We start from the raw sequence: 116674 nt of genomic DNA, 5'->3' as shown, positions 1-116674 counted from the left end.
AGCGACAACAAAACATTTTTTCTTCCTCCTTTCTCCTCTCTGTGTTGAGGAGTGGTTGTTTGAAGAGCAAGCAGCAGTGTGGTGAAATCCCCGGTGGGATGTTCATGGTACACATGCTCCAGCCCCAAGCGAGCTGGTGGCCCAGGGGAAAGGGAGCTTGTTATTTCACAGCTTTTTATACAGCAGAAGAAAGGAAAACAACATCTGCCAGCCCATCAGCCGCTGGTGTGAAAGGAGATCCTGGAGGTTTTCCATGCCCAGGTGCCCCCTGAGACACGCTGGAGGCAGGACATTGCTCTGAGCACCACCAATTCAGTCCTGAATTCCACAATACCCACTACAATTGGGATTTCTCCCAAGCTCAGAGAGCAGATTGGTAGTCCAGAGCCATCTCCACCACTCATTATTTTTGGAAGTGGAAATCTCTCCCCAGCTGATGCTCTTTGTAACCTCCCCTATGAGAATGATGCTGGATTAACCCCACGGGAGCCAACCTGCATGGAATGGTCACAGACAGCCATGGAGGACTCCAGGGCCCAGAAGGGTTTGTCTTGCAGTAGGACTAAAACACCCTTAAGAAAACATAGTTTAAATATAAATATGATGCTGGGCTGGAGGATGACGGTGGTGATGGCTTTAGAGCTCACACCTGAAGCCAGGGGTGGAGCCCCCATGAGATGCTGCTCCAGGGCTTGCCCCAGCTTCATAGATGCCACCTGGGGATGCTCCTGGCAGTGATGCAGCTCACCGTGAGTACTGTGACGGCTTCTACAAGGGGTGGTTGTACTGGTAGCACCCAGCTTAGGGCCTCCACCATGGGCATCGGGCATCCCCTCAAGGTGACTTTGTGTTGCTGGCTCCAGAGCAGGCACCCTGTCCTGGGGCAGGAGCTGAGCCTCTCCAGCGCTCCTCGGTGATTTGGGACTCAAGCAAAGCTGGACAAGGAAGTGTTTATGTCTAGATATGTTTTGGAAGGAAAGAAAACACAGAACCCCTCATTTCTTTGAAGCTCTTTCAGAAGCAGGTTGCACAGATGCATGGGTTGGGTTGCTTCCACCCAGCCCTGATCGTCCTGCAGAAGCTGTCAAGATCCATCAAAAGCCAGCAACTATATAAAAGCATCGGTTTTCCATGGTTTTATTGACGTGCATCCCCTGGCTGCATTTTGCCTTTTTTTTTTTTTTTTTTTTTTGAGTCGGGGTTTTGGCAGGCTTTATGGCCAGACTTCCTTTTTTTTTGTTAGGAGGAATGACTGGCTGGTGTTTGCGCATGTGATCTCCAGGGTGCCCAGGTCTCCTGGGCTGCTCGGAGGAATATTTCTTGTGAAATATCCAATCTGCTAGGAGCCATGTTCTGGTGATGCTCTGTGCAAGGAAACGGGGGGGGACCATTGGCTGCACTGACTGGCATGGTTACTGGAGGCAGGAAACAGGTGAGGGGGGCTTTTTAATCATTCCTCTTGCCTGGCTGTCCTGGAGGTGTATTTTAGGTTTGCAAGTGAAAAGATCAGGATTTATTTGGGAAATAAAGCTCCATAATTTGTTTTGTGATTTCCCCCCCACCCCTTTCCCTTACTACGGTCTATTTACCTAAGTCATTTATATCTATTCATCTATCTGCATCCCGTTTATCTGTCTAGAATATCTTTCAATATATATTTATGTCTGTTCCTTTCTGCATTATCTCTCTTGCCCTTCTGTACCAACCATCAATCTAGCTATAAAACCTCTCCTTACTGTTGTCTTTGAATAAATTTTGGCTTTTGGACTTCCTCTTCCACTTTATACCAGCTGCATGCTGCAACTTCTTCTACGCTTGGTCGTAGCTCCTCTTGCACAGAATTTTTAAGAAAACAGAAATCCCTGACCTGGGGACGTGACTTCAGGAAATGTGTTGTGTTTGTGTTCCGCTTTCTTCTTCACAGCAGCTGCATCTTCGCTGTGGCCATTTCTTCCATCACAGAGCTCCTGTGGGACATCTCTCAGGAAAACAAGGTAAACTCACTGAAATTATTTCCCAAACGTAAGTTATTAGCATGAATTTCTCATCAAAAAACAATAACAGGGGATTTATCTTCTTTTTTTTTTGTTTGTTTTGTTTTGATGGAAGCCTGGATGCATCAGAGAGCTGGCAACACACATCCACCAGATAATTAGATTGAAAGAAAACCACCCCTCTGAAGACAATGAGATGATAAAAGAGATCAAGGTCCCTGGGAAAACTTAATCCTTCCCTGTTTTCCATTACTTCTCAGGTTATTTCACTCTGTTATTACGAAATTTGATATGCTGATGAGTAGAAGAGAGAGCTTCTGGAATCAGGGAAAAAAAGTTGGGTTGTTTGAGGACAAGCTATTAACAACTCAGCAACTGTATGAAGCCCAAAAGTAGAGAGTCCCCCATGAGCTAGCATGGGACCCAGGCTGGTTGAACCCTTTTCTGTCCCTGGAGATGTCCTACAGCCACTCTCAATACTAGCAGATAAAATTTGGTGCCCCTTGGCTGCCTGGGCCAGTATTCCTGGCCCCTGCCTGGAGAAATACAATAACTGATTTATTTAGATGCAGCTGGAGGCAAATGAGAAAGCCTGGCAACCTCCAGCACTAAAAAATGCCTCTCTCAAAAACCCTGGGAAGTAACAACCAAAAGGGATTGGATGCTTTGCAGTTGTCTACTTTTTATTTTATTTTTGGGGGGGGGTGCATGTATTAAATGCTAATTGTTTTTCTTCTGAGTGAGGAAGGAAGGTTTGGACACATGGGGTTGCATATCCAGGTCTGGAGGCACTGAGGATGTGGTGAAGATCTCGTGTGAGGTGGAGTAATGGGGTCTGGGACACATCCTTTTTGGAGATGTGCTATCTTGTGGTTCCTGGCATCCTGCAGGGGCTAAGGAGGAAAGATATCCAAGCAGATATTTTAAATAAAGAGCATTTTAGTCTCTTCATGGCTGTGGGCACAGTGAAAGCATGGAGCTTTGCCACGACTGGCAGGAGCCTGTATTTATCTTGTCACCCTCGGCCGGGGTCCCCAGCTGAGCACTGGCACCACAGTGGGGCTTTCCTCCTCGCCTTGCTCTCCCCTCCACGTTGAGATTTGCTTGTAGGCTTTTCCCTTCCAGGGAGTTTGATGGATGAAAATGCAGCGCATTAGCTTGATGCAATAGGAGGTCTTTGGAGACTGCTTTTGTCTCTGGTTGTATCAATAATTAATATGTTGATCCGGAGCAATATTATAAACAGGGTAAATGCTCTCTCTCTCTTTTTTTTTTATTTTTTTTAAACAGAAAAAGGAAAAAGAGCAGATGCTGATGTCACCACTCAGTGGGGACTTCTTTGTCTTCCAGGAGGTCATCATATGGGGACAGCAGTGTGGGCACACACCTCACTGCAAGCAACGCTTTTCCATCACCTTCCCATTGACCTTTTCCATTTCTTATTCATTTTTCAATCTGAATCCCTTCAAGACACCTGTTTGGATTTGGAAATCGCACCAAGGCTCAATGCATCCATCAGAAGGGAGGCTGAGGCATCCCTTGCACCGAGTTTTCGGCAGCTTCGTTTCCAATCTCTGTGTGGGTAGCACAGGAAGGGCACCTTTCCAGAAGCATTTCGTGCCCAATCTCCTCATTGCTGTCTTCAAACATTGATGTTGGAATAGTTTTGAAGGTTGTTTCATCACTGGATTTGGGTTTATTCTGAAGAACACCTCTGCTAACATGATTCACCTGGGGCCAAAGATACCCGTGGCATTTGGACTTCTTAAACACACAGATAGGGTTCGTCTGCGAAGTCACCTCCGTCTTTCATGATGGTCCTTGAGGTCCCACAGCCCAAATTAAAATATCATCTGCTCTAACTCCAGCACCTCCCAATCCCTCAAATATCTGCCAAATCGCTCTTTGAAATACCTTGGGAGCAGAAGTAATTCCGGATGGTATTAGCTTAAATTTGCAATGTCCAGCTGGTGTATTAAAAACCGCTAGCTTTGAGCCCCATTCATCTAATTTCACTGGCTTTAATAGATGTCTTGCCTTCATGCTGAGAATATTTCTGCTTCTGAGAACATTGCTAACTTTTCATTAAGGGTTTCCAGTGGATAATGTCTCCATTTGAAAGGCTTTATTTAAACCGTGTAAATCAATCAGCATCTATGATTTGTTTGGCCTTTTGATTCGTACCCTTCTCGGTTAATACACCACGTTTAACCCAGTCTGCTTGTCAACGCAGCCTCAGGGGGTGAAAGACAACAGCAGGATGAGTTGTTCAGTTCCAATGCAGAAGGTAATCCCAGTGCTAGCTGGGAAAACAAACTTCTTGTAATCCCACCAGTTTTGGGTCAACTTCCCTGCCCAGAAGCAATTTTGTCAGAATGTAGAACGGTGTTTTTGCTTTTTTTTTTTTTTCACCATTTCCACCTCATTTTGAAGTGAAAGGGACCACAAACATTCATGTAAAATTCCCTGGAGGATGAGCAGTCTGAGGAGCAATCCCTTGTCTTCAGCCCAAACTTCCCCCAAGGGACACCTTGCTCCAAATTTTGGGACCTTTAGGGTTTGAGCCCCAAAGCTCAAAAGCCCTCAAACCGTTAGGGTTTGAGCCATCCAAGTCTGCCTTCTTATCAAACCCTCTGTGCGAGGTGGGTCTGACCTGGGTACATCTTGGGGCTGGGTTGCAGCAAAGGACCAAAGGACCTGGTCAATGCTGGGGTTCACCCAGACCTTGGGGAATGGGATGTGGTCTCCTCAAAAGAGACTTTATCTCACCAAAAAGTGCATATCGAAGCTTGAACATACATGCTCTTCTGAGAAATGAAAAGGATCCCCCATTTGTGTGGTACCCAGAGGGATTCATCTTCTCCCAGCATCAGCCAGGCGCATGCATCCAGCATGCTGGGGCTGAAATGAGCTAACAGGAGGGGAGTAAGCTCAAAAAAAAAAAAAAGAGAGAGAGAGAAAAAATGGAGAAAATGTCCTCGAGGGCCTCTAACCTGGCGTGTGTAAAAGAGGAGCTGAGCTGCCATCCACACGCAGCTCTCCTTCAGCTCCGTGAGTGAGGGGGAGAGGAAAAAGAGCTGGGCTGGAAGCACGGAGGCTGCCAGATGGGGAAGCAAGCTGCCGGGAAGGAAAACAGGGGGAGATACTCACAGATCACGAGCGCCTTCGCAGCGTGCGAAGGAGAGGAAAATGCTCCTGGGCAAGGCGGGACTTTAAAACTGGGTTTTAGCTGGGTGGAGGGGAGAGAGCAGAGCAACTGCCCTGGGCATCCTGATTTTAATTTTAATCCCATTCCTCCACTGCCGCATCCTCACCCTGTCCACGGACCCTGCTGCCTCGGTGTGCACGATGTCCAGGGCAGATGCTACTGCTGCTGCTTTACTTCATTATTTGCTTTTGTGCTCAGGCAGAGATCTCTGCTCCCCCTGTGGCAGGATATTGACTGGGTTTGATTTCAAGGAACAAATCCCCCCCGTCCCCGTCCTTCGGGTTCGGCTCTTGTACTCGGGCCAGATGATTTCCAGGCTGGCTTCCAGCAGGAATGGTTGGAGGCCACACGGCAGCTGCTCAGATGGTGGGGCTGGAGCTGCCAGCAATTCTCTGCCGTGACCAAAATGATCTTTAATAAATGCATCAGGGATTTCTCAGCCTTTTCCTTTCCCCCTTTCCCTCCGTGCCCTTAGAGCTTGGGCAAACCGTGACACAGTTGGGACAGCGTGGTCACTAGGGGCGAGCTGTGCTGTGCCTACATGGGATGGATGAATTTAATGGATTTATTTTCTTCCCTTCTCTCTGGCCCCTTTGCTGCTGTGTTACCACTGCTTGTGCTTTTCTGGTGCGTGGCCGAGCCAGTTCAACTCACCGAGCTGGCAGAAAACAACTCCTCCTTGCGCTCGGGTGGCTCTGGGGACAGGGAGTCCCTGCAGAGGCAGGGCTTCTCTGTGCATCCTCTTCCAGATTTAATTTGGGATGCGCAGGAAATCTCCCAAAGGAAAACATTACCAGGAGAGCCTCTGTGTTGTTGCTGCTGCAGGAGATTTCTTGCAAAACATGCAGTTTTATTTAACTGCAAAAGTTGCTAGAAGCATGTTAATACCAAAAATAAAAAAAAATAAAAATAAAAATCCCCACTACCATTACAGCAGAATCGTCATAATGAATCTTTTCAGTCTCATTTCATTGTGATCGTCAAAACATTTCATTTAGATGTTATCACTCTAATTTCATCCTGACTTCTCTGCTGTCTCAGTTACATATAGGCTTGCATTATATCTCACATTACCCTGCTTAAACATTAGCCAAATGGCACATTGTACTTATCAAAGTGAAACAACCTGGCAGGGTGGGACTGAAGTATTTGGGTTTTGCATTGAAGCCTTCCCTAAACTTCTACTCCCTGGAGACATTGCACAATTTTTGCCTTCATGGTCCAGGTTGCAATAAAACCCACCAAACCATTTGGGATTTCCTACAGGACATAAAAGTGGGCTGCCAGAGAGCTCAGCTGGCTTTGGCAGCATTTTGGGGTGAAAACTCCTATTCCCCTTTTTTTTCCAGTACTTTGCACAGTGCCAAGTGATTAGGCATTATGGAAGGGAAAAGTGCCACAAAGCACAAGGGAAACCTGGAGATATTTAAAGCCCGTCTGGACGCCTACCTGGGCAACCTGCTCTAGGGAACCTGCTTTGGCAGAGGGATTGGACCTGATAATCTCTTGAGGTCCCTTCCAACCCCTACAATTCTGTGATTCTGTGATTGAGCATGTTAAATGCTTAAAAGAGCTGCTCCCCAAGCCAAAGAGCTGCACTAGGGGCCACCTTGGTGTGGCGGGATGGGGATCTGATGGCTCTTTTTCTTATGGGGTTTGGTTATAAGGCACGAGTCTGCATCCACTCAGCCTGGCAATAAACCTTCTTTTCTTTTTCAGAATGGGAGAATAACACCAGTCCAGCAGTAAATAAAGGTTACAATACCCAATATAAACATTCATTGGCATCGTACGCCCACATGTCTGCATGTTGCCAGGTTACAAGTATAAAAGGCTAGTGGCTTATTTATCTAGGAAATCTGTCCTGGGTATAACCTCATGTCTGCATTTAAACCAGAGTAATTCACTCGGAGCAAACAACAGTATAGGTGATCTCAGCGTGGTCTGCCTCTTTGGCCCCCATAATTTTCCAGCTCACCCCAAATAAACCTGATTTTAAGTGACTGAAGCCTCCAAAGGGGGCTGACAATGCCGGTGGGTAACCTGCCAATGATTTAATTACAGTGGGTGACTATTTTTGTGCTCTTAAACCACGCTGAGAGCAGTTGTTCTTGTCTGTTCCTAGACCCTGGCTGCATTTCTGGACTGGAGCATCCTCTCCCAGCCCCGCTGCTGCCTGCAGTGCCAGCTGGGCTGTCTGCTGGCGGTGATGCGAGGTGAGGCAATGGGTTTGAAAAGCCTCTTGTATCTCTGATTCCCCTTTTCCACCTTGTCCTGCTGTTTGTTGGTCTACGTCTGACTGCATTTTGGTCCATGTGAAATGTGGTGGCCCTCCTCCAGGTCTGGTTGCTTCCCACGTTACCTCTGGGCACGACCCAGCACTGGTCCCTTTTCCCTGTAGTTATCTCCTTGGGGATGCCCAACACAATATCCAGCCTGTCCGTAGGGCCAAAGAGAATATTTGCCAATGGATGGGGAGCCTACTTCACAACAAACACTAAGATGAGCTTACGTATTTCAGAATAAAAATCCCAATTCTATATTTGCCAGTAAAAACTGGGAATATTTCCCAATGAAACCCAAGCCTGGGCTCTGTAAGAGATACCAGTGTGCAGCCTCAAGTAATTCAGGGTACCGTGTTTATGTTGGGATTTGAGGGATGTTGAAAGAATCGATCTAAAGCGTTTCCAGGCAGGTGAGGACCTGTGAATTTTGCGGGGTTAACATTAATTTGCTTTTTACTGCACGGACATAAACAGTCAATATTACCTTGACTTTGTCCAAAGAGCCAATTGGCGCAGTTGTTCATTAGGAAATGGCTCGATGAAAGTGCTTTTTGAACAATTTATTGACCCTATAAAAAAGGAAATAATATCATGAGCAGATGGAGCGATACCAAAAATGACGTCCCACCTATAAAAGCATCACAGTGCCTCCCTTGTCCAGGAGAGGGGCGTGGCTCCACGGAGATGCTGAGCGCTGGTGGAGGTGTGATGCTGGGTCAGGAGGGGAGCCAAAACGCCGCTGGCTCATCACCCCAGCACGTCTGCTGGCTGCTCTGAGGTGTGAAATGGGGCATTTGGACCATCTGGTGGACGGAGGGAGCAGCACTGGGTACCTCGCGTGTCTCCTTCAGCCCCTCAGGCTCAGCCGTCCCAGGCTTTCCCATCCCTCGTCCCAAGAACGCCTCCTCACACTCAATATCCATTTTTAGTCTCTTGTTTCATGGCTTTTGTTGCTTTGTCCCCTTGTCAAGTTAAACACGAACTGCATGGGTGTTTATCAGACAAGCAGGGCTTTTGTCTGCTCGGAAAACCCCAATGTTGAGAACCTTAAGCCAGAAAAAGCCCTGGCATTGGTCACATCGGATGTGTCAGCGCCTGGCTGAAAAAGCTGCATCTATTTTCACGTGCGTTTGGGAGAGAAAACAGCTATGGCTTGATTGTCCATTCCTCTTGGCTCCGCTCCTCTCCTGTTTCAATGAGCTGTGCAAGCATTCGTGGATAAATCTTTGATTTCAAGGAGGCAAGGTCACGCTCCATTTCGTAGCGTGCCGGGAGTAAAACATTGCCCAGGGCACACGTACACGAACGCAATCACCTAAATTTCCTAGCTGATGTGGTTTGGGAGGGATGCTTTTATTTCATTTGCTTTATTTTCCTGGCTTGAATGAAGCCAGTGTGGGAGGGAGGAATTTTCTCTGGGCAAGTGTTCAGGAAGAGCAGAAACCCTACCTGCCTCCAGCCCTTCTTACCCCAAACCCAGAGCATCCATTAGTGACCCCCTCTCTGCCTTCGGGGATCTTTGCAGAGAGGATTAAAATGTTGCAAGCTGTCAGCATGCAACAGAGATGGCTTCAGCATGCTTCATTTAAACTTGGCTGCTCCTCTGGTCTCTGGGAGGTGCATCCCTGCCATCTGGTCCGTGCTGGAGTCACATCTCCTGCATGCTCCTCCTCACCATCATCGCTGGAGACCTGGTAGGTGAGGTGGATCTCCATGTCTCCATCCTACCCCTTCCTGGGGGCCTTGGGCACCGAAGCGAGGAGTTAAAACATGCTGTTTCACCCTGATGGGGAGCGTTAATTGATAAGGGAGACGTGTTTGGGTGGTGGCTGCCCATAGGCTTGCTTCCTTCGGCAGTTTCCCATTAATGAGTCGTAGTGAATGTTCTCTGGCATATCAACCTCAAAGAGATAGCTTGTCAGCTGGGAGCCGAGCCTTTCACAGATCTCATTGATGGAACAGTTTTTAAGAGCAAAACTGGGGGCAGGGAGGGAGCGTTTGCAGCCCTCCATCCATAAAAGATGGATGGGTCACGGGAAGATGTTATCAGAGAGGCTAAAAAGCTATTTGGGCAAAGGTGGGCTTCTCCATCCCCAGGTCCTTCCCTGCCTCACAAAGCATCCTGCCTTCAACCTTTTTTAAAACCATATTGCTTAGCTTTATTAAAGAACTCACCTCCTTTTTCTCCCCGCCCATTTCCATGGGTCCAACCTTGACTCACACGAGCAGGAAACAAGAACTCCTTGGAATTCCCCCATGAATTTTGCATGGAGGATTTTCTCTGGCTTTTTCGTGATTTCGGGGAGCCGGGGGACAGGAGAGTGTGACAGCTGAGCTGAGCTCACCACGGAGAGCACTCGCGGGTTGCCTGGTGATCCAAGATGTACGATTTTAACAAGTCAGGCTCCCAGATAGCAGGCCTGAAAGACTGGTCCCAGGTGGGCGTGAGGTGCTTAAAGGCGTGGAAATAACCAAAACCTCACCTTTAGAGGCTTCAGCCAGACATAGCACATTGTCTGCACCTTCCTTGTGGCTCCCAGGTGCAGCATTGAGACATCAGAGCTCCCTGGGGGACAATTTAGGCGGTGTCGAGGAAGATCAGAGGGGCGGAACAGAAGATCATATGGGGAAAGCTTAAATAACTGCTGCTCATCAGTACAGGGGAGGGATGATGGATGGGGCTATGACAGAGGTCTGTAAAAGCCTGGGCAGCAGGGAGTGATTTCTCTTCCTTGCCTCGTGAGAACGAGGAGCCCAGAGATGAGAGGAGCTTTAAAACAAAGACAGGGCTTGTTTGCAAAGCCATAATTCAGCTCAGTTGTGCTAGAGGTGTGTAGAATTAGATAAAAGGAGGAAAAAGCTTAACCAACATTAAATGTCCCGAACTCAGCCCTTTTCCCCAAGCACCCAGGGAGTGCAGGTCTCTTCTGAATGCCAAGGGTGTGGCGTGGTGGGAGAGCTGGTTGGGGTTGCTGGCAGGTTTTTTTTGTCACCTTTTGCCATCCCACAGTCCCATGCCAGGTGAGGCTTCCACATCACTTCCAGAGGTCTGGGGAATTGGGGCACATCCTTGCATTAAATGGAAACCGTTGTTTTTTTTTTTGTGTTCTCCATAGCTGGTCTCGTCATAGGGAGGTTGTCGCCACTTGACCCATGCAAGTCCCAATCTCTCTGGCTCCACCTCAGTAAGGTCTGCAGGATGCTGAATTCACTTCTGGCCCCAACCCCCAGGGTGAGGACCTGCCGGGAACAGGCTCTGTGTCACCTCTCTGGGTAGGCTTGGGGTGCCCGGGTGTGATGGATACTGGAGGAGATGGCGTGGTGAGCTCTGGAGCCTCTCCTTCCTACATTAAGTAACTGGAAAACAGAAATTATATTTCACTAAATATTCATTTGGGAGTGGTGATGTCTCTGAGGATGTAACTAGCAGGTGTCAGCCTCTGTGTCCAGGAGCTCGTGGAGGTGTCACAGAGTCCTTCTGTGCCCCCAAGTCCTGCTCCAGTCCCGGCTTCCCCTTTCCTTTCCAGATCCCCATCTGCTTGGAAATGCTGGGTGCATCATGTGTGTGGCCTTCTCTTCCTGAGGCTTCACTCTGCCGAGGGATCTGGGGAGCTGAACCGCTGCTTCCAACACACCTCAATTAGACCCCTAATGAGGAGGCAGTGGCACCTCCCAGCTCCTTCTGCAGGCTGGTTTCCCCAGTGGGATTACGTCCCCCCTCCACTCCAGAGGTTGGTTTTGCGCTGGGAGACTCTCCCCCCGCCCCAGCTCTGAAATGATGATTGAGACCAAGATTTATATTTTTAATTAAGATTGAGAGGCTGGAACCCCAGGGTGCACCAGCCTCAGGAAGAAGGACAATTATGAAGCAATTACACAGCCTTGTAATCACATTATGCACGGGATATAGGCTGAGATCTACCAAAGCCGGTGTAAATAGGTCATCGGCAAGTCCAGGAGATGACAAACCTCAAAAAATCCTCAAGGTGCTGCTGTCCAAAGCCTTTTGGGGTTGGGTATGGAGGACCTGAAGCTCTCAGATCCCATCGGACGCTCAGGAGCTGGCTTTGGTGCTTTGTAAGGACTGAGCGTCTCGGGGCCAAACCTTCTAGGAAAACCCTCCTGGGCAGGAATTCAGTAGGAAAAGTTGGCTCAGGGCTCAGTTTTCCCACTGAAGGAGGTGGGCTATGGGGTCCATAGGAGCTGACACCCCTGAGACTTTGCTCCCCCCTTATTTTTCTGGGAAAAAACCCAAGTTCTTGGTGGAATGCCATCCCTCTGCTCTACGCTTATCCTCATTTGGCATCTCTTGCTTGCTGCCTTTTTCCCTTATTCTTTTCTCACAGTTTACAAATTAGTCAGCTTTGCCCGGTGAGGAAGAATTGATTTTATGGTGAAACACTCTATTTTTTTTTCTCCCCTCTAAAAACAGCTTTTCCTTCCCATGAAAGCAGCCGGGCGAGCTCCGAGATGAGCCCAGACACCCTGTCACACTTGCAGGGAGCTGCGAAAACAGTCTGCTTCCCCCTTGTTGGGCGGGGAGGGAGGAACATCCCTGCCTGGCCCTAAAAACGGTGCTTGGGAAGCACCTGGGGGGGACCAGGGCTTGCTGCGCGGGACACAGGGGCTGTGCCAGGCTGGGGATGAGGTGACCTGGGGCCATGGGTGTCCTCCCACCTGGGGACCAAAGGGACAGGATGTGAGGTTCCTGCGTGCCACATCCCCCCAGCTGCTCCAATTTGTGGCAGTTTTATCCCTCTTTCCTCATCCTGAGCTGGTTTTCTTCCTCCTTTTTCACCCTGAGCTGCCACGTTGTTCGCACTGTACCTGCTACAGCATCGCCTGGAGCCCACAGCATTGCAGTGATGGGTTGAGTGACCCAGAGAGGGAGAATTATACATAGAAAGGCAGGAGATAGAGATGTCATTAGAGAGAAGCTGGGAGTCAGGAGAGCACCTCCAGGCCCTCTTTTTTTTTTTTTTTCTTTTTTTTTTTTTGTGGATGAAAGGAGCTTACTCCAGTGAATAGCATGATTATATTCAGATTCCCGTTTAGGCTGCTCCAAGTTGTACAACAAAAGGAATATTAAATGATATTGCAAAATTTATGTTACAAATCAATGTAACCTGCATAAATCAACCCAGCCCAGACAGGAAGGTAGGGCTTGCTTTTCTCCAAGTGGCTGCTTTAGAAATGAGACGCTGCCTTGGAAATGAAAGGGGCTGCATCCAGCTGCAGAAGACCTTAGAAGAACGCCATGCCTTCAGCCAGCTGCATCTCCTTACTCCCTTATTTTTTTTCCAGGACACAAACCGATCTGGTTAGAGGAGCTTTTAGGAGTTTACACATGTTTTTCAGAGCTAAAACTCTTTGTACATGGAAGCAAAATTTTGGGGTGGAAGGAAGGATGGGCCAGGAAGGAATCTGAGCACAGCAAGGCATTTGTGAGATGCTCCTGCTCTCCTATTTCCTGGATGAAAGGGAATATGAGGTTTACCAGTTCTTCCTCCAGAAATTTGGGTGCTTCAGAGGTGTGTGGTGAGCACAGGCATGGGGATGAGCGTGGTCACACCAAAGACCTTGGTTCACAGGTGTGCAACCAAGCCCTTTGCCCTCCCTTTGCTGAGCTGATCTCCGTTATTCAGATGGAAAATGTCCCCTCTCTTCTGGGTTTAACTGCTTTTTACCTCCCATCCCACCAGAGCTGGGCCAGGCCAACAGAGCTGTCCCAGTTTCCCCAGCTCTGCTCAGCACAAGGCAGCAGATCTGTGCCGTGCTGGAGCTCAACTTCTCCAAAAAGTGGACTTTTAAAGGTACGTTTTGCAGCCTGAACAAGAACAGACCCACAAAACCCAACCTGGCAACACAATCCCTGCCCTGCCACTCACAAATCCCCCTTCCTGCCCTTAAAAATCTTTGTCTCTGACCAGGGTTTGCTTTTCTCACCTTTCAGAAGCGGAAGGTGGGGAAGTGACTCACTGCCCCCTGGTTCTGCCTCTCCTTCCAGTGAATGTCCAAATCCTTGGATGACATCTGGAGATGAGTGTTCGTGAACGTCCCTGCCACCACACCGAGCATCCTGCATCCCTTCTGGCCGGTCCCTCGCCCTGCCAGCAGATCCTTGCAGCTCCTGCCCCGGCCCCACTCCCTGGTGAGCTGGCCAGCTTCTCCTGGGGACCTCGGCCATGCTGGCAGGCAGACCCGAAAACCTGCCAATACGTTCAAGGTCCTACTAAGTTTTGGAGTGGCTGCTGGATTTTAATAGGGGGCGAGAGTACATTGCCCCCTTGCTACAAAACCCCTTGGGTTTTGCTACTAAAAGCAAGGAAGAGCTGGCCGAGGGCGGAGTTAAGGCTGTTTTACTCTTGTTTTATCAGCCTAGGACATCGTGCATGGCACGGCTTGATGACGGATGATGGATGTCCCTCTCCATCTTAAGGGACACCTTTGTCCCGTTGTATCCTCAGGAACTCAGCCTTGCTCTCCTAAATGCAATTGCTCCAGAGGAGCCATGCTGGCCTGAGCATCCCCTTCCCATTCTATCTTCCAGCCCAGACCTGAGTGGGGTTTCCCTTTATTCCTGAGCAAACTCAGAGCAAAAAAAAAGCCCCAGCACCCTTTTCATGCCCCAACTTGCCCAAATCCCTTCTCCCTTGAAAGCAGCTGCATTTTTCAGTGGTGCCTTGGAGGTACTCGCTGGGGTCCTGACTTAGGCACAGCCGACCAAGGGATTGTTCTGAAAGGGATTTGTTAGTATTAATTACACTGCGTCCCTGCTGAGATTTTTAACAAGATTATGCTTCCCGAGCGCCGCTGCTCCGCTTCCCCTCCTACTCCTTCCTTTCCATTTCAAAGCACGGTGCATGCAGCGGGGCTTGTTATTTTATTTTTTGTTGTTCCCCCGCAAGATGCTGCTGAGGGGGGAGCACGCAGGAGCCTCCCCAGCTGCTGGGGTCCCCGTGCAATGCTGAGAAGGGGCAGGCGAGCCTCAGCTTGGGACCTCAGCATATTCAGGAGCCACACGTTTGTCCCACCCCATCCTCCTGCTTCCCTTTTAACCCCCAAAACCTGCAGGTCCGTAGGCAGACACGGTTTTTAGCAAAACGAAGCCGGATTTGCGCTTGCATCAGAAATTCCCTGACCTCGTGGGTTTATTTTCCCTGTAAGATTAGCGAGGTTAAGTCAACGAGGGTGATCCGATTTGGGCTTGATGCTATTCTCGGCAGGGTTTAGGTGCCGTGGCACGGGCGGGTGTGTGGATTCCTGGCGTGAGGCAGCTTTTGTGGGATAAGGGGCAGCACAGCGATAATCAGCCTTGTGCCCGCTGGGAGCTAACCCCAGGAAATGGTTTAAGGAGGCCTCTTTGTGGGATGCCATTGCTTTGGGGGGGGTTGCAGCTTTTTTGGTGTCCCTGTCTTGCTCCCAGTGAGGGGGATGTGATTGTGCATGAGGCACCAACTTGCTGTGAGGAAGCATTTTTCTCTCTCCCCGCTATAAAACAGGGATGGACATCACCTCAGGATGCTGCTGGAAGGTGATGGAGGTTTTAGGGCCAACCAGTTGTGTGGATAAGGGTGCTCCATGTCCTCCCCCCCGCCGAGGAGAGCATCCTTGGTCTCCTGTGCTTTGGAGGGGGAACAGAAGAGGTGAGGATTTGGGGAGGTGAAAAATGGGGCCCAGAGTTGGACCACGGCTCGGCATCACAGTGGTTTCAGTAGGAGGGATGGAAGCACCAGGAGATGCCCCTGGTACAGTGTGATCCCACTGGTGGCCCCAAACCCAGGCACAGCTGGGGCAGGTACCCGCGTTCTCCCCAGACCCTGCCTCCAAGGCCAACTGGAAGCACTGGGAGCTACTGGGAGGCTTTCAGAAGGGCTCGGAGGTTCCAAGCTTGGATTTGTTGTGTGCTCACCCCCCTAGAAGACACAGGAAGAAAAGGGTGCTTGCTCCCCACAACACGACCCCTCTCCAACCACCGATTGCCATTTTTTAGCCACCAGTTTTCCAATTCCTCCTCGATTTTTCTTGCCTTCCTGAATTTTTCCTCCTCTTTTCACCTCAGCGATGCCAGGGCAAGCCACTGCCTTTCCAATGGGTATCTGTTTATTTTGACCCGAGCAAAAAGGCTCCTTTTAAGAGTAAATGCTGAGGTCCTCCCGCTGCATTATGTAGCATAAAGCACAGCACCGCTCAGCCAATTACCCTAATGTTGCTTATTTGCTCTTGTTACAGCGAGTAATTGCTCACCCAGAAGCTATTAAATTAGATAAGAGCAGAACAAACAAAACTATTCATTTTATTCACCGTATATTTATACACCTACCACTCCAGAGCAAGCAGCCGCCACGCTCGGGCGCTGTGAGTTTTCCTTGCTAGGGAGGCGAGGGCGATGCTCGTCACAGCCTGGGGGGTTTGGGGCTTTCCTCCTGCATTGTCTGGGGGGGTTGGGTTGTCCTCCTCCAGCCTGCTGCCTTCAGGGCTTCCCACCATGGGGAAACTGGTGCGTGAGGTCAGGATCACACCCTTGTGGTGAAATAAATCGAAGTTGGAGGGGGGACCCCAAGTGCTTTTAATTCCCACTGGTGCTCTTCCTGCCCCAGCCCCGGTTTGAGCTGGATACTGGGCAGGGTGACCCAGCTGCCATGGGTGAGCAGGCACTGGTGGCACCGCGGGGGATACTGGGGATACTGGGGTGCCCCCAGTTCCCAGCTGGGGGGGAGGAGGAGCAGGGTTATTGCCAGAGACATGCTGTGTCCAGCCCCGGTTTCTCCACCCCATCCATGCTGGGACGGCGAGCTCCACGCCGAGGCTGCCACCTGCCCCCAAACCTCGCATTAAAACTCAGTGTTTTCGGGGGAAAATACCATTTTCTGATGAAACAGATGTCCCTTTTCATCCGGTTTCACCCACGGCTGGAAGGTGGCAGGGTGGTTATTGGGGTGGCCTGCGGGGTGGGCTTGGTCCCTCGGTGGACTTTGCTCGCAGCCGGGTGGTCCCGGTCTTGAAGGGCAGCAGAAATTCAAGCAAATTAAGCAAATTGAATTAAATTTTTTCTTAATTAAAAATTAAGAAACAACGTGCTCGTGGCAACCCCCGAGCTAAATGGTGCTGGGAACTGTGGGGAGGTGGGGAGGAGTCGGTTGGTTATTTGGGGGTACCTAAAGGGGGTGGAAAAGGGTTTCTCATGGGAAGATGTGATGCTCGGGATGCTGCTCCCTGCTGCAAGCCCCCAGAATAAAAACATACCCCAAAATATAATACCCAAGGGCTATTTTTTTCTGATTTGTAGGACAATTTCTGCATTTCATTGCTCCCTTTGAAAACGAAGCTCCCGGTCCTGCTGTCCCATCGGTGGGCGAGATGACCCCAAGTGTCCCCCGGCATCGCTGGGTCCCCCCCCTGCCCCGAGGGACATCCCCTCCTGGCCGGGACCATCGGGGATATGGGATTTGGGGACGACCTGGGCGTGCAGCCCACTTGTCACCCTAGGGGGTGGCATCCCATGGGGTTTCAGTGGGACGCCAGGAGGTGGCTGTCCCCAGCGCTGCCACCCAAGCATGGGCTGCTGGCACCATCTAGTGGGTGCTGCCCCCTCACCCCGCTGCCGTGTGCCACCTCCCTGCTTTGGGACGGACGTGGGGCCACCCCCTGAACCCTCAGGGGACATCGAGCCCGCTTGGGGACGTGGGGTGGGACCCTGTGGCCCTGGAGAAGGGGACGGGGACCAAAGTCCCCACTGCCGCAGCGATGTCCTATGAGTTTGGGGTGCCTCGGGAGGGGGCAGCGAGACCCCCAGATGTGGGGCTGAGGGACATTGGGGTGCTGGGGGGTACCGGGGGACAGCCAAGGGGGGGTAACCTGCATGTCCCTGTCCCCAGGCAGGGCTGGGAGGCCGGGCCAGGCTTTTCCTTCCTGGAGAGCGGCGCTGCCTATTGCATCAACTCCGGCATTTCCAGTCCCTGCGGGAGAAGGGAGGAGCGCGGCAGGGAAAAGGGAGAAGAAAAAAAATGGGGGGGATGTGGGGTCGGGGGGGGGGGGAGGGGCTGGGGGTCGCTTCGGTCCCTCCAGCACTGGGGTAGCCCCTCCTTGGGTGTCTGTCCCCATCCGTCCCCGTGCTGGCCTCGGCCCCTGGGTTCTGGGCACAGAAAGGGGGGGAAAAAGGGGAAAAGGAAAAAAATCTCCACGTGGAAACACGCGGCCCTACAGCCGGGACCTAAAGCAGCAGGGAAACCAGCCGGGGTCTCGCCTCGGTTTCCCCAAGCAGGGGTGAGGCGAGAATCCGGGAAAGTCCCCACAATGCCACAATTGGGGAATTCTGGGGGGAAAGCTCCCCTTTTTGGTACAGCCGGAGGCCGAGAGCCCAAACCTTGGGGTCTGCCCTTCACCCCGGCATCAGGCCTGCGTTTGGGTCCCCACAGAAAATGGGGCTGCAGCCTTTGGGGGCACACAGCGGGGTTGTGTTGCCTCGCAGCATCCCCCACCCCTCTTTTGGGGCCGTTTTGTGGTGTTTTTGTATAATGCTGAGGTCCGGGGGAGGTTTACCCAAAATGTCCGGAGCGTGATAGAAACAAAAACACACAGGGGAAAAAAAATGTGCTGTTGTTTTGATCCTTATTGGAAACAATCCCAATATTTTGGGATTACTTGGGGAGTAGTTGGGGGGGGGTTATAGGTTGGGAGCGGTTATAGGCTGGGGAGGGGGTGCTTGGGGGGTATTTTGGTGGGGGATGTTTGGGGGATAATGGGGCATTTGGGAGAGGGGATTTAGGGGGAGGTGTTTGGGGAGTATTTTGGGGGGTATCTGGGGGGATATTCAGGAGGGGTGTTTGGGTGGGGGGACTTGGGAGGGGGGATGTTTGGGGGGTGTTTGGGGGAGGTATTTAGGGGGAGATGTTTTGGGGGGGTATTTTTGGAGGTGTATTTGGGGGGGTGATATATGGGAAGGGGCTATTTGGGGAGGTAGTGGGGGGGCAACTGGTAAGGGGCATTTCAAGGGGGGGATTTGGGAGGGAGTATTTGGGGGAGGTTATTTGGAAGGAGAGATTTGTGGGGGTATTTTGAGGAGGTTATTTGGGAGGGGGTGTTTGGGGGGGTATTTTGGAGGGAGATATTTGGGAGGAGGTATTGGGGGGGCATTTTGAGGGGAGGTGTTTGGAGGGAGATATTTTGGGGGAGGTACTTGGGGAGGTACTTGAGGGAGGGTATTTTGGAGGGTGGTACTTGGGGGAGGATATCTTAGGGGAGGTATTTGGGGGAGGACATTTGCGGGAGGTATTTGGGGGAGGACATTTTGGAGGAGTTATTCGGGGAGGTACTTCGAGGGACTATTTAGGGGAGGACTTTTTTTGGGGGGGAAAGGCTAATTGTAGGGGGGATGCCTCTGCCCCAAGACCCTTCCTGAAGCCCCCCCTCCCCGCAGCCGAGCCGATCCCAACTCCCAGCTCGGGGGGGCTGCTCGGGGGCCCCCCCGTCCCCAAACCCCCCCCTCCCCGGCGGCGGGGCGGGGGCGGAGGAGGCGCCTGGCAGCCGGCGGCCGCCCCCCAGCTCCGGCTGCCCCGCAGCGAGCCGAGCCGAGCCGAGCCGAGCCGAGCCGAGCCGGGCCGGGCGGGGATGGGCAGAAGCAGCCGCCCGGGGGCCGGGGGCCGGTAGCGGGGGAGGCGATGGGGGGCCGGGGGGCTTGGTGGGGGCTGTGGGCAGCGCTGGGCTGCGGCTTGTGGCTGCTGGCTGGGGGGCAGGATGCCGCCGGGAGGGCCGGGGAGCCCTGGAGGCAGCTGATCCGCTGGGAGAACAACGGGCGGGTGTACAGCCTGCTCAACACCGGCGCCGAGTACGTGCCTCCGGGGGGGCGAGAGGCCCGGGGGGGCCCGGCTGCTGCTGGCCGACGAGGCTCCCGGGCGCGGAGGCCGGAGGCAGGCGCCTCCGCCGCCTCGCCTGGGCTCCGAGACGGTGCGGGGCCACACTCGGCACCCCTTCGGCTTCGGGCAGGTGCCCGACAACTGGAGGGACGGGCCGGTGGGCGACGGCGCGGGCTCACCGCGCTTGAGGCCGGCCGGCCGCCAACGCCAGCCTTCCTCGTCCTCCTCGTCCTCCTCGTCCTCCTCCTCGTCGTTCGCCTACGCGGCCTTTGGGCAGCCGCTGTACCCCCAGCCGCCCTTCCCGCAGCCCCCCTTCGAGCCCTATGAGGCGGCCCCGCGGGCATCCTATGACGAGGCGTACGCCTACTACCGCGCCGCGGGCGCTGGCGGGGCAGCCGTGGCCTCGGCGGCAGCGGGGGCCAGCGTGGTGTACCCCTTCCAGCCTCGAGTGCGCTACGAGGACTACGGGGAGGAGCAGAGCCCCTACAGAGCTCAGGGCTACTACCCCGAGCGGCCCTATGCCCCTCAACCGGCCGACGGCTTGGACCGGAGGTACTCCCATAGCTTGTACCACGACGCCGGGACTGGCACGGAGCAGGGCGGCACGGACTCCTTCGGCCTCGACCAACGCGGCGTGGCCTCCACGGATAACCTCCAAGTGCCCGTCGGCTCACCGCAGGCGGGCGGGATGGCGTATGGGAGCCAGTACCAGCCCCACGAGCCGCAGCCGCCTTTCGGGGTGGTGATGGAGCCCTACGGGGCCCCCCGCCCTGAGCCCTACGTGCCCCCTCGCCCCGAGCCCTACGTGCCTGCCCGCAGCCCTGAGGTGCCGCAAGCCGTCCCCGACAGCCAGGCGCGGCTCAGCGTGGGGAGCGTCTACAGGCCCAGCCAAGGAGGACGGGGTGAGTTTTGGGGGGCCCTGAGGTGGGACGGTGCCCCTGGTGCCCCCTCGCCCTTGGGGATGGCAGCCTTGAGCTCATGACGTCAGGGTCCGGTGGTGGGTGCACCCCAGGGGATGTTGACACAGGGGCTGAGGGGCTGGGGATGCTGGAGACATCATGTGGTTTGGGGAGGGTGTTTTGGGGTGGGGTGGGGGTGATGTGAAGGGACTGGGACAGGTCCCACTGGGGGCCAGGTGTGGGGTGGGTCTGAGCTGTGTCCTGGGTCCTCCTGCAACTGTGGGGTGGCTGTGTGTTGTGGGATTGGAGATGTGACACTTGTGGGGTGGTTGTGTGCCATGTCCCAGGTCATCCTGCGTCTATGGGGTGGATATGTGCCATGGAATGGGGAGATGTTGCACTTGTGGGGTGGTTGTGTGCCATGTCCCAATTCCTCCTGCGTCCGTGGGGTGGATGTGTGCCATGGGATGAGGACGCACAGTATTTATAGCGTGGGTTTGTGCCGTGTCCCCACTCATCCTGCCTCCATGGGGTGGCTGCATGCTGTGTGCTCCGTGCGTGGCTCCGTGCTGCCTCCCTCGGGACCATTTCCCCGATGCCCCCACCCAGCTCCGCCGTCCCTGACCTTCAAGGGAGATGTGCAGCGGAGGTCACAGCAGGGTCGCCGTGGCTCCGTGCCCTACTGACCCGACACCGGTGCAGTCCTGTGGCTTTTGGCTGAGTGTTGCTAAAATTTGAGGCAGGGCTGGAGGGCGCGAGGAGCAGCAGCCTGGGGGAATCTGATCCCTGCCTGTCTCCTGGGAAACCCGCCTCAGCTGGAGCCTCCAACCTGGCTGACCCCACAACCCATCCAGCTCTGTCCCTGCTTTCTGGGAAAAGCCCCACAGCCCAGCTCCGTTGCATGCAAGCAAGCGAGCACAGCATGAGCAGCCAGCCCGGGTCAGCGGGAGGTCTCGCAGGAGAAGTGTGGGAAAGTGATTTTGGGATGGAGTTTGTGTGGAGGGGACCTCTGCCCCCCAGTGTTGGAGGCCGGGGCGCGATGGGGACGGTGCCAGGGTGGAAATGGTGTTGGGACCCTCAGGGTGACTTAGCTGTGCCATGGAGGGACAGCAGGGCCACCCCTTGGGGTCACCTTGTCACCTGCAGAGCCACCCTGGGCAGGCTCCTTAATTGGGAAGGAGGCTTTTGGCAGCAGAGCCAAACGTTAATTACGCCCCTAATCTCTTCAAACACACATAATCCCACCCGGCTCCGCGAGGAATGCACGGCATTCACCGCCGGCTGGGCCGCCCGGGGGGGTTAATTAAGCAATTAGATTGCCCCCGGCTTCCACCTGGTGGGTTGTAAGGGCGTGCGTGAGCCTCCAGCCATCCAACGGTGAGCCTCCATCCGTCCTTCCAAAAGCGAGCCTCCATCCGTTCAAAAGTGAGCCTCTGTCCATCCAAAAACGAGCCTCCATCCAAAAGCAAGCCTTCATCCAACCAACAGTGAACCTCCAGCTGTCCATCCAAAAGTGAGCCTGCATCCATCCAAAGTGAGCCTCCATCTGTCCAAAAGTGAGCCTCCATCCATCCAAAGCGAGCCTCCATCTGTCCAAAAGTGAGCCTTCATCCATCCAACAGTGAGCATCCATCCATCCATCCATCCATCCATCCATCCATCCATCCATCCAAAGTGAGCCTCCAGCCACCCAGGACCATGTCCTGGCGCTCCATGGCTGCAGGTACTGGTGCCATGGTAAGGCGCTGTTGGTGCTCTCCCATCCTGTGCTCCTGGCTGCACCCTCCCCGCTCCCCAGGGACCCACCTCCACCTCCTCATCCCCTCCGAGCCTCGATGAGGCCTCCCCCAGTGGGTCCCTTGGCCTGACCCCTACCTGGTGCCGGTTCCTCCCACTCCGGGAGAAAGCGAGGCCATGCCAGAGCTGGAAAATTTCAAAGTTGGTCCGAGGGCATGCAAGGCCTCCAGCCTCCTGGAGCTCGCCCCCCGCTTCAGGACCCTGTTTCGGGCGGGCAGTCCAGAACAAAGGGCCAATTTTATGGGTTTGACCTCACCTCCTTCTGGCCCAGCACCGAGGGCCGGGGAAGTGGAGGCCAGCAGTGTCTGCATATATCCTTGTCAGCCTGCAGTACTAAACACATGCAAACTTTCTAAAATAAAAACAACCCCAGCCCTCCTCCTCCTCTTCCGCCTCCTTTTTTCTCCTGATTCACTCCAACACCTTTTTTTTTTTCACTGAAAAAAAGCACATTTGCTTTTTGCCTCTTCCTTAACGCCGTGATTTTTCTACCTGTGGGAAACATTCGAGCCTGAGAAGCAGCCGTCTCTGGGCGAAGCCGAATATTGCTGAGCAGTGAGTCAGCTCCTGCGAAGCTCAAGTTGGCCAAGACATCTGGCTGTCTTTTCAGACAGAAAGGAGGGAAAAATCCCGTTTTCGGTTGATTTTTTTTTTGTGCCGCCTCTTGCTTTTCAGCTTGCTGCTCTCAAGCTCTGTGTTGTTGTTATTTCTTTTTTTTTCTTGAAGGAAGGGTTGGGTTTTGGATGGGAGCTCCTCGCTGAGGATGCTCAGGTCGGGATGTGGTGAGCGCCACGTGGTTTGGGCAGCAGGTCCTGCCTCCACATGGCTCGGGTGGGCTTTGTTTTCCCTGGATCACCGTGTATGTGTGTGGGTCACTTAAAACCAGCTGGGCCTGGCACATTTCTCCATACTTCCCTCCGAACTCCAAAAAACACAGCCCCAAACTGCCACCGTCTCGATAATCCTGCCCATCGCAGCCTTGATGCGTCCATTTTACAGATGAGCAAACTGAGGTGATGTCGCAGTGGTTTTCGGGGTCCTTCATCCTTTGGGTCGCCTCTCCCAGGTCAGATCCTGCCTCGCCCCTCGCAGAGGGTGCAGGGGGAAAGAGCCAGCCCCACTCCCTGCGCTCGGGCTTGTAAAAGCGGGTTTTTTTCGGCTCAGCCCCGCACACCTGCACAAACAGTGTGGCGTGGAGCAGGCTGGCTCGCTATTATTGTGATTTTCACAGTGCATGAGAAGGAAATCTTCTCTGGCAGCTCCCTGGGCAGGCTGAGAGGCAAGGGGGCGGAGGAGGAAAAACAAATATTTTCTTGCTGTGGTTGTCCCGTTTTTTGGAGGCAGCGGTGGGGGGCTGCCAGGTCCGGGCTTGCAGGAGGTGGAAAAGAGCTCGGTCAGCGGAAAGGAGGAGGATTTGGCACGGGGGGCTCGGCGTGGAGGGTGGCGGGGGCACCTTCGCACGGCGGCCCATCCAACCAAGCCAAAATGCGGTCTGGGAAGGCGACCCTACAAAAACAGTGGGGCCAGCTGGGGTGAGCATTGCATGGGGGGGGCAAAGTCCCCATTGGCAAAGGAGTTGGGTTTCTCTGGGAGTGTCCAAGAATTTATTATAAACACCAGCGCCGAGGAGGTGTTGTTTTGTGGATGAGGACAAACTCTTCTCCCCACAGCTCAGCAGCAGGACAGGCACTAAATTCGGGTGCTCACCCCAAAACATGGCTCGGCAGGGGCCTCACTCTGTGTCTGCTCTGTTGTTTTATGGTATTTTAAGGGGGAAAAGTCCCTGCAGCCCTCTTGCCTTCCCCCTCGCCCCGCAGACCCCCCTGGGCATTACATCAGCAGTGATGACCAAGCAGCGGGGCAGGAAACAAGCTCCAATCGAGTGACGTGATCCCTCGGGGGAGGCTGGGCCGGGAAACAAGGAGGCATTGTTCTTGCCCATGGAACAAAACAATAAAAATAAAATAAAACAAAACAAAACAAAGGGAAAGGCAGGAGGAAAATAAGCAACATGCTGGAAACATTCTTGGTGTAATGGGGGGAGCTGGACTGGCTCTTGTGCTGGGGATGGGGATGGATGTGAAGATGGGAATGATGATGGTGAAGATGGATATGAAGATGGGAATGGTGAGGATGAGGATGGAGATGGAGATGTGAATGGTGAGGATGGGATTGGGATGGGGATGGAGATGGAGACGTGAATGGTGAGGATGAGGATGGAGGTGAGGATGAGGATGAGCTAGCAAGCTCACAGGAGGCCAAGCAGAGGTGCAGCACCGTTGGGCACAGCGCACAGGACAGGCTTCACTTTGCACAGGGTTGCAATGAGGGAAACCGAGGCACGGCGTGCCCAGAGACCATTGCCCCCCAAGTCCTTGTACTTCATCCCCTTGCTGGCCATATAGCAACCCTTTTGGGCCAGCACGCTGGTGGAGCTGTTGGGACCTGTGGATGTTTTGGGGGTGCGCCGCCACCGCTGTGCCACCACACAGGAGGCCATGTATCCCCCACAGGTCTCCCCGACTTGGTGCCTGACCCCAACTACGTGCAGGCGTCCACCTACGTGCAGCGGGCGCACCTGTACTCGCTGCGCTGCGCTGCCGAGGAGAAGTGCCTGGCCAGGTAGGTTGGGCGCCACGGGTCTGGGGGTGCTGGGGGGTGATGAGGTGGAGAGGGTGTTCATGGGTTGGAAATGGTGTAAAGTGAGGGAGGGAGGTGGAGGAAGAAGGGAGGGAGGGAGGCGAGGAGGATGGAGAATGGAGGAGAAGGAGGAAGGATGGATGGTGAAGGAGGATGGGGTGAAGAATGGAAGATGAAGTATGGAGGGTGAAGGATGGAGAATGGAGGATGCAGAAGGTTGGAGGATGAAGGAAGAGGATGGAGCATGAAAGATAAAAGAGGAGGATGGAGCATGGAGGATAGAGGATAAAGGATAAAGGAGAAGGAAAAGGAAGGAATGAGGAAGGAGAAGGAAGAAGGATGGAGGGTGAATGAGGAGGATGGGGGATGAAGGATGGAAGATGAAGGGTGAAGGATGGAGGATGGAGCGTGGAGGATAGAGGATGAAGGATGGCAGATGAAGAATGAAGGAGGAAGGAGAAGGAGGAAGGACAGAGGGTGAAGGAGGAGGATGGGAGGTGAAGGATGGAAGATGAAGTTCAGAGGGTGAAGGGTGAAGGATAGAAGATGGAGGATGAAAGAGGAAGATGGAGCATGGAGAACAGAGGAAGAAGGATGAAGGAGAGGGAAAGGGAAGGGCAGGGTCCCACCACCAACTTCCACTTTTCCCAGCACCGCCTACACGGCTGAGGCCACCGACTACGATGTGCGGGTGCTCCTGCGGTTCCCGCAGCGGGTGAAGAACCAAGGCACGGCCGACTTCCTACCCAGCCGCCCCCGGCACAGCTGGGAGTGGCACAGCTGCCACCAGTGAGTCGGGGACACCCACATGGCCCCCCTCACTTCCACACCCCCTCTCCTTTCCCCATGGTTTTGTGGCTTGTTTCACCTGCTTGCAGCCCCAAGATTTTTTATTTTTTTTTGGGGGGCGGGGGCTCACCTGGCTTTGCCTCCTTGCTCCAGAAGCCCCCGTGGTTATGTCATCACTTGGCCACAGGCTGGTATAAGCATGGGGTCACTGCGGAGTCCCTCACAGCCCCCAAAACTCACACCTGGGGTGGGGATGGGGTGATCTGGGGGGGGGGGGGGGGGGGAGGGGGATGAGGGGGGCACGGTCACCCTCACGGCCTCCTGCCCCCAGGCACTACCACAGCATGGACGAGTTCAGCCACTACGACCTACTGGATGCCACCACGGGCAGGAAGGTGGCTGAGGGCCACAAGGCCAGCTTCTGCCTGGAGGACACCACCTGTGACTTCGGGAACCTGAAGCGCTACGCCTGCACCTCCCACACCCAGGTTGGGCTCGGGATGCTCCTCGGCTGGTTGGGGTCCTCGGGGCTGGCCTCCAAGCCCATTTCCCTATCCCCCAAACTCATCTCCCTCCCCGCAGGGCTTGAGCCCAGGGTGCTACGACACCTACAACGCCGACATTGACTGCCAGTGGATCGATATCACGGATGTGCAGCCAGGGAATTACGTCCTAAAGGTGATGGAGGGGTTTTTAGGAGCAAAAATTGTCAATGTGGGGGCTCATTTCTTGGGGTTCTTCTTCCCCTTTTGTTCATTTTTGCACGGTGTTTTTCCACCACCGCTTAGGTCCAAGTGAACCCCAAATACATCGTCCTGGAGTCAGACTTCACCAACAACGTGGTGCGCTGCAACATCCACTACACTGGCCGCTACGTTGCCACGACAAACTGCAAGATCTCCCAGTAAGGAGCCGTCTGACCGTCTGCCTGCCAGCCCATCTCTCTGTCCCGACAGGCTCTGTCCATCCGTGGGGACAGATGAGTTGGGAGGTGGAGGGTTAATTGTTGTCATGACTTTGGGAAGGGTTTGGCAAAGAGTTGGGTTGTGAGTCACTGCTTTCCTCCGTCACCCTGCTTGGGTGTTTATATTGGATTTCCCCTATTTTCGTGTTATTTAGGAGCAGAAACAGCTGCAATACACATTTTTCCAAAGGAATCCCTTCACCTTTTTCAGCCCCAAATCCTTGTCTTTCTCCCTGCAGATCTTGAGCCGAGGGGGCTTGAAGGATGGCACCTGCCCCAGGCCTACCACTGGCCGCTCCTCGAGCCTAAAACCACCCCGAAAAACCCACCCCGACCACTCCACGTGACACGAGGGAAGCGAGAGAGACTCTCTGAAATATTTTGATACTTAACTTCTCTTTAACCTGCGTCGTTTTTCCATTTCCTGATGGAAGCTGATGACAAGTTTTAGCTGGAATAAAGGGAGGGATGCTACTGGGCTGGTAGATCTCACATTTAGCAACAGCGAGCTGGCTCATTGAACCCTTTCTGCCTTTTTTTTGGGGGGTCTCCAGCAACACCACGCTCCCCACAGGATGAAAGCAGCAAAGATTTGGAGGTGCTTCCCCTGAAACTCGGGCTGCCCACACAGCCCTCGGGACGACGGGACGTCTGGTTTATTATTATTATTTTCACCAGCTGTAAAAAAAAAAAAGCAAAAAAAAACACACCAAAAAAAAAGACTGAACCCATTAAAAACCCATTGCTTTGGGCTTTTTTTTTTTCATTATTTTTAATCTCTTTTGAGCAGCAGAACTGAGCTGGGGGGGGTGGCTTGGGCAGGGGGTGCCTTTGGGGGGCGGGGTGGGCAGAGGTCCCTTGGGTGCGGGGTCCTGGGGCCAGGGGGCCCTGTCCTGTCCTGTGTCACCAAGAGCTACTGGGTGGAGACCGTGCCCAGCAGCGCCTGCAGTGGGGCCACTGCTCCCCACTGGGTCCATCCCCATGCCCCTTTCCCTTCCCCACACCCCATTCTCACCCACCCAGTGCCCTGCGTCCTCACCCCCTGTTATGTTTCCAGCACATTTTGTTCCCAGATGTTTAATTTCAGCTCCAGCACTGGGTTTCCAGCCCTGTCCCAGCTCCAGGCACTGCACACACACCTGATGCTCCAGCTCATTTCAGCACTGCCTAATTACAGCTCATGCCCTGCAGCTCAGCTCCACATGGGCTGTTCCAGGTAAGAGATGCTCTAGCTTCTCACAACTCCAGCTGAGCAATGTTTTCATCTCACCCTGCACCCCAGGATTTATTTACACCCAGATCTTCATTTTCAGCTCATGCCCTGCAGTTGAGCTCCGGGTCTACATTTTTAATTCAGGCCCTGAGTTTCCAGCTCCAGGCCTTCATTCAGCTCCAGCCCTGCATCTCAGTACACACCAGGTAGGAACTGCTTCAGCTCCTTGCACCGCTGGTTTTGCCTGCCGTGCCCTAGGTTCCACCTCCAGCTTTGTGTTTTCAGCTTGTGGCCTTCATTTTCACCTTGTGCTAGCATACATACACTGGTCGATAGCTAGTTTTGGCTGGGTTTCACTACCAACATGACCATTTTGGCTTAAGGCCCACATTTCACCCCTGGATCCTTGTTTGCAGCTCGTGCCCTGCCGGCCAGCTCCAGCTCTCACGGCTCAGCTCCATCCCTGTGGCTCAGCCCCAGAGACCGCATGCTGCAGGTAAGAGATGCTCGGGCTTCTCCCATCTCCAGCCACCTGATGCTGTTTTGCCTTGTGTTTCACCACCAGCACACTGTTTTCAGCTCATATCCCTGTGTTCCACGTTCCACACCTGGATCTCTATTCTCAGTGCATGACCTGTGTCTTCAGCTCATGCCAGTGTATAAGTAGTGGCTGATACTTATTTGTGATTTTGTTCCTGGGTTTCACCACCAGGATGCTGTTCTCAGTTCACAGTGTAGCTTGTGCCTGCTGTTTCCACCTTGGGTCTTTATTCTGTTTGTGACCTGTGATTTCAGCTCGTGCCATTGTACAAATATATAAGCCTGTGGCCCCTGTTTCCTCCCTCCAGATCTTTTTTTTTTTCAGTTTGTGTCCTGCATTTCAGCTCCAGCCCCTGGACACTCTGGTTCCTTTCAGTCTGAGCTCTCCAGCTGGGCACTAGCAGAGATGCTCAGGATCTGGCCAGCTGCTTTAAGCAGGTTCTGACAAGGCCATAAATCCATCGCTGTCATAAGTGGGGTACCAACATTAACCACCACAGCTGCACGCTGCGTAAATATTGCCTGGCACAAGCACCAAATAAAGAGTTGAACTGCAAAGTCGCCTTTGGTGCCCTTGGGGGGGGGGGGGGGGGGGGGGGAGGGTGCAGTGGGGTTTTAATTTTTAAAGCTGGTGAAAACAACACTAATGACAACATTAATAAACGAGATACCTGGACAGCCCCAATTTCTGGGGGTCAGACAGCCCAAATTTTAGGGGAACGCCTCCACACCTTTGCTGTTTTCAGCCTCTAGGGAGGCATAGTGGTGCCAGAGACCCCCCCAAAAAGAGGGAAAGGGTTCAAGACCCAGCTCTAGTGCTAAACAGGTGATCTACCAGCCCTGGGGCATCTGTCCCTTTATTCCAGCTAAAGCTTGTCATCAGCTTCCATGAGGAAAGGGGAAAAACACAGGTTAAAGAGAAGTTAAATATGAAAATATTTCAGAGTTGCTCTTGCTTAGCCTTGCCCCCACCCCAGTCCCCAGAGGGAGTGGCAGCAGAGGTTCATTGCTGAGGAAGTTCAGGGCCCCTGCTTTGCAACACAGCAGCTACAGATTTGAATGGGCAGCAGCTCCAGGCCTTCTAAAGAAGGCAACACTGCTGCTCAGATGATGTTCTGGAGGTTCGGGGTCATGGTTTGGGCTGCCCAAGCCCTACTTAGCTCTTAAGGCTATGTGAATGGCAAGCCCCACAAAACACTGAATCCCATGCAGGAGAGGTGGGTGTGGGGTTCTACAAACAGTTTATTAAAGGTCACCGTACAAAGTTTTACCAGGACTGCGTCCTTCTCAGGAGACAACTGGCATCCCGCAGGGAAGGGGGAGCAGGGACAGTGCTGCAGCATTTCTCCTCGCCTTGTTCAGCCCAGCAGCTCCTTCCCTCATCAGGAAGAGTCCGTCTGCCAGCACGCAGGAGCCTCCTCTGTGTCCTGAGGGACAGAGGTGGCTGTGTCCCCCTCCAGGATGTGCAGCAGGGACCCCCTCCCCTTCCTGCAGCCACAAGGGGAGCTCAGAGCCCCTCCAGATCCCGGCATCACAAAGGGCCATCCCCAGCCCAGCCACCACCAAGACCACTAAAGTGACTTCCAGGGCCCCCCACAGCTACCTGGCTCCAGCTCCCACCAGAAACCCCCCCACCAGCCCCCCCCCCCCCATAAAGGCCACTTACCTGCTCAGAGGCCACCCAGAACCCTTGGTTCTCCATCTCCAGGGTCTGCGTCCCCACTTCAGGGTCTCTTCTGTTCCACAGGACAGCCACATCGCTCCAGCTGCCCCTCTTGGTCCTCAGGCACTGGGGAGGGGAGCACCAGGCTGCAGCCTCCCCCCACCAGGATTATTGGGGGTTTTTTGTTTTTTTGTTTTTTTTTTTTTTGAACACCCCAATCCTTGTGCAGTGCTGAGACAGCCGTGATACCTCCAGAACCCCTCCCCACCCCCCCCAGTCCCTCTTTTATTTAGGTGAAGCACCGCAGCCCTCATGCCCACCACCCTCCGAGCTGTCACCCGAGCTCCATGACCCCACCGAGGGGACAGATGGACAGAGACAGATGTCACCCTTACCACCAGCAAGACGATGGGCACGGTAATGATGCCAAGGATGCACACGACCATGATGGCCACTGTGGACTCAGGAAAGCCGGGGGCAGGGGGGGGCTCCAAGGTGTCCTCTGGAGCAGAGCCAGTGGTCAGCACCCTCCTGGGGGGCCATAGAGCCCCCCAGCTCCTGCCCCAAAGGGAGCTTACCTCCAACAGCGATGGAATAGGGGTCCACCTGGAAGTTGGAGCCAGCCAAGGCTTCATCTGGCCCTACGGAGAGGGCGAGCGCCTCCAGGACCTCCAGGCTGGTGGGAGTGGGGGGCTGGAAGAGCACATCCCCATGGCACAGCAGGGAGCCAGGCCTGGGGGGAAGGTTGGGGAGAGCTCTTGCACCAGCCCGTCCCAGCAGAGCCCCATGAGGAGGCACTGGGATTTCCTTCCCAGCCCCCTGGGTACATCCCTTCGGTCCCAAGGGCCTAAGATGCCAGGCCCCTAAGATGCCAGACCCTGCCACAAACCCTCCTGGGCTCAAATCCTCAGAGCCCAGGGATGATGTCTGAGAGCCCCCCAGCCCTGTGCCCCCCACACAGCCCCCCCCCCCACCCAGGCAGCCCCACGCTCCCACTCACAGAAATCCTCTTATCACTGCTTGCAGGAAGCTCCTGTGCCCCTTTAGGGCTCTCGCCACCTGGAAGAGAGGATTCGCTCAGCAGTCCCCAGGGATCTCCACCACCTCAGGGAGGAGACCTCCACCAGCACAGCCTCAGAGCCGTCACCCAACAGGTTCCCGAGGGGCTGCTGTGGGTACCCCAACACAGACCCTATTCCTCTGGGATCCTCAGCCCCCAGGAGGCCCCCAACCCTTTCCCCCAGCCATTCCTACCGCCTCTCCCAGGCCTCTGGCGAGCCCCCGGTGCTCCGCAGCAAGTGGGTCCAGGAGGCGCTCGCTGAAGCGCCTGTTGGTGACGAGGAAGGAAACGGGGTACACCCGCAGGGGCAGCCTGGCTCCTAGGGGGGCAGGACACAGGTTTTGGCAGGCAGACAAGGCCACAAGCCCCGTGACCTGCAGGGACCACCCTTACCCTGCACCGAGAGGGAGCTGAGGTCCACGGAGCTGCTGGTGAGCACTGTCAGGGCTCGCAGCACTGCTGCGACATCGGCGTGGACAGCCGTGTCCAGGTAGACATCCCCGGTGACCTCCAGGTCACCCCTGAGGGGTCTGAGGAGGGAGAAGGGCTCTAAGCAAGGCAGGAACATCCTGCTGGCATCCCCCAGCCTGCCCAGCAGCTTGTGGCTTCAGAGCCATGGAAATGGGGTTTAGCAGGGAGCTTTGGAGAGGGGCTCCCCATACCTGAGGCAGCTGATGGTGAAGTTCCTCACAGGGTAGAGGGCACTGAGAGCCCGAATCACCTGCAGGAGGAGGAGGAGACAGGAGCTCATCCCTAGCAGGCAGCTCACCCTCAGACCCTGAGGGACCAGGAGCAGCTCCCTCCAGGCAGCCTTAATGTTCCCCCTCCTCCTGACCCCGCAGCGTCCCCCCCCCCCCCCCAGGGCACCGTCCCCAATGGTCCCTGAGGCTCACCATACCTCGCTCACCAGGGGCTCTGCCCCATTCTGGCCGAGCTGGAGGGCGGTGAGAGAGATGGACAGCTTCTCCGGGTCCAGGTTCTCCAAGCTGAAGCCTAGAAGGGGTGAGAAAACCCCTGTCTGTGCCTGTTCCCCCACCTATGTGCCCAGCCCTGGGCCCACGCTGTAGGGCAGAAGCAGTCAGTGAAGGGCAGGAGCTCTCCTGCCCATGGTGGAAGGGCTCAGGCTCAAGAAGGGGAAACCCAGGAGTTTTAGCACCAGCACTGGGCCACAGGGGTCTCCAGTACCCTTAGCACTGCACGGTTTTGTGTGGATCAGGAGCACGGAGGTTAAATGAGGGCCAAACCAAGGAGGTTTGGGCTTGGATCAGTGCGCAGGGGGAAGTTTGGGGGCAGCCACCCTGCTGCAGACCCTCCTGGCTTACCTCCGGACCAGACGGAGCGGGGCTCCAGCCGCCAGCTGAAGGTGTCCCCTGCTCTGCTCGCCTCCGTAAGCAGCGTGCGGATGAGGTGGGAGCTGCTGGGGGCATCCCCCCGGAACAAGATCTCCCCACACACCAGCACCGAGCCATTCCTGGGGAGGAGAGGAGGCGCTGGGGCTGACCCACAGCTGGGAGCCAACAGCACGACCGCGGGGGCTCTGCTCCCACTGGGGCAGCCCCACATGGGCACCCTGCACCCACCTGAACTCGAGGACGTTGGCCTGGAGGAAGGTCTCGTAGGAGGACAGCGCCTGGCCCAGCTGGAAGAGAAGCACAGGGATGGGGAGCTCCCACACACCACAGCTGGTGTGCCCAGGGCTCCCCGCCCAAAGCCCCCCTGGGGGGCTCTGCTGGCACTCACCATCAGCTTCACTTCATCCTCCAGCTGCCTGTAGCTCCCCGAGGCCTTGCGGCTCAGAGCCTCTGTGTAAGCGATGCCCAGGAGCCTGAAGCTCAGGGGCAGGGTGTGCACAGGAGGCTGCGCCCCCACTGAGCCAGGATCGCTCCTTGATGTGGCTTCTGCAGTGAGGGTTCCTCCTGCTGCCACCCAGCTGGTGGCCGTGGGGATATCATAGTGGTGCCAGGAGGTGACAGGAAAAGGACTGGACATGGGATGAGCATCAGGTGTGACTGCTGGGATCTGCGAGCTCGGGGCAGGGGAAGCCGGTGGGTGGGATGGGGATGGAGAGCTGGTGGTGCTGGGGGGGTGCCTGGGAGCAAGGGTGCTGGAGCTGGAAGATGGCACAGAGCCCAGCGTGGGTTCTGGAGGCCAGGAAGCCCCCGTAGCTGCTCCATCCTCATGGGGGGCTTTGGTGGCACCAGGGGCTGCCGAGCTCACCCCAGCCTCAGCGGAACCTGAGGAGCTGGGGACCCACATCCACACGGGGACAGGATGGGCTTTGGAGGGTGGTGGGGATGGATCAGTTTGCTCCTCCGAGGTGACAGCAGGTCCCCTGATTCCCTCCGAAGGGACCAGCACCTGCGGGTGGCTGACACCAGGGGACATGGCACTGGGAGGAGACACAGAGACAGTGCCCAGGGACCAGTGCCCCACTGGTGTGACAGCAGGGACAGAAGGCACCGGAGCAGCACCAGGACGAGCCCCAGCCCAGCTAGATGTCTCCTCTGACGGCAGGGCTGGGGACGGCCCCACAGGGGGCTGTGGGTGAGCAGCAGCATGGTCCTCGCCCACACCACTTGCAGGGTGGCAGGGGACAGGGCTGGGGCTCACGGCTCGCTTCTGTCCCTCGGGGCTCCTCGCTGGGGCTCCAGGAGCTTCATGCTGGACATCGGAGAAGCCACTGGACGTGGTCAGGTCAGATGTGGGCACACTGTTGTCCACCAGCATCACAGCTCCAGTTGGTGTCCCCAGGGCCAGTCCTGCAGCTCCCATGCCATGATTGGAGTTTCCTTCACCGCAGGAGCAGCCCGAGGTGCCCTCAGATGCAGGTGGCTCCATCGTGGGGTGGTTGTGTGGGTCCCCATGTCCCCTCTGGGGCAAGTGGCCAGGCAATGGAGCCACCAGAGAGCCCAGGCCATAGGGCAGGGCAGTGACGGACAGACAGACAGACAGCAGCAGGACAGCCCTGCACCGCAGCGCACCAGCGGCAGGACACGGGGCTGTGGCCATGTCCCCCTCACTGCGGGGCATCGGGGACATGTCACCTGCAGGATGCGACGGGGTCACCCCACAGCTCTGCTGAGGAGAGCCCATAGGGATGGTGTGGCTGCAGGGGGTGAGAGAGAAACCTTGGGGGGGGGCCCAAATTGTCCCCGGGGCAGACCCCAAATCAAGACCAGCCCCCTGCCAAAGCCCCTCTTATGCAGCTTCACCCACTGTTACTTCTTCTCTAGCCTCCCTCCTCACCCCACACAGGCAGCAAAACCCCAAACACCCCAAAACCCCCACAGCAAAACCCCAAACACCTGCCCCCAAAATCCCCAAGCATCACCTCAGAAGATGCCCACCTTGCCCCTACCTCACAGCACCCACCAGGAGGAGGAAGCACCAAGTCCCCACCCCAGCCTTGATCTTTTATCTCATATCACAGCTCAGCTCCAGCTGGTCCCAATCAGCACAGGTGCCCCCCTAACTCCTCATTAAGCCCTTGGCACAGCAGAGGGGATGTGGAGACCGATCCCACAAAAAACAAACAATGGGGTTTGGGCTGCCCAAGTGATAATTTGGGTCCCCCCATCCCGGCCACTAAGCAGAGACGTGAGCATGGTGTTGGAAAAGGAGCCAAGCCCTTTAATGAGGTGAGGCACCTCCTGAAAGTCTTACAAAACATTAAATAAAGCAGAGATTCCTCGATCCCTAAAACCAAACTGCAGGCTTGTCAGCAAACGCTGCTTTCCGCATCACCCCGTTTGGCTAAGAAAAGTCACGGGTGTGGTTTTTTTTCCCTTTTTTTTTTTCCCTTTTTTTTTTTCCCCGTTTTCTTAGTTTAAAATAAATATTCCTGTAGTGAAAAAAAATAATAAAAATTAATAACAATAATCCTCATTTTAACTCGTTCTTCCACTGCTGGAAACACCTGAGCACGGAGGTTGTGAGGCCCTGGGAGTGGGGAAAAGGCAGGCTGCATGTCCGGGGTATCGGGGGGTCCCTGGGATGCCCCCAGCATTTTGGGAGCGTTTTTGGCATTAAAAGTCTCCCAAATCTTCCTCACAGCCTCCCTCCATCCATCCGGGGCTGAAGCTCGCACCCCGACAGCTTCGCTCCCTGCACCTTGGTCCAGCATGGTCAGTGGGTGAACCCGAATTCTGAAATAAAAAGGCAAATATAAATTACTATTATTATTATTATTATTATTATTATTATTATTATTATTATTTTAGAAGCTGTAATATGAAGGTGCCTCCTTGTGAAGGCAATTCCCCTGTAATTTTTACAAAATCAAGAAAAAGTGCATTTCCCCCAGCCCTATTGATGCCTTCAGTCTCTCCCTCAGGTCATAGGGGACATTGGGGTCCCCACCATCCCAACCCCGCCCAAGCAGCCCCTCTCGTGGCCCTCCTGGTCCACCCCGAGCATGAAAACCCCTCACAAATGCCCACAAAGGTGACAAATCCCTACAAACGCCCACAAAAGAAGACTCACCTACTGGCCAGCCTCCGGCCTCTGCCCCGTACGACACAAAGCTCTCGGTGCTGGCCTCCAGCTGCAGCACGAAGACACAAGGGGCAGCAGTGGGATTGTCCCCATCCTGAGAACCTGCCTGGAGACACCTGGAAGGAGCTCGGCTTCCTTGGGAAAAGCTTTGGGGTTCCTCATCTTTGCACGGTCCGTGCCACGTGGAGGCCGATTTCGGGAAGCCGGGCGGCTGAGCGCTCGGAGAGCCAGCGAGGAGTGGCGGGGAAGGGGCTGGGAGAAGGAAGGTGGTGGGGGGGCATATGTCACCACCCAGTCCCTGTGCAGGATGCTCTCGGGGGTTTTGGTGGGGCTTTTTGGTGGGACAACCTTGGTTTTTGGTGGGACGTCCTTGGTTTTGGTGGAATATCCTTGGGTTTTGGCGGGGTGTCCTTAAGTTTTGATGGGACATCCTTCATTTTTGGTGGGACATCCTTAGTTTTTGGTGGGGCATCCTTGATTTTTGGTGGGGCATCCTTGATATTTGATGGGACACCCTTGGTTTTTGGTGGGGTGTCCATGATTTTTGATGAGACATCCTTGGTTTTGGTGGGATATCCTTGGTTTTTGGTGGGACATCCTTGGTTTTTGGTAGGGTGTTCTTAATTTTTGGTGGGACATCCTTGGGTTTTGGTGGGGCATCCTTATTTTTCAGTGGTGCATCCTTGGTTTTTGGTGGGACATCCTTCCACGAGCCCCTTGGGGAAGAGGTTGGGGTGCCACCGAGCTACCTACCGAGCTGCTGCCTGATAGAGTGGTGCCACAGGAGGTTCAGCAGGTCCGGGTAGATGTCAGGGAGCTGCTTGAGAGCCAGGAGCTTCAGCATGCGCGAGGTGCAGCTCTTGAGCTCCAGGTCCCTCAGCAGCTTCTCCTCAGAGAGCGTGGTGGGACGCAGCTCCACCTTGTGCTCCTGCAGCACTTGGTCAACAGAGGTGCCGGGCAGCTTGGGGAAGAGCTTCTCCTTCACCACGTGGATGGGGATGAAGATGGCACCCGCCCGCACCACATGGGGAAAGGGGCACTTGCGAGTGAACATGAAGGTCTCCAGCTGGGAGAGCAGCTTGCTGAGCAGCGCGGCCACATCCCGGAAAGCCAGCCAGATCTCCTTGCCCCTGGGGGGCTTGGGGGGCTCGGGGAGCCTGACCCCGTTCTTGGGTTTGGGTGGGGAACTGGGCATCTCCGCCAGCACCTCCTCCGGCTCCGTCCTCCTCAGCCACTCCTGCAGCAGCTCCGGGGAGGACCCGGCCACCGAGCAGGTGAGGACGTCGCAGAGGGCGGCGTGCAGGGTGGCAAAGCATGGGCTGCCCAAGCCCTGCCGGGCCAGGGCATCGCAGCAGGCGGGCAGGGGGGCTCCGTCCTCCCCCGGCGCAGGGGGGGCTTGGGGCACGAGCACGTCCGTCAGCGTCAGGCGGCGGTGGCAGGTCCCCTGTGGGGCTGAGGTGCTGGGCGGCGGGGAGTCGGGGGGGCTGCGAGGCAAGGGGCTGGGCTGCGGGGCACGGGGTGGCCCCCAGGACCTGAGGATCTTGTATTTCTTGGACATGAAGGCAGCTGAGCTCTGGAAGTGGCTCCTGTCCCCAGAGACAGCCTCTGCCAGCTGGGGTGGCACCGGGGGCTTGGTGTCCTCCCCTACCTCCTCAACCTTCCCCAGCAGCCCCTCTTTGTCCTCCCGGGGCTGTCTGGTGTCTGGGCGGGTGTCCCCCGTTGTCACCAGGCTCTTCTTCAAGCTCAGGTCCAGTGCCACCTCACCGCCCTGGAGCCCCCTGTGGCTTTTGGCCGGCGGCTCTGGGGACACGGCCTTTGCCTTGGGCCCCTCAGGGGGCACCTTTTGGTCAGCACCCTCCCCTTCGCTGGGCGTCACCGAGACCTTGACGGCACTGGGGTCCCAAGTGCTGGCTGCATTTTGGGGCGGGGTGTCCCCCTGGGCGTGCTCCTTGTGGACGGGGACGTCGGTGGAGCCCTCGGTCCCCTCCAGGTACTCCCGGTAAGGCGCCAGGCTGAAGACGTTGTTGATCACCGGCATTGGCGGCGAGGCGGGGGACATCTCCCTGGACATCTCCCGGCTTTTGAGGTCCCTCAGCCTCTCTTGGGGACAGGTGGCCCCAGGAGGCTCCTGGGTTGCGTCCCCGACCCTACAAGCGTCCCTGACCCTACAAGCATCCCTGACCCTACAAGTGTCCCCAACCCTACAAGTGTCCCCCGTGCCTGGGTGGTGCTGGGGAGGGATGGGGCTGCCTTTGGCCACCACATCCAGCCCATAGCCGGCGTCTCCCTTGGGGAACGTCCTCGCAAGTCCCTCGGGCATTTTCTGCGGGGTGCGGACGGGGTGGAAGGCGCTGCCAGGCCTCGCCACCGGCCTCCCTCCACGGGGCTCCACCGGCACCGCTCGCCCAGCCCCGTGGTGCTCCGTGACACCAAATAAAGCTGCCTCCATGGGGCTGAAGGCGAAATTGGTGCTCGGCTGGAGGAACCCGGTGGGCAGTGGAGGCTCGGCAGCCCTCGGCAGCCCCGCTGTCTTCGGTGAGGGCAGCGCACTGGGTCCGGCCGGCCTCGGCACGAAGCCATCCAAGGGGCCAGGAAAGTAGCTCCTGGGGGTTTGGGGTTTGAGGTAAGCACCAGGAAAAGGGGCAGGCTCCCCGCTGGCCGCGAAGCCGAGGGCTTTGTAGGAGGAGAGGGAGCCCGGAGGCTGCTCTGCGCGCGGAGGCTGCAGGAAGGGAGGCTGCGGGTAGGGAGGCTGCGGGTAGCACGCCGGGGGATGCTCCTGGTGCACCGGGCTGCTGGCGGGAGGACGGAGCTTGGGCCAGGAGTCCTGGATCCGGCCGGGGAGCTCAGGGGCCTTGGCCAGGTCGTGCACGGCGGGGGGGCCTCGGTATTTCTCGAAGGCAGCGTAATAGGGGGAGAAGGCGATGGGGGAGGCCGGGGGCAGCGGCAGGAGGCTGGGCTCGGGGTGGGGACCCCTGCGGGGGGGCTCACCATGGGGGGATGCAGCCCCCGGTGCCCTCTGTAGGGTGCTGTCCCCCCCCCGGGAGCCCAGCGGGGTGAAGCACAGCGGGGCCGCGTACACCGGCTTGGGGACTGCCACCGGCTTCTTCAGCGGGAAGGGGTGGCCCTGGTGGCCGGGCCACTTGTCCCGCGCCATCAGCAGGTCCCACACCAGGGCGTCCGCACCCTGCTCAGCACCCAGCCTGCCCGGCGGGGGGCTGCGGGGCCGGTGGAGGAGGCAGTGCAGGAGCGGGCCCTCGGCCCGCGGGCAGGAGAAGTAGGAGCCCTTGTAGCTGAGGTGGTTTTCAGGGCCGGCTGTGGTCACGGGGCTGGGTTTGCAGAGCACGGGGGGGAAGCCTGGGCCGGGCTCGGCATCCACCCGAGGCAGCTTGTTGAAGATGATGGCGTCCAGAGGCTCCGGGTGACGTTTCGCGGCCATCTATACGTCACGGCCAGCGTCGGGACTGGGGCGTGTGGCAGGCGAGGTCAGCTGGCCTTCCTGCAGGGGCAGAGAGAGCACAGGTCACCCACGGCCACCTCATCCTTCCCCCGAGTTACTGGGATCCCCATGGGACCCCCCTGGTCCCTCCTGGGTTGGGGTGGGCTCTGCAGCAGCAGGCAGCGTGTGCCAGCAGGTGGAGCTGGCAGACCGTCACAGCACCGCCCAGCCTTCCTCCTCCTCACCCCAGCACCCCCAGCACCCCCCCGAGATGCCTCCAGCATCCCCCTGAAACCCTTCCAGCATCCCTCCGTGCCCCCCAGAGCACCGCTGGGCACCCCCCAGCACCTCCCGAGCCCGGCGAGCATCCCCCACGCCACCCCACGCATCCCCAGCCTCTCTCAGCAGCCCCCAAAACCCCCCCGGAGGGATGAACAGCGGTGGGGTCTGGTGCCCCTTCTCCACTCCCTGTTTATTTTCTCTTTCTGTGGCCAGAGTTAGCAGAGAAACAGAGAAGGAAACGGAGGAAGAGAGCGTGGAGATAAGATAAAAGCCTCGTCCACAAAAGGGGAAATGGCTCAGATAGCTGGGTGAGCTTGCTGGGGTAGATAAAGGGTGCCGAGCGCAGTGGTTTTGCTCTGCTACAAGGGTCTGTCCCCGCTCTGTACACGGCGGGGAGGAAACGCGTTTCCCCGCTGACATCCCTCGGTCACCATGGGACATTTGGGGTGGGAGGATTTGGGGAGGAGAAACACAAAAAGTCAGCAGGAAGTGGCCGGGCAGGCAGCTGCCCACGCACCCCAATGGGAGGACACGGAGCTGGAGATGCCCCCTCCACACACAGCGACACGGCTGGCGGTCGGGACGGTGCTTGGGGTGGATGCCAGGCTTGGGAGAAAGCAGGAATTTCACAATTTATGGTGTTCCCACGCTTCTTTTTCCCCTTTCCCCAAAACATGCCCATCTACACACACCCGTTGTGCAACCGACCCCACGTCAGGGGGACACCCCCGCTCCCAGCTGGAGCACGGGGCCAATCCCCCCAGCACCGTTCCCAAAATCCAACCTCGTCTGAGCGTTCAGGCAGGTAAAACACCATGGATTTAAGGGATATAAGCACGGAGGCTCCTTCCTGCCTCCCCCCATGCGAGGCCTGGGAGCAGCCTCCGTTGGGGAGGACGCAAGTAGCACCAACACAGCCTCAAGTCCTCCGGCACCGCTTTGGGGCTCTGCTGCCATGGCCACGTGCTCAGTCCCCGTGTCCCCGTGTCCCCTCTTTGGTGGCGGAGGTGACGCCTGGCGGTGCTGGCCGCTGGCAGAGGGGCTTCCCGTGAGCTTCCCATCTGGCTGCAATAGCGGCTCTGCAGCCGCAGGACCTTGTGTCCCTGCCGAGGAGGAGGTCACCTTCCCGATGTCTCCGCCAGCTCCGGACGCGATCAGTGGCCGGGTCGTTTGGGGGAGCGGCCGGGAGGCCACACATGCCTGCTCCCAGCGTGTCCCCAAAGAAGTCGTGGCTCCCGAGCTTCCCCCAGGTGGAAGGAACCCGTTGGGATTTGTCACTGGCACCCAGATTTTTGGGATCCGGTTCCCCAGCGCGTGTGCACCTGCAGGCACGTGTGCGGCACAGCCCCGCTCCGGGGGTCACCGCTCCCCAAAGCACCCGAGTGATGTTTCACGGGGCGGGGGGGGGGGGGGGGAATTTGAAGAAAACTGCAGCAGCAGCAGCAGCCGCACACGGTGCAGGAACCACATGCTCTAAACCGGCCATAAATGGATAAAAACCCGAAACCGAAGCTGGAGCCCAGCACCGGCGCGCCCGACCCGCGGCAGGGCGCGGAAACCCTCTCCAAGAGGGGGCGCGGGGGGGGTGCTGCTCCGGCCTATTTTTGCCTCGCCCCCCCCCCAAAAAGTAGCCACCGAAGCGAAGCCGGGAGCGCGCCCCGCGGCCGGCTGGAGGCCGGGCAGGCGGAGGCTGAGCCTCCCCGCACTCACCTCGCGGCGCTGCCTCCCCGGGAGCATCTTACGGCGCCGGGCCGGGGGGGTCGGCGGCGGGGGGGGGCCGGCGGCTGCTTCTGCCCCGCTCGGGCGGCTGCTTGCATTGTGCGGAGGAAGTGGGAGGAGGAGGGCGAGGAGGAGGAGGAGGAGGAGGAGGAGGAGGAGGCTGGGTGCGCGCGTGGGCCGGCCGGAGGAGGGGATGAGGCCGGGACGGCCTCCCCCACGTGTGCACTGAGCCCGTCGGGGCTCTGCCGCCCCCCCCCCCCCCCAGAGCCCCCCATTTTCACGGGGAGGGATGGGAGGAGGCCGCCGAGCCTCCGCTCAGCCTCGCGGCTGCCCGCCGGCCTCCACTCGCAGCCCTCACCCGCAGCCTCCCTGCTCCAAACAGCCCCGAGCGATGACGAACCCCCGGGACCATTGAAACCCAGTGACACCGGTGCTGGGAGGGGAAGGGAGGCACCCAACGCCCTTTGGCGAGTCACTGGCAGAGGCTCGGCGGCCTCCCCCGGCCTCTGAAACTGGGGGTTTTGGGCCTCAGTCCAGCAGCGGGCGCAGAACGGTGCCCGGTGGCAAGTCTCGGTGATGGAGGACCTCATGGAGCAAGGCCAGGTGCCCAAATTCTTGGGCTCCTGACCATAATTTCACCCTCATGGCTTGTTTAATTTACAGCAGCTCTGGGGAGGCAGCGGTGGAAGGGAGCCAAGTCTTAGGAAACCCTCAGCAGACCTTTTTATTTGGATTTATGGCCATAAAGAAATCGTTGGCGTTAATTTTTCCCGTCTAGGGCAGGACAGCAGCTCACCTTCTTGATGTGGCAGATAACCCTTTATACCTTCATGCCACTCTTCCTCCTCCTCTTCCTCACCAGTACGCTCCCCTTGGCATCGTCCAAGCCTCAAAACTCGTAAGAATTTAAGCAAACTTGCTCTGGACCAATTTATTTTAAGGGATGGGTGTCCAGTATATCAACACCTACCTGCAGAACTCTGAAAACCAAATCTCCCCCAAATCTTCCGTTATCGCCCCCAGATTTCTTAGTTTTTGGTCTGCTAGGTCAATTGGTTTTACCCCGTAATTTCTGTAATACCATTTTCCTGCTAAAAAGACATTTCAATGCTGGGACGTGTGGCAAGAGGCTCTCAGGGCAGCCTCCACTCATTTCCAGGGGGTGTTTTGTTAAAAATGACTTATTCTAAAACACATTATTTTGCCATATAACTCCCCTCTCAACATACCTCAGGGTCTTACATTTTCCCTGCAACATTTTTATTATTATTATTTATTTATTTTTCTCTACCTGTTCCCTAAGCAAATACCTGCCTTGTGGTTTGGGTTGGTTTTTTTGGTTTTGTGTTTCTTGGTTTGCTTTTTTTTTTTTTTTTTTCTCTTTTTGCTGCAGATTTCCTTCTCTTCAGCTTCCTGTGTGATTCATCTTTTCACGCGCAGCACCAACTGAAATTTGGGCTGCTGGTGCAGCAAAGCAGCGTGCTTACAGTAGATAGGAACTTTAAATATATATATATTTAAACATATAGAATAGGACATGGGCAGTTTGGGGGAAATGGTCTTTGAGGGGTGATGCTGAGCTCGGGTACTGACAGTGATGCACGGCCATGGGGTGGGTGACAGGGGCTGAGCACCCATGGGTGCGCCAGTGCCAGGCCCCCCCCCCCTCCCCCCGAGCAGCCCAGGAGCAGATCTGCCTGCCCCAGCCCGATTTTGGCCGCGTGTGGTTTTCAAGTTGTCTCTTTGAGGCTTCTCAGCCCCGGCAGCGCTGGCGGCTATCTCCGGGTTCATCGCTTGGGCAACTTTTATCTGTGGTTCGCTGCCTTCGGGCCCTGACAGCGCTCAGGAAATGTGCCGGCTCCAGATTGGGCTCGTTTCTCCCAGCTGTGGCCAGGATGGGACCCCAGGGACTGAGGAGCAGGGCTGCAAGCCCTGGAGTGAAAGGCAGATGGGATGTCCCTTGGATGCCCCAAAAACAGCAGCATCGTGGCACAACTTGGCACCCAGGGGGACCAGCAAGGGCTGATCCTAAATTTTTCTGTCCCTACCAATGGGGACAGCCCAGTCATCACCCCAAGGAGGCTTTGCAGCCCCACAGCTACACACGCAGTGATCCTCCCTCCTAAAAAACCCCAAACCAACGTCCTCTATGGCTCTGCAGTTGGAGCCTTCATCGCTTGGCGTCAGGGGCGGCTTCTAACTGGAGCCTCCTGTATCAACATGCTCATAGGGTCTTGGTTCCTCAAGGGCCCAGGGAAATCTGGGGGCAATTTCTCCAATTTCTGCCCCGCACCCAACTGAACCAACCCAAGGGTGTCCCCATCCCTCCTGTCCCACCCCTCCACTCCCACCCACGAGGTGGCTTTAACCCCATCCCAGGGCCTCCAGGCTTGTTAGCAGCTCTCACCCTGGAGACACCCCTGGAGGTAGCCACGTCCTCCATGAAGGCCTAATTACAGAGCTAATTGGAGCCAGAGAGCTGTGCAGCTGCTCTTAATTCACACTTTGCCCGTTCCCCATGGAGCGAGCTGGGTCTTGCATCATGCAAGCGGGACGGAGAGAATTGGAGCCACTGCCTCCCGAGGACACGAAGCCCTCAATGAACTCCTCAGGGCCCCATTATTTTGGGGCCAGGAGAGGTTTCTGAGGTCCCAGGAGCCCAATGGAGCAGCTGGTGGTCGTTTTGGGGCACGGCTGGTGGTGGCCAGCTCTGGACGAGGCACCACCGAGCTTCTCCCTTTACACTCCCACTACCCACAGCTGCCCCAGGAAGGCAGGAAGGACAAGACCCAGTAAGACCTCACCGTGGATGCAGGTATCATTATCTCTAGGTAATTATCTGCAGATAATGAGATATCCCCCCGGCAACAGCGGAGTGGGCATGAACCCCCGAGGGATGCCAAACATGACCATGAGGAGCTGGATTTTGTCTCCACTATTTTTTTTTCTGTGATGATGAGAAATTTGGAGACCCGGATCCCATGTCCCCCTGCTCAGCTTTTCCTCCAAAATCTCATTGTGACACCAAGAACCATCACCAGGGGTGGAAACCCCACCGTCCATGTGGGTCTGCTGCCCGCCGCAAGGGACAATGTACTTGTAAGGGGCAAAGCGAATGGTGGCTTGATTTCTCCATGGGGTTCAGAGGACATGGGCAGAATATGGCCCCTGGAGCAGCTCCTGGGGCTGAGCACAGCCGCCCCAGGCCTGCCTGCCCCATCTCCTCCTCCTTGCCCAGCTGCTCCTGCCTTTGTCCTTCCACCACCTGTAACCTGTGAGATCAGGGAGGGCAGCCCCAGGGAACCGATCCGGCCAAAAGAGCCAAAAAAAGGGGGAAAAATAATAATAAAAGGACTTATTTCCAGCCACAGAGCTGGGTCTGGCCCTGGGGCGGTTGCATTTCGGCCAGCCAGTGCCTGGGGCTGGCCCCATGCAGGGGCTTGGGGGGGGTCCCCTGGGTGGGATGTCCCTGGGGGGCTGCACAAAGGAGCCGGGAGGAGATGTCAGGGGATTTTCTTTGTCAGGAGCAGAACCTGCCCTGTCGAGGCTGGGGGCCCAGCCCGGGTCACCCCAGGCTTGCTCCTTGGTGGCTTTCCCTCCTGGGATTTTCTCTTCCCAGCAGTGTGGAGAAGCACCTCCTTCGGGTTGCTTTCAGCCTGCCGGCTGCCGGCTCGGTTCAGCGGCCCCAGATCTGGCAAAAGGAGGGGCAGGGAGCAGCCACCCCCGATTTATCCTCCCGGGACTCGCTCCTACCCGCCCCCGTTGTCTCTCTTCCAGTTTCTTCCCCCACTCTTTGCACAGAAGCGTTTCCCCCTCCTTGCGTTACGTTCCACCGGGGATGGAGACCAAATCACCTGGGGCAATAAACAGATTGTTATTAGCATAGGGTTGAAGGGTTTGGGGTCCCGGTCCGTGTACAGGGGATGAACCTGAAGCCGTTCCTCGCCTTGGGACCCCGCCAAGCTGCCTTGGCCAAGTGTCTCCTTTTCTTCTTTCTTCCCTTCCAGGCTTTTTCCGTGCTTGGGTGTGTTTCCACGTCGCCAAGCCGGATGGAAAATTACTGCTCTGCCCTGGCAGGGCCAAGGCAAGGCAGAGTTCCCTGCTGGAAAACCCCCTGGGGTCCCACCCTGGTGGCATGTGGTCACCGCGCCCCTCAGGGCTGAGCCTGGTGGCACCCGCAGCTGTCCCCGAGATGCAGGGACATGCCATGGCCTCGGCTTTGAGCCATCTTCTGGCCCTGCAGCTCAGGGAAATGGGGCAGGGCGGAAAGCCCCGACCCCATGGCCCTGCACCCTCATGCATGGGGTGGCACGGAGGGACCCCTCGAGGCCCTCTGTGGTGGAAGATGCGCCTCAACGCCAAAAGCCGAGGCAGGAAAACCCTTTCTCCGACCACAGGGCACTCTTTGGTCATGCAAAGCCAACTGGAGCATCTTCCATGGGGCGCGAGCTCCCCGGACCTGGGAGCTGGCATTTCCAGCCAGAAAGGGCAAGCCTGGGTGTCTGGTGCCCGTAAACTGAGCACAGCTGCTTGGCAGGCATAGAAAACCCATCAATCACCTCCAAATCTCCTTCTGCCCATGCAGCAATTTTCAGTGCCTGGAAGGGAAAAAAAAAAAAAAAAAAAAAAAATGAGCGAAGTTCTTGGTCGTGCCCAACACAATGTTTTGGATTCGGGCCCGACATTTGGGCTGTGGGACCTCCTCCGGCGCGATGCTTTGCTCTTCTCCCCCATTCCCCTGTCCCTGCGGTGGTGGCTTTGGGTCTCGCCTGCCAGTTTTCTCCACTGGGAAACCTAATGGAAGGATGTCTAGAAAGTCATTGTTGGTGGGATCCTGTAGACGTGGCCACGCTGCTTATTCCCCCCTTTTGGGGGATCTTTTCCCCTTTTGGGGGATCTCAGCTTTCGGGGAGTGCTTTTTTTTCCTCTCTTTTTTTTTTTTTTTTTTTAATGCTGTGGTTGGTGATTATGGAAAGGGAATGGGTTCCCCATAGGGAGGCTTTACCCACCCATGTCCCACCTCGTAGGCGAGCGCTCAGCAAGCAGCAAAGCCTGCGGGGGCTCCATCCCCGGCAGCCCTGGGCTGAAACTGCTGGGGCACGCCAGCAACACGGCTCCCAAGCGTGTCTTTGACGTAAAAACCAGGTGAAAAGCCTTGGAGAGATAAGGCAGAAGCCACCAAAGGGAAAACAGGGCTCCTGCGGGGCACCACGCTGCCAACTGGGGCAGGGTCGGCCGCGGACCAGATGCTAGCAAAACCTGAGCATGCACCTATGTGGATGCAGGCTCAGGGCCGGGTGGAAAAATCAATAGGGTTACGGGGGAGGAAGGAACAAAAATAAGAAAGAAAAACACTAAAACCTTGCTTTTGGAGGCAGGCGCCAGGACATGGAAGGAGCCTGGTGCGCATCGGGCCCAAGGAGCTGTGCAAGCCTAAGCAGACACGTCCCGCCGTCTAATGAGGCTGCCTAATTTGCATTTTTGTTTTTTTTCCATGGAGGGGGGCAGCCCAAACCCACGAACTTTGTCCCCGAGCAGGTAATTAATGGGCCGGGCTCGGTTTGCTCCGCTTTGGGAAGCCCGGCGCAAGGCGCGGCAGGCCCCGGGTTTTCCAGACCTCTCACCAGCAGCTGCTGCCATGGGTAAATCCCAGCCCCAGGCTCCCCGGCGGCACAAAAAGCAGCACCTCTCCCATCTCCGGCAGCTCTCCAAGAGGTGGTTCCCACCCCAGGTGCCTCCATGATGATGATGGTGGTGATGAAGGCTGACGGTGGCCGTGCCATTTCCGATTACCCCCAAGGTGGCCAAATCCATCCCCAGCCCCAACCAACCCCATCCCGTGGCTGAAGTTGAGCCCATCTGAGCCCACGGCACGAAGCAAGAGGGATTCCAATTGTTTTGTTTTGTCTTGACACAAAACTCCACTGTGCTCAGCCAGGAAGCTTCCGATATATATTTTTTCCCCCAACAGCCTGCAGCAAGAGGGAAAAATTCCCCAGAGCCTTCATCCCTCATCGTACCCAAGAGCAGCAACATCTCGGAGGCTTCCTGGTCGGCCGGTCCAACCTCCTGCATGCTCCAAGCATCTCCTGCACCTTCCTCAAGCAGGTCGACGGGTGGCCTGGGGCTGGCACGGAGATGCAGCACGCGATGCCCGCTGTCGTCTGGCCATGTGGACCAAAGCTTGGTGACACCAAGCACGGGATGATCATAGGGTGGCACCTGGCCTTCGGCATGGCACAGTGCCCATCGTCTTCCTCCCCCTGCAAATAAAATACAAAGTGTGGGCGATGTAAGCCACGGCACCCGAGGAGTTTCGCCTCCAAGCCAGGAGAGGGAAAAAGGGAGGGTAAGACAAGGATCTGCTCCCAGGCGTGGCTCTAGAGGGAAGAAGAGGAGAAGGGAGACCCGTGCGGTCAGCGAGGCAGGCAGGGCAGGCGGCTCTCCTGTCCCCAGTTGAGCAACCCGCCCCCGTCCCCAGCTGTTTGCAGAGAGAAAAGGTTGAGAAATTGATTGGTTGCGCAAAGCAGGCGTTAACACGTCTGCGGCCCCAAAAACAACATAAAGAAGCCCATGTTCCTGCAGAGACACCCATCAGCTCCTCCCAAAATCCCTGCTGATGTCAGCTCCGGCAGCGCGGGCTCCGGAGGAGGACCAGGAGCATCCCTGCCCTCCTCCCCTCTGGGCAGGGGTGCTGAGCCCAGGCAAGGATCCCTTGGCTCCCAACCATGCTGGAAGGAAAAGGACTATAAGAACACGAGGGTGTTTTGCACCATCCTCCGTAAGGCTGCTCAGGAGAGGGGTGTCACAAAGTCCAGATTTTGGGGTCTCCATCACCACCGCCTCCGTGGCAGGAGCCGAAATCCAGCCCCAGCACGTCCCGGCGTCGCAGGAGCTGAGTGAGCCAGCAAAGCAAACACTGGCAGAGAGCTCCTGAGACATGTAAACAAACAACCAATTAAAAGATGAAATAAATCCCCCGGGTACGTAACCTTTCTATTTAAGCACCGTCCAGGGCTGGAGGAGCTCCAGCACATCCGACGCGGCGCCGTCTGTGATCTCCCTGCCCAGCCCCGCGAGCCCGGGGCTCCTCTGGGATGAAAGCGGTCGGCTCTCAGGGAGCGGCTTCACCTTTCCTGGCATTTCTTTCCCCCCCAGTTACACCTTTTTTTTTTTTTTTTTTTCTTTTGGTTTAATTCAGAGGGAAGCCCTCAGCCCCTTTCCGCACCCCAGAGGGGCAGCAGGGATGCTTTTAAAGGCGAGGGCAGAGCAAGGGAGGGAAAGCAGCAGGGAGCCAGTGCTAAAAGCCCCACACCTGCAGGATTTCACCACCTGAGCACAGCACCGGGGCCCGGCCACCCCTGGGCAGCCACGGGGGCAAAAAGCAAGGCTGGAGGCAGGAGGAGGCGCTGGGACGGGGAAGTGAAAGAGGCAGAGATAGCACTGCCACCCTTCCCACCGCCGCCTGCAGTAATCACAGCCGCTCTCACTTCTCCCTCGCTGCCCCGATGGTTCCTCCGCAGGCGGGTTTTGGTTCCTCTCGGCTTCCCCGCCACCTTCCCTGTTTCGAGGCCAAGCCTTCAAACCGCTTCAGCTTTTATTTCCAGTTTCTAAACCGCAGGGATGCCGCCGGTTCCCATGGCCCGTGCTGCTCCCTGCCCGGCCCCGGCACCCGCGTCCCCTCCGGGGAGCTGGGGGCAAGGCAGGGACGGAGGTGGCCCAGCTCAGAGGGGTGCCCTGGGGGAAGGATGGGAGTGCTTTGGGGTCAGGATGGGGATGCTTTGGGGGAAGGATGGGGGTGCTTTGGGGTCAGGATGGGGATGCTTTGGGGGAAGGATGGGGGTGCTATGGGGTCAGGAGGGGGATGCTTTGGGGGAAGGATGTTTTTTTCAAGGAGGACAAAGCTGGGGGACGTTAATAAGTTGGTGACTTACAGAGACAAGCACATCACCTCCCCACCTCCATCCTCCCTCCAAGCCCCAGGGCACGGATGGGAGCAATTCCCGGCTGCCCTGTGCCTGCAGCCCCCAGCACACAACGTCAGTAAGCCCAACCACTTTATTTTATTTTGTTTTTAAGAATCACTGCAACAAAACTGGCATCGGAACGAAGCGTGGGCTCTGTTCTGCTTTTGATAATTTTAGTGCCGACGCATGCAAACGACGGCAGAGAGTCAATATTGACTTTCCACTGAAGCAAGCGCCCGGGTTCATTGACTGCAGGGGTGAAGGTGCTCCAGCAGCTGCATGGGGCTGATACTCACAGCCCACGGAGCGCCGCAGGAGCTTGGCCACCGAGTGCCACCCGTGCAAAAAGGCTGCTGCTTGCAGCGCTGCGCACGCAGGGTGCAGGGACCCCGGAGCTCAGTCACAGCGGGGAAAATCCCAGCCCGAAGGTGGCTTCCCCAGAGGGAAAGGAGCCCTGGGTGGGAAGCCCCTGAGCATGGCTGGCAGGGAAAGGCACGAGGAGGGGCTTCCCGGGGCTGCCGGGGGACACAGCGAGCCCCCGGCTTTGTCTGCTGCCGTCTCCGCTTTGAGAGCAAGAGCCAGCGGCCAAAACCTCGCCGCCTTTATAAAGGGGCCGCGTTTGCCAAGGGCCAGGTCACGGGGCAGGCGCAGCAGGGTCACTGCTCAGAAGAGCAGCAGGCGGGGGCCGGGGCTTTCCCTGCTGCCCCCACCTCGGCTTGGCCCTAAGGGCTCCTGGCCACCGCCTGCGGGAGCTCCGCACCCCATGTCCATGTGTCCCCGGGGCACATGGCACCGCACAGCACGTTCCGGCACGGCCAGGGCACAGGCACCGCGCTGCCCTCGGTGCAAAGGCTCGCGGCCGTCAGGGGCTGGGGCTACCCCCAGGTCCCTGCTGAGGGTGCAGGGGGGCTTTACCAGCAGCCCCCCTGCCTGGGGGCTCTGCCAGCCGCAGACCGGGCTCTGTCCCGGCCGCATTCCTCGGCGTTGACGTGGTTTTCTTTCTTCCCCCAACCTTATCGCGCTCGAGTTTGAGTTGTGTTTCTCCAGAGCTGCAAAGCAGCCCGGGGAGCTGTGCGAACCGAGCTGACTGCATGCCTGGGGGTTGCTGCTGCTCCTCGGGCAGCTCTAAGGCTTCCTGCAGGTTTTCTGCTGGCCGAGCAGAGGTCACCCAGCCGAAACCCTCTGCAGGGCCTGAAAGAAATGGAGCATTTCCCTAAAACGAGCATGCAAAATCATCAGTTAGTACCAAAGCATCTGGAAATGATGCAAACCAACGTCCCACTGATGAAAGGGAAAACCAGGTTGAGACCTAGCAGGGAGCAGACTGCTTGCTCTCAGTATTTCTTCGTCCCCTCCGCGCAGCTCGGAGCATCTTCTGCCTTTGCTAAGGACCCCGGAGTACCTGCAGAGCAGGGCAGGACCTCTGCGGCTGGCCCGCGTGCACTCCAGCCCCTGCATGACTCCAGACAAGCACAGAAACACTGAGCAGCACGGCCCTGGGGAATTCAAGCTTCTAATTAAGCTCAATTATTCCTGGAAACAATTTTTTTCGGCTCTCCGCTGAGGCAGCTGGCCAGGGCAAAAACGCTGCACCTGCAGGTTTTAATTGCGAGGCTGTCATCGCTGGAGCAGGGCTATCGGCGCGCCTGGTGCCAAGGAGTCTGCCCGGCCTCGCGTCCCTATCACGGCACACGGGCGGCTTTCTCATCTCTCCCCACCCAAGAGGCCAAAACGCTGCTGGAGGCAAAAAGCAAAGCCACCGGGGCGTAGGAAAAGGTCTGGAGGAGGCAGGAGAACATCACTCCTGCGGCTAGACCTGTAGCAGCAAGGGTAAGCGACTCGAGGCAGAACAAAGCGGTCGCTGTGAGCTACCAGGTGCGCCCGCACACGGCAGGACTCGTGCCCTCCAGTCCCTCTGCATGGGACGGGACCGCGCTGTTCCCATCCACCCGGGTGCACCGACCCGAAGCAAGGCATGCTCCGAAAGGCAGCCTGTCCGCCGCTCGGGGTCAAACCATCGGCGCGGCGGAGACGGGCAGCCCTCGGGACTTTGGCTCCCCCTCCCCGGGGTGCCGCATCCCTTTCCAGGTCCCAAATCTCCCCCCCTACCCCGGCCCCGCTGCGGTCGGCGCTGAGCTCCGCCGGAAAGCACAGGGCTTCCTGCCGCCCCGTGCTTTCGAAGACACGAGCTCGCCGCGGCCCCGCTCGCTGCAGGCGGTGTCAAACCCGGAGCACCGAGGCTGCACGGCGCGGGGACGCGGCAAGGGACTTGAAGCAGAGGGAGCTCAGAGCTGTGAAAGGAACGAAGAAACACGGGGGTTTCAGCTAGATAGCCTTTTAGTCATTATTATTATTATTGTTTTTAAGCAACCTGTCTGATGGCTCACGTTCCTCTGCTCTGCTGAAGGCTCCCAGGACAGAGGTTTGCGCCGCTGCTAAGGCACGTCCCAGCCCAAGTGACAGGGGAGGTGCCCGAAGCACCGTGCCTGGAGCCAGGCCACCTGGCCACAAAGCAGCACCACTTTGCTCTTTCTGCTGCTTTTGCAGGGAGGAAAAACTCCCAAGCCAGCCTTTTTTGCCCCGAGGCGGCTGGCACATACCTTGCCATGGGTGGGGACAGCGGCTGCGCCATGGGTGGAAGCGGCATTGCTTCAGCCCTCCGCCACCGAAGAGGAACTTAACTGTTTCTGATGTTTGCCCCGAAGGAGAGGCGGTTTCGCAGCCTTTATCCCTCCCTGCAATGCTATCACGACCTGCCTCCAACCAGAAGTAACAGCAGTTACAGAGGATCACGCAGTGGTGAAATTACAGCTGTTTCTGCAGCCCAGAGGAGACAGCCTGGGCACGGTGTCTTTGTGCATTTTTCAGGCAGCCACCCTGAAGCCTTCCGTCATCCCCTCAGGCTCTGCTTAGACACATGTTTCCACTGCTGCTCTACACATTTGCAGGACAAAGAAATAACTCCTTGCATTCAAGGCTCTCCAACTTCTTTGCAAGCTACAATTTAAGTCTCTCAGTGAGCCCCAGCAGCAATGCTGTCCTTTCATCAGCTTCTTTCTCCCTCTGCAGATCCACAACCGGTGGGTGCTATGATCACAAGTCCTGGATCTGCGCACTACCAGGCGACCCAGCACAAACTCTGGGTCTAAAAAGGGCACGTTATGTTATCCCATTTCTACTGAATTACCAGGGTTCACGCTCCACGGCATATTCTTTATACTTTATTACATATTCTTTATACGGGGAGAAGGCGGGCGATGCCTGGAGCAGCTCAAAGCAGCAAAACAGCTCCGTAACAGATGAGCACTCGTACCAAGGACACAGTGTTTTGACGCGGTGTGAGGAACACTGGGGGTTGGCTGTGTTGCCAAACCACAGACGAGGAGGGAGGATAAGCAACCCTAACTCTGTGAGACACCCGTGGCAGAGCCACAGGAGAGCCCGCAGTGTCCAGCGCCAGCTGCAACCACCAGAACACGCTGCTCTGTGAGGAGGAGGAAGAGACCTCACGGAAACCAAGAGGCGTCTCTTCCACCGCCTTCAAGAAGCTCAAAGTAAAAACCTGCAATGTGTTGGCGGCTTTCGCCATCCTGATATGAGCAAACTGCCACAGACATCACCCGTGCAGTCTGGCACAACCACTGGGAGGCAAGAGCTGGGAACTGTGGCACTGCCACGGCCCTTCTCGCGAGCCAGCAGCTCTGCTCACACGAGGCTCCTTCTGCCTTTATTCCTAGAAGCTCTGACGCCCTGGCTCCTGGTCAGTGGAAGAGACAAAACGGGAAAGTCCAGCGGTTTTTATTTGTGCGGAATAGATAAGGAGCGCAAACAGACCCCGATAACCTCTTCCCTCGTGCGCAGCAGTTTGAAGGTTGCCCCCACAGGCAGGATGCACATTCTGTACCGAAGGCCTTAAATTTGGCTGGGCCTAGTTGAAAATAAACTCTGGCTCAGCAGTACCGAGCTGCGGCGACGTGTGCACCGGCCCCGTTCCCCCCAGGGGCAGGACCACGTTTCCGAGGAAAGGCTGCACTGGGGGAGCCCTGGCTGCTCGGGTCCACGGGGTCACAGGATTTCCCAATTTCTCCATGCCAGCCCGTTAAATGTTCAAGCTGGGGAGCACTGTCAGAGGTAAGGCGTGACTCTACTCCCTTGGGAAACACCCCCCCGACCTCCCGCAGGGGCCACTTCCTGCAGGGAGCACCCAGGTGGGCAGGTGCCAGGCTGGCTCACCGTCTGATTTCTCCATCCCGAGCTGGTCAGCAGATACAAAAGGGCAAAGGCTAATTTGAGGACTAGATAGCTTCTCTTAATCATTTTTTTTCCATCTCTGATAAAAACAGCACACATAGGCAACCACGTTAGGCACAGACACCCCCAAAGCAGCTACAAGAGGCAATTCCTCAGGGGCAGAATTAAAAGCTCCCTGTTATTAAGCTCCCAGAGGGGGAATGCTTTTTGGACAGTGACTCCTGCTGGAAAGGTGAAGGCAGCACAGCCACAGACCACGCTCTGGAGAGCGGGCACGTTCCCACACCCAGCTTCCTCCCACCACCAGGACTGGCACATCGCTCTCCTCCTCTCCAGCTGCCCCAGGGGCACCGCTGGACCCGTGACACACGGGCAGCTCCTTCTGAGCCTCCTCAGAAAGGATCACACGCGAAACACGGGGCCGCGGGGCCTGGGGGAACGTTACTCCCTCGCTGCGAGATACCACAGAGTTTTCCCACACTAAAGCAGCGTGGGCTCGGCGTTGGTTTCTGAAAGTCTGCAGCGAGGTACCACATGTCAGTTTGGCACCAGCTGGGAGCCAACTGCTGCACCCCTTCGGTTGCGGAGCCTGCTGTAGGGCCGCGCGCCATCTCGACTGGGTTTCCTGTTCGGTTTATCTTCGGGTCCCCAGGAAGGCAATTCACATGGCAAGCAGTCAGCTCTGCGCCGGCAGGTCCCGCTCTCCAACGATCCTCCGCACGCTCTCTGTGATGGTCCACACCTCTGCCATGGCACCTCGACCTGCAGGGCAGGGCCAAACGCGCACGGTGAAGCCCACGGAAAGAGCACGAGGACACGCTTCCCCCGCCCCACCTCTGCTCCCCTCCGCACTCGGCAGCCCTGCGGCAACGCAGAGGCAGCGGCAGAGCACTGCGAGGCCGGGGCAAAGCTTGCTAAGTAGCCCCGTGTGTTTCCTCGTGACTCACCCCACGGAAAGCAGCTGTGGAGGCCGGAGGATCGGCTCGGGCCTGTCGGCTGGGCAGGGGTTTTGTGGCCCGGTGGAATGCCATCGGGGAGGAGCAGTCAGGCTGACTTCGCCTGGCTCCTAACTCACAAGTCTAAGCAGGAGCACGAGCTCCTCAGACAGTCAATGGAGGGAGGCAGGAAACCTCAAAAGGCAATTCATACGACCTTAATAAGTACCTCATGTTCTGAATCATCTCCAAGGACAACTGCGCCTAACCCTTGCGCAGGGAGCTGGTCTCTCAGCTCACGCTACCCCAGGAATAAGTGTGCAAAAGAGACCAAAAAAAGCACGTGGGTAACAAAACACCCTGCCTCCCCTCCCTCCTCCAGTGCAAATACTGCGTGTGCTCAGTATTGTTTTGAAATGATCTGTGACTATTTAAAAAAAAAAAAAAAAACTTGACTTCATACCATTCCAGTGACTCTGCAGTTCGCCCCACATTAGAGAGAGCTGCCCTGGATTTGCACTAGCTTGATTCTTGGGAGTAATTCTTGGAGAAGAGCTAGTGCTGAACAGAACAAAATGTAAAAGCTTTTCCTTTTGGGCTGGATAGCTGCCAGATGAACATCTAATCTACACTGCGCTGTTGCTTCCTTCTGAAAGACTTTTTTTAAGCTTAGAATGAAAGTTTTAATGCCAGAGATCACTAAATCATCCAACCTCACGCACTCGCAGAACTCAGTCCGTTCACTCCTGTCATTTGCTTGAGGCAAACACAGGATACCTCCCCACCAGCATGTGTCTCCATTAGAAGATTCAAAAGATGGGAGTTTCTATTGGTCCTTTGTTCTGCTGGCTAATTGCTCTAATTATTTATAACATGAGCCTTATTTGCCACTAGAAATTAGTTCGGGGAGGTTTTGTTTCCCTCTTTTTTTTTCTGGTCCGTTTACACAGCTGGGTTAGTGAGTGTGCAGATGAGCAGTGCCCAACAGCAGGCTCCAAAGGACAGTAACAACTTGAGGAAAGACAGAGGGGAAGGGGAGAGGCCGTTCAGAACGGCAGAGAGAAGTGCTCTCTGTGCGCGGATCACAGCCTGAATCTAACTTCACCCTCAGTTTTCCAGTAGGGATGAGCCCCTGGGGCCTTGCCTGGGACAGAAGGCATAACCAGATAAAACTGTGAAGACTTGGGATGAAGAGCAATACTTTTGGAAGGGCAAGAAAACTGAGTTTCCCTAAGAAACACTCAGTAAGACCCAATCTCCACTCCACCTTTTCCAGACCTATAAATCCCAGGAGGCTTGAAGCACCCTACGGACAAGATGCAGGCAGATTTGGGTGCTTCAGGCCTCTTAATCTCGAGAGGAGCTGCGTCTGACAAGCCCTGCTAAACAAAAGACATTCCCTGACTGCCGCCTCATGGCTTGGCAGAGCTACACCCTTCAAGGCCCGCCTTTGTCCTCCCTGACCCACTTCCTCCAGGTCTTTGGCAATTCACAGCTGGATCTTGAGGTTTAGCTGAGAAAAATCTTGCTAAACAGCCTGTCTTACAGCACAGATCATGCCTACAGGTAAAATTCTTCCAGCGTGCCAAGCTCTAGAAACCCGGCCAAGGATGATGAAGATATTAGCAGATTGGAAGTGTTTTGCAACAGTAAATTGCTGCAGGCCCACAGGCTGCAAAGCACCCCTCAAAGTCTCCTTCTATCGTGGCACATGGATATCATCAAGGCCAACAGCCGGTAGGTTACATCTAGCTATCCAATCAAGGCAGCATTTTAATTGCCAACTCGATTTCATTTGTTATTTTAACTCGTTTTTAGCTGGGCCTTACATCCAAAGCCACTCACTCACTAAGAAACACGTATCAGGTAGAGGTTGTAATACAGAAACTTGGTGGCAGCCAGGATCTGGCCCACTTCAGGTGAGACCAGTCACGCGAGTGGAGGAAGGCGAACCTCTCACCAGCAAGTTAAACCACAATGTCAACAGACAAAACTGGTGCAAACTGAATCTCTTTTCTTCTGCACCAGATGTGAGCTCTTCTGCCTGCTGTTTGGGTGAAAGCTGGGCAAACCCCCTTGTGGATAAAACCCACAAGACAGAAATTAGTTTGGAAGAAGAGGCCGTGGGGTAAAAGGCCTGAAAACAGAGAAGGGGGAGAAAAAAGTCAGCGGTGGAGATGACTTTGGGTCTTCAGAGACCTGGAGTGCATTGCTGCTTCGCCATAATTTTCTCACACATTGCCAGGAAAACCCTGGCATGTGCCAACAGGAAAATCTTGTTGCAAATTGACTCACGAGCACGAGCAGAGCAGAGTCAGATGTGGCTACTACTGCCCCAACTGACCTTACTACCCCTCTCCCACGAGCTCCTTCAGGAGTTTGTTCTCACAGCGGCAAGGTTTGCATGGAACATGAAGCAGCTCCCAAATGCCTGCTGGTGTAGTGAGGTAACTCCTGATCAACGCTGCTCTGCTTTGCCACTCTGAGCTACAAACCGCAGCAGTTCACGTGCTGCTTCTCATGTGGCTCGCACATCCCTGCCGCAGGGGTGGCAGCCCCAGGAAAGGAACAGGGCAGAGCAGCAGAAGGTGGAAACCGTGTTTGCCATCCAGCTCTAATCCACGCGAGTCCACTCACACGGCCCTTCTGCATCTCACATCCCCCCTGTGAAAGGGGGACACCTCTTTCTGCTTCAGGTGTGTGGAGCCGCACAAAAAGCATACTACCCATTGGGGAGCAAACATCCGAGTGCCACGGGACCAGAGGTCCCACGCAAGTACTAACAGGGATGAAGGAAAAGCTCCGAGGGACCAAGAGGCTATGCCAGATGGCCTTTCCACTTCTGCCAAAACGTCTGCGTGGAATGACCTCTTCTGGGCGTTTTCCCCTAACATTCTTACAAGTACGCAAGAAATTTGATGTAATCAGGTCTAAAACCCCAGCGGAAACATAATTGTCCAAGACGGTTTAGCTGATGCCTGAGTTACTTGACTACACTTACCTAACTGTAAATATTTCTTAGTCTTCAGCTCAAGAAAGCATTCTCTAGAAGCATTGCACCTAACGACTCAGACACTAAGAAAGCCAGCCCTATAATTTAACCATGGAGAAGATTTTAATGTCCTGTCTTCACTACAGACTGCCTTTTGAGGTATCCAGCAGAGTGGTTAGGATCTTGATATCACTGGGGTTGTTAAATGAGAGGATGAGTGCATTATTGCGCAGGCACATTTGCTATTACAGCTGGAATTGGGTGACATTTTACAATTTTTCCAAAAGAAATCCCAATTAAAGAAGAGAATCCATTCATCCAAATTGCTTGTAAAAAAAAGCTTCTCAAAACCTCCTGGAAGTCAGAACATCTTCATTTAAACCAGTTTGTAAAATACAGGGGAGACCATTTTACTTGGCAGCATAAGTTAAGACTCAAAACTGAGTGTGACAATGTTTCCTACCCCCTTCTTTCACTTCACACAAGCCTGATGTCAAAACCCCAAACCAAAACAAGATTGGAAAGCTGATCTAGCTGAAAAGTAACCCAGGCAACAAACAACAACACATGTTAAATGCACGTCCAGCTACACCCTCAGCCACATCTGCAAAGCGCTTATCCTCAGTGCCTGCTCTGAGGGATAAGATATTATCCCCCTGGCAGAGACGAGGAACCGTGGGCTGTTTTCATCATGTCTCAGTCTCAGCAGAGGGCAAGGCTGGGACACCCAAATCCCAGGCTGATAGTGCTCACCACAAAGCCTTCCTTCTGCTTGATCTGCTCTCTCCGCTGAGGATGGGCCTTTCTTTTAAATATCTATCTAACAGCTCGTCTGAAAGCCTGGCTTGGATGGTCTCATGAGACTGCTAAAAGATTAATGAAGAATAATAGGTGCCAGCTAGCACAGGGCAACGCTTCGTCTTGTTCATACAAACCTCGGCAACGAGCACCTGCTCTCTGCAGTCCAACATCTTGCAGGTCACAGGGCGAAAGAACAGGGCACCTCCCTTCAGGATATTAGGGGCACTTGGGCAGCAGAACAGTCAGATGACCTGCAACGGGACTGACCTTCGTCTCCACACACGAGTTTCTTCACCACACAGGGGATCTCCGTGTAGCCAAAGCCCTTCAGCTGCTCCACCTGCTGAGCTGTGATGGGATGCTCCCACATGGCTGTGTTCATAGCTGGGCAGAAGAGCAGAGGTTTGCGCAGGTCCCAGGCACGGATGACACAAGTCTGCAAAAGAAGCCAAGAGGTTGGGCTCTGGGATGTGTTTTCTTTCCTCATTCTGTCTCACCTCTTTGCTGCACAGAAGCGCTTTCCCAGCCCGGCTATCATGAGAGGGCCAAAAGCATCCATCTGTCAGCGCAGCTGGACTAACCCGTGAGCAGGTCCACAGGGCTGCTACTAATTTGTGTTATGTTCCAGCAAAGCTCCTCTCTGACAGGCAAGGAGGACGAGGGAGGCTACAAAGAGAAGAGATTCCATCCTACGCTGGATCAAAGCCAAGCAAGACATCCCAGTCGCTGGAGCAAACCACGCTGGAACGCGATGCATGCAGCCAGCCCTTGTGGGAGACCAAGAGAAGCTGAGGGGTGGCCACAGATCGTATCAGCTACAGAGAAATCCCCAGGCAACACTTACAGATAAGCCAGCTGTAGAGCTACACAGAAAAAGTTGGCAAGTCAATCTTCTCAAACAACACGCCAACCGGATCTCCAACGGCTGACAAGGGAAGCGCTGCTGCTTCCAGCATTCACACGGAGGATTACACGAACCTATCTGCGCTGCTGCAGAAGATGCTGGTAGATTACAAACCACCCAGCAGCTCCTGCGTGCTGCAGAGGCTCACATCTGAGGCCGCAATAACATACAGCTTCCAGATAAGCTACTATCACCTCATCTCCTTAGAAAGATAAATGGTGGTTGCTCTTAAACAGTGCAATGCCCTTCAGTTTCCCTAGCCCTGACAGCTCAGGGATGCAGAGGGAGCCTCCCAGGCAGCTCACGCGGGTCTCTGGTGCGGGGGCTCTGCGCAGTTCACAGTACCTCGGAGCAGGCTGCCCATCCTTCTTTATGCCCTGTGATCTGAACCCTTCGCGGCACAGGGCAAGTCTGCTAGAATCTGTTCAAACTTGCTAACCAACGCCTCTAGCACTTGCTTTTCTTTACTGGAGCCACCTCTTCCCTCCACAAAACCATCCAGGACCGGCAGGGGTTTGTGAAGCCGTGTCCCTAACACCTTTCCTGAGCTCTTCCTCTGTTGGCTACGGTACAAAGGGAACTCAGCAGGACAAGACGTTGCTCGTCCCTCTCTCAGCTCTTTCTGGCTTCCCCAGATCTCCAGAGAGCCGCTCAGACATACGAGGGCTGGAGCTCTGGGTGTACTGTGCTCATTTGTAGGCACTCTTTCTTACCTAGACAGCTAAGCTGGTCGCGCAGGGCTCCCCAGCCAGAGCTGATGCGCTGCCCTCCCTTCCGAAATCCATCCTCCCTGCGTTACCGAGGGGTGACACAGCATTTGCACTTTTGCAGCTTCCTGGCACATCTTCCAGGCGCTTTATACGTATGACCTTTCCTGATGATGGCTCGACACAAAGCACTGAAGCTACGCAAAAGTTCCTGATCGCTGAACTGAGAAGCACGCTCTCTCTTAATACAGTTTCTGATCGGTCTTTGAGCCAGAGCACCTTTAGTACCAGAAAAACAAGCCTGAACAAGCAAAAAGAAAAAAAATACATAGCTGAAACTGGAAGGTAAGTAAGCGTGCACACGTTTGAATTTCTGTGCTATGCAGTTAGGTGAGGTAGCAGGAAGTAAACAGTTTTATCTGATCTCACAGGTGTCTTTCCAGCTTACATCTAAAAAATGCAGAGAGGAACTCAAAAGTCAGAGAGAGAGAGAGAGAGAGAAAAAAAGCACGACAGAGAGAGAGAGAGAACATGATAGAGAGAGGGTGGAGGTAGAAGGAGAGAAGGGCCATCCACTAGAAAAAGCAGGATAGGCACAGAAGAGGGACTGGGAAATAATGGAAGACTCCGAGATAGGCCAGGAATGGAAAGGAATACATGTCAGGGAAGGAAAGAACGGGTGTTTGAAAGGGATCAGGGGAACCACGCTGGCAGAAGAGACAAGCATATGAACTGGCAGCAGAACATGCAAGTCTTGATGCTGCCGAAGCACAGGAGTTTCCATGAAAGAAAGGTCAGACAGACCAGCGCTGGGAGGGGAGGGAACTGAGGGGCTGCTCTCAGGCAGAGCTGCAGTTACTCACCAGCAGGTTGTCACAGATCCCGCTGGCGAGCTTTGCCAGGGTGTTTGCATCAAGAGGGGCCACCAGCATGAGGTCGGCCCACCGCCTGAGCTCGATGTGCAGGACTGGGTCCGAGCGGCCCTTCCACAGCTGGGGAGGAGACAAGATGGGGGTTACCGAACCCTCGCAGCGAACAGCGGGCACTGCACCGAGCCCGCGGCAGTGACTGCAGCCTCAGCTTCGTTATTCTCACATCCAGCAACATCTGACAGCGTGGGGGGACTGGGGACTGCAGCCACAGCACTCCCATTTCTGACTTCCCACCTCCTCCAGCGAAGGCTGCAGGGCAGCAGCGTTTAGGAAGCACAGCTAACGGGCAGTTTACCCACACAGACAACAATTTATGCATCCAACAACCTGGCCAGCTCCCAGCAAAAAGCTTTCTCCATCCACACCGTCCCTCAGCTTCACAGATGCCCAGCATAAAAGCTCCCTTAACGTGTAGTGCATCTGAGAAGCCCGCTGCATCCTCTCAGCCAACCAAACCCAGACAGGACCCAACCGGGGGAAATCTCTCCTGGGGAACCCGCGTGATGTAGAAGCCTCACACCTCTTTACCATGTTCTCGGCACTCTGAAGCCGTCCACTGGCTTTTAAAGAGGTTCAGACCCCTAACTGACCCCCTTCTCTGAAAGGAAGCATGCTCAGAGCAAAGTAAAGCCACACAACTGAGCAGGGAGCAGTCCTGCGGGCAGCCCCTAGGAGAGATTAGGTTTGGCCAGGCAGGCACTTCCATCCTCGGGGCTCCAAGCAGGCACTTGTATTCTCGGTAAAGCTCAGGGGGGTCCCTGCCCTGCTTAGGAGCACATACAACCGGGACAACGTCAAGAGAAGCAGCAAGCAGCACCAGGTGCTTAACCCCCAGAGAACACGCAGCCCCGCAGCAGCAAGAGGTGTGTCCGGGCCACGAACTATTCCTTCTCTGAGTCACTGGAAACCACAACAAAAAGGCAGCATCCGGAAAGCTGGTGCTCCCTGACACCTTTCCCAGCTCTTCCACTCGCTTTTATTTTTTCTACAAGTGCTGAAGTCTGTAGTTTTATTTTCAGAATAGAACATCTCCCAGACATGCTGAGCAGGCTTATTTGCTACCCTGGTGTCAGCAGGGCACGTTACAAAGGCTCCAGGTCTGCCTTCCAGTGTGCCAACGGCCCACGGAGCCTGACCTGCACCTCTACAGCCACACAGAGGGTTCCTCCTGAACAGCTCTGCCTGGAGCTGTAGCATCCTGGCACCCAACAGACCTCTGCTGATCTTCTAGACCAGCCAGAGAGCTTCCTGGCCATTGCCCCTCTCCACATGAAAGCAATGCTTGCGTGCGAGTGCATTTGCAAGAGAACTGTTAAAGGGGAGATCAGCTCGCGCTCACATCAGTACTGCAAAGCTGAGAGAAAACGTACAGAAAAACAAATGTCGACGTTTATACATCTCTCCATCCCAGAATCTCTCAAAGCACATCAACAAAACCATATTCAAGAGAAGATAATTCTACGGAGAAAAGCCAAAAAGATGCCACCGGACCCTGTTGTTATTAGTGGATCCTGGGGGGCGTGCTCATCCGTAACTGGTTTGAGGGGAAAAACTGGTGAAAAAGGTCAAGTTGATAGCACGTTGCTAAAATTCAAAGGACGATGGACTGATCTCTTCCACGTACACACATCAACGTGGATGCCTTTTGAGCTACACACACCGCTGCCACCAGGAGAACATCTCTTACGGCCAGCCGCCCACCACAGGGGCAAGAGCAGGACACCGCAGCAGGCCCTGCCGGCATGAAACTCTCCAGGAGAGGCGGCCCTGCAGCCGGCTCAGACTTAGCACACGCCAGCTTTGGTTCTCTCCCGAGGCGCAGGCAGATTTGGAGGACGCAGAGCGAGAAGCTGCAGCACGCAGGCAGCGGCGGCTGAGGTTACCCAGCAGGACACCGAGCTGAGTTCTGAAGCAGCCTGGGTAGTTTTGTGATTGTCAGTGGTGCCGGCAGATTTAGAATAGGCAGCGATAAGGAGAATTAAGCTGTTGCCTTCCTGACAAGTATGAGTCATGGCAAGCAGCTGACACCCTCACCACCACTTTGCAGTGGCTTTCTTGACATTTCCTGATGCTCCTCTCAGCGCTGCAGAGAGCTGCTGAGCCCAGGGTGGTGAGAGACCACTTCTACCCACAGTGCCTGCTGCAAGCCTGCTGGGGCGGTACGAAGTCCTCTGGTACAGCCAGGGCTGCCTCGCTCACCCCTCTGAAAGCCCTGCCCCAGAGCACGCAGCACTCCAGCAAAGAGGTGAGCCTTGGCCAAGAATCTAAGGAATGCGGTCTCTGATGAAGAAACGTGTAGGAACACTTTGATTCGCTGTGCGGCACTTGCACAACGGAGTGAAACCTCTGCGAGTCCTGCCTGCTGCTGAAGCAGGACCCGTTGGTCAAAGCAGGAAGCAAAAGGCCCAAGCGCATGATGAAACGACTTGAATCACAAAACACGAGGCTAGTGGGGACAGGAGGGGAGCCCTTGCCCTCTCCAGAGGCAGAACTACTCACCTGCCATTCGTCTTCATCGCTATAGAGGGGGACAGGAATCTCCCGGGGGTTGTAGAAGTGTTTTGCTCTCTCAGTAGTGACCACCTTCACTTCCAGCTAAGCAAAAAGCAAAAAGACAGACCAACAGTTATGCCCTGAGGCCAATCCTGTACAGCTGGGTAGAGGAGGAGGGCTCGAGCAGCACAGATTTTGAAAGATTTGCGGATCCGCAGAGGACGTTCCCCTACTGCGTGCACGTGCGCTAACCGCACCTACCCCGAGCTGAAAGGTCAGGCTGCTGGAGGTGCTCACGGGGGCTGAAGACTCATTTCATTGCCACCCAGCAACAGGCAGGTGATTAGTCACTGCCTGCCAAACTCGTTCACATGGCCAGTTCACAGCCGGGGCAGCAGCAAGCGCAGAACCGAGAGGCAGCTCCGCGCAGAACTTCAAAGGGACGGTACGGAGCAGCAAAGCACAGCGCCACGGAAGGTGCCCTTTAATCAGGAAACGCCCGCCGAAGGGAGCAGCAGAGCATCCTGCCTCAGTGGATTCCCTCAGCCACCGCAGAAAGGGGTGGCATGCCCGCACGGCCCTGCAGGATCGCTCTTCCCACACTCGGAGCCAAGAGGAAGCACGGTGCCGAGCCGTCACGAGTCCTGCTGGGGGAGAAGCTGGCAGCTGGGACCCGGCACCACCAGGGCAGAGCAAGCCCATCCCTGCCGAACAAGGCTCCACAAGAAGCAGCGGCTCAGAGCTCCTCTTGTTTCCCGGGGCGTTTTTGAAACAGCAGGATGTTGGCTGACCTGTGCCTACCGTGCCTGTTACGAAAGTGATAAAGTCCCGTCTGCCAGGCAGAGCCTTTGCTTCGGAAGAACAAGCGTGATTTCTTGGTCTTCGTTATATTTTTCCCTTTAATTCCTCTCTCTGCCTCCATTTCTTTCACCCCTGCCCCTCTCTCTCGACAAGGGAGGTACCACCAAAGGTGGGGAGGTAGCTACAGACTCCCAGGCACTGTTTTTACAACCACATTAACCCACCTTGTTCCAGCCAAGGGCAGCAAGCTGGGGTAGTGCCTTCCAGCTGCTGCGCCGATCAAGGAAGGATGCTGGAAACAGTAAAAGCTCTGCGCAGGTACGTTCACAGCACAGGGCTCGTGTGGCTCGCGCAAGGAAAAGGAGACTGGGTACAGTGCCTGAGGGCTCTCCCAACTCTTAGCCAAACCTGCCTGCCTTATGGGAAGCCAGCTGAGCCTTCAGGTATATGGCATGCACTGGGGAAGTCCCAGCACGTCCCTTGGACGTCTGACACACACAGTTAGGAGGTGCCAAGGTGCCTGTGACAGGAGATCCTTTTATTTCCTCCTGCAGGAATCTTAGCAGGTGGAAAAAGTGGAATTTGCCCCAGTTTCTGCACGTCCCACGACCAAAGCTGTGCCTCTGACAGGTGCCACAAGCGGCTGCTGATCACACAGAGGCGTTCTGCACGCACCAGGATCAGCCACGAAGCAGAGCCAGCGTCAGACCTGCTCCACACATGCCTATCACCTGCGTGGCACATGCAGCTCTTCCACCTGCAATTCCTGCAGAGGACGGACGTTAAACCAGCCAACAGACTGCTCAACACGTGAAGGGAGTGCTCCAAAACCACTGGTAACATGCAGGACGCACCTCACACCACCGATAACCGTAAGGAAATAATTCTTTTCCTCGTTCTCACCCTCTTCTAAGCGTGGTCTGCACCCTGAGCCAGCTCACGGCACAAGCCACGCAGCTCCTGTGAGGTGCCTGCTCCTTTTCAGGCGGCCCTAGCTTGGAACCACAGCTGTACTTCTGGTGCTTTCGAGTGTGAAGATCACGTTCACAGCAGTCAACCACGATGCATCTGTATTAGCCTCACCTTGCAGAAAGCTGTTTGGAGCCAAGCAGCGATGCCACCAAAGGTGCTAACGCTGCTTTCTGCCATCCCTTGGCCTTCGAGGAGGTGTTAACCTCGCAGGCTGCAAGATATTATTTATTTGGTGATTTTAAAGGGTTTAAAGGGGTTTGTCTGCTCTCTGAAATGATACCAGTAGGCTGCATCTATGCTAAAAGTTCTCACCAGCAATGTTTGTTAGTGCTATTCTTATTTACAGAGAGCCATAACAATATAAGGATTTTGAGGTGATGCAACTGCATCTACCTCATGACATGTTTTGTACCTTGCTGCTTCAGTTGTGCCAGTATCCAAAATGTTCTCATCTAGACGAGAAACACCTGGTCAAAAGGCTAAGGGACACAAAAAAAAATCCACTTTTTCTTAATTTTTTTTAAAGACGGTTTCATAACCATCTCTGGTCTTAAAAAAAAATAAATACCTACTTCTTCAAAGCTGAAGCCCAGGACCAGGGAATGGCTGGCTATCAAGAACTGCGTCCAACCCACTACGAGGCAGAGCACAGCAGGGGGCTGTTCGAGGACTCTGCCTGGCGGTAACTCCACCACTCCCCCAGGAAAGCTGCTCCAGCAGTTTAATTATCCTCTCTGATTGAGGTTTTCTGCTGGGGTGGGCTCCTGGATCCCTTGTTCTCTGCAAGTGTTTCAAGTCCCTCCAGCTATGTTGGAAAGAGATCAGTGCTCTCAAGATCGTTTTAGCCCACATAGTTTTTCCTTCTATTTACCTGGCACACCCTCTGTTTGACTGTGGATATCCCTCTGCTTAAGCTCTAAATCTCCCTGGCCCCACTCACAAGCTCCACAGCGCAGTGAAATTGCACAACGTGCTTCAAACCTCCAAGGCCGGATGACATCCAGAAGCTTCAGTAACAATAGCTGTCACCCAGAAAGAAGTTTGCTTTTTCCTTTCTTATTAACTAACTGATAGCCCATCGATGTGATTTTTTGGCGTTGTTTTCCTGCCAGGCCACCCAAATTACTAGGGATCGGGCTGAGACAACGCCTGCGAGTCTAGCACAGCCACGAGTTCCCCAGGTGTCCTGACAACACGCTACGTGCTGTCTCCTCACAAAAAATAAAAACCAAAAAAGAGGCAAGGGTAAAAAGCTGCAAAGCGTAAGCTGATGCCCTATTGATTTCCTAGATCTTCAGAGAGCTTAAAAGACAGTAACATGTAGCCGTGTCAATTATCACCCTCAAGGACACGTTAAAGTTTAATGGGTGCAAAATGGTGCCGCCAAGTTGTTGGCTGAGAATCATTTTAGCAGAAGCATCAATTTTAAACTACTCCCATTTCAAACTTCTGGCTGCATCTCTTCTGGTATCAAAGCCTTCCTCTGCCTCTGCCCTGCTCCCACTGACGGCTTCTCCAGGTTCTGTTCTGTCAGTTAACGCAGCAAGCCATAAACTTGATGGAGGCATTACGCTGACTTCACCCACCAGGCTATAGATCAGGCAGCAAAATCACATCAGAAATGAGTAAACAAATAAATTTAACTAACTAATCTGATATGAGAAGCTCCTGGACGGGCTGGACACTCATCTTTTATTTTTTGTGCAGCACAGCCTAAAACTAGTGGCCACAAGGCCTGCAACAGATGTCACAGAGCGCGGAATTTAGGACCGGCCATCTGCGGCTGTTAATTTTGCATCCAAAGCTCACAAAGAAGGAACGCACTTGATCTCGATTCCTACAGCAGACCATTTGCATTCTTCCTGCCACCTGCAAAGGGTGTCCCAAGCACCAGGAGCAAGGGAAAAGAGACCACAGCAAAGTGGATCCAAGGCAAGAGGACCAGAGGACGCGTACCCTGCATCCCTCGCTAAGAAGAGAACAACGGCTGGAGCTGGCTCTGGGCTGGTCCCCCCCTTCCTCGGCACCCTTTGGCTTCACCCTCCCGCTCCAAGCTAGGACCTTTGGCCTTGGTAATTATTTCAGGTCAAAATCATTTCAGGAGGACTTTCAGCAGGTACTCTAGCCAAGAGACGTGGATATTTAAGTGCACGCTCTTGCTCCTGCTCCTCTTTCATTTCGCTGCTCCAAAACAGACACCTCGCTTCTTAAAAGCTCAAGGCTTCTACAGTTTCCTCTAACTTTATTCTAAAGCAAAAGTTACCACACTTCCTTCCCTGACTCTAGTCACTAGTGGCCTCTGCTGGACACCTTTGTTACTCCTGACAACAAACTCCAGTTAAAAAATAAATAAAAATGCACAGACACATACTGGCTTGTATCTTCTGTTTTTACAAGATCTAGTCGCCCTTTGCTGGTCAGACGGCAGTGTCCGTCTTTGTACAGCCCGCATCTCTGCTACGGAAAATTGCAGGGTCCTAATCAAAAACGTTAACTTCCAAAAAGCATCCACCTGTGTCTGCAGCCAGGTCTGCCTGGGGAAGTACTGGAAGCTGGCAAATGTTGTGCCAATTTTCAAGAAGGGCAAGAAAGAAGACCCTGGCAATTACAGGCCTGTCAGTCTCACGTCAGTGCCTGGTAAAATTATGGAGAGGGTGATCCTTGAAGTTATTGAAGCGCACCTGGGGGACAATGCAGTCATTGGTCCCAGCCAACATGGGTTCATGAGCGGTAGGTCCTGCCTAACGAATTTGATTTCCTTTTGTGATAAGATCACCCATCTAGTCCATCACGGGAAACCAGCTGATGTGATCTTTTTGGACTTCAGCAAGGCTTTTGACACGGTTTCCCATAGGATCCTACTGGACAAAATGTCCAGCATACAGCTAAACAAAAACATCATGCGATGGGTGAGCAATTGGCTGACGGGCAGGGCTCAAAGGGTTGTGGTAAATGGGGCCACATCTGGCTGGCGGGTGGTCACCAGTGGGGTCCCTCAAGGCTCCATTTTAGGGCCAGTCCTCTTCAACGTTTTTATAAATGATTTGGATGTAGGACTAGAAGGTGTTCTGAGCAAATTTGCCGACGACACCAAACTTGGAGGAGTTGTGGACTCGGATGAGGGTGGAAAGGCCTTGCAGAGAGATCTGGACAGATTGGAGAGCTGGGCGATCACCAACCACATGAAGTTTAGCAAAGGCAAGTGCCGGGTCCTGCACCTGGGACGGGGCAACCCTGGCTATACGTACAGACTGGGTGATGAGACGCTGGAGAGCAGCCCCGCAGAGAGGGATCTGGGGGTTGTGGCTGACAGCAAGTTGAATATGAGCCAGCAGTGTGCCCTGGCAGCCAGGAGGGCCAACCGCATCCTGGGGTGCATCAAGCACGGCATCGCTAGTCGGTCGAGGGAAGTGATTGTCCTGCTCTGTTCTGCACTGGTGCGGCCTCACCTCGAGCACTGTGTGCAGTTCTGGGCACCACAGTACAAAAAGGACATTAAACTGTTGGAGAGTGTCCAGAGGAGGGCGACGAAGATGGTGAAGGGCCTAGAGGGGAAGGTGTATGAGGAGCGGCTGAGGGCACTGGGCCTGTTCAGCCTGGAGAAGAGGAGGCTGAGGGGGGACCTCATCGCGGTCTACAACTTCCTCGCGAGGGGGAGTGGAGAGGCAGGGGACCTTTCTCTGTTCTCACCAGTGACAGGACCCGCGGGAACGGTGTCAAGCTGAGGCAGGGGAAGTTTAGGCTGGACATCAGGAAGAGGTTCTTCACCAAGAGGGTGGTCGCACACTGGAACAGGCTCCCCAGTGAAGTAGTCACTGCACCAAGCCTGTCTGAATTTAAGAAGAGATTGGACTGTGCACTTAGTCACACGGTCTAAACTTTTGGGCAGACCTGTGCGGTGCCAGGAGTTGGACTTGATGATCCTTATGGGTCCCTTCCAACTCGGGATATTCTATGATTCTATGACTCTAAGTATCCAGGAACAGTCACTGCCCTTTAAACCTAATTTCAAGCTAAAGCTTAAGTGTAGAGAAGTAAGAAACGATAGGAAGAGAAATATTGATTTTTAAAAGCAGGAAGAACCTGTCCCAAGTTTCAATCTAAAGGGCTCAATGCCAGAAGGAACTCTTCACTTCAGCAGAAGCCATCCAGTCTCTCCTGGAAACCAAAAAAGCAGGGTAACACCAGCTTTACTGGTAAGATTTACTCACCCCAGGGATTTTTAGCAATTCAGAGATGAGGAGAGGCAGCTTCAGGGCAGCCACACTTCCAGTCACACCCACCAGGACACGGAATTTTTTCTCTGGCACAGACGAACTCGTTTCTGCAGTTGCCTTTGGTTCTAGATGTGAGAAGGGCTCCATGGTCCTGTCAAACTCTAGGAGCACAGAAAAATAAAGGAATTTTAGCAGTGAGACAAGCGCAGCAGGGTTCTAACAACAACGTACTCCCAAAGACACGGGTCTAAGCGTGGACTATGCAGGACCCCGAGCAACTCGGTCTGACGCTGAACATTCAGACCCTGATCCACAAAGCTTTTAAGTACTGGCACACCTTTAAACACAGGAGTAGCCGGACTCCTCCCATTTTCCTTACGTACAGGTTCACTGGGATAACAGTAAACAGAATGCTACAAACTACACAGGCTCGATTGTTGTTGGTAAAGCCAACAGCCCCCAGAACAGAAATATGCCCTCGTGTGGTGGGCATGGTACAGAATTTACGATAACTATACCTTTCGCACTGACTACAGGCAAGACGTGCAGCCCAGCTGAGTCGTGCTCCCTTCACGCTCTATGGAGAAGAATAAACGCAGTGCGACATTTTAGTAAGTAAAAATTCTGGGGGGCCTCAGGCAAGCATTAGCACTGTACCGCCCATCGCATTAATACATATTTACAGTAGCACCAGGAATTACTCTTGGTAGATGGGGCAAAAAAAGACCCAAACTGAATAAAATGTAAACCAAACCAGCCGCCATGTGCAAACACCGCAGGAATGTGAAAGCCAGAACCGCTCACTCATCCACTGGTGCCAGCCAAGGCTACCGACAGGCCTAGAGGTTGTTTTTGAAGGCGCATGTGGCGAGCAGAGATGATTCAGGATGGTCTTCTGCCATCTCTGAGCCACTGCCACGCTGATAAATCACTAATGATAAATCGCTCACAAGTATTCTGTCAAAGAAAAGCATTCCTCTACAGAATCCATGTGAACGTCTCTATTTAATAAGTCTTGAAACTAACAAAGAGCAAACTCTCTTATTTAAAAGATCTGAAAACTGTACTTTAGTGAAGGCATCACACCGGGATTCAGTCAAACCAACCCCCTCACTATTCAGAGGAAGTTACTTGGAAGCATTTTGGGTAAAAGGGAGGAAGGAAAAAATCTTAACACCAGCTTTATTTTACGCACCAGCTTGGACGTTGGAGTGAGACAGCTGGGTTCCCTGGAGAGAATTTACCTCTTGGTCATTCCCACAGCTCACTCAGATCCAAGTTTAATTTAGGATCCTTCACGAGGTGATTCAGATCACGCTCGTGCGACAGCTACGCATGAGCCTGAGCCACCGAGACGCACAAGCCCAAAGATCCTCGCTAATTGCCTCAGCCCCTCAGCTGAGGCACAAAGGGAGCTGCACATCCTTTTTCCACGCTCCACTGGGAATTCATACGTAGTGCTCAGGCCCCTGGGGTTTCTCAGTGTGGCTGAAAAAAAAAAAAAAAAAAAAAGCAAATAAACAGCTAGGACAGGAGCACAATTTCAGCTTGAGCTTCCAGGCACTGCTTATCAAGAGAAATTACAGAAAAGGATGCTCAGCGTACGTAGTGGCTAGGGTGGTCTGACACCACAGCGATACTTCACGTGCTTACCTAATGAAAATTAAAGCTATCACAAACTGCCCAGAGATGAAAACATTTATTAAGTAACAATTAATTCACCGAAGCACCCCCAACCTGAACTCTAGGAAGTACGACGTGAGGGCGGTCGGCGTTAGAGGGACCGCTCCCTCCTCTCACCGATCACGGCCCTGGGGAGGGAGTTAAGCGAGAAGGGCGCAGAAAGCAGGCGGCCCCTTAGCGACGTTACCGGCTCCTTAGCTCTGAGAACCGCTTCTAAAGGCTGCCGAGGCCGAAAACGGCCGGGAGGAAGCCGGCGGCCTGCGGGACACAGACGGGGGGCCCGGGGCTGAGGGCGGCGGGGCCCCGCGGCCTGGCTGCGGCCTACCTGCGGCCCAGCCCCGCTCACCGCCCGGCCCCAGCGCCTAGCAACGGGGGCAGAACCCGGAGGCGCGGGGCACGCTGGGAAATGTAGTCCCGCGGCGCCGCCATGAGGCCGAGGCCGGCCCTCAGGGCCTAGGCGGCGCTCAGCGGGCTCCCAGAAATACAAATTTACTCCAGTAAAGCCTCAGGGCCCCGTAGGTCAACAGCGCACCCCCCTCTGGTGACCCGCACCCCGCATACCCCGCTTTCTCCCGGTCCCAAAGCCCCCTGTTTTGGTGCCCAGCCCTGCGTGTTACTAAGCGTGGGTTATTTTCTGGTGGCAGCGCAGAGCCTGCCTCCTTCGGCCAGAAGCAGCCCCTCAGGGTTGTTGTCGTGTCCCAGCCCAGCTGCAGCTCCAGGCTGGCCAGCTGCATTTCCCCACCCCAAAGCCCCAAGCCCCGGGGCGAGCATCACCCCGTCAGCCCCAGCACGAGCGTGGGCTCATGGTGACATTCGATGTATTTCCAAGGCAGAGAATTCAGTGCTAGCGGTTAAAAATTCGCTGCTAGGGGTTAAAATGAAAAGCATACAGGGAGAAAGTGAGAGCAAGGGCACAGGGACAGAACCCTGGGGTACAGGATTACTCCTGGCACCCCAAAGGGGGAGCAGAGCTGGGTTACCGCGTGGCCTCCCAACATTTCCCTGATACAACTGAAAAGTGACATCTTGTGGGCATCCCTCCCATTATCAGATAATCAGTGGGGAAGGAGAGACAGGGCCGAGCTCAGCCACAGCTCACAACCAAGGCTGTCCCCCCCATTAAGACAGCTGCTAATTAAAGATAGCCACTGTGGAAGCCGGTATGGTGCCATGCCCAGCTGCCACCAGAGCAAGGCATGCATGTCGCCAGCGAGGGGTCACGCTTGCACAGAGGAGACACACTGGAGAGGAGGGTTAGGTGCTGAAGCAATGTCTGTTAGTTACAGCTCATTACAGGTATCATTTATGCGGCTTAATATAAACGCAAAAGGTGAAATCATTATTTTGCAGACATGGATGACAGAGCACGTGATTTGGCATAGTAAGTTTTAGGCTAGCTAGAAATGAATTGCACAATATTTAAACCTGATTAGGTACATAATAGGCTCAGCAACGGATTACTTTTCTCCTTACAGTTTATACATATATATACACACATACACAGACAGGCATTTTATCATTAGCTGCATTTTAGTCTTGTCAAGAGACAACTACCTACTGCCAAATGACTGAAGTGATACTCTTAGAAAGGAAACTATTCTTGGTGTGCTTTGCTGGGAAAAAAATAAAATATAAATTCCAGTTTGGTGCCATCCCCGTGGGCAGATCTCACATCCTGGCACTGCTGAACTGCTGGGGGGGGCAGGCAGGAGCACAGCACCTGCAGTGCCAGCATCTTTAGGGCATCTGTGGGGCAGGAGGTGTTGGAGCCGAAGGGGTTCATTCCCTTTTGGGCTGCTTTTCTAGGACTTGGAGGAAAAAAAATGGTTGTTTAAAGTGCATTTAGAGTCTGAAAAGCATCTCTGAGAAGGAGCTTTCCCTCCTCCTGCCCCACAATGTCCATTTGCTCCCATTTACAAACCAGCCCTGAGCCCTGCTGCCTCCCTGCAAGCCCCTCACTGGAAGCCCGACCTCCCCAAACTGGGCAGGATTTGGGTGGGCCAGGAGGACTCATTCTTGCAAAGGATCCTAATAGAGCCAGACAGCCAAGTTTCACTGCGCTTTTTAGGAGTGCGAGCAAAGAGGAGTCACTCCCACCAGCCCAGAGCTTCCCTAAAGAGCTGTGAGCCAACAGGGAGAAATATTGCCCTCATTATTTACAGCATTGGCGGGGCTGGTTGGATGTGGGGTGGCAAGATTGCACCAAAAATAGGTCCCACGAGAGACACTCTGCCAGTTCTTGCCAGTTTTAGTTTTGAAACAGAAGCCTATAGAAAACAGGTCCAGGCTACAGGACCAGGCTGGTCTCACCCCCCAGAGAAAACCTGTCCTCACTCCCCAACACGCACGCACCCATGCACACAGCAGCTCTCATCTGCAGCCACTCAAAAACAATACTGCTCTTCCACAGCAAAATGTAAACTACACATTTACAACACCACGCGCTGAGAGAAGGTGGAGATCCTGAGCCAGGGATTGGATTAGGAATCTCTTGGCTTCCAGCATGTCAACAGCAGGATTGAAGGGTTCTCTCTCTCTCTCCTGTTTTAAAAATCAGCTAAAACAGCCTTTTTTTTTTTTTAATGGCTAAATCAGCCACCTGCTGGTTAAAAAGCAGAAGAAAAGAATTCCCAGGATTGCTTGCCCTTGCTGAGACACTGGCAAAGGGCTGGATACTACCAAGTGAAAGAAAACTCACATGTCAGAAACCTGTAGTTCAGCTCTTACTTAGGGGGGAGATGGGTGCTGGTCACTATTTTGTAATCTTTCCCTTTTGGGGGGGCTTTTGGCTGATGTAGTTCTAACACACACCTATCACCACAGTAATTAAAAAATCACCACCGTGCACTACTTCACAGGGAAAAGAAGACACAGGAATGTACACGTACTATCACGCACAGCAAGAGTCCTGCAGGTCAGCTCACAGCCTCTTCAGAATGAGAAATAAAAGAGAAAGAGAAATAAGAGAAAGAGCTCGAGGTGATGATGGGGAAAAGGGGAAAAAAAGTAGATTCTGTTACAAAGAATGGGGAAAGATTATGGTTCGCTCTGGCTTTCTGAAACAGCTGCAGGAACTCGACTCAGCCTTCCTTCTCCTTCCCCCCAGTGCTTTCCTCCCGAGGACGGAGCCCCGCGGCTCACATCTCGTTGGAGTAGGTGTAGTTGGGGGTGGCCGAGTACTGCGTCTCGTGCTGCATCATGGCCCCCTGCGCTGCCCCCATCGCCGCGCTCTGCGCTGCCTGCTGCACGTGCGGGTTCTTCCAGGCGCCCGTGGTCCACTCCTCCTGCGCTTTGCTGAAGCTCCCGCCACTCCCCCGGTAAAACTTGTGCACCTGGAGCCGAGAGGAGGTTGGAAAGGGGAAAAAAAAAACCACACACCCAGTGCCCCACCACCACCGCCCCGCCGTCGTACCATAGTGAGGGCGATGAAGGAGAAGACTGCCATCCCCGTGAACAGGACGGTGGGGATCAGCATCACCACGGCCGACCCCACGTTGGTCCCGAAGAAGGAAATTGCCGCAATCCAGCCGCTGCAAGGAGATGGAAGCCACCACGCTCAGCACCCCTCCCAGCTCCTGCCGCCAGCTTCCCCAAGGGGAGAAGCTGCCCGGGATGTTAAGACCCCGAGAGGCAGCTTCCCCTTTTTTCTCCACCCCACCACACACAAACACCTCCCCTGGGTGCCCAAGCACCCGTGGAAGTTGCCTGCGCGCCCATGGTGGGAGAAGCACGGTCCTTACCAGACACCCCAGCCAGGGATCCCCACGGCCTGGATGATGCTGATCACCAGCTGGGCCATGAAGGTGAAGAAGAAGGCCATGAAGCTGAAGGAGCTGTCTGTCCTGCAAGAGAGGGCTCCGTCAGCTCCTGCGCCTCCGTCCCCGCCGCTCTGCCCACACAGGGCTCCCCCACCGAGCCCTAAACAGCCTCACGGTGAAGGTTAGGAAGTACAGCTAAAAGGCTAGGCAGGAAGAGCAGAAATTCCCCAAATATTCAGGCAGTGCCTCAAGCTAAGCACCACGTAGGAGTTTCCAAAAAAAAAACAAACCAACAAACCTTGAGAAGCCAGGCTCAGGTGTGACCACTTACTTGAAAGCTTTGTAAATAGGTCTAAACCAGCAGACATAGGAGCAGGGCGTAAAGAGAATGAGCCAGAGAATTGCCAGTCCCAAATTAACAGCTCCGCCGCCTCCAATCAGCCATGCGAGGCAGCCAACGAGATTCACCGCCAAGGTGATGCTGTTCACTGCAAACACACACACACGCAGAGGGAGCAGAGTAGCGTGCACGAGGAGGGCGGCGTGATCCCGAAACCCTGCGGCAGTTCCGACCCCCCAGAGCCCCCTGAGGGGACTCATCCTGCCCGCGTTTATGGGCGAGATGGGGGAAAGTGCTCTGGAGACAGAGCTGGCTGGACACAGCTCCAAAAGCCAGCAGGCGTGAGCTGGGGGGGATTTAACACCCCAAAAGAGCTACCCCAGGGAAGCACAACTATTTTTCTCCTCCCCCCGCCCCCCTCCCTTTTTGTGGAAAGGTTACAAGAGCCCTCCTGGCATGCAGGGGGATGTTAGAGAGACCGGGGCGAGCTGAAGGGGTTAGAGAAGAGCAGTGGCTCTCGGCACTGAGCACGGCACACGCATGCAGAGAGGAAGAGGCAAGGCTCTCAGAGGAATCCAGCCCACGCATCTGGCTTCACGCTGGACGTGGGCACGAGGGTCAGGGCTTTTGGGAGCCCACAAAGGGGTTGCCAGGAGCTTGGGGCCGTGGAGAAAGCCCCTCGCTGCAAAGGAAACCCAAAGAGGCTTCGCTGGCAGCAAATCCTCCACCACGATGGTGGGAAATCCAGGGGATGCTACACCCCTACCCCATCCCTAAAGGGTTTAGGCACAAGACACAAAGGTCCGGAGGGGCAGAAGGGGGAGCGATGTCCTTGTTTCGGGGCTGGGGACCCGCAGCCCGTGCGGAGGACAGCCCACACTCACACATCCAGAGGTAGTAGAGCCGCTTGGCCATGGTGCGGTGCTGCGGCGGGATCTCCGCGTCGAAGTCCTGGTAGAAACATGGCTTCAGGGGGATGAACCTGGGCAGCGGGGGGAAGTTGTTGGCTTTCTCTGAAAAGAAAAATCCCGAAAAAAGAGTCAAGAAAGGGCAAGGAGCGGGAATTACCCCAAGTCCGTGCGGAAACCCCCATACCTGCCATGCTGGCACGCTCTCAGCTGAGAGAACTCCGCAGGGAAGCTGGAGAAGAGCCGGGAGCTGCGGGAAAGCTGGAGGAAAGAGAAAAAACAGGAACAAAAAGCGGGATGTGGAGAAAGGCAGAGGAGGACAGGGCCCTGCCCGTGGTGGAGGCTGGAACCGGAGGGTCCCCAAGTTCCCTGCCCACCCCGCGGCCTCTTCTCCAGGATAAACCCGGCTCCCGCCACCCACGCCGACACCCTAATTAACCCCTCATTAATCCTAATTAACCCCTCATTAATGAGGATTTGGCCACGGGGGGGGGGGCGCCCACGGGAGGAGGCATTCATGGGGGGGGGGGGACACCCACGCGTGTCCCCCTGGCGGGCTGGGGTGGGCTCAGCGCCTCCAGCACCCCCCTGAGCCCCCTCCCCTCCCCCCCTCATGTCGCGACAGTCGCGAGCGGGCTCCCCACGCGTGTCACGGGAGGGCTCCCCACGCGTGTCGCGACCCCGCGGACTCCCCCCGGGCCCGCTGGCCGGGTCTGCGTGGTAAAAGCCCCGAGGTCCCGGCCGGGCCCCCCCGTGCCCGTGCCCGTGCCCCCCCCCCGCCCCTCACCGTCCCCACGGGCCCGTCGCGGGTGGCGGCGGCCGCCCGGCGCCGCTCCTGCCGCAGCGGCCGCGCTCTCGCGAGATTTCGCCGCCCCACGCACGGCGCCGCCCGCAGGTCTCGCGAGAGCTCGGGAGCTGTCCAGGGTCCCGGTGCCGCCCGGCGGGCCCCGAGGGGAGGGGGAGCGGGGGGGGGGTCAGGGGGTGCTGTGGGGCCGAACCCCAACAAGCACCAAAGAACACCAAAAAAAAACACCAAAAAACCACCAAAACCCACGGGGAGCCTCTGTCTCTGGGGGGCTGGGGGTGGTGGGAAGAGCCGGGGGACGGCCAAGGGCGAGGAGGTGGGTGGTGGGGTCCCTCGCCAACAGGGTGCTGCAGCGAGCCAGCCCCTCTGGGGGCATGGCTGGGGGGGAAATGGTGCTTCTGGTGCCCCCGCAGCTACGGGGCATGGGCACGCAGCGTTAGCCTGCCGTGGTCCTGAGTCAGTGCTGTTAGCAGAGCGCTGCGAGCAGCACTGGTTCCCCGTGCTCATAAAGGACGGCTGGGAAGCCAAGGGTGAGAGCACAGCCAGCACCCGCAGCACGTTAGGGACAGCAGTCGGGACCAGCCAAGGGCCCCGACCCAGCAGCACACCCCTACCAAACACAGCATTAATCTCCAAAAACCGGCCACCAGCCAGGTCCAGCAAGAGCCGAGCAGCTCCCGGATCAATCCACAGGCTGAGCTCCCATCCGGGAGGCCCCAGTACCCCCAGAGCTGGGGCTAACCCGGGCCCCACAAACCCCAAACTATGGGGAAATCCCTGGGCTGAGCTTAAATAGAGCTGCTGGACCTGCTGCTCGGGGCCCCGAGGGTTTATTGGTGCCCTGGGGGTGTAATTCTTCCTCTGCCCCATCGTGCTGCAGCTCGGTGGAGGGGCTTGCCCCACAGCAGGGGTCCCTGGATGTGGGGTCAGGGTACGGGGTCACACCGCAGCTGTCCTACCGAGACCTGAGCCGCCCCGATGTGACGCGCAGATGGGCGCCGACTGTCCCCGTATCGCGTGCTCCAACTTTCCGAGCTGCTCCCACATTCAGCAGCTGAAAGAAAATATAACGAGGGCAGGCGGAGGGCAGGGCTCGGGTTTCTGCAGCCTCTGCCATCAGCCTCTTCTCCATCTTAACCAATTCCCTGGGTTTTTTACCCAATTCCTTCCCCCCCCCAGTCCCCCTCTCGTTCCTCTCCCACCCCGCTGCTCCCCAGCATGGAATAACTGCGCTGCTCTCCTCCAGCAGACGCGCTGGGAGGGTAATGAATGGCTTTGGATGGTAATTAGCGGTGGAGCTGCTAATAACGCAGCTCATTTCCATTTTAAGCGTTGCAGAGCGCTGCAAAAAAATGGACCGCGAGTGGCAGGATCTGGCCCCAGCCCACAGCTTTCCTTCCTGCTGCATGCACAGTTGCTGAAATCCTTCCTATTTATTTTCCTGGGGGGCTTAGCATCTTTTGGGGGCAGCATTTTCCCCCAGAAGCTTCAATCCACCCCAGCCAGGCTGAAGGGAGATCTGACATGAGGGTGCCCTTGTTGTCATGGTCCTGCCTCAGTTTCCCCTCTTGGTGCCAGCTGCTTTCAGGAGAGGATGCTCTCCTTCTCTCCATCCCCACGGGTCTCCCAGCCCTTTACACCATGGGGTGTCCCATTTGGCACCATGGGGTGTCCCATTTGGCACCGTGGAGTGTCCCCCTGTGCATCTGCAGCCCCTTTTGGCCCCCCGAGGCTGGTGGCCAGGACCAGGGGACGTCCCAGCAGTGATGCCCCCTCCCACCCGCTTTAGTGGCGGTAGGAATGGGGCTTGCAGACCCGTTCATTTATTTATGGCTTTTGCAAGCCCTGCTTGGGGTGAAAACAATCCCGGGTCCTCCAGAGGCCGATAAGATTTGGCTGCAAGGCAATACTCGGCATCTCTTTCCACTGTGCAATGATCCCTGGGCAGCGGGGTGGAGGCCGGGGGGGACAGGGGACAGGCGAGAGGTGACAGGGGACATCTGCTGACGTTTGCAGGCAGCTCTCGGTGTCCTTGAGGGAAGGGACCAGGTTCTCTTTAAGGGGGCAGGACTCCGGGAGCATCGCGAAGCCAGGAGAGAGCTTCTCCCTCTGCCTTCGCAGGGATGGAGGCAGCGGCTGGGTGCTGGCATGGGAGGCTGAGCGAGGGGAGGAGGAGGAGGAGGAGGAGGGGAGGGAGAGGGGGAGGATCTGCTAATTACACCGAGAAGCTCTGGGGGCTGCTGAAGTCCACAATGAAGCAAAGAGCGGCAGAAGCCAGCGCCGCAGCGGGAGCGGAGGAGCCCGAGCGTCGCCGAGAGCCACAGCCGGTGGGGACAAGCGGGGGCAGCCGGGGGGTCCCGCAGCTCTGCACCCCCCTGGGGACACCCCCAGGCTAAGGCCGGCGGGGGGCTAGGTGCCCGCCGTGCCCACCGGGAAGGGCCGAGCGATGGCAGCCCAAGGAGGGGCGGCCAAGCCCGCAGCCCCGGCCGGGATGGAGAACTTCCGAAAGGTCAGGACGTCGGAGGAGGAGAGCCCCCTGCCCTTCCCCGACCTGCCCCCGGGCGTGGTGGAGATGAAGGTGAAGGAGGGCAGCAAGATCAGGAACCTGATGAGCTTCGCCATGGCCCAGATGGAGCTGAAGGGCAGCCGGCAGATCGTCTTCAGCGGCTGCGGCCGGGCAGTCACCAAGACCATCACCTGCGTGGAGATCATGAAGCGCAAGCTGGGGGGGCTCCACCAGGTCACCAAGGTGCGCTACAAAACCTTGCTGGAGGTCTGGGAGAACCAGGACCCGCTGCCCGGCAGCGCGGCGCAGAACCTGACCGTCCACAAGAACGTCCCCTCCATCTGCATCCTGCTCTCCCGCGACCCCCTGGACCCCAACCAGACGGGCTACCAGCCCCCTGAGCCCAGCCAGCCGGGAGAAGACCCCTCGAGCTCCTCTGCCAAGGGGCAGAAGCGACCCCTGCCACCTCCTTGCGAGGAGCTGCTGCCCAAAAAGCTGCAGGGAGCCAGCCCCGGCAGCAGCCCGTGGGGCTCGGGGGACAGGGAGAGCCAGCCGGAGGGCCACCACTGACCTGCCACCTTCCGCTTACAGGGGGGCTTGGGGGATGCACCTGGGGGCTGCTGATCCGGCACGGTGCTGCCCCCAGGGCGGTGGCAATGCCACAAACCGCCCTGTCCCCCCTCCCGGCTGCCGTTTCGGTGACTGCCGGCAAGGACGGGGGCTGCCTGTGGGAAAACCTCCCCTCTCCAAACTTTTCCTCTGCCTGGCACCGCGTGCGGGGATGCGGAGCTGCTCACGCCCCCCTGCTAAATAACCCCCTGCTGAAAAGGGCTGCGGACCCCCGGGACTCCCACGGAGCCGGAGCATCCTTTGCTTTTTGCCCAGTCCGGGAAAAGCGGCACTGCTCCACACCGAGACGTCTCGGCCATCAGGAGAGGCAGCTTTGCCCAGAGCCCCCTGGCGTGACACCTCCATTACGAAAACCGCTTCAATTACGCCCGGAGAGGAGCTGTCAGGTTTATTAATGCTGGGCTCTGCGCCTCGTGGCTCTTGTGATTCATCCCGAATAACACACAAACAAGCGGGTGGGTCGCGCTCTCCCCGCTTTCTGCCTGCCCTGCCTGCCCCGCTGCTTGTTTCCCCTTTCCCCTCCGATGTGGCATTGTTCCTATTTTGTGCTTTTCTCTGAAATACCTGAAGCTGATCCATCCCCTCCCAGAACCGCTGCAGCCCAAGAGCCAAGGAAATGATCCCTGGAGCACTGTTTTTTTTGTTGTTGTTGTTTTGTTTTTGTTTTATTTTAATAGCAGCCTCCAAAGAGAAGATAATGAAATAATCCTTCTCGTATCAGATATTCAGGTCTTCACTCTCCTGGAGTTGTTTGCAGGATCCAGAGCCATGGCGAAAGCCTGATGTCGAGGGACTGGGGCAATGGGGAGCATCGGGCAGCTCGTCTCCTGCTACGTGCTGGACGGACACCGGGATGAGGGAGAGCTTGTGCCTTTATAGGTTTGGCTGCAGAGCCCTCGCCGAGGGATGGCTCACGGAGAAAGCCCTTCAGAGCGAACCCCCTGCTTTTTCTAGGGGTAAAAGGAAACTAATCAAGAATAAAAGCTCTTTAGAAATAGCTGGAGTATGCCTATGGGAAAATGGGGGGATCAATTTTGCGACTGCCCATGGCACAGATGGGCACGGGGTGGGTGGGACTGCCAAGCCAGAACAGGGGGATCCTGGCCAAACCGTGTCCCCAGGGGATGAGGGATCGGGGCCAGCCTCTCCTGCATGCCCTGGCAGCCACTTGGCCTCCACTGGCACAGCAGAGCCTGGCAAAGCCTCCCTTGGAGCCCCCATCTGCCCCACTGCAGCCCACTGCCAGCACGCAGGGACCCGGGTGATGGGGGAGCAGGGGGTGGGTTGTGGGGGACCAGCCGAGCCCGAAGCCACCCGGTTCCCCCGCACCCTGCCCAGGAAGGACCGAGTCAGTGGGTACTGGGTGAGTGCACGCTGGGGATGGGGTCAGCAGGCATCGCTGCTTTGTCAAAGGCTCGCCTGGAAAGCACTTTGCTTGGCTGGGAGAGGGATTGAAAGGAGACCAGGGGAGTGAGGAGGAGGAGGAGGAGGAGGAAGCAGAGGGCTGTTTTGTTTGGCAATGACCTTGTTATCTCCCTCAGCAGGCAGCTGCTCCTCCCAGCCAGAGGCTCCCACTTATCTGCCCTGCTGCAGATTGATTCATTTCACTGATCTGCCACTGTGTAATTGAACATTAATTACCAATTGTTTCCTTTTTTTGTCTGTGTTTTCTGTTTGTTTGTTTGTTTTTCCATGCAGGGAGATTGGGGGTGTCGAGGGGTGGGGGGACATGAGAAGTGGAGGGGGCTGAACAGACCCCATAGCATCTCCCACCAGTTTCCACCCTAAATTAGGCTAAAGAAGGACTTCTTACTATGTATAAAGAGATGAGGAATCCTGGACATCACAGAGGGTGATGTTCCCCCCAAAGCCTCAGCCTTGCCCTTGCTGATCACAGCCAAGGATTTCTGGTCTCCTAACATGCTGGCCAGCAATGGCAGGACTTTGGGCGCAGATTTATTTGTCCTTAACAATGTGATGGCTTCCCCATCAAGCCAAGGAGAGGGGCTGGGAAAGCTTTCCTATCGGATAAGCAGAGCCTGTGTCAGTGGGAGATGGAAATAAAACTAGTGCAATTCACCCAGAGCATCCCCAACAGCTTTGTGGCCTGCATCCTTTGGTATCCAGCTGAGATTCTCCAAGCTCTCATCATTTTTGCCCCTCGTCACCCTCCAGTGCCACCGCACTGCTTAGTAAACACTGATCGAAGCATAAATGAGGCTGAGAACTAAGAGTCCTTCATCCTGCTGCCATCTCACGTTGCTCCCAGGAAAGAGAAGAGCAAGGAGAGAGGGAAAAAGAAGTCAGTCGTTTCACCTTATTATTTCGTTAATGTTCAAAATTATTTTTAATTGATTTTGTACGCAGGCAATTTGCAATCTTGGAGGCAACAGGAGCCTGGGGATTTCAAACGCCTCATGTTGCTGGCTGCGTACCAAGGATTTCCTGCATGAGGAAATAGTTAAAAAAAAAAAAAAAAAAGACTAACTCAAAATATGAAGCATTTATAAATAGTAGGATGGCATCTGGCTCAATGGGGTCCTAAGGTGACATTGTGAGTGAAAACAGTGCAGAGATTGTGTGCTGCAGAGGCACAGCCCCAGGTGCCCATGAATAGTAGTTTTGGGGTCATTTTGCGAGCCTGGTGGCTTCAGGGGTAGTGGTAGGGACAGCCCCATGCCAGCAGGCAGCATCCCGGGGCCTGGTATAGGTTTGGGGATGTGGATGTGATGGGTTTCACCACCACAAACATCCGACCAGCACCCACACGCCCGTCGCAGGGGCGGCGATGCCCTGACCCACCGCCACAGAGCCCAGCAGTGGGGGTTCCCCGTGGGGAAGCCGGGCTGTGTTCAGCCATGGGAAGCCTTTAGCACCAAGCAGCTGCGGGCCCTGGCAGCCATGAGGGCTCGGAGGGCTCAGAGACACTGCCTCCCACCGAGAGGCCGAGCTGTCATGGTGCTCGCCCGACTGCCAGGCAGCAAATGGCAGGCAGATGATGCTGGCAGGAGGGGGCTCCTTCCCCCCATGGGTTGCCATTCCCTAGGGGTACCGGGACACACCACAGCTCTGAAATATGCCAAGAACTGCTGCTGTGAGTGGAATCCAAGTCAGCAGCGTGCCCCGGCAGCCGAAAGGGCTGGCTGCGTGCTGGGGTGCCTCGGGCACACGGTGCTAGCCGCTTGAGGGAAGGGATCATCCTGCCCTGCTGGGGCAGCCTCACCCCGAGCACTGCGTGCAGTTTGGGCACCGAGTATAAGCACACGAAACTATCAGAGAGTGTCCGAAGGAGGGCTATGAAGATGGTGAAAGGTCTAGAGGCGAGGATGTGTGAGGGGAGGCTGAGGTCCCTTGGTTTGCTCATCCCAGAGAAGAGGGGAGCAGAGGGGCAGGCGCTGAGCTCTGCTCTCTGGGGACAGCGACAGGCCCCGAGGGAAGGGCACGGAGCTGGGACGGGGGAGGTCAGGGTGGGCGTTAGGGAAGGTTCTGCACCCAGAGGCGGCCGGGCACTGCGGCAGGGACGTGGGCACGGCACTGAGCTGCGCGGGACTGGGCAGCGTTTGCAGACAGAAGCGCTTCTCAGACACGGGGTTTGACTTTCGGGCGGTGCGTGCAGCCAGAAGCCGGACCCCACGCCCCTTCCAGCTCGGGACACGGCGCAGCGTTATGCTATCGGCTGACCCAGCGGGACGCGCTCCCCACTACAAAATGGCGGCGCCCCCCCCCCTTCCTCCTCCTCCTCCTCCCCCCCACGTGACCGCGCACGCCGTCCCCCCGCGTCCCCGCGGAATTTTGTCCCCGCGCCGCCTCCGTCCGCCCCCCCCCCCCCCCCCGCTCTCCATTTCCTCCTCCGAGCGCCCCGGTGCCGCCGGTGCCGCCGCCGCCGCCATGCTGCCCGCCGCCGCCCGCCTCCTCCTCCTCCGCCGCCCCGCCGCCGCCGGGCTCCGCGCCGCCGCCCTCCGCCGGCCCCCCGGCCCCGCGGGTGAGCCCCGGGCCGGCCGCCGCCGCGTCCTTGCCGTGACCCCGGGGCTAGGCCGCGACTGAGGCCCGGCACCGGGGGGACCCGGGGGGAACCGGGAGGGGTCCGGGGGGCACCGGGGGGGTCCGGGAGTGCCCCCGGCCCCGGGGCTGTGGGGTTTGGGAGGTCGGAGGGCCGCGGGGGGGGGTGGTCGCCGAGCCCGGCCTGCGCTCCCTGCTGGCTTCCGGGGGTGGGTTTGGGGAGAACTGGGGGGTTTTGAGGGAAAATTGGGGGGTTTTGGGGCCGTTTGTTTTTTCTTGGCTCGCGGGGTGAAGTGGTGCAGAATGTCCTGCGTGTGTGTGTGCGGCCCGGGCCGGGCGTGTGTGCCCCCGTCCTTCCCCTCGTGCTGTGTCCTCTGCCTGCAGACCCCCGCCCCTCCTGATCTGGGTGGGTTTTTGGTGTTCTGTAAGCATAGCTATCAAATTCTGGTGGAAAAGGGAGATCTTGGTTGTGCAGTGCTCAATTCTGACAGCAGGCGTGAGCTTTAGAGAGAAAAAGGTTAGAAAGAAACACAGCAGTAATTGAAAAATGCACCACGGAAATCCGAAATTTGCAAGCCTTTGTGTTATTATTTTCCCTCTTCAGGAAAAAAAATCAGTCTAACCGGCTCTTTTAAATTGCCCTTTTGCTTAAGACTGGGGCTTTCAGTCAGCGTCCGAGAGCTTTGATCCGGGCAGTCGCTGTTGCTAGATACATGCAGGGCTACGTGTGGGTCGACCAGGAAAAACGCTGGCAGGCAGCGGTGACAAAGCTCTGGGGTCCCATGTTTGGGGCTTTTGGGGCGCTTATATTAGAGTGATGACGGCCAGAAGGGGGAGGCCGCTGTAAATATGGAGCGCTCCGAGCGGTGTCATTGGAGAAGGTCAGCGGGAAGGTGCGAGTGAGGGCGTCAGAGCGCGGTGGCTGTCTGCCTGATTTCTGATAAAACCACTGAAAATGCTTTTGGGCAGGCATAAATCGGGATTGCAACTCAGATGTTGGACCGTGATAAATTCTGCTAAAAATCTGGGTTGTGTTCCGGTTGGGCTGTCACTCGATGAGGCTAAAAATATTCCTTGATAGCACTGCGGCTCGTCCCGTTGTGATTGACATAAATTAAAGCACTGCTTCGGGGATCTTCAAAAAGGAAAAATACCTGTGGGAAAGGAGGAAAAACGCAGCCCAGCCCCATCAGCCGTGCAAACAGTGCACGTGGGGGTTTTTGCTTGATTTTAAAGAACCCTCTGTGGCTGGTCAGCATGAATAGTTCATGCCAGGTTAGGAAAGAGAAAGTGAGCAGCTGTATGGAGCTTCCTCGGAAGCAGATCTTCGAGCCCTCAAGGTCACAGCCGAGCATGAGCGCTCTGCAAACATGGGCAGAGGGAGGTTACTGGAGGGGCAGAGCAGCTTGCGAAGTACCTGGCTCTGGTTGTAGCCCGGCTGTGGTTCCTCCTGGCAAACTGCTCCGACCTTTGTGCTGGAAAAGAAAAGACCAGCCGCAAAAAAAAAAGGCAGCCAAACTTGGCAGCAATTTTTTCTTCTTCAGTAGCCTGTTGGGAGAAATAACTCTTCAAGGGCTTACATTGGCGTGCTCGTTTTGTGTATTTCCCTAAAACCACACTAAAAAAACCTTTATCAGCTCGGAACTCGTGATGGGATCGCTGACCTGTTACGAAGGAGTCGCCCAGCAGGGTCGGTGTGCGAGCAGGGAAATCCTCTCCTGGCTGACAGGATGAGCTACCGAGCAATTGCAGGAGTCGTCTGCAGGGGGAAGATGCTGCAGAATAAATTGGGGTGTTCGTCGTGGTTGGATAATGTTGTAACTCATCAGGTGTAGGTTCTCCTTTCTGGGAGGAAGGCCGCTGAAAAGTACATTAACCTTGCTAAACTCATGGCACGGACAAGGGATCGCTTGGCTCTGGAAAGAGGGAAAATTCCTCTGCCTTATGGAAATGGTCCAGAAGGCATCTCCAGAGGGCTGGCTGTACAGAATTGGTTTTTCACTTGCGTTTTCCCCTCTCCTCTTAAATGATCCTGCTCCGACTGGAGGCTCTGGGAATGCTTTGGAAGTCTGTGCTCGAGGGCAGGGCGCGCTGTGCCAGGAAGCAAACAGTGGTTAGTTAATGAGCTGCACTCGCCTAGTGCTGAGTACTGATCCAAATCAAAAGCCGCGAGTGAAACACGTGTTTTTATAGCTTTTGTTCCCTCGATCAGGGCTAAAGTACACTTCTCCTGTGTCGGCTCACAGTCTCCTCCTCTCTCTCTGCATCCAGCCGTGCTGCACGCCCGCTGCTACTCCCATGGGTCGCAGGAGTCAGACGAGGAGTTCGATGCTCGCTGGGTGACGTATTTCAACAAGCCAGATATCGACGCCTGGGAGCTAAGGAAAGGTATGTTGAACGAAAAGGGAGGGGTAACCTGCAGAAAATACAGTTTTATTTGAAATCTGGAGTCCGTAGGGCTTCTGCACAATGAATGAGCTCGCTGCGGCAGGCGATGGCACCTCACCAACCCAACGAGGATGTTGGAAGGAACTACGGCATGGAAAATGAGGAGAAAGAGGGTACAAGGCAGTAGGAACACAGGTTTTTTAATTCTAGCGCCCCAGAACACATATTCTGACTCCTGGTCTTTGAGAGGGAGAGAAACACTGGCTCTGAGGAATGTTTCTGAGCTCCGCTGTTGCCTAATGGGAGACCACGCTCGTTTTTCTTTGGGCTGTGACCGAGTGGCTTGGCCGTAATTTGCTGCAGACTGTTTGGTTGTCTCCACACATTGCTTGCTGTGGAGCTGCCGGCTGCTATTAAACTATCCTAATTAGGGCTTAAAATAACCGACAGAGGGATCGTTCCCGCGTGACGTGGGTGACCAGTGTTGGGTCCTTCCCCTTGGAAGGAGAGGAAGAGAACAGGCTGCCTGCATTGCACCGGGAGGAACAAAGTCGTTTGGATTTCTTCATGGTTCCATAGCTGGCTTGCCACATACACCGCTTTGGGGAGCGTGGATGTTACTGGCCCACTGGGATTTCACAAAATTAACTTAAAAGCTGGTTATAGGTATAGCAGTGAGCGACAGTGAGAGGGAGAAGAGCAAAAGAACGCCCTTGGCGGGGGGGGGGTGGTGGTGTTCAAAATAGCAATGAAAGTGCCAGTCAGATGCTCTTGGTGGTGTGTTAATTATTAATTCTTTCATGAGCTGGAGCAAAACAACGCTTAGCAGGTTTCTTTTGATAGCCTGGGCCGAGTTACTCCATGTTTCCCTGTGCTCACAGGTATAAACACGCTCGTGGGCTACGACCTGGTTCCGGAACCAAAAATCATCGATGCAGCTCTGAGGGCGTGCAGACGGTTAAACGACTTCGCCAGCGCGGTCCGCATCCTGGAGGTCGTGAAGGTGAGCGGGGTGGGGGCATAGGGTGCAGCTGCTGCTTTCTGCAGAGTTTTTCTAGGTTTCCTCTCGGTGGTGCAGAGGGGCTGCTTACATCTTAGGGAACAGGTTGGAAACAAGACGCAGAGCGTCCCTCGGCTAGGCGTTAGTCTCGTGTGGTACAGGACACGTGTCACATCCAGCTGACGTTACACAGGGAGCGGTGTCACTGTTAATACTCTGAAAATCCCCAAGACAGGAGCTCGGCGTTGCTCTGGGGTGCTTTGCAGCTGTGAGTGATCGGTGGGGGTCTTTGGTGCTGGATTTGCAGGGTGCTGGACTTGCTCTCCAACTAACACCCTTCCTTTTCTTGTAGGACAAGGCAGGACCTCACAAGGAAATCTATCCGTACGTTATCCAGGAACTTAGGCCGACTTTGAGTGAACTAGGAATCTCCACTCCAGAGGAACTGGGCCTGGACAAAGCATAAACCATGTTGGTAAGGGATGCTCTCGCTTCCCAGGCTCCTGGCCTGGGACTCGTGTACCCTAAAACTCCTCTGGCAAAGCCAGAGTGCTCCTCACAGCCTTCCACAAACTCATGAAGGCAAGGAAGTTCAGGCTCGTATCGAGGTTCTTGATAGGAAGACGTCACTTTAGTGACACTGAAACGTGTCTGAAAAACATATGGCCTTGTGACATGAGGGGGGTGTTAACAGTTCCCTGGCTGTAACTGGGAAATTTGAGCATTGAAGGAAGAATGAGGTTTTATTGTGAAGCTTGATCTTGGTTTAAGTGGCAAGACCCACGACACAGAGCAGTTCCTGTGGGACTGCGCAGCCCTGGGATGTCTCCTGCAATATCCTGAAGGCGTGGGGAACTCTAGCTCAGGAGTACCCACGCACTGATAGGGAAAATCGAGGTGTTCGACCCACCACCTGTAAGCACAGCCCTTCTGGAAGAGCCGGTCATGTTTTCCAAAGGTGCTCAGGCCTCCAGAGCCAAGAGTTGCCAGGACAAAGGGGTGTTGCAGCGCCTGGCTGGCAGGGTGTCGGCCTTTGCTCCTCATTAGCTTTTCCTGAGAAGCCTTTTTAGCAAATGGAAGGATCATTTCCTCTGGAAGTGCTCAAGCTTTCATTTTATTGTAGCCAATTTAGAAAATGGGGAGGTGCTCATTTCTCTCTCATGCTAGCAAATGAGCCCCACTGTTGACGGTCACCTAACAACCCTGAAGTTCCTTTACCTTGCACTTAAAATAGCTTCTTTTCTGCTAATTTGCAGGACCCCATGCTTACAGAACAAGCAGATGAGCTGTAGCACAGCCAGAGCTTAACTGACCCGTGTGCGGGACACCCACGGATAATTTCAGGAGCAGTGTGTGTAGCGTTTGGTCCCGATGGCAGTGGCCTCGAGTTCTGGGAGGCCGTTTGTTTTACCGCCTTAAAAAGCTGAATTCTGAGCACTGTGTAAACTTGGGAAGGACTATAACCAAGATTTAGATCTGCAGCATCAATGCCAGGGTTACACAGGAACTGTAAGACATGGAAGCATTGTTAGTGAGCAGCAGCTCCTGTGGTTAATGAGGATCCATCGTTACGTTTAGTTGAGGCCTAACATGCAGTAACCCTGACTGAAATAAAGCCCGAAACAAAACTTCTCATGGAGCCCGAGTTATGTGAAGGCAGCCTCTTAACTGGAGAGACAGCTAGTGTCACACCCAGAATTTTTTGTCATATTCCAGATTTTTTTTTTTTAATGTGACCCTTAGGGCTGGGCTCTGGGTGAAGATGAGTGAGGGCAGTGACGTGTTTGGGAGCTGATGAGGTAACGGGCCGCTTTCTAACGGCTTTTCTGTCTTTTCCGTTGCAGGTGCATTACTTGAACATTCTCCTGACGCGACCTGATTGTGTGCAGCCGCCGCGGGGCTGTGGTGTTAAAACCGTCTCTTGTTTCACATAACTTTATTGCGCCGCCATGCTGTGGTGCGGGCCGGGCCTAATAAAGGGAAGCTTGGCCTGACCAACCTGGTGTGGTTATTTGTTAGGGTGAACAGGAACGAGGGAGCAGAAACCCTTCTGTGCTAGCAGCAGAGCGTGTGGGGGAGCTCTGATTTCAGGGCCGAGGCGTTTGGGCAAAGAACAGCAAAAACATAAACAAAAACATAAATAAACCAGCCCCGGAACCTTTTCGCCCGGGCCCCTTCGAGCGCGGTCGCGGCGGCCGCCCGGAGCCTGCTGGAGGTGCGCAGCGCCTCGCCTCCGCACCCCGCATGCGCGCCGCAGGCCCCGCCCCCGCGAGCCAACGCAGCCAATGGGAGGCGGCGGGGGCGGGGCCGCGCGGCCATGGCGACGGGCGGCGGCGGCGGGCCCGGGGCTGCGGGCCGGGAGGGGGCGGGGCGGGGCCGGGCGGTGAGGGGCGGGCCGGGGGGGTGGGGGGGTGGGGGGGGTTATACGGGGCTGTAGGGGGTTATACAGGGCCGTAGGGGGCTGTGTGGGGCTGTACGGGCTTATATGGGGCTGTATGGAGTTACATGGGGCTGGGGGGTGTATGGGGTTATATGGGGCTGGGGGCTCGTGTATGGGGCTATATCAGGCTGTGTGGGGCTGGGGTATACGTGTGGGGCTGTGTGGGGTTATGTGGGGCTGTATGGAGTTATGTGGGGCTGGGGGTTTCTATAGGGCTGTGTGGGGCTATATGGGGCTGTGTGGGGTTATATGGGGCTGTGTGGGGCTGTATGGGGTTATATGGGGCTGGGGGTTTCTATAGGGCTGTGTGGGGCTATATGGGGCTGTGTGGGGCTGTATGGGGCTATATGGGGTTATATGGGGCTGTGTGGGGCTGTACGGGGTTATATGGGGCTGTATGGAGTTACATGGGGCTGGGGGGGTGTATGGGGTTATATGGGGCTGGGGGCTCGTGTATGGGGCTATATCAGGCTATGTGGGGCTGGGGTATACGTGTGGGGCTGTATGGGGTTATGTGGGGCTGTATGGGGTTATGTGGGGCTGTGTGGGGTTATATGGGGCTGTGTGGGGCTGTATGGGGCTATATGGGGTTATATGGGGCTGTGTGGGGCTGTATGGGGTTGTATGGGGCTGGGGGTTTCTATAGGGCTGTGTGGGGCTATATGGGGCTGGGGGTTCGTGTGGGGCTGTGCGCGTGGGGAGCAGTCTGGGGCTGGCGTGTATTTGTGGGGCAGTGTGGGGCTTTGCGCTCCAGGAGCGGTATAGGGCCTGAGCGTGTGTACGGGGCAGCGTGGGGCTGTACGCGTGGAGCAGCACGCGGCCATACAGGGGTGCAGGCACCAAGGCACGGGGTCGGGCAGGGGCTGCGTAGGGCAGAGGCCGTACAGAGGCAGAGCGAGCGCACGGGGGCCGCGCAGCATGTGCAGGGCGCTATAGGGGCCACACAGCGCACACAGGGAGCTCTGTAGGGTCAGGCCCCAACTCTCCCCTTCTCCTTTCCAGCCGCCCCGGGGCGAGAGCAGGCGGCCGAGCACTCGGGGCAGCGACGGGGCGGAGAGGAGGGGGCCCTACCTGCTCTGCAGGCCCCCCGCCGGCCACGCCAAGCTGCGTAAGTGGCCTTAGGGGCGCCCCCGAGCCAGCCCTAAAACCCCAGCGGGGCCGCGGGGGCTTCGGGCTCTCACCCCCGGTGCTTGCAGAGCGGCCGCGGGAGCCGGCGAAGGCGGCGCCGCGATGGCACGGGCTGCTGGGGGGGCCCCCGGCGAAGGCAGCGGCTAAAAGGTTGGAGCCCCCCCCCCCCCCTTTTTTTTTTTTTTTTAACCAAAACCGGGGTTTTTAAGCTGCGTGAGAAGGGCTTGGGGTGAACCAGGAATGGGCAGGGGCTGGGAGGATGGGGATGGGGGTACTGGGAGGATGAGGAGAATACCAGGAGGATGGGGATGAGGATGAAAATACTGGGAGGATGATGATGGAGATGGTGGGAGGATGGGGATACTGGGAGGATGAGGAGGATACTGGGAGGAGGATGATAGGAATAGTGGGAGGACGGGCTTGCTGGGAGGTTGAGGATGGGGATACTGGGAGGATGAGGATACTGGGAAGGTGAGGATGAGGGTACTGGGAGGGGAATTTGAGGGTACTGAGAAGATGAGGATGGGATGCTGGGAGGATGGGGGTGAGGATACTGGGAAAACAAGGATGGGGGTACTGGGAGGATGGTGATGCTGGGAGGATGAGGATGCTGGGAGGAAGAAGATGAGGATACCGGAGGCTGGGGGTGCTGCGGTGCTGGCGGTGCCCTGAGGCCGGCGGGCACACAGGCGCTGGGGCCGCGGGTTCCTGCCGCTGCTCCCCATCCCCTCGCCCCTGCGGCCCCGTTGGCACCCGTCCGTGTCCCCGAGCAGGTCCGCGAGGTCCCGCGGGGGCTACGTGGCGCTCAGCCAGGTGGCAGAGGACAGCCTGGTGTCGCCCAGCTCGGGCAGGTGAGCGGCCGGCGCCCTCCTTCGGGGCACGGGGCTGACGGGCTGGGGAGGATCGGGGTGGGACTCGCTGAGGGGCGACCTAAAACCCTCTAAACCTCATTAAAAAAAGCCTCCAAACCCCATTTTTTGTGGTCGATTTGGTCGCTTGGAGAGCCTGAAGGTGCCTCCCTGATGGGCTGGGCAGGCAGCAGCGAAATGCCCTGCGTGCCCTAAGTCCAGCAGCCGCCCCCGCCCTCAAATCCTCGGGCTTTTCAAGCAGCCCCCTGCTCGTGGCGCCCACTCTGACTTTTTTCTCCTCGCAGCGATGGGGAGCTGGAATCGAGGGGCTCCTCCGGCTACTCCTCCGCCGAGGCAAGTCCAGGTTTGGCTCCCGGCCCCCCCGCGGTCCCGTGGGCTCCCCCACCTCGCCTCCACGTCGGGGAATCGCTAAATCCAGCACTGCCCCCTGCTCTGCGCGCGTCCCCCTCAGCCGGGGGGCTTCGCAGAGCTGCTGAGCGCTGCCGCGGCCCTGCCGGGCTTTGAGGCCACCCAAAACCCGCCGGGCTCTGTCCCCCTGTGCCACCCCCGGGTGCCTGCGCTCCACCGTGGCGTTACCCAGACCGCGAGTGTCACGAGGCGGGGGTTTTGTCACGTCGGAGGGTGCGGGGGGGGTTTCACAGCTCCGTCTCCCCCGGCAGGTGAACCAGGAGCTGAGCCGGCAGCTGCTGCAGGACGGCTACCACCTGGACGAGGTCCCTGACGACGAGGACCTGGACCTCATCCCCCCGAAACCCGCCGCCGCCCCGTGCCCGTGGTGCTTCGGGGACTCCCTCTGCTGCGTGCTCCAGTAGGCACCGCCCCCGCGGGGGGCGCGGGACAGCTCCGGAGCCTCCGCTCCCCACGGCCCTCGGGGCGTTTGGTGGCGCCCCAGGGGCTGCACTGCACCCCGAGGTCTCCGTGTCACACGGGGCAGCAGCAGGCGCGTGGCTCAGTGCCACTTGTCACCCGGCTGGGGTGGGACGGGAGGAGATGGGGGCTCCTGGGGTGCACGGGGAGCTCCCGGTGCTCCTGCTCCCTGCTGCGAGCCCCCGCTGCTGTTCAGGAAGGGACCGACGGCCTCCACATTAAGATTTCTTCCCCCCCGGGGCCGTTCCGGTCTCATAAGCTGCCTTAAATCAGGGTCCTGCTGCCCGACAAGGGACAGCCGGTGTCTTAGGGAGGAACCTTATTTAAACGCTCGGCCTCCGGAGAGGAACGCTCTCCTTTTTTTGTATCCTATCCGAGGAAGCACTCAATAAAAGGATCTTGCTACTCGAGGTGTCTTCCCGCTCCCTCCCCACATCCATTTGCTCTCCCCACGGGTGGGGAAGGGGGGACTCAAGGGGGGGACCCAATTTGGGGCCGGGGGAGGCAGCAGAGACCCCCTCCTGCCCCGCACGCAGCGCTGAGGACAAAATCACCGCTTTATTAGTAGCACCAGTCACCCCAGGACCCCCGGGCCCAGCACCCCGTAAGCCCCCCGTGGGGACGGGGACGCCCAGCACCACCTGAGGCCGACCCAACACCTCCTGCCCCCCGGGGGGAGCCTCAGCGAGCGTCACATCGGCAGGGGTAAGCAGCAGTCCCGAGGGGAACCCCAAAACCCCGGAGCCCCGCAGCAGCCCCACGCCGCAGGGCGTTAGCAGCACCGGTGAGGGCCGTGGCGCCAGGGGGACGCGGCCCCCCCGCGTCCCAAAAAGTCACCTCAGGAGGCGCAGGGTGGGCGCCCAGCTGCTTCTCTCACGAAACCGGGGGTGGGCGGCTTTGGGATTCACTTTGGGGGCGGCTTCCAAGCGATCGGCCAGGACTACTTTGGTTTCTATCTACCGCGGGGCGTCGAGGCGGGCTCAGAGGAGGCAGCAGGCTCGGAAGAGCAGCATCCCGTCGGGCGAGGAGAGGCGCAGGGAGATGCTCTCGTTGGCGGAGACGAAGAGCACGGAGCCGCGGCGCAGGGCCATTTCGGAGGCGGCGGCCGTGGAGGTGCCCACGGCCGTGCCCTGCACCACCAGCAGGATGCTGGCCGAGTCCACGGCGGAGACGAGGTACAGCTTGATGGAGGAGGGAATCTGCAACGGGAGCGGCCGCCGCCGCTCGGGTCTCTGCGGCTTCCCTCCTCCTTCGTCCCCCTCCCCACAGCCCCATCGCCCTCCTCATCCTCCCCACGCCCAGGGTGGCTCGAGCAGCCGAGCAAGAAGAACTTGGGGTGGAGAGGAGCTCGTGGCACTGCCCGGGGTGACACAGGTGTCCCCGGCGCGCTCATCCTCCCCGTGCCACCAGCGAACCCGCGGCAAGAAACCAAGAGGCCAAACTGGGAGGCTGAGGAGCTGCGGCTGCCCCCTCCCCGGGGGTGGTTATGGCCAGGCCGGGTGGGCTTTGGGCAGCCTGGGCTCGAGGGGCGGGAACTGGGCGGGCTTTAAGGTCCCTTCCCACCCAGCCCGCTCCACGCCCTACAAAGGACAGCCAGGACGCGGCGTCCCCGGCGCAGGCGGGTGCCGCAGCCCAAAACCACGCCGAGCACAGCCCAGCAGAAAAGCTGAGCAACTCCGGGATGCTCCCGCCCCAGCGGCTCCGGCCCAGCTGTGCCAGCAGCTCGCTTTTCCCTGCAGCCCCCCCAGCGGCCTCACCTCTATCCTCATCAGCGTGAAGTCGGGCACGGGCGGGTCGTAGAGGAAGACGCTGGGGTCCAGCGGGCTCTGCACGGCCGGGAAGATCTTGGAGCTGCTGGGCGCCGGCGTGTAGTTGAGCATCTCGCACAGGGTGAGCACGTCGATGAACTTGGGGGTGAGGCCGGCGCGCACCGTGTTGTCCGAGCACGCCATGCACTCCACGCAGTCTGCGGGGACCGGGGTGTCAGCGCCACCTGCACGGTGCCGTGCCCCCCCCACGGAGCCGTGCCCCCCCCACGGAGCCGTGCCCGGCGCTCACCTCCCTGCAGGTAGGCGTGGGGCTCGTTGGCCGCCAGGAACATGGCCTCCCCGGGCTCCAGCCTCACCAGGTTGAGGAAGTAGACGGCAAAGCAGCCGATGTCCCCCGGGAACTGGGAGTGCAGGCGCAGCAGCAGGTCCCCGTTGCTCCCCGACGTGTCCTGCCCTTCGGCCGCTGCAGGGGGAGCGCCGTGGGGCTTGGTGGGAGCTCGACCCAGCCTCCCCATCCCGGCCTCCCCACCCTGATCTCCCCATTCTGGCTTCCCCAGCCTAGTCTCCCCGTCATGGTCTCCCCAACCTGACCTCCCTGTCTTGGCCTCCCTGTCCCGGTCTCCCCATCCCGGCCTCCAGCGCGGTGCCCCCACCCCCCAGCTCCCAACGTGGGGCTTTCCCCAGACCCTTTCCCCCCTCTCCAGCCCCCCCCTCCTTGCCCGAGCGAGGCCCGGGAGGTTTTTTCTCGGCCACCTTCTCGGGAAATCCTCTGCACCAGGGTGTTGAGCTGGTCGACGAAGGACTTCTTCTCGCTCTTCATCAGCCGGGTGAAGCAGACCCGCAGGGCGGCCGAGACGCCGCGGGGGTCGTGGCTGGCGCTGCGCTCCAGCTGCTCCGCCGCCACCTCGCCCACCAGCGCCCGCAGCTCGGGGACGGCTGCCCCGAGGGGACGGGGCCGTCAGCGGTGCCACGGGGACGGGCTCCATCCCCTTCTTCCCCCCTTCCCAAAGGCTTACCCCGCAGGAACGAGGCGATCTCCTCGACGGGTCGGAAGCCGCACAAGCCCTCGAAGGGGGTGAGCGCGATGGCCATCTCGGGCTTGTGGTTGGCGTCGGGGTAGTGCTGGGGGAACTGGGCGTGCAGCTTGGCCGCCAGCTCCTGCCGAGGGGACAGCGGTGGGGGCGACGTCCCTGAGGGTGTGCAGGGAGCCCCCCCGGTGCCGCCGGGACGTGCCTACCTTGTTGGGGTGCGCCTGGATGGAGAGGGCGGTGCGGACCGAGAGCACCTTGAAGAGGAAGGGCAGGCGGCCCTGGAAGGCGTCCTTCACCTTGGCGCCCAGGCAGGCGGGGTTATCCGAGATCCAGCGCCCCAGCGTCTTCTGGGGGATGCGGTTGTCCCGGATCGCGGCGTCGCCTTTGGGGTGGGCGCCCATCCAGAGCTGGGGGGGGACGGGACGGGATTTGGGCTGAGTCACCCGCTGCGGGGTGACACCGGGCGGACAGATGGACAGACGGACGGACGGAGGGAGGGAGGGACGCACCTCGGCGTAGGGCTGCTCGGGGTCGATGTGCGCCGTGGGGTCGCCGCTGGCCACCAGCTGGGCCACCTCGCTCTGCAGCCCCAGCTTGCCCCACGAGTAGTTCTGCACCGGGCAGGCCAGCGGGAACACTGCGGGACGGCGGCGCGGGGACACCCGTCAGCGGGCGGCCGGCCCCCAACCCGGCCCCCAACCCGGCCCCCAACCCGGCCCCAGCCTGACCCCGGGGGTCTCCCCGCGGGCGCCCCCGGCTCTCACCGCGGATCTCCGCCATGGCCGCGCCGCCCGGTGCCGCTCCCCGGCGCCTCCCCCCGCCGGGCGGGGCAGCGCCCTACGCCCGCCCTATAGCGGCCATCGGGGGCGCGCCGCGGGGGGGGACGGGCGGGGGCCGCGAGGGGGCGGCGGGGCCGGGGGGCGCTGCGGGGGCGCCTCTGGGGGCTGCTCGGGGGGGCGCCCGCCCGTGGGGCGCTGCGGGGCGTTATTGGGGCGCTGCGGGGCGCTATTGGGGCGCTATTGGGGCGCTGCGGGGCGCGGCTCCCTGCAGAGCTGGGCGCGCCCCCGCGCCGCCAGGCCCCGCCCCCGCGCCTAAAGCCCCGCCCCCGCGCCTAAAGCCCCGCCCCCGCCCCGCCGTTGTGACGTCACGCGGGAGAAGGGCGTCGCCCCGCCCCGCGGAGGGAGGGGGTCACGTGGGTGGGGGGGCTGCGGCGCACGCGCGCTGGCGCTCCCGGAAGTGTCGGCGCGGCGGCGGCCGGGGCGGGAGCGCGGAGCGGAGCGGGGCGGGGAGCGCCGCCATGGCGGGTTTCGACACCAACCCGTTCGCGGACCCGGTGGACGTGAATCCCTTCCAGGTGCGCGCCGCGCCCCCCCTTCCCCCCGCTGCCCGTTCCCCCCCCTCCCATCCCCGAGCCGCCGGGCCGCGGCGCTGAGTGGCAGCCCGCCGGCCAATAGCCGCGCCGCTCCGGCGCCTCGCAGCCAATCAGCGCGCGGGGGCGGGACCTGGGGGGGTGTGCGCCGCCGGCAGGGTCCGGCGCCCCCCGGGGTCCGGCGCCGTTTGGGTCCCCCCGGGAGCCGCAGCCCAGCGGCGGAGTTCCGGGGCCGCCGCTGCCCCTTGCGGGGGGGCGGTTTGGGGGAAAAAAGGGCGAGTTTGGGGCTGCTGGGGGCTGGGGGCGGCGGGGGAGGCTCCGGGTGGGCAGCCCGGTCTTAACAGCAGGGCAGGGCCGCGAGGCGCTCTGCCTAATTAGCAGCAGGGCTAATTGATTTCGTGCCCTGTGGGCCCTGCTGGCGGCCCCACCCCTGAGGGGAGCCCGGCGGGGCCCGCTGGGGGCCGCGGCCCCAAAACCCCGGGATTTAACCCGAAACGACGCTTTTTTTGTGGGGGTGTGGGGTCGTCCTGCCCCCGGGGTGATCCCCGGGCGGGGAGGTGGCAGCCGCTCACCCGCAGCCTGCCCCCCGCCCGCAGCAGGGACGAAAATTGGGGTATTTTAACTCTCGCTGCCTGCCCCGCCTTCCCCGGCTGTTCCCCGTGCGGGCAGGAGGACCCGTGAGTGCCCCGAGGTTCCCTGGTCGCTGGGAGAGGAGCGCTGCAGCTTGAAAACTGCTGCTTAAAATCCCCGGCTGCGAAGCAGGGACCTTCCCACGGGGAGCTCAGCGTGCGGGGAAAGCGGCCGCGTGCTGCGGGTGGGGGGGGGAAGGCGCCCTCAGCGCGGGCGCAGGGATCCTTTCGTCCAGGACCAGGCCGTTTGGTGGAGCTGCTGCGAGTGCGCGTAAAAAGAAAAGAGGCTGTTAGCAATAAGTAGGCTGTGTAACTGTTCCCAGGTAAAGAAAAGAGGCTGGGAGGCAGAGCAGGTGACGTGTGAGCTCGTGTCTGGTGCTGATTGCTCTCTCCTCTTTCTGTTTTTCAGGACCCCTCGGTGACACAGCTCACAAACACAAGCCAGAGCGGCCTGGATGAGTTCAACCCCTTCTCGGAGAGCTCCCAGCTGGTGCGTGTGCCCGCTCCGGGCGTCGTGGCGGTGCCTGTAGCGCTTTAGGACATCCCCTGGCAGTACAGCATAAAGGGAAATAAAAGCAAGGCACGCGCAGCTGGTTTCCCCACAGACACTGCGAGCACCGAAGCGCCCAGCTGGAGCTCTGTGCTCGCATGCAGCAGTTTCTCACGGGCTGGCTCCCGGTAAAGCCACGTGAAGTGTGAGGGGAAGGCGTTTTGTGGCAGGACGCATCGGTATTTATCTGGTCTGCGGGCTGGGAGCCGAGCTGATGTCACTCGTGGATCGCTACGAGAACTTCAGCCTTATTTCCTGGCTGCTGCCACGTGTGATATGGGGAAAAGGAGAAGAGGAAACCGGGATAAAAATAATTCTTGCAGCTTAAACAGCCGATGGGGATCCCTTCTGGGTTCTCTTGTGCCCGCAGTCCTTAGGCACCGCTTCCCCAGGCGGGGCGTTAGAGAGCGAGTGCGTTCCCGAGAGCACACTGGTGCCTCCTGCTCCTCGTGGCAGTGCTAAAACTTGAGAATCCTTCCCCGAAAGAAGCAGCCCGTCACCGTGTTCCCTTATCCCTTGCAGACAAATGCAGCGCGGACGACGCCGGCCACGCAGCCCGCCGGCCACTCGCAGCCCGCCGTCCTGCAGACCTCGGTGGAGCCCACCCCGCAGGTGAGGCACCGCCCCCGGGGAGCCCGAGCCAGCTCCCGCTGTGTGCGGGGGCGTGCGGGAGCAGCAGGGGCCGGGGGTCCTGGCGGCGGGAGCTGCGCCCCGCCCTGTTAGCTGGCATTTGTACCACCCTGAGGCCGCTGAATCGCCTTCGCTTCCCTTCCGTGTGGCTCCTGCTGTGCTTGCCTCGGGCAGGGAAGGGCTTTTGACCTTTCTCTCCCCCTCTTTCAGGCTGTGGCTGCAGCAGCACAGGCCGGGCTGCTTCAGCAGCAGGCGGAACTCGAGAGGAAGGCGGCCGAGCTGGAGAAGAAGGAGAGGGAGCTGCAGAGTAACGCCGCCAGCATTAACCGTGAGTAGGAGAGCGACCACCACGCTCCCAGGGCCGCCTGGGCCGCTCCGTTTGGCAGCGCGGCCGCTGGCAGGGGCGGGTTTGGCCCGTCCAGAGGTGGTGTTCTCCTGCCTCGTGCCCCGGGGCCGTACCCGTCCTCCCACGGCCCGCAGCCTGGCTGCCCCTGAGGGCTGGGCAGGAAAGGGGCTCGGAGGTGAGCTGCTGGGGGCCAGCCCTGGCTTTCTGGCAAGGCTTTGTTAGGGGAAAACGCTGTTTTGCTCTGGCCGACCTCAGTTTCAGACGGTTGTGGTGCCGAGTGGTGATGGCTGTGGTGGTTTGTCACGGGGAGTTCTGCTCAGGCCTCGTTCCTCCCTGAGACTGAGCCTCTCCCGAGGCTTTAACGTCAGCAGATCCGAGCGGCTCCTTGTAAATGACGGCACGCTGATAAACCTGTGGGTGGGTGCAGAGCTCCTCTGTCCTTCCCTCCCGCAGCGAGGCAGAACAACTGGCCGCCCCTTCCCAGGAAGTGCCCCATCAAGCCCTGCTTCTACCAGGATTTCTCCGCAGACATCCCGGCCGACTACCAGCGGATATGCAAGATGCTGTATTACTTGTGGATGCGTGAGTAATGCCTTCAGCTGCAATAAAAACTCTCTCTGAGAAGTTCCTGTACCAAATGCCGCCCTTTGTCCTACAGTGAGCGCCGTGGGTGTTGTCGGCAAGGGTCAAACGGTGCCTCTCTTCCTTTATTTCTTTAAATGGAGGCAGATGTGAAGGGCTGAAGGCTTTTGCTTTGGGAACAGCTCGTTCACAACAGAGTTTTGGTCGTTGTTTAAAGGAGGCTGTACAGCCTGAGGCTCTGAGCGGTGGTGGGTAGCGCACTTAGAGACCAGGTGCAGAACAGTCTGAGCTGCGCTCCTCAGTTCCGAAAGGATTTCAGGCGTGTCTGCAAGCAGCAGGGCCGGGTGAGGGTCTCAGGTTAAGCCCCATTTTCCTTCCCGTGGAAGAAAGGAAATCAGATGGCCCCAAAACTGTCACATCTGCAGAGCTTTGTGTCTTCAGCGGGGGCCGAGAGGTGCTCGGAGAGGGGTTTGGGAGACGGCCGAGGGTTTACAGCTGCTTCTCCTCTCTCCTGTCCCGCGCAGTGCACTCGGTTACCCTGCTCCTGAACCTGCTCGCTTGCCTGGCGTGGTTCACGGTCCAGACGGAAAGAGGAGTAGACTTTGGTCTCTCAATCCTGTGGTTCGTTTTATTCACTCCTTGTGCCTTCCTCTGCTGGTACCGGCCGATTTACAAGGCTTTCAGGCAAGTACTCTTCTCCTCTGTAACGGGCACGTGGCTTCTGCTGGGGGGAGCTGGGGTTTGTCTGCTCCACGAGTGTGTTGCCTGTGGGATTTTTCCAGCTCTTCGCATCACTGAATAGATCAAACCCACTTGTTCCCGAACGTATCTGAAAAATCTGATGGAACTTGCTCGTGGTGCTCCTTTTTCGCTGTGGAATCTGAGCCTGGCCAGCGCAGGGCCCTGCTGCTTCTTTGCTTTTAAGAAAACGTGTTGAGAAAATGTGGTGGTGCGATACGCAGTGGGCACGTAAACCGCGTGGCTGCACGAGTTCCTCCTGAAATCACCTCCCCTCGGCAGCCTTCCCCTGGAGGAAGCGGATCACCGAAGTGGTTTTCCTCCTCTCAGAGGAGGGAATCTGTCCAGGGATCAGGTCCCTGGTTTTCACTCCTGCTGCCGTCTCTCCTGCAGGTCTGACAGCTCCTTCAGCTTCTTCGTCTTCTTTTTCATCTTCTTCTGCCAAATCGCAATCTACATCATCCAGGCCGTCGGCATTCCTGGCTGGGGAGACAGGTAAGGCGCCTGCACGAGCTGCTGGGGCGCAGCCCTGCCCTCGTGCTGCTTCTCACCAGGGCTGTGGCTGCCAGGAGCTCGGGGCCCGTGGCTGCTCTCTTTCTGACAGCTCCGTTCTTCCTCCCGCGCCTCTCGCCTGGCGCGCGGCGCTGGCAGGTCTCAGCTGGGCTGCCTCTCCTCCGCCCTTCCTCTCCCAGACTTGAAGGCGTGCGTGGAACCTCCCAGACCTATTCTGCACTTCTTTTCCTAAGCGTTTTGTGTCCCTGGGTGGTGCTGAGCCCCTGGTGCTGGCCGTGTCTGCCTTGCCTCCGAGTGGAGGCCGAGGAATCTGGGACCCACTGGATGCGGCTCAGCCCCGTGCAGCTGCTCCCAGCCTGATTTCGACCCCAAACCCTTCCTGAATTTCTCCTGAGCGTGGTCATGCGCTGCCAGCGGGCTGTGCTTCAAAAACCTACAAGAAAACTCCCCAAAAAGGGGTTTCCCCTCGCCCCTTCTTGGTGCCACCCCCCAGAAGGACGAGCCCAGGCTCCCTGGTCACCCCCCTGCCCAAAGCCGCGCGTTCCCTCCCCTACCCGCGCTGGCTGCGGGCAGATCCCCGAGCTCCTGCTGGGGGAGAAGAGGCAGGAGGTTCGCAGCCAGCGCCTTCTCCCCGCGGGGCAGCCTTCGGGAGCTGCGTGCCGTGGAAGCTCTCGCTATTTTTGCCCGCTGCCTGCAGAGCAGCTCACGGGCAGAGCTGTCCTCGCGCTCCCTCCCCGCGCAGCCGTGGGGGCCGGGCAGGGGGCGCAGCGTTTTGGGTCAGAGCTCCAGCTCCGTTTCCTCGAGCCCGGCAGCGTGGTTATTTTGGGCCGTGGTGCGCGGTGTTGCGTTTCTGCTGCTTTTCAATGCGCTGGGAGCTGCACAGGACATGGAGCGAGCCCAACTGTCCCCTTTGGTCCCCTCTCTCCTGCACGTGGGTGAGAACCGTGGGTGAGGTTCCTTGCTCTGGCACTGCAGGAGGGCGCTGGGAGCGAGGCGTCTTGGTGGCTTTGCCCACTGATAAGCACCGATAACTCCCCGAGTCCTCCCTGCCCTTTCCCCGCAGCCGCTGCCAGTTCCCAGGAAGCTTTTTTTGTAGCTTTTCCTTCACTCCTTCCTCTCCCTCCCCCTCCTCACTCTCGCAGAGGTGACACGTAGCTCGGGGCTCCAGGTCCGGCAGCCTCCCTCTTCCATTTCCCAACGCACCAGCCTCTCTTTCCCCTGCTCGGCTGAATTTGGAGGTGTTTGGGGGAGCCGCTCGGTTTCTGGCAGCACCGAGGGCGCTCTCGGGGCCGGAGGGGCCGTGCTCACCCTGCTGCTCTCCCTTGCAGCGGCTGGATCGCGGCGCTGTCCGAGCTGCACGGGAACCTGGCCGTGGCTGTCATCATGATGGTGGTGGCGGCGTTCTTCACGCTCTGCGCCGTCCTCTCGCTCTTCCTCCTGAAGCAGGTGAGTTCCTCGCAGGGCTGGGGACACCTCAGGACCGTTGTGGGGCAGCCCTGGGCGGGGATTGCTCGGCCGGGGGGGCGGTGAGGCCGGTGCGCGTCCCGCAGGCTGATGTTTTTCCCCCCTGCTCCCTTTTTCCAGGTGCATTCCCTGTATCGCCGCACGGGCGCCAGCTTCCAGAGGGCCCAGGAGGAGTTTTCCCAAGGCATCCTCACCAACAGGAGCTTCCAGAACGCAGCGGCCGGGGCGGCCTCCTCGGCCGCACACGGAGCTTTCCGGGGGAATTAGCCCCTCAGGGGGCTGCCCCCGCCTCGCCTCCCCTCCCCTCCCCTCCCGCCATCGCCCCGACCTCCATTTTCTAACGATGCACTTTCCGTGGGTACCATGTTAGCTCTGTGACGCCGACTCCAGATGAGGAGAGGTCTGGTTTAGCTTCAGCTGGCCCAGGTTTATCACGGTTTGTTTTCCCTGGCCTTCTCGGGGGCGCGGGGAGCGGAGGAGACGTCTCTGCCGGGCGTTCGTCTCCTCCTGCCCTCCCCTGGCTGCAGCAGGGGGGCGAGGGGAAGCAGGTTTTTTGATTTTATTTTCTCTCTTCTATCGGCCTTTGCTCTGAACAACTTGATTATCTGCTGGTTTTTTGGGGGGGTTTTGTAACTCGCATGTAGTCTGTCGTTGATTTTAAGAGCGGAAGCTGTACCTTCGGGTTACCACACTTAACACGATGCTGCGTTTCCACCTCCCACGTGCTCGGCCTCCCGACGGCGTGGCACAAGCAAAAACCTGGGGGCAGGTGGGGTCGGGGAGGAGGGGAATCTTCCCCTTGTCCTTCCCCCGTCACAGATCTGCCTCTGCTTCCCTGGGGATCCCGCGGCCGCCATCCCCTGGGGGTCCTGTGCCCTCTCCCCAGCACCCAGGGCCCCAGGCACGGCGAGAGAAGGGGGCTGAGCCTTCCCACAGCCTTAACCTGGGGGAGGGAGGGAGAAGGGGGCTTGTTTCACTCCCCGGCCCCGCTGTTCGGAGGGGCAGCACCGGAGCTTTGGGGGGGAAAGGTGCAGGGCTGCGTGTCGTGGGGGAGAGGCAGACCTCATCCAGGCTGCCGCGTCCTGCCCCGGGCTCACAGCGCCGCTGCTGCCTGCCCCAGCCTCCTCACTTGCCTCCTGCCAGCCCGGAGGCGTGGACAGATCTCCCTGCAGGGACAGCTCCCATTTTATTTAATTTTAACTGGGAAAGAACTCGTTTGATGCCTGTTTGGCTCTAAAGCTGTGTCCCTGGGGCGTGCAGCGGGGGGATAGCAGGACCCCTCCTGCCGGGTGGGTCCTGGGGCCGTGCTCTCCCCCCCCCGGCCCCTTTCCACGTGTCCCCAGATGTTGCAGGGAGTTGGGGCTTCCCCTCCCAAGCTCCCCATTGCTCCCAGGTTCTCCAGAATCTGCAGCTTTGGGATTAAAGCTGCTGCTTGTGACACGTGAGGTGTGGGCCTGCTGGGGGCTTGCTGGTGGGTTTGGGGGGGTTCTGTCAAGCTGGGGGGCTGGGCAGCCGTGCGGTGAGCGCTTTTCTTGGGGAAAAAGGGGAAGAGCAGAGGTGCTTGAGACCCTCGAGGCTTTGATTTCTGCCGTGATGATGGGGACGGAGAGCTATCCCCGCTGGGAAACCGCTCCCCCTGCTCCCTGGGGGGATTGGGTTTGTTTTTCCTGGGTGATAAAAACCTGAAATTTTTGTAAGAGAAAAAAAAAAAAAAAACAAAAAAAAAAACCACCAACCAACCCCTTTCTCATGTATTTTCCCCTTTTTCCTTGTCTGATCTTTACTCGTAACAATCAATAAACGACGCGTCACGTTAAACGCTTTAAAAAACAAAATAATTAAAAAGTGCTTAAAAAAAGATTAAAAAATGATAAAAAAAAATTAAAAAAAAAAAAGAAAAGATAAAAAAAAAGTGCTTATAACAAATAAATAAATAAAAAACCGCCAGGAGAGCGGCCGAGCCCGCCCCTTCCTGCCGGGGGCGGCGGGGCCGAGGCGGAGCCGGAACCGGGCGGCGGCGGGGAGCGGGGGGGGGACACCCGGGGGGGCCCCGGGGGGTCCCGGGGAGGCATGGCCGGGGCTGGCTGCGCCCCTCCGCGCCTCGACGGCTTCGTGCTCACCGAGCGCCTGGGCACCGGCACCTACGCCACGGTGTACAAGGCGTACGGCAAGGTGCGGGGGTCCCTGCTCGGGTCCCTGGGGGGGGGGCGGGGGGGTCCCCGCCGGGGGGGGTCCCCGAGGGGGCGCGGAGGGGTCGCGGCTCCAGGGTGGCCTCTCCGGGCAGAAGGACACGCGCGAGGTGGTGGCCGTCAAGTGCGTGAGCAAGAGGAGCCTCAACCGGGCGTCGGTGGAGAACCTGCTGACCGAGATCGAGATCCTCAAAACCATCCGGCACCCGCACGTCGTGGAGCTCAAGGACTTCCAGGTGGGGCTGGGGGCTTCGTGGGCACGGAAAGGGGGGGGGGGGGGGGGCGCACCGAGGGGCGCCGCGGTCCCCTGGGGACACGCTGCGGTCCCCTGGGTGCTGGAGGCCGGGGGACGCGGTCGGGGCGGCCTCCGCTGAGCCTCCACCGCCCGTCCTGCAGTGGGACAGCGAGCACATCTACCTGATCATGGAGTTCTGCGCCGGGGGGGACCTCTCCCGCTTCATCCGCACGCGGCGCCTGCTGCCCGAGAAGGTGGCGCGCGTCTTCCTCCAGCAGCTGGGTGAGGACCTCCTCCTCCTCCTCATCCTCCTCCTCCTCGTCCTCCTCGTCCTCCTCAGGGAGGTGTGGGGCTCTGGGGACAGACCTCCTCCTCCTCCTCCTCCTCCTCCTCCTCCTCGTCCTCCTTGTCGTCCTCCTCCTCATCCTCCCGCTCCTCGTCCTCCTCCTTGGGGAGGTGCAGGGCTTTGGGGACTTTTCGGGGACCCGCCGCCCCACCTGCCCCCCTCGCCCCCCCAGCCTGCGCCCTCAAGTTCCTCCACGACCACAACATCTCCCACCTGGACCTCAAGCCGCAGAACATCCTGCTGAGCGCCCCAGACAACCCCCAGCTGAAGCTGGCAGGTGGGTCCCCAGCCCCGTCTCCCCCCGGGGGGGGGCACACACCGGGTACCCCCCGGTACCCCACACTCTCCCCCCGCAGATTTCGGCTTCGCGCAGTACATGTCGCCCTGGGACGAGCAGCACGTGCTGCGGGGCTCCCCGCTCTACATGGCCCCCGAGATGGTGTGCCGCCAGCAGTACGACGCCCGCGTGGACCTCTGGTCGGTGGGCGTCATCCTCTACGGTGGGTCCCCCTCCCCACGCCCCCCCAGCACCTTGGCACCCCCCCAGGGCCCGGCTGTCCCTGTCCCAAGTCGGGGGGCAGCCCCACGGTGACGTCCAGCGGCCCGCGGGGCCGGCACCCGCAAGCCCTCGGCTCGGTGGCCCCTTGCTGGGACCGGGGGGGGATTTAGGATTTAGGGGGTGCCCCCCAAAGCGACCCCCCCCCCCACGCTGCCTTCCTCGCAGAGGCGCTTTTTGGGCGGCCCCCCTTCGCCTCGCGGTCGTTCGCCGAGCTGGAGGAGAAGATCCGCAGCGACCGAGCCGTCGAGGTGACCTGCGGGGTGGCGCGGCCGCGGGGCCGGGGGGGCAGCGGGTCGGCCTCACCCCCACTTCCCCCGCCAGCTGCCCAGCCGGCCCCCGCTGTCCCCGGGGTGCCGGGACCTCCTGCGACGCCTCCTGGAGAGGGACCCCCGGCAGCGCATCTCCTTCGAGGACTTCTTCGCCCACCCCTTCGTGGACATGGAGCACGTGCCCGGCCCCGAGAGCTTCCCGAAGGCGGTGAGCGGGGCCGGCCCCGGGGGGGGGGAAGCAGTGGGGTGCGGTGGGACCGAGCCCCGAGCCCCGTCTGCCCCCTCCCCAGACCGACCTGGTGGTGGAGGCGGTGAAGAAGGACCAGGAGGGGGATGCGAGCGCCGCGCTTGCGCTCTACTGCAAAGCCCTCGAGTATTTTGTGCCTGCCCTGCGTTGTGAGTGCCCCGGGGGGCTGCAGGGGGCTGCGGGGGGCCCGGGCTGGGCCATGGGGTGGCCGTGGAGGAGCAGGGGGAGCTGAGACGTGGTGCTGGGGGGCTTCAGTCAAGGGAGGGGGGGCGTGGAAGGGGCTGGAGCTCGCCTGGTTTGGGTGCAGGATCAGTCCTGCTGGTACTTGGCGCCCCTCGGCCCCGGACCTCGGGGACCCCTGACCCCTTCTTGGCCCCCAGATGAAAGCGACCCCCGCCGCAAAGAGGCCATCCGGGCAAAGGTGAGCGCGGGGAGCCTGGGGTGGGGAAGGGCCAGGGCACCCCATCCGATCCGGGGGGTGCTCCCGTCACCCCAAAGCCCCGGGGGGGGCTGCTTCACCCCGCCCCCCCCGCAGGTGGGGCAGTACATCTCGCGGGCGGAGGAGCTGAAGGCGCTGGTCACCTCCGACAGCAGGAGCCTCCTGCAGCAGGGGAGCCCGGCCAGGGAGGTCCTCAAAGGTGGCGTTTTTTGGGGGGGGGGCGTTGCTGGGAACCAGCCCCTGGGGGGTTGGCAGCGGGGAGGAGGGCTGAGGGCGCCCCGAAATGTCTCCCTGCAGAGCTGGCCAAGGACAAGCCGCGGCTCTGTGCCGCGCTGGAGGTGGCGGCAGCGGCCATGGCGAGGGTGAGTCCTGGATTTTGGGGTGCCAGCACCCCTGGGGCGGCAGGGAGGGGGCGATCCCGGGGGGAGAAGGAGCTCCCGGAGCATCCCTGGAGGTACCGGGGGTCTCTTGCAGGAGGAGGACGGCCGAGACGACGGCGACGCCTTGGAGCTCTACCAGCAGAGCCTGGGCGAGCTGCTGCTGCTGCTGGCCGGTGAGTGCTGGGGGGGCGGTGGGGGGGCCGCATCCTGCACCCCGCTGACGCCGCCTGTGCCCTCTCCAGCAGAGCCCGCGGGGAGGAGACGGGAGCTGCTCCACGCCGAGGTGAGCCCCAAAACCTGCCCCTAAACCCCGCTCGCCCCCCGGGCGCTGCCCTGACGGGCTCCCCTCTGTCTGCCCGCCAGGTGCAGACCCTGATGGCCCGAGCCGAGTACCTGAAGGAGCAGATCAAGGTACGGCCGCCTCGGGGGGGGGCTCCAGGGGGCTGTGGGGGGGTCGGGGGCTGGCACACACTCCTCTGCCCTTGCAGGTGCGGGAGGCGCAGTCCTTGGGCAAGGAGGCGCTGGCAGAGTCCGTCCGGAGCTGTGAGTCCCCAGACCCTCCGGGCAGGGGGGGGGCTGTGGCCGCAGCCCCCCGAGTGACCGCATGCCCCCCCCGTGTGCCCCCCGTGTTCCCCCCCGTGTCCCCCTGTCCCCCCCAGCCTGCATCTTGCAGTGACGCCGGGGACGAGGCCAGGCGTTGGCAGCGGGAGGCGTCCCTGCCGCGACTGTCTGCTGCCCTGCCCGGCCCTGCCCTGCCCGCGGCGGGCGGCTTATTCCACCCCAGTTCCTCTGCTGGCTGCGCGTTTGGGCGCCCGATGCTGCTGCTGCGCGCAGGCTCTTGCGTGCACAGCCCGGAAAAAATAATAATAAAAAAAAAAGACACACACACACACACACACACACAAAAATCACCCTATCTGCGCTGGAGGCGTTGGCGCGGGCACCGAGCGCGCTGCTCGCCCGTGCCACGAGCTGCTGCCCGCTCCCAGCCTGCGTCGTCGCGCGGCGAGCAACGCCAGGAGCAGAGCTCGCCTTCACGGAAACGCCAGCGCAGACCCCGGCCCCGCACACCGCTCCCTCCCGGGGGGCAGGATCCGGCCCCGCGTGCGCCGCGCTCCGTGGGGACGCCCGAAAACCCTCGTCCCTCGGGGCTGTCCCCAGCTGCAGTCGCTCTGTGGCCGCGGGGGGGGTCTGCCGGCCCTGCAGGGCAGGGGCCTCGTCTCCGAAACCTGCTGCGTTTCAAGGGAATGTAATTTATTGCCTCAAATAAATACTTTTTTTGGGGGTTCTCCAAGTGGCTTATTCCATGCCGCCGCTTTTGGGGGTTGATGCTTGGGGTGGCCCCACGGGTCCCCCGCGCTGCGACCTCTCTCCGAGGCCGTTCTGCGGGATTGTTTTTATCATTGCCATTCGGAGCAGCGATTATATCCCCGGGCTTTAAAGAGCTTCCAAGCCTGCCGCCCTCCCCGCGCTGCCATCCATCACGTTCGCCTTCACGCTCTGCCGAAGACGCGGCCGGATCCGGAGCCCCGTCCCCCTCGGCAGGACGTGGTCTGCAGCGGGGTCACCACAAATCTCTTTGTGGGGTTCGCAGCGATTCGGGGGCTGCCTTGGCCCCTCGCAGCCCCAGCTCGCCGTGGCTCCGGGTTCGAAGGAGGGCTGGGGGGAGCTGGGATTTTTGCCCCCCCCCCCGGTTTTAAGGTGCTGCCCCCAAAAGCGTCTTACGCATGGGGAAGCGGAGACGCGGAGTGCTGCCGTGTGAGCCCCTTCATCCCATTGTCCCTCCCCGCAGCATTCCGTGGGGAGATTTAACGGGCCACAAAAAGGAAAAAAAAAAAAAAACAAAAAACCCAAACCCAAGGAAACAAAGCCTGCGGTGGGGATCCCCCCGGCCCTTCCGCCCCTGTAACAACTGCTCGTTTAAGGCTCTGTCCTTCTGTCCCCAGCGCTGGCACGCCCTTCACTTCTCCCACAGCACCGAGGGAGCGCAGCGAGCAGTGCACAGAGAGCTCCCGGGCTTTATTCCGGCGGTGCCGCGGCACGGGGACAGCACGGTAGGTGTGGACACTCGGCGGAGCACAGCGCACGACCACATCACGACGGGCACGGAGGCGACTTTCCCTACACGCAGGTCGCTTTTCCCCCCTTCTCCAGTGGGTCCCAGCCCGGGGGACGGAGGGCGCGAGGCCACCCCTTTGCTGTGTCCTCAGACCGCACCGAAACCTCCTCCTTCCCCCCCAAAAAAACACAACCACAGCACGCACGGGGACACCGGCACGGACGGAGCAGGGGGGTCTGGGGCAGGGGCTCGGGGCTCAGGGGGGAGGACCCGGCTCACGCAGGGGGTGGCGACGCCGGGGGGGTCCCCAGCGGGACCCTTCGCTGCGAGGGAGAGGGGCTGGAGCCGTCAGCCGGGTCACATCACGGCGCATTTCTCGGCCGACTGCTTCAGGTCCTCCAGCGTGGCCGAGGCTTTGTCCTTCAAGGAGTCCAGGTCCAGGTTCTGGATGTTGCTGAGCTGGCCGATGACGGAGTTCTTCTCCTCCTCCTCCTCGTTGTCCTGCTCGATCATCTTGGCCAGCTCCTTGGGCAGCTCCACGTCGCCGCCCACCAGCTGGATCTGGTTGTCGTCCGTTTCGTTCTGGAACAAGAAAGTCAGGGCAAGGTGGTGGTGGTGGGGACGGGACACCTCGAGCGTGAGGAAGCAGCAGAAGGATGGGGGCACGGAGCCAAATGAATCCCTGTTCCCCTCCGGGGGGGGGATTCCATCTCTTCTTGTCTGCCTCGCTTCTCTTTGGCAGGAGAAAAATCCCCCAGCTGCTTACTTCCCGGCGCTGCAATGGGTCTAAGAAGCACTGGGGTGCTCCGTGCCAATGATACCCAAAAAAATGAACAATATCCCTTGGCCGAGCTGGCCTTCCCCGACTAAAATTAGCCCGGCTCCATTCAGAGCGTTCCCCACCGAGGGGTTCGGAAAGGATCCGGCTCGATGCGGGGCGCACAGGGGGGAGAGGCGCTGGTGGCAGGTCCAAGAGCGGCTGAATTGCCGCTGATTGAATTGTTGGGAGTGAATCGCTCGCGGGGCGGAAGGTCCAAAATAGGAATCCATCTCGGGAAACAAACGGGTGCCAAATAAGCCAGGAGCTGGCTAATCCAGCCGGGGGGGGCGCAGCGCCGGCTCCGCGCGCAGCTGTGGGGCTGGGAGCCTGGCGCGAGGGCGGCTCTGCCTGGCGGGGGGGGGGGGGGGCAAAAAGGAGGAATTGGGGGGCTGGGGGTGCGTGGGGGAGGTCCTGCCCTTGGGGTCAGGGGGCTGGTGGTGCTAGGGGGGCTGTAGGGCTGAGGGGAGGGAGGATTTTTTTTTTAGGGGAACGGGCTTTGGGATTTGGGATTTGTAGCCGAAGCCCCCCCCCGGGCGGTGCCCCCGGTGCGCCCCGGCCCAGCCCCGCAGCGCGGGGGTCCCTGCGCCTGCCCCCCCACGGCCGTACCTTGGGCAGCCGGTACTTGTCTCGGAAGTGGGACCTGAACGTGGCCCTCTCCGCCTTGCGCTGGGCAAACTGGGCATCTCTCTCCATCCTGCGAACCGCACGGGGCAGTTACCCCCAGCCAGGGCCCCCATCACCTCTATAACCCCCCCCAACCCAGGTACCCCCCATCCCCTCCGCAAAGCCCTGGTCCCCCTGCTTTCCTCCCCCCCACGGCACAGCCAGAAAGGAGAAAAAAATCCCCGAGGAAGCGGATTAAGGGATTAGGGGGGTTCATTAAGCAGCCTCCTGGCCCTGCTGCCCCACCACTGTCTCCCCCCAGGCTCCCCAGGCACAGGGAGCTCTGGGCCTCCCCGTCCTGTCCGTGTCCCCCCCCCAGCACTCACTTTTCCTCCACCAGCTGCCGCTGATACTCCTCGTACTCCTCGCGGGTCATGCCCTGAGCCTCTGCCGGGGACTTCTCACCCTCGCTCTTCTCCTCGCCGCCCAGGCCACCCGTCAGGTTCTTCAGCTGGCCCCCCACCATGCTCTTCACCATGAACGCCATGGCTGCGGGACCGGGGGGGCGAGGAGGGGGGGTACAGGCGAGATGGGGTGCTCAGGGAACCGGGAGATGGGGGTACGGGGGGGTACCAGGGAGAAGGGATGCTGGGGGATCAGGGAGGTGGGATGCTCAGGGAACTGGGAGATGCTGGTACCGGGGAGATGGGGAGCTCAGGGAGCCGGGAGATGCAGGCAAGAGGCGGACTGGGGAGGTCGGATGCTCAGAGAACGAGGAGAAGTGGGTACCGGGGGTACCGGGGAGGTGGGATGCTCAGGGAACGGGGAGGTGGGATGCTCAGGGGATCGGGAGATGTGGGGACCGGGGAGGTCGGATGCTCAGGGGACGGGGAGATGCGGGAACCGGGAGAACCGGGGAGGTCGGGTGCTCGCGGAACTTGGGAGGAGCGGGTCCCGGGGGTCCCGGAGAGACGGCAAGGTAAGGGAACCGGGGAGACGGGGTGCCGAGCTGGTGGGGAGCCCGAGGGAGCGCAGCTCCGGGGGCCGGAGGAACACCGGGTGCCGGGGTGCCCGAGACCCGCTTACCGCCGCGCCGGGGCGCCGAGCAGCGAGGTACCGGGGGGCGAGCTGCGGGCTCGGGGGTGCCGGCGCTCGGCGGGGCCGCTCCGCTCCTCCCCGGGGCTGCCCGGGGAGCGGCGCCGGGGCTCGATCGGCTCCGGTGTGAGCGCGGCGGGGGCGGCGCCGCCTCCCCCCGGCCCCCCCCCGGCCCCCCCGGCCGAGAGGCGGAGCCGCCGCCCCCCCGGCCCCGGGTGGAGGAAGGGGGGGCTCCGGGAAACTTCGCCTCGGGAAGGAGCCCCCCGAGCAGCCGGCCCGGGGGTGGATGGAAACTGCTCGTTCCCCCACCCCGGCACGCTCCCCCCCCGAGAACGTGCTTTTTTGATTCTTTTTTGCTTTATTTCCCCCGTTCCTGGAGGATTTAGCACCCCGCGGAAGGCAGGCGCAGCACGCACGAGTTGCAACTGTTGTTCGCTCCTCGCCGGGAGGATCTGGCGCGCCCCGCAGCTTGCTATTAACGATGTTAATTAATTCTAATAAAAGCTGCTGCTCCCTGCCAGCGCTGCCGTGTGCCAGAGCCTGGCGTCCGTCGGTCACAGCGCACGGGGCTGAGGAAGGCGCAGGCACCCATTGGGTTGGGAAATTCCCTCTGCCCCCCAGCTCCCATCCCATCCTATCCCAATCCCATCCTATCACATCCCACCCCATCCCTTCCCATCCCATCCCATCCTATCACATCCCACCCCATCCCATCCCGTCCCATCCCTTCCCATCCCACCCCATCCCATCCCGTCCCATCCCTTCCCATCCCACCCCATCCCATCCCATCCCATCCTATCCCGTCCCATCCCATCCCATCCCATCCCAATCCCATCCTATCCCAATCCCATCCCATCCCATCTCACCCCATCCCCATTCCCATTTTCCCCCCGGCTGCAGCCCCCCCCCCAGGCCTGGGGGGGGGGAGCAATTGCTGGCTCGGCGACGCGCCGCCCTTCCAGATGGCCAGCCTGGCTTTCGCGTACGTTTCTCCCTCTTTTCTTCTCCTCTGGTGAAAACGCGAGCGCATATCCCAGCTCTCAATCCCGGCTTGGGGGAAATCATTTCATTTCGGAAATTTAAAGACAATCTCTGCAGATTAAAATGATGGAACAGCTGTGAAGCGATAGAATAAAGCGAACGGCGAGGGGGGGAAGCGGCCCATCTCCTCCCTTCCCCCCTTGCCCAAGGTCACACCAGGCAAAACTTGGTCTTAAAAGGGAAAAAAAAATAAATAATGGTGTGTGTTCCCCCCCTGCTCCATGGTGCCTGTCTGGGGCTGTGCTCAGCTGAAGGTGCAAATTGCTTCTCGACACCGCCGCCGGGGACACCCGAGGCAGCGCTTGGCACGAGCCCGCTGTCACCCACAGCACCCCGCCGAGCTGGCGGCGTGACAGCCAAAAGCCACCATTTTTCCCTTTTCCCCCTGATCTGCAGGGGCAGCCCACGGAAAAAGCCAGCCCGGAGCTTTCACGCCCGGCTCCGAAGCTCCAAGCGCTCCGCAGAGCTCTGCTCGCAAACCTACCAAGTTTGGGTAAAGCTGGGGGAAAAGCGGGGTGAGCCGGGGGGTTCTGGCCTCGGGGCTGTGCCCCGGTGAATTCGGGCACCTCGACCTGCCGGGAATGGGGCGCACGGCCCCGAGCCCCCGGCTCCAGGCTGGAATAGCGCCTGCAGCGCGCGTTGGGAGGCAGCGTGAGCTAACAGCAAGAGACTCCAAGTCAGGACCGATTTTTGCAGCTGGGTTGGATGGGTCAGCTGCCGCGTAGCCTCCCTGTCTGCGGAAGGGAGAGGAAACAGCTCCTGACGAGCTGAGCTGCCCGAGCGAAGCAGCGAGGTGAAAAGGAGCGCGCGGGCCCCGGCTGCCGGGGGGCTCCCTGGGGACCGGCCTCGGCAGCGTTTCGGGGGGAGGCGAGGGCAGGGGGAGGCGCAGGGGGTGCGCAGAGCCCCAGCGGGGCCCGTGACACAGCCACTGGTGCTCGGCAGGAGCTGGAGGTTCCCCGGGGGGAAGAGCCATGAGGCTGCCCTTTGCGGCTCGCCGCAGCCCCAGGGTGCTGGTGGCGCTTGTGGGCACGGAGCAAAAGGCCGAGGGAGGGGCATTTCTCCCCGCCAGCCCCCGGGGAAATGACCTGCGGGAGGTCTCTCCTCGGGTGTCCCGCCTGGAGGTGGCACTGAGGGGACAGCGGGGGTCCCGGCGGGGGGCTGTGCCCAGCGGGGTGCTGCCAGGGGGCTGCTGTCCCCCTGCGCCGCCCTGCTCCCTCTCCCCGAAATGTATTCCAGCCCGAATGAGTCATCCTTCCTCCCGGGGCTCCAACCTGCGGTAATGAGATGCAAATCCTTGCATGACCTATTATATTAGCTTATGCTATATCACACATCCCTGGGGATTAGCGGGGGGCAGACGAGACGTCCCCCCCGTGGCAGCCAGCCTCAGACGTGCCGGTGGGAGCTGAGGCTCGCTCCCTGGCGCTGACACCTGATGTGAACAGGATGCTCGGGTCCCCCTGCCCTAAAACCCGCAGGGCAGGCGTGCTCTCGGCTCTCCTCTCCAGGTAAGCAGGGAACCAGCCCCCACGCCCCACCTGCAGGCCCTCCCCTTGGCCTGTTTTTTGGGGGGACCCTGGAGAGGACCAGGAGTTGCCGGGGATTCCTGGAACAGCCGGCTCTTGGGGCGGTGTAGGGGAGTTTGGGGACCTTCCTGCCCCTGTCACGATGCCCCTGCTGATGTTAGAGGGGCTAACTGGCTTCACACCTCCGCTCGGAGGTGTTGGCCCCCCAAAAGGACATTTATATGGCACTGCCCCTCCAAAGGGTCCCCAGAAAGCCAAGCCTGACTCCGTGCTGCTCTCTGCAAACCCTGTTCTCACTCAGACCAGGGTCACCCTCCTGCTGCCTGGTCCTGGCGTGATCCTCCCCGAGACGTGCCAGGCCTGGTGTCATTGGTGTCACCAGCGTGCCAGGCTGGGCAAGGCCACCAAAGGCGGGGAAGCCCCGGGGGGACACCTCGGAGACCTGGGCAGGGCGACGGAGGCTGGAAAAGACCCTTCAAGACCGTCAGGTCCGAGCATGAGTAGGTGAGCTCGGTCCTGGCCAGGTTTGTGAGCGTGGCGGGGGGGAGGAGAGGAGGCGTCACTTCTAAATAAAGCAGAAGTCACGCCGACACCTCCCTGCCGGCTGCCACTTGGTGTGACGGGGACGGGCACAGGGACGTCGGGGCAGCTGCCACCCGTGGTGCTCACCGAGGCCGGGATTCGGAGTGCCGCTGGGAATAAAAGGGTTGTGGTGGCAGCGGAAAGGAGATCGGTGGAGAGATGGAGGGGGTTGGGTGAGAGACACCGAGGGGTGACAGGGGGATTTTGGTGGGAGGTGTCGCGGGATGGCCATGGGGATGATGCCAGGGGCGTCCACGGTCTTGAGCAGGAAACCCCACGGGACTTTGGAGGGATGATGGAGGGGTCCCCGCAGGCACAAGGCTCCCTGTGGGGCAGGGGGTGCCTCCAGGCCGGCAGCACGGGCAGCAAGGTCAGCGGCGAGCGCGGTGCCGCCGGCCAAACGCAGAGCCGTCCTCCCAGGCTGCCTTAATGTCGGTAAGGGAAGAAGAAAGGCCCGCACGTGGCCGTGTCTGGCACGCGAGGCAGCAGGACGCCCGGCATGGAAATGGAGCGACGGCTGCCTTCTGTGACCTGGGAAAAAGCCGTTTCGATGTAAAGCCTGCCTGCACTGCTTCCCGCAGCCGGGCCGTGCGTTTGGGAAAGCTGCTGTCACCGCCTGGGTAAGGAGAAATCCGACAGAAGGAGGTATTATATGGTTATTAATATTCAGTATCAGCCCTTCATGATATTCACAGGGGGCAGGGAGAGTTGTCACACAGCTCGTTGCCACTCATTTGGCAAGACGGAGCCTTCCAGCTGACCTTTTCTGCTCCGTGCCGGGGCAGCATTGACCCTGGGCTACGGAGCACATGTTACACCATGCAATGAATTATTGCATTTATTTATTTGTTTACTTATTTATTTACTTATTTATTTACTTACTTATTTATCTATTTATTTACTTATTTACTTATTTATTTACCTATTTATTTACTCACTTATTTACTTATTTATTTATTTACTCATTTATGCACTCATTTAGCTCGTGTTTAATTGGCTCATGAGCTCTCGTGCGCACACAGCAGCCCCCCTCCGGGATGCAGCGCTTGTAGCAGTGGATGGGGACGCGGGGGAAGAAGCCACAAGGTCTCCCACAAGGTAATGCCCAAGTATCATGCCCAAATATCTTCATATTTCATAAGGACTAGCCCATGCGCGGCAGCTCCCCCTGCTACGTGTGCACACATATGTGCACGCACACGGGGAAGGCGAGGGGGCACCCGCGCGGTGACACAAATGCGCCCGGACAGACACACGGCGCCGCGGAGCCAGGCACATGGGGACACCACGTGCCGCCGTGCTGCTGGTGGTGCACAGCCAGCCCCGAGCAAAGGCACGCGCGCACACACACACACACACACACATTTTCCCCGAGGGATCTTTGCCGAGCTCGCCTCAGGTCCTGGAGAGCTTGGGGGACGGAGCGGGGCGAGAGGTGCCCGGCACCGCGTGATGGCGGGGACGTCTCCGTGCACCCCGATAAAAACATCCCTTGTGCTCAGGTTGATGCGCTGGATGCGCAGATGCTGCCGGGGCTGCGAGGGGTCTGGAGCCTGCCCAGCGAGGAGGCAGCAGCAAGAGACATAATTAGGGCCGGGGATTTGCCCCGAGCAGCGCTGAGCCCACCCAGGCGCATTGCACCCCGCTTTTTGGGGCGGACACGCCGTGCAACCCCTGCAACTAATGCCAGGGTGCCTCCAGGCCAAAAAAGGGGGAAATAGGGGAAATGGGGAGTGGTGAGCAATGGCTACAGTCAGGACCGGGGATCTGGTTGCCTTTGAAGCGATTCTCTGTATTTTTTTTTTCTGGTTTGCTGAGAAGAGGGGGAGGAAGGCTCTGTGCATGGCTGGCTGCCCTGGCTCGGGGGCTTGCGGGTGAGGGTGAGAGCGGAGGGTGAGGAGGAGGGTGAGGAGGAAGAGCCTCACCGGAGGCCAGAAAGAGGGGAAGGGGGCAGAGGGCAGGGATGGGGCACGCAGAGCATCCAAGGGGCCGATGCACCCAGGGCCGGCTGTGCAGCCCCCCATCTTCCCCACCCCAAAGGCTGCTCCCGGGGATGCTGAGCCTCCTGCCCCTGCTCCAGTGTGGGCTGCGTGCCTGGGGCAGGCAGGCTGTTCTCCGGGCTGGCGGGGGCTTTGCAGCTGATGGAAAAGCCCCAAAATGCCTGGGGGGAGACATCAGCTGCTGGGACACGGGCTGCTCTCAGTGCCCCACCACCTGACAGGCTCCAGGGAGGAAACTGAGGCAGTAAAGGGCTGGAGAGAGGGAAAACGGAGCTCCCGGCAGGCCAGAGGTTGGCATTTCCCACGTCTTCCTGACTTTGGACATGGGGCTGAGGCCATCGGCCAGCAGGAATTGGAGGCACGGGGACAGGGGACAGCGGTTATGCCCCCCTTGCTGTGCGCCCCCACGGCATGAGGACGCATCTCACCCTTTCAGGAGCCGCCTTCTCGCTGGCTGTGGACGACTTTAATCTTCATAAGCCCCCAAAGTAAAGCTGCTTATATGCGGTGGGAAGAGCTGTGGGTGAGGCCA

General features: G+C 58.0%; 11 protein-coding genes across 22 annotated transcripts; 6 read left to right on the top strand and 5 right to left on the bottom strand.

Moving 5' to 3' along the window:
• Positions 1-19132: 19132 nt before the first annotated feature.
• On the top strand, positions 19133-27194 carry LOXL1 (lysyl oxidase like 1). The gene is given in 8 exon segments (XM_035566694.2): positions 19133-19345; positions 19347-20244; positions 24552-24660; positions 25330-25467; positions 25799-25955; positions 26050-26145; positions 26256-26371; positions 26671-27194. Coding segments are annotated over 8 exon segments (1719 nt in total). The 5' UTR covers positions 19133-19147; the 3' UTR covers positions 26678-27194.
• Positions 27195-35385: 8191 nt separating this feature from the next.
• On the bottom strand, positions 35386-38837 carry C11H15orf39 (chromosome 11 C15orf39 homolog). Its single transcript, XM_035566780.1, is given in 3 exon segments — positions 35386-35477; positions 35480-35503; positions 36155-38837. Coding segments are annotated over 3 exon segments (2799 nt in total).
• A 13751-nt stretch (positions 38838-52588) lies between these two features.
• Positions 52589-70860, bottom strand: PPCDC (phosphopantothenoylcysteine decarboxylase). 6 transcript variants are annotated; one of them, XM_035566706.2, is made up of 8 exons: positions 70548-70850; positions 70006-70463; positions 69329-69387; positions 68805-68971; positions 62827-62922; positions 60259-60387; positions 58052-58220; positions 52589-53818 (listed from the first exon to the last, which is right to left on the bottom strand). In XM_035566706.2, the coding sequence occupies exons 4-8, from the start codon at positions 68955-68957 to the stop codon at positions 53733-53735; spliced, it is 633 nt and encodes a 210-aa protein (XP_035422599.1). In that variant the 5' UTR covers positions 68958-68971; positions 69329-69387; positions 70006-70463; positions 70548-70850; the 3' UTR covers positions 52589-53732. The 6 variants fall into 6 exon arrangements, with proteins under 6 accessions (XP_035422599.1, XP_035422598.1, XP_035422597.1 ...); XM_035566705.2 differs by having other exon boundaries at positions 70006-70298; XM_035566704.2 differs by having other exon boundaries at positions 70006-70298; positions 70681-70850.
• Positions 70861-71950: 1090 nt separating this feature from the next.
• SCAMP5 (secretory carrier membrane protein 5) lies at positions 71951-76376 on the bottom strand. 2 transcript variants are annotated; one of them, XM_035566711.2, is made up of 7 exons: positions 76287-76376; positions 75687-75760; positions 75476-75604; positions 74583-74739; positions 74234-74335; positions 73906-74023; positions 71951-73825 (listed from the first exon to the last, which is right to left on the bottom strand). In XM_035566711.2, the coding sequence occupies exons 2-7, from the start codon at positions 75691-75693 to the stop codon at positions 73631-73633; spliced, it is 708 nt and encodes a 235-aa protein (XP_035422604.1). In that variant the 5' UTR covers positions 75694-75760; positions 76287-76376; the 3' UTR covers positions 71951-73630. The 2 variants fall into 2 exon arrangements, with proteins under 2 accessions (XP_035422604.1, XP_050568912.1); XM_050712955.1 differs by lacking the exon at positions 74583-74739 and having other exon boundaries at positions 74234-74330.
• A 2401-nt stretch (positions 76377-78777) lies between these two features.
• On the top strand, positions 78778-79380 carry RPP25 (ribonuclease P and MRP subunit p25). The gene has a single exon (XM_035566779.1). It carries the CDS (start codon positions 78796-78798, stop codon positions 79378-79380), a length of 585 nt encoding a protein of 194 aa, XP_035422672.1. The 5' UTR covers positions 78778-78795.
• Positions 79381-83282: 3902 nt separating this feature from the next.
• LOC118258127 (cytochrome c oxidase subunit 5A, mitochondrial) lies at positions 83283-88825 on the top strand. Its single transcript, XM_035566725.2, has 5 exons — positions 83283-83422; positions 85711-85827; positions 86709-86830; positions 87180-87302; positions 88672-88825. Exons 1-4 carry the CDS (start codon positions 83329-83331, stop codon positions 87291-87293), a joined length of 447 nt encoding a protein of 148 aa, XP_035422618.1. The 5' UTR covers positions 83283-83328; the 3' UTR covers positions 87294-87302; positions 88672-88825.
• A 317-nt stretch (positions 88826-89142) lies between these two features.
• FAM219B (family with sequence similarity 219 member B) lies at positions 89143-92539 on the top strand. 2 transcript variants are annotated; one of them, XM_050712962.1, is made up of 6 exons: positions 89143-89210; positions 90270-90375; positions 90464-90545; positions 91169-91246; positions 91549-91597; positions 91924-92539. In XM_050712962.1, the coding sequence occupies exons 1-6, from the start codon at positions 89145-89147 to the stop codon at positions 92074-92076; spliced, it is 534 nt and encodes a 177-aa protein (XP_050568919.1). In that variant the 5' UTR covers positions 89143-89144; the 3' UTR covers positions 92077-92539. The 2 variants fall into 2 exon arrangements, with proteins under 2 accessions (XP_050568919.1, XP_050568920.1); XM_050712963.1 differs by having other exon boundaries at positions 91549-91607; positions 91924-92062.
• A 130-nt stretch (positions 92540-92669) lies between these two features.
• On the bottom strand, positions 92670-95766 carry MPI (mannose phosphate isomerase). 3 transcript variants are annotated; one of them, XM_035566701.2, is made up of 8 exons: positions 95696-95766; positions 95441-95568; positions 95138-95338; positions 94917-95058; positions 94654-94836; positions 94190-94363; positions 93889-94097; positions 92670-93330 (listed from the first exon to the last, which is right to left on the bottom strand). In XM_035566701.2, the coding sequence occupies exons 1-8, from the start codon at positions 95709-95711 to the stop codon at positions 93112-93114; spliced, it is 1272 nt and encodes a 423-aa protein (XP_035422594.1). In that variant the 5' UTR covers positions 95712-95766; the 3' UTR covers positions 92670-93111. The 3 variants fall into 3 exon arrangements, with proteins under 3 accessions (XP_035422594.1, XP_035422596.1, XP_035422595.1); XM_035566703.2 differs by lacking the exon at positions 94654-94836; XM_035566702.2 differs by lacking the exon at positions 94654-94836 and having other exon boundaries at positions 95138-95568.
• A 361-nt stretch (positions 95767-96127) lies between these two features.
• On the top strand, positions 96128-102473 carry SCAMP2 (secretory carrier membrane protein 2). The gene is made up of 9 exons (XM_035566753.1): positions 96128-96285; positions 97339-97419; positions 98002-98091; positions 98320-98437; positions 98909-99037; positions 99562-99721; positions 100169-100270; positions 101617-101734; positions 101873-102473. Exons 1-9 carry the CDS (start codon positions 96229-96231, stop codon positions 102017-102019), a joined length of 1002 nt encoding a protein of 333 aa, XP_035422646.1. The 5' UTR covers positions 96128-96228; the 3' UTR covers positions 102020-102473.
• Positions 102474-103784: 1311 nt separating this feature from the next.
• On the top strand, positions 103785-107704 carry ULK3 (unc-51 like kinase 3). 3 transcript variants are annotated; one of them, XM_035566693.2, is made up of 16 exons: positions 103785-103924; positions 104037-104177; positions 104338-104458; positions 104695-104799; positions 104879-105022; positions 105247-105329; positions 105403-105558; positions 105641-105746; positions 105978-106018; positions 106133-106235; positions 106334-106398; positions 106511-106589; positions 106662-106699; positions 106780-106827; positions 106905-106959; positions 107076-107704. In XM_035566693.2, exons 1-16 carry the CDS (start codon positions 103823-103825, stop codon positions 107090-107092), a joined length of 1404 nt encoding a protein of 467 aa, XP_035422586.1. In that variant the 5' UTR covers positions 103785-103822; the 3' UTR covers positions 107093-107704. The 3 variants fall into 3 exon arrangements, with proteins under 3 accessions (XP_035422586.1, XP_035422585.1, XP_050568900.1); XM_035566692.2 differs by having other exon boundaries at positions 103803-103924; positions 106659-106699; XM_050712943.1 differs by having other exon boundaries at positions 103811-103924; positions 104040-104177; positions 106659-106699.
• Positions 107705-108832: 1128 nt separating this feature from the next.
• On the bottom strand, positions 108833-110445 carry CPLX3 (complexin 3). The gene is made up of 3 exons (XM_035566778.1): positions 110285-110445; positions 109902-109989; positions 108833-109057 (listed from the first exon to the last, which is right to left on the bottom strand). Exons 1-3 carry the CDS (start codon positions 110443-110445, stop codon positions 108833-108835), a joined length of 474 nt encoding a protein of 157 aa, XP_035422671.1.
• Positions 110446-116674: the final 6229 nt, after the last annotated feature.

The sequence above is a fragment of the Cygnus atratus genome, chromosome 11, assembly GCF_013377495.2.
Source record: "Cygnus atratus isolate AKBS03 ecotype Queensland, Australia chromosome 11, CAtr_DNAZoo_HiC_assembly, whole genome shotgun sequence".
NCBI classification, from domain to species: Eukaryota; Metazoa; Chordata; class Aves; order Anseriformes; family Anatidae; genus Cygnus; species Cygnus atratus.
The sequence above is the reverse complement of the archived record's forward strand: the minus strand, read 5'-3'. Positions and strand labels throughout refer to the sequence as shown.

Excerpts from the sequence above, each read along its gene's own strand:
- ULK3 (XM_035566692.2), top strand. The coding sequence starts at position 103,823 with ATGGCCGGGGCTGGCTGCGCCCCTCCGCGCCTCGACGGCTTCGTGCTC. Across the intron at positions 106,019-106,132 it reads AAGAGGCCATCCGGGCAAAG|GTGGGGCAGTACATCTCGCG; the intron begins GTGAGCGCGGGG and ends CCCCCCCCGCAG. Across the intron at positions 106,399-106,510 it reads CGGCAGCGGCCATGGCGAGG|GAGGAGGACGGCCGAGACGA; the intron begins GTGAGTCCTGGA and ends GGTCTCTTGCAG.
- LOC118258127 (XM_035566725.2), top strand. The coding sequence starts at position 83,329 with ATGCTGCCCGCCGCCGCCCGCCTCCTCCTCCTCCGCCGCCCCGCCGCC. Across the intron at positions 85,828-86,708 it reads CGCCTGGGAGCTAAGGAAAG|GTATAAACACGCTCGTGGGC; the intron begins GTATGTTGAACG and ends CTGTGCTCACAG. Across the intron at positions 86,831-87,179 it reads GCATCCTGGAGGTCGTGAAG|GACAAGGCAGGACCTCACAA; the intron begins GTGAGCGGGGTG and ends CTTTTCTTGTAG.
- RPP25 (XM_035566779.1), top strand. The coding sequence starts at position 78,796 with ATGGAGAACTTCCGAAAGGTCAGGACGTCGGAGGAGGAGAGCCCCCTG.
- CPLX3 (XM_035566778.1), bottom strand. The coding sequence starts at position 110,445 with ATGGCGTTCATGGTGAAGAGCATGGTGGGGGGCCAGCTGAAGAACCTG. Across the intron at positions 109,990-110,284 it reads CGGCAGCTGGTGGAGGAAAA|GATGGAGAGAGATGCCCAGT; the intron begins GTGAGTGCTGGG and ends TGCGGTTCGCAG. Across the intron at positions 109,058-109,901 it reads ACAAGTACCGGCTGCCCAAG|AACGAAACGGACGACAACCA; the intron begins GTACGGCCGTGG and ends TTCTTGTTCCAG.
- SCAMP2 (XM_035566753.1), top strand. The coding sequence starts at position 96,229 with ATGGCGGGTTTCGACACCAACCCGTTCGCGGACCCGGTGGACGTGAAT. Across the intron at positions 98,092-98,319 it reads CGGTGGAGCCCACCCCGCAG|GCTGTGGCTGCAGCAGCACA; the intron begins GTGAGGCACCGC and ends CCCCTCTTTCAG. Across the intron at positions 99,038-99,561 it reads GCTGTATTACTTGTGGATGC|TGCACTCGGTTACCCTGCTC; the intron begins GTGAGTAATGCC and ends TGTCCCGCGCAG.
- MPI (XM_035566701.2), bottom strand. Across the intron at positions 95,339-95,440 it reads CCGAGCAGCCCTACGCCGAG|CTCTGGATGGGCGCCCACCC; the intron begins GTGCGTCCCTCC and ends GTCCCCCCCCAG. Across the intron at positions 95,059-95,137 it reads TCCAGGCGCACCCCAACAAG|GAGCTGGCGGCCAAGCTGCA; the intron begins GTAGGCACGTCC and ends TCCCCTCGGCAG.
- PPCDC (XM_035566707.2), bottom strand. The coding sequence starts at position 68,957 with ATGGAGCCCTTCTCACATCTAGAACCAAAGGCAACTGCAGAAACGAGT. Across the intron at positions 62,923-68,804 it reads AATTGCTAAAAATCCCTGGG|CTGGAAGTGAAGGTGGTCAC; the intron begins GTGAGTAAATCT and ends CTTTTTGCTTAG. Across the intron at positions 60,388-62,826 it reads GCGATGAAGACGAATGGCAG|CTGTGGAAGGGCCGCTCGGA; the intron begins GTGAGTAGTTCT and ends TCTCCTCCCCAG.
- FAM219B (XM_050712962.1), top strand. The coding sequence starts at position 89,145 with ATGGCGACGGGCGGCGGCGGCGGGCCCGGGGCTGCGGGCCGGGAGGGG. Across the intron at positions 90,546-91,168 it reads GCGAAGGCAGCGGCTAAAAG|GTCCGCGAGGTCCCGCGGGG; the intron begins GTTGGAGCCCCC and ends GTCCCCGAGCAG. Across the intron at positions 91,598-91,923 it reads CCGGCTACTCCTCCGCCGAG|GTGAACCAGGAGCTGAGCCG; the intron begins GCAAGTCCAGGT and ends CTCCCCCGGCAG.
- SCAMP5 (XM_035566711.2), bottom strand. Across the intron at positions 74,336-74,582 it reads CCTATTTACAAAGCTTTCAA|GACAGACAGCTCCTTCAGCT; the intron begins GTAAGTGGTCAC and ends CCTCTCTTGCAG. Across the intron at positions 73,826-73,905 it reads CCTTCATCGCCCTCACTATG|GTGCACAAGTTTTACCGGGG; the intron begins GTACGACGGCGG and ends TCTCGGCTCCAG.